General features: G+C 39.3%; 1 protein-coding gene and 1 long non-coding RNA gene across 5 annotated transcripts; one reads left to right on the top strand and one right to left on the bottom strand.

Annotated features, from left to right (window-relative positions):
• The first annotated feature begins 36,227 nt into the window (after positions 1–36,227).
• Positions 36,228–101,260, top strand: TNFRSF19 (TNF receptor superfamily member 19). 4 transcript variants are annotated; one of them, XM_083839797.1, is made up of 10 exons: positions 36,228–36,823; positions 48,912–48,995; positions 50,349–50,459; positions 60,302–60,480; positions 63,745–63,830; positions 91,253–91,417; positions 92,041–92,166; positions 92,936–93,038; positions 95,200–95,600; positions 98,900–101,260. In XM_083839797.1, exons 2-9 carry the CDS (start codon positions 48,933–48,935, stop codon positions 95,591–95,593), a joined length of 1,227 nt encoding a protein of 408 aa, XP_083695923.1. In that variant the 5' UTR covers positions 36,228–36,823; positions 48,912–48,932; the 3' UTR covers positions 95,594–95,600; positions 98,900–101,260. The 4 variants fall into 4 exon arrangements, with proteins under 4 accessions (XP_083695923.1, XP_083695925.1, XP_083695924.1 ...); XM_083839799.1 differs by lacking the exon at positions 36,228–36,823 and adding an exon at positions 41,594–41,724; XM_083839798.1 differs by lacking the exon at positions 36,228–36,823 and adding an exon at positions 41,696–41,946.
• Positions 99,434–113,787, bottom strand: LOC310901005. The gene is made up of 4 exons (XR_014585521.1): positions 112,697–113,787; positions 112,456–112,522; positions 103,492–106,617; positions 99,434–103,188 (listed from the first exon to the last, which is right to left on the bottom strand). It is a non-coding gene; the product is annotated as an uncharacterized lncRNA (long non-coding RNA).
• Between the last annotated feature and the right edge of the window lie 672 nt (positions 113,788–114,459).

The raw sequence follows: 114,459 nt of genomic DNA, 5'->3' as shown, positions 1-114,459 counted from the left end.
TGAAGGGAAACACGGAGCGGGAGCGGACTCTGATCGATCACCGTGTGCAGTTGGGTTTGGGGTTCCTTTAGACGACAAAGAGTTTAAAGCCACATTATTTGTAACTCCATGCCTGCCAGCCTTGCGATTGCAGTTGTACATCCCCATGTTTCAAAGGCCAAAGCTATATACAAATTTGTTCTTTTGATAGAAAATTAAACCTCACACAACCAGAAATAGGAAAAAATGCCCCTGCCCAAATATTCCAAATCATTCAGAAAAGCATTCTGTCTCTGGTGAGACCTCAGATAAACCCAATTACTCTCACTTCCCTCCAAAGCTTCTTTCAAAATTAACATGGAGGTGCAAATTTCTTGGTGCCAGTGGGGGCCCTGAGCAAACGGATGAGCACTTTTCAGGCAGTGCTTGCCATATGACTTTACTGGAGCATATTCTGAGATGCTTTTTGGTAGACATCCAGATGACTTCAGGCCTGGGTGTGCTCCAGCTGAATTGCTAACATGGCTAATGATTCGTGGTAGCGAAAGTGACATATCTGTGTGATGTTCATCGGCATGAAAGGGTGATGCAGGTGGCATCCCTCTTAGTTTCGGTCAGTGCTGCATCCCCATGGCTGTCACAGATCTTTCTTTTTTGTTTGTTTAATTTTTTGAAGACTTTGAGAGCTGCTCGCTGCACATTAATCACCATCGCGGAAGGGAATGGCGAGGAACAGGTTGGCCCAGTCGTACAGTTAGAAAGAACCAGGGGCTAAGTTTGGCGAGACTGTACTGCAGCCTGAATCCAGCAAAGCCTCTACTTAATTTTCAGTTCAAAAGCAATTCACTGACAGCACTATGGCTGTTCTCATGTTTGAAATGAAACACCTGTAAAAATGCCACACGGGATCAGACCTCTCCCTTCAATACCCTCCATCTGTTCACATCACACCGTTCTTGTTAGTGTCTGAAAATCTGGCTCCTCAGCTACCTTTACCCAAAGTGATGCCACATAATACAAGAAGCAGGTGGTTTTGGGACCAGTCCTACCATGAGCTCCACCTGGGCAGATGTCAATAGGACATCTCCTATTCTCCTGCTGAAGTCTCCTATACTCCTGGTGAAGTCTCCTAAAGCCTCTTTGCACCATCTGATGGACTGTGGCTCCTGCTGCGTTCTTCCTCCATCCAGCTGAGTACCCAACTGCAGCAACACAACTTCAGCCTGGTCATACAGGACCATTGCTGTGCCAGGGGAACAGCATTAGCTTGCATAAAACTTACGTTGTGCCTTGTGTTAACAAAGTACCCTGCTATCTTACAGCCTTCAGAAGTCTGTGACTTCTGATTAAGACACCATAAGAAATATATACCAGTAGACTTAAATGTTTGTTTTCCTCAAATTCCTAAAAATCCTGCTTAATTCCTAAATAGGAATTGCTCTGTATGTGGGCAGCACCGTTACCAAGTGGAACTGCTGAATTAACCTGAACACAGAGGCACCTCAACATGATGCCTCGGTGACATACCTTGGTGATGCTCTGCAATGCACACAGCAGAGTGCGTGTATTTGCATGCAGCTACTCATAAACGCTAAAGCTTTAGCACCAGATGACCTCGGGGGGAAATGAAGTAACCTTGTAAACGGCTGATTAGAAGGCAAAAACCTTATCCTGTCATTAAAGAGTGACTGAAGAGGGAAATAAATTTCCAGATCAAAGACATGTACGAAAAGCATTTGAATTGCTTTCTGATGCTGAGCGTAGCAGGCATTTGGACAGCGGCCATCAGGGCAGACCCGCTGCGTGGTGAGCCAGGAGCCGTGCCCGCCGTGGGGCTGTCCCTGTCCCCGGGACACCGTGGTGCAGGCTGCAGGGACCTGTGTTGCAGCACGGGCATGCGGTAAGCTGCAGCACATGAGAATTGTCGGCTTGGTGCCTCACGCCCTTAGCCATGACACCAGCTCTTTGTTTTGACATCAAAGAGGCAGGAAATATTTTTTTTTTCTGTGCGTCTGCTCATACACACATTAAATTCCACTTTAAATGCTTCACTTCTTAGAAAACAGGGACTGCCCCGTCAATCAAACTATTGCAAAAATTAGATTTAAAAAAACATTTGAAAGCAGATGCCTTAAGTCTGCCTGCTAAAGCTGTACTAAATCACATTATTTAAAGTTTTGAAAATTGTTGGTATTGAGTGGGTCCTACTGACATGAATGGAAAGTACAGCATAGGGCTTATATACAACCACAAATTGGAGTTTAGGAGCTCAGGCTTTTCTCAAAATCTTAGCCATCACGTAGAAGGTCTTGAACAAACCCATATGTTTACATCAGCTTCAATTACATCAGCTTCAAAGACAGAAAAGCATATGAAAATTTTATTCATAGGACACACATTTCTACAAGTGAGTAAGCTATATATGATCACACATATTTGGATAGATAGGCTTTTTGAACTTTTTTCTTTTTTTTTTTTTTTGTATTTCAGTGTCTTAGCTTATGATGGTTGGTACCAGGATTAGTATAGAAATGGGAAAAATATATTGTTTAAAATTTTATATATTGATAAAAATTCATGCACAGAAATGCATTAAACAATGGAAAAAAAATACAGAGGGCATGGTGGGAGTTTGGGTAGCAGAATGTGTGTGGTACTCAAACACACCACTGCTGTTGCTTTTGGATATTGATGCGATCCACTTTATTTCCTTTCTTTTTTTCTTTCTCTTCCATAAGGTATAAACCATGGTTCTGCTCCAAACAGCCAGATCTTGCTATGGGATAAAGAAAGTGCTTTGTGTCCTCCCTCTTCTCCCTGACGCTGCACACCTTTGACTTCTCATTCACAGCCTCTCCTGCCGCCCCATTGCCTGAAGGGTAGGACTTCTTCCTCCAAAACAGACATATCCAGAAATGTCCCATTGTCTGCAAAAAGCAAAAAGCCTCTGAATGTGGTCTTTCATTTCATTGATATTAATCCAAATCTCATCAATGTAGTGCAAATTACAGCAGAATTTGGCCTTTACTGGCTTCGAAGCAATAAGGGAAAACATGTGTGTAATCACTAACATCTGTGAATTTACACGTTTCGAGGTGCGTTTTTAAATGAAAGTAATGTGCTCACTGAAGATGTGATTAGTTGTGTAGGCATGAATCCTAGAGCTGCATTGAAGTTTGTGGTGCAAATAACAGTAAGGCTTTGGCTTCAGATGCTCATAGGACTTTTTGTAGAATAGTCTATATCAGGCAATATTTTTAGCATAAAAACTTTTAGGAAAAGCTACAGGCCATTATACCAAAAGTGGTACAGATCATAAATAAATAAATAAAGATTGTATTTGTGGCAAGAGGTAATAAAGACCATATTTGGGTAATATAGACCATATTACATCTGTTCAGAGGCTTATGGCCTTAAATGGTGACTGCTACTGCAGCACTGTCGAGGTGTAAGGGAAGGCACTGCTTGCAGGATGTATTCTGCTGGAAGCGTCCGTGCATTTTCTCCTTCAGTAAATTCAAAGTTTTAAAACATCTAGCAGCTCATCAGTAACCCACCCATGACGTGGTATACAACTCTCTCTTGCTTTTTAGAATAAATATCTCACATTCCAAAATGTCTAATAAATCTCCTTTGTGTCTCTGCGCATTGAAAAGGGAGGCTGCACAGAAGTGCTGTTCCCAGGAACCAGCAATGGCCCTGGACAATAGTGGAACTATTCCAGTGATTTCCCCATCACTCTATTTAAAATCTGTCCCTGTGCACTGAGAACCATCTGAACATTTTAATCCTGTTAAATGTTTGGGCACATAGAGGACAGATGCGCACCTAAGCATGGGATTTGCTGTTGCAAAGGTTGGATTTTTAAATTATTTATATTTTCTTGTGGTTTTGCCTTAAACTCACTTAACTGTTAAAGCGCTCCATTGTCTGCACCCAGTTCCCTGATCGGCCAGAGCAGGCATCTGGTGGGGATTGCTGTAGCTCCTGCCTGGCTCACATCCCACATGTCCTTTTCATGCAGACCAGGGACCTCGGGAGGGATGGCTGGCATGCACATGGCTTCCATCCAAAATGTGATCAAGACATGGCCTCTGTGCACATCCCGACTCAGAAACTCAGATGTTTCCCTGTTATGGTGTCTAGACATAGGCTTAGTGCATCCGAGACAATCAATTACATTTTCCTGCGCTTAGGTTTCTCATCATCACAGTGGAGGCATTAGTCCTACCATTATGCTGTCCACGTTGCTGTCAGATTGGAGCAAGAACTGGCTCTTGACTTCCTTGTTGGGAGTCAAGACATGAAGATCTCTAGCCAGTATTATAATCAAGACATGCACAGTAATTTGTTGCAAAGTGCTAGGGCATCTATGTGGACAATATCATACAATCAGAAATCAAAAGAGCAGTTAAAATAGAAGTTTAATCTCTCAGGAATATGTAACACATACTTCTCTGCTGCACACCTGACTGGGGAGATGACTACAGTGCCACACACCACATAAATCCAAAATGTTTATAAAAAATGTGTGTTGCACCACCTGTTCTCATCCAGGTTCTTCTTCTTTTTTTTTTTTTTCCCTTCCCTTTTTTTTTAAACTAAAACAACCGAACGTGAAATGCAGGCTTTCAAGCCAAGGAAACATTCCAGCCAGAGTCCAATTTCAAAGAGTTCTTATTAAAATTGCATGAAGAGAAATCCAACAGGAATAGCATAGGGTATTCAAAAGCATAAAAACTGGCAGTTTCAAATTCCATACTGGAAGATGACCTATTTTTAGGTACAAATGAAAAATTCTGCTTCACTTTAAACCTGTTCTATTTCTGGACCTCCAGCCAGCTGCCTTTCCAATAAAAATGAATAATAATAATAATAACTACAACATGTGAACATTGGCCTTCTCAAAAGGGCTTGCAACTTTTCAAAACATTGCTAAGAGTCGCTTTCTGTTGCTGCAGCTATCACATCCACAGCAACGCTCACCTTAATTGAGGGGAAGTTAAACTTTTGGCAGAAAACATTGAGTTATGAATTATTTTAGATAAATACATGCAATGCGAGCTATGAGGGAAAGAATGTGTATCTAGACACCTGTTTTTCATTTATAATATTGGATTAAGTTCATCTCATCCTCAAGGCAGGAAAAGGATCATCTGAATCCATCTGTAAGAAGTTGGATAAATGATAACTTATGCAAGAATGCAGAAATTCTCTTTCAACTAGAAGTAAGCAAAATGGGTCACTGGTAATTGAATTATTGATTAACATGGCCTGCCACCCATTCCACAGTGTGAACTGATGTTTATTCGTTTAGACAACACATCTCAGCGCCCTTCTTGATACAGCAACCCTGACTGTTTGAACTGCTATTAGCCTCCCAGTTTAATATATGAGTATTGTTTCTGAAGCTCAGTACTTACTGGGCCAGAAAGGAAAGGACAAAACATGGTGATTTTTAATGCTGTAAATAGGAGGACTCTGTAGCCATCTAAATTATAGTCTTTTCTCCCTGTACATTCTCTCATATGGTGGCTCCTCTAAGCATATTCTCAGTATGCCATTTGTTTTCTCAGCAAGCAAGTGAGAACTGAACAGGGTCAGCTGACACCCCCCGGGTCACTCACTGCACAGGGCATTAGCTTCTTTCATGAAGATAAATGAAGATTTGGAATATATACAAAACACAACATTAGAGTCTAAAACTTTGGGAAACACCTTACTTTCCATCTTAACAGAGCCTATTTAGCTCTGCAGAAGGGCTTTATTGCAACATGAGGCACATAGAAGAAAAGATGCAGAGGGAAGGTGGTACCACCCACATACATGCACACACGTATGTGCAAAAGGCACGTGAAAGTTTTTCTTCTTTCACTGAATGAACAACTCATAATTACTTCCTTCAGCTAACAGACAGCTTCTGTATTATGTTGATGTACTTAATATATGTCTGAATAATACACCTTCGATCAGTAAGTCTGGTAAAAATAAGTAAATACATATGTAATTGAAATGCTTATGAAACTTGTATAGGTTTTGCCCTAAAGTACAATAATTTCAATTCTTAAAACTACAGTGAGGAAACAGAATACCATTATTGCTACAACACTGTGTAACAAGCTTTTCAAAAAAGGATTACAACTTTCAAGCAAAAAATCATAGTCAGACTTGATGTTGGACACGATTGTCTCTAAAAATAAAAATTAAGATAATAATTATGGCAAATCCAGCTTTATGTTATTAAATGTGTATTTGTCTTCGGTATTTGCCTTTGTGCAGAAAACATCAATTCGGTCAAGCACATAAATATCCTCAAATAAACAAAAAGGTATAGGATTCCATATGGCAGATAAAAAACTTTATGTACCAGTAAGTTGTCTCTGATTCACTGTGTTTGCAGGTCCACTAATCCCTTTTTTTTTTTTTTTTTTCCATTTCCTTACCGGTTTCTGTATTGTTAATTGCCAGCACAGCCACTCATTTTCATTACAGAAATCTAACCTATGAAACAGGAGGAATATAATAGCTAATCAAATACTATACAAATAGAAGCGCTTGTATCACGGCCTTAAGGGCATTGGCTGATTTTAGAATGGAGGTTTATCTTGCATATCATATTGTATGTATTGTAAAATTTCAATATAGATAAAGAGAGAGAAAATTATGTAAGTGATACCAAAGCAACTTCAGCAGTACTTCCAGTGTCATATTTTTTGTAAATAGAGGGTCACTACTCTTTTTATTATCTATACACCCTAATCTTAGCTAGATAGCGTACTGATTTACCCAGTTCTAGTTATTTCTTCCAACTCTTTTTTTTGGGGGGGGGTGGGGAGAGAGAGGGAGGAGGGAAGGAATATATCCAAATGAGAAGACAAATACAACTTCTGACAAGTACAACTCAGTGAGACTGTTCAGAGAAACCTTTAGACGGGTTCGTTATTTCCTCCAAAGCAACATTTGCAGCTGCTGGGAGCTGACTGAAGGCCTTCCAAATTTTTCCTTTTTGTTGTGGATCTTCACATATCATTGTTTTTGTAGATATCTGCTCAACGTGTCTTGACAGCTACTTGATTTCACATTATCTGATAAGAAAATGTAGAATAATTTACTGTTATTAATAATAAACTCTCTTAAGTGTTACTTTGCAAACACAGGAGCAAAGTGTACTCACATGCAACGAGCAGCATGCAAGTATGTCTTGACAAGTTCACCATCTAATGCTGGGAGCCTCAGAAGCGAACAGCATGAGCACTTCATATGCCCCAAACTGGAGAATACCAGCAAGGAAAGAAACCAGGCAACAGCTGGGGGAAAGGAGAGTGAAGATTAAGCTAATCGGAAGGAGTAAGGGCTGCTGTAACAAACAGGTTTTCAGAATAGTTATAAGAGAAAAAGGAATTTTATTGTTTCATTTGTGTTTTTTTGTTTTGTTTTGTTTTGTTGTTTATTTTTAAGTTTTGCTGTAATTCCCAGGATAAACTGGATTCCCTGTGCCTTCACTCCAGCTGCCAGGCTGCTAGAGGCTCTCTCTGCCCCTTGCCCCCCTGCCTCTTGCCCCTTGCCAACCCACAGGGCTGGCAGCATCCCCTGCAGAGCACAGTGGTCTAGGAATAGAGATATAATAGATGTATAAGAGGAAAAGGGGTGAAAAGAAAAACAGCCATGAAAAATTTGAAAGAAAACTAAGTCCACCACCCCTCTTATGCCTGTAGAGACACTTGTGGACATGTCTACGTGCTTTGGTACAGGTGGTTGCACATCTGCCATACCCATCTCCCAGGCCTGGCAAACCATGAAGCTTTATTAACAGAACACTGAGTTTAAGGAAATAATTTTTTCCAGGTTGTAGTATTATGCATTTCTTATTTCACCGGCATGCTTGCATGGATATCAGTCCTGAGCTAGCTCTTGTCTTGCAAGTTCCGGGATGCAAGGGCCCACACTTACCCAGACAGACACAGCATAAAGGTCTGTGTTTTTCCATTTTCCATATATATGCAGATAACATTCCTTCTGTCTCTCAGAACTACTTTTTCCGATGAATTTAACATAGCTTGCTTGAAGATAAAGCCTTAGCCTTTTTCTTTTTCATTAAAACAAATTCTCTGCTGATGAATATGGATATAAACCTGCAAACCATTATTTCTTCCTCCAGTCTTTATAGATGAAATTCAGTTCTGGCACAGATGGCTGTATATATATCATCCTGTGCTAGATGAAAAGATTGCAGGAAAAGGGTCTGCGGGATTTTGTGTTCAGCAAAGCAGACAGACTGGCTGGGAAGGTCCCAGCACCAGCCCAGCTCAGCTCGCCCCCCAGTTATCAGGGGCTTTGAGGAAAGGTTTCAGCCTCTGCATGGATTAAGTGGACTAAATGGAAGTTAAAGGGGTGTCTGCTGCAATGCCCCTTCAGCCACAAGGTTCCTGCAGTTCAGCATGAAGGGGGTTTATCAAATCCCTCTTAGACAATCCCACACACTAGTGTCAAGCAATTTTTCATTATTAATACACTGCAGTGTTGGGGCCCAAGCTAAGACTGATAGAGAGAATGAAATAAGCTGTGACTGCGGAGCACTTTTCCAAATGAAGCCATAAGTGCCTAATTCTTTGCCTTAAGATTACATCTAAACATTTTTTTACAGATCTTAAGCCCTTTGAACTTTAAAACTTCACAATAGCATAATTGATTTTAATCTTTTCTAAGCACTTATCTGGTGTATGAAACTAGATACTGCGTATTGTGAGTCAGCCCTAAGGCTTTAAAAATTGTAAAGACAATTCCTTTAGAAAAATAAAATATAAAATCGATTATGATATCTTTAAAGACACTGTGAGACTTCTCAGTTTATAGTTTTATTGCTGTGTTTAATAAGCTGCCCCTCAGCTCAAGGTGAAAGAGCCCACAGTTGTGTGAAGAACATATGTCCAATGTAACACTAAGTGATATTAATAATTAACTTAAATGAAAAATTGTATCAGCAAGGCCATTAGCTCAGCTACCCTGGATGTAGCTGCTTCCATCATGACTGTGTAATTTCAATTCCCATCAATGTCAAACAGCTCAGAACAGCGCAGTGCTCGGAGCACCTCTGTGGAGCAATGCCACACCTAATGCTTAGGTGCTGCAGCACACACCGAAATTCATAGCCCCAGATCAGATGTCCACAGTGCTTGGTGAAGCCTTAAGCACCTACAGAAGTGATCTTTACATAGCAGCCCACAAACTGCATGACCAATTAGACAAACCAACAGGAAACGGGGAGAATGGGGCATGTCCCAGTTTCATCCCTGGGGCCCTCAGAGCGCAGCATCTCACTGCAGGATCTGCTCAGGACTGGCTAAGATGCAGCTTGCTCCATCTCTGACCTAGCCAGCAAAGCCTTAAATCTCTCCTTGATGTGCCCTCTCAAAAACACTGAGAAGCTTAAAAAAAAAAAAAATCCCCCAAAGAAGTCTTCTACACGATGCTTGTGTTTATGCTTTATGTAAGTACTGGTAGTATGTCCATTTTTTAATTTTTTTTTTTTATCACAGAATTGCTGATGCTTTCCTTAGGAGATGGGAGACCCAGCTTACAAACCTCTGACAGTTCGAGGGCATCCGAACACACTCGTCTCACTGGAAAAGCCTGGTGAATGAGGTATTCCCATGAAGACTACAAAAATGTATACAGATGTTCTTTCTTAAGACTATAGTCATTTGAATTTCATGAGAACGCTGGGTTAGATTATCCCATATTTTGAGCAAATGATTAAAATCTGGAATTGGCATCCTGGGCTGGATTCTCACTCCCCATCGGTGAAGCACAATAGAAGATTTTGGGAAATTATTTACAGTGCTCAGATTCCCTGCCTAAATTTAGTCTGCTTAGAGGGACCTGGAGAAGAGCTCACCTTTGCAAAGAACAATGATCACTCAGGAGATCCCCTACTATTTGCGAAAAAAAGCAGATCTCAAATTTTTTTCTGACTCACAACCCAAGACCATATTTGCCTCTATCTAACACCTGGTTCAGGTCGGCATTCTGGGGAGACTCTGTGGCTCTCTATTTCCACGGCTGTTTTCAACACCTCTTCACCAGGACTTCCCTCAGCCCAGACGTTTCCAATCTCTTTCTTCATTGGGTGAAAAAGAGCTGAGAGTCCAGTCCCCCTCCTCCTCTCTTTTTCATAGGAACATGTACATGCTAGGTTTTAAGAGCCATAAGACAGATAAACAAGAACATGATGATCACCTACAATGAGCTGGGTTTTCAAACGTTACAAATTCTGGTTAATAACATTTAGTTGAACTTAACCCATTTTCCTCTTTGCTAGTAACAAAGAGTATCCCAAAAGTTGGCATGGCTGGCTATGACAAAGGCATAAGTGGGGTGGCTGGAAAGCAAGAGGCTTAGCCCTTCCCTGCTCTTTATTTGATGGAGGGACGTTGAGCAGCTTTCACCAAATGCTGCTGCTCTGTTCATCCAGAGACCTGGGGGTGGGAAGGCAGCCTGAGCACTCAGGTGAATCCCTCCAGGGCTCACCTGGCCATGCTGGCACAAGTAAGCTGCAATTTCTATCTCACGGGTCAGCAGAGGTGAAGTGGGAAAAGGATGTAAGAGATATCCTGCTTTTAGAGCAGGAAGAACCATAAATTAATTACAAACTGAATGTAATGTCTGTAATAAGCTAGCTCAGATATCTTCACATGACTTCCATGTTGCAGAACTTCAAATTATGCCTTAAAATTACTGATTGAAAACGGAGAAAATGCAAGCCTCATAAGAATCAGCAGGAGCCAAACCTAAAAAATACGCTGAAACATCTTTTTGTTTGTTTGTTTTCTCCACATTTTTCTTTTTCCCTTATTACTCATTTTATTGTTGCACCACCAGGTGCCAGCAAAGAGTGGGATGAAAGGATGCAAAACTCAAGCTGCATCTTTTGCATTTGAAGACTCAGGTACCACTCTAACACAAGACATTGTGTTTCTGAGGTCAAAGCATCTCACAGGCTCCAGGACACAAAAAATAAACAGCACCAAGCACAAACGCTGCGATGACTAATTTTAGCCCGCAGCTCTTATCTCGCTGTTTTGAACTAGAACAGAAGCTGCAGCAAAACTTCCTGAGAGCTGAATACAATCTCCATCTTAGATACATGGCTATTTCTCCGTGCTACGTGACACCCTCAGATCTGTCATGCCCTGCTATCACTCACAACCATTTATAACCTGTTAATGAGGTGGTGACAGGGAGATGAATATTTGCCCAGAAAGGTAGTTTTAATACATGTTTTAATACAGATGACTATCTTGATCATTTTAAAGACACTATTCATCTCACTGTGCAAAATCGCCTCCTTTGACATCTGGAAAGAAGACCATTTGCCAGAAGGTGGTGCAAAATTCATGCATGGATAATGTTAAACAAAGTTAGGCTGACATCTGACAACATTAAGAAATATGCCACAGATTTCTTCATAATTTCATAACTATGCTTATTATAATAGAGGGAATTGTAGGACAAACTCAATGAGTGTTAGAGACAACCCATGCCAGGGAAGAATAAGCTGATGTGGTCTTACCCCAGATTTCTCCTAGGGTGTGCACATTGCCTGGTTTCTGAAGGGGAATCCAATTACAATTTTTATAGCCCTGACAGATTTCTTTTTGCAGAAAGTGGGTCACCAGCAGCACACTGTTGCATAAAAGCATTCAGTTTTCTCCTCTTCTTTACAAAGCCTGTTCTCCAGGCTTCACAGACCATTTCCACACGCTCTCGTCTCCCTGCTTGGTGCACAAGGAGCTTTCTGCAGGAGGAAGGAGAAACCAGCTCTGGTCACAGGCCCGACACATTCAGGTGACACCTCCATGCTCCAGAGGAGTCCCACACCTGGACCATGGTGGGACTGAAGCTTGAAGTTTGGACTTCTCACATTCATTTACAGCTTTGGTTTCTATTTTCACATATAACAACATTGTTCTCTTCTGAGATCAGGCTCTCCTCCTATTTAATCTTCCTTTTGGGAAACTGATCCAAATCCTGCTATTCAGTAATCAGTTTAAATAATGTCTTTCGCTGAAGAAGGTAGATTTGGTACATCTTAGTGAACTTCCTCAGATGCAAGTGCTATCAGCATGTAAAGAAACTCCTAACAAAAGGAAAGAGAATTAATACAGGGTCTGTGAAGTGTAATGAGAAAAATATAAATTTTAATGAAAATATAAGGACGGCAGTTCAGGTACGAAAAAAAAAAAATAATCCTCCTTAAGAACTTAGCAATGCATCTATGAAAGACTCAGTCTTGAAGCCCTGAAATTAGGAGAAGAAACTTGGCATCTGTGTCAACATTTGTAGTATCAAAGTTCCCACTGAAATGAGGTTTCCCTCTGTCAGCTTTTTGGTTTTCCTTTTGTCTCTCAGCCCTCCCTTCCCCTGCACCCCATACCCTGCACAGGCTCATTTTTCCCCGTCGATTGCCAGAATGCAGAAAAGGTATTTAAGGTGTTGTGTTTTTTTTTCCCAGCCCCACCTGATGGAAAATCACCAAACTCTTTCTCTATGAGTGAGATGCAAATAAAAATGTCATCTGGTTTCACACGTTTCAAAGTGTCTGACTTTTTATGTTTATAATTTTTAAGAATTACTTAATTTTAAAACCTCAGACTTTAAAAGATATCTTCATTATGCCCTGAAAATTAGCACAAAGGCAAAGGATAAAGAAAACAGGTTTTTAAATGAACATTTATTACACTATTTTCTGACAAGTCTTTACACAACAGCTGCAATGGTGAAATAGTTAATAAGCTGCATGATACTCAACCCTTCAGATGTCAACTTTAATCTACATTTTTAAAACCTTTTAAAACCTTTTGTGTGTGTGCATTTGCCCTACCTGCCCTGTGCTTCTGGGACCAGCATGTTATCCTCCCCTCAGCTGGCCACCAGAGCATGGTGCTTTCCTTTTGCACGTTTTGCTGCTAGTCACACTGCTGTCCCAAAAGAAGTCACAACCACCGAGCCATTGGCACTCCTGTGTCCAAAAATGCAGTCTTTGGCAGAAAAAAAAAAAAAATGTTACAATATTACCTATAGGCACAGTTTTGCACTTAAAAAGCCTGGATCTGGTGGCTTGTGTCCACAATGTTCCCTGAAGTACAATCATGAAATGACAACCGTGTGTGTGTTTGTGTGTGTAAAAGTAGACTACAGTGCTCATTTGGTGCAGAGGGGACATGGGAGTAGGAAAAGCATATCAGCCACTTTTTCATTGCCCTTATCCTAGGTTTCTTGGCAAAATTAACACTTGGTATCAGATGTGAGCAGGTCTAAGGCTGTCGCAGTACTTCAGTGGGACAGCTGCCACTCCTGCTGTCCCGTACCCTCTGCAGCCCTGCCCCATGGGCACACACTCCTTCATGCTATGCATATCCACAGGTAGCCCCTTCCTGAGCACCGTGTGCTACCTGCTAATGCACAAAGAGTAAAGACCAAAGGAATTAACTGCAATTTAAAATTATATCATTTGTGTTCCCACCTGATGTCTTTATGAGAAAATAAGCTGCAGGTGTCTGGAGGCAGAGCACAGCTGGGATGTGAAGAGGGAAATGGCAGAGGCCACCAGCAACAGCCCTGCCCAGCTGCCACCACCCCTGGAGTAAGTGACGTGGCCTCAGACTGCTCCTAGAGCTCTTGTCCCTGCTGCACCATGGGAGTCTTCTGGACCAAAAAAAAAAAAAAACTTATCTTCCCATCCTGGGTAAAAAGCAGGCTGGTCGCCTCCTGGGGCTACATTTCCTGCTGCAGCAGGGTGCGATCTGCTAGTCTACCTGTCACACGCAGACACAATTTGCTCTTCTTTGCAAAGCAGAAGCACCATTGATGCAGAGCCTGGATTGAAATCCAACTATAAAGACTTGCTAAGTGGTGTTATAATTAAAGCTTTCCTTTAAATTCAATTAAAGATTCAATGATTATCTTAAAAAGATAATTTCCAAGCTCCATAGCTGCATTGCTATGACCTCCTTTCACAGAAGCTTGGGCTGGAGGAGGATCCCTTTGCAAACTCCAAATATTGGATCTTTTCATCAGCATTTTACCTGGGGGTACCTCAGGTTCATGACTGAACATGATTTCCCCAAGTGACCCACGCTGGAGGAAGTGTTGTCCGTATTGTGACAGTGTGCCAGCGTGTTGTCCCTTTGCAGAGAGAGAACAGCAGTGGTTGAGAAGCTCTTTTACATCTCAGTGTAATTAACTAACTATATAGAAAACTTGGAGCTTTCCACTACGTTGGGGTCTTGTTTTGGGCATAATTTTGCAATTTCTTTGGTTACAGATCCTAACAACAAATTAGACCATCCTTATCTCATTGCTGTGCCAGCTCTATAAACCCTTTTTGTTGGTAACTGTGAAGTTAATGGCAATCACTGGGAAGTAACCTGCCAAATTAGAATGAGGTCATTGAAATTTACACCTAATAAATGTGTAAGGATACAAAGAAATTTATTGAAATATATTCCAATGAAAACATCTCATTAGAAATAAAAGGATGGCACACAAGATAATTCAAAAGTTTCATAACTTTGCAATCTAACTAAATATATGTGCACTAAAAAGTCTTATATATGCTGATCAGCTAAGGAACCATTCAGGAATTTCATCTGCTTTCTAAAACATTTTACTGTTACTTTTATGCCTCTAAAAATACCATTTGGAGCAGTTCATACACATCAGTGACTTGTGCTGAGCAGATGATCACCACTTCTTAAATAGATATCATTTAGTCCCCATGTCATGGCAAGAAAGGAATTGCATGTTTTAATATCAGTGCAGCCAATATTCACTTTACTCAGACTGAAGGGACATGATTTTGGAGATTACTATGATGATTTTTTCCCATTGCCACATATCATAAATAATCTCTGACTATGTCGACTATGTTATGTTTAGGTGTGTGATATGTACAGTTCTCCTCTTAATTCCAAATATTCACTATAACTGTGTCAAAACCAATGTACTTTTTTTTTTTTCTCCCCAGAAGCTAGGTGTTTTATTGCTTTTTATTTTCATGCTATTAAATTATTTATTTTACATCCCTGGTTCCTTTTACATCTTTAACTGTTTGTCTTTCAAGGTCCCTAGCCACTTGCTTCAGACCCTTCTCCCTCTCTGAGCCTACCTTCTGTTGAAAATAGTTTATGATGTATTATTTGTTTCTGATGATAGCTAATTCTTCTCATTCTATACAGGCAAAGGTGTTTGTGGAGTGTGGGTTTTGTTGTTTCTTTTTGGATTGGCTTTTTTTTTTTTTTTAAGTTAGATTAATATTTAACCAGGTCAGAAACTACTGAGATCATCTGACCTCACTCTGAATAATAATGGCCAAAGGAATGCCTTGAATTAACTCCCCTTTCAACTGGAGGAGACCTCCAGAAATACATATGAACTTGATTTAAATGATTCCAGTGATGGTAAATATACCACAAGCCACGATAAATTGTCCCAGAGTTTAATTAACATCTCTATTAAAAATGTGTGCTTTATTTGTAGTTTACATTTATCTGCTTCATCTTGCACCAACTGCATGTTATTAAAGCTTAGTTTGTTTTAGAGTTCAAAAAGCCTGTTCATGGAGTGTTTCTGGTTTTGATATAGGTTCTCGCCCTGGGGCATGTTTCTGAGGACTCTTGTCATTCCTACAGCCCTCCTCTGGGTGCTCTTTACCTTCTTGAGACATAGACACAAGATACTCAAGTCACGTCCAGAGCTTCTCCTTTCCAGGCTATTTGCCTGTAATTATGGCTTGGATACCCCTTTCAGCACAGAAAACTTTCAGTGTGCCCAAACATCCCCTTAAAACAGGTTTCCCAAATTATTCAGAAAATCTTGCATTCACAATCTGTCTTTATCATAATTTATCTCTTCCCCATGCATCTCCATATCAGAACACATTTTCACAGAGAGCACTGAGAATCATTTTCACATTATCTTTCACAAAGACTGACTTGATGTTAAATATTCAAATATGCCTAAAACACCATAGGAAAAATACTATTGTTTCAGTATTTAAAAATATTTTTTTATTTTAAATGTTCTTCATTCCCCAAAAGAAGTTCAAATGAGCTTTACATATTTCTAAGTCTATTACAGGTGTATAATCTCCTTTTATCTTAATCCATTAAGATAATTGTAGGTGTAAAAAAAAATCACATTTATCTACAAAATCTTGGAGCTTCTGAAAACTTTGACATTTGATATATGTCAAAACTGTCTTGTGCATCAAAAAAGTGCATCAAAGGTTTTTGAACTGAAAAATATCACTGGTTCATAACAACACATACCCTGTAAAATATTGAGATTATATTTTTTAATATCTGTACAACAAAGCAATTTTAAATTTATGTACAAGAACATGTCTATCTCCAGCTGTAGCTTGCTGCTATTACCATGTATTTTGAACAGTTGATAAGAATAAGTTAAGACAAACTAATCAGATTCTAAAACAAAGTCTACTGAAATCAGCTAAAGGACTACCTCTGACTTCAGTGTCTTTGGATCAGTGCCTTAAAACTAGGACTGGGTTGCTTCATTCACACATTCTTAGAGAATTTTAAAAAATTATCTACCTAAAAAACAATATAGGTCAAGGAGAACAGAATGAATGGAGAGATAATATTAAAAATTCTAAATCAACTGTGTTATAAAAATTAACATTTTTTTTTTTTTAAAAAAAGCAAATAGAGTGAACCTAAGAGTTTATGGAAGACATCATCATGTGTGAGAGAGGAGATGGATACTCCTCTGGATACTTATAGAAGACAGATTTGCCATCCAACAGATCAGAATTGATACCACCACTAAATCACGATTGTTCATCCCAATACAATAAGTGCTTTTAATAACTTCTCACATATGTGCACATTTAAAGTCAATTTTCTTCATTGAAGGGGAAGAGAAATTATTAATATTTCTGGAGAATACGTGGTATCAATATAGCTTTCTGAGACTTTCTGTTGAATTGACCAGTGTTTCTCTTCATACCTAATCAATGCTGCATGAGTATGTCACCTTTATTAAAGTTATTCACATGTAAGTCCTTGTAGGGTATAAAGTTCTTATGCAAAGCCATATCAATCTGGGTTTGAAAGCATGTATGGTTTTATCCAGCAAGAAAATTTTCTTCCTGAAGCCTTGAGGAGTGCAACTCAATGTGCTGCTTCTGTCGCAGCCCTTTAGCTCTGCACAAAGCTGGGTGTCATTTTTGCAAGAGGACCCCAAATTTTACAATGCAGGGGTGTAAGTTGCCAGAAATGTACATCTTCACAGAGCCCTAAGACTCAAGTTGCTGTTTTAATCTGAAAATAAAATATACATTCAATAATGCTGTGTCTGTGCTACCTGATAGTTAAATGGTTTTATTTCATCTTTTGGTCTAAATTTCAGCTTTACTACGCTGTGGACTTGCCTTGTTAAGTTTGAACAAGCCTGGTACCAGGCAGATCACATCTCCCACATTATTTCTGGCTCTCTCTGTGACCTCAGGAAGACAGCTATATTTCCATACAACCATACAAATAAAACCACTTATTTTTCTCAAACATCAGGGCCAGAAATGTTTTAAAACTAGGGCTGGATGTTTCTCTGGAGATTTACCAAATTGTTCTGGTGTAATTATTTCAATAAATTCCAGTAGCTTCACAAGTGTGGACACACCCTCTGAAGGGAGAAAACAATTCTGCAGCACGGGGTGAATTCCACAACAAATTCTATCTGTAAATTACCACCCCAGCAAGGATATAGCAATTCCTCTCCATTTACACATCTGGTCTTGTTTTTAGGGTCTCTGTTTTGTCCTCTCCTGTTGCTTTTATGATAATAATTCTGATTTCTTCCTTTGTAAAGCTATCTGAGAATTCTCACCTAAAAAGGTTTACCAATTCAAACCATTTTTATCATAATTGCTGTCATATTTTATTGGGAAGTTTTATGTGCTGTGCACACGCCAGTAAGAAAAAAGTTGCTCTCTTACATATTTTTATATCAGTAGGAATGTGTGCTCTTGTTCTGAGAAAATTATTTTACTTTTCAACACTTCTATTACTTTGGAAATAGTTTAGCTGTCTTGTGTTAACTGGTTGCATCTCACACCCAGTGTGCAACCTACCATAACTTTAATTTCTGTTCTCATTCTTGATGTTTTTCTGAGCCCTTTCAGCATATTAACTGCCCCCCCCAAAAAAAAAACAGATGCTGCTTTTTCTTTCTGAAATTGTCATCAACGTTTATACAACAGAATGATGTGACATATACATGAAGTGAAATAAATGACAGCAATATTCCACCACATGGTATTTATATCTGCAAGTGTGCACACGTCTGTATGTGCATGTGTGCATTTGCCATTGTATACACTGGCAATTTTGACATTTTACGGTCACAAAGTCACAAAGGCTAGCTTCAAGGAAGTTGTGCAGGCACAGAATGTCTCGAGTATATTTTCTTTTGAACAGACTTGGTATTTCAGTCAGCCCCTGGACCAAATGAAAGTCGTTTACACAGGGGATCCCTTACAGCAGTGAAACAATTGAAACGTGGTGCTATTAGGATATGATCAAAAGGGAAAAAGGCTGGTAGTGCATTTCAAGAAGACAGCTTTTAATTCTTTTATGTAAAAGTACATTAAGGACTTGCCATGGGGTGGCTATGCTTTTGATGTGAGCATTTAAAACCTCCCCAGGATTCAAGGCCACATAGCACATACTACATACCCTGAGATCTGTAGCGCAGGGGAAGCTCCAGGGGTAGTTCAGAGGATGAAGGCGATAACAGTGCAGTGGGAATTCATTTATCCTGCTGCATGTGATGCATTTGATGGTTGGACTTGATGATCTTGAAGGTCATTCCCAACCTAAATGATCCTATTATTCTATGTTTTGGGGACAAGCACAGAGCTTGGTGCTAGGTGTCCTGCTGATGCTCCTGCTGGCTCGCCACCTCCTGCAGACAGAGACCCTGTTATCCAGGACAGCACTGCTGACAGCCAGGCGCATGAGAACTGCCTCTGAACTGCTTGCAGGTTGCAGCTGAAGGGCTACAACTTCCTCACCTCAGGCCCTGAAATGCATGCAAACGTCTAAACAAATCTGTGTTCAAAGGGCAGGTGTCATTTTTGATCCTGATCCTTTTGGCATTCATGCGACTCCAGAGAGATAAGTAGCCATAAAGTGCAAACTGTATGATGCACTTGATATATCTTATCTCGTTTCACCACTTAAAGTCATAAAATTAAAAAGCAATCAGACAAAAAAATAGCTCTTAATCCCTACTTGGTAGGGTGGGAAAGGGCAAAAGAAACGAAACCACTATGAATATCAAACTAGCCAAGATCTCATTAAATGAATATGATCTCCTACAATGCCAAAAACATTGGCCCACCTCAATGCCTTCAGGGAACTCCTCGCATGCAGCTCTCTTCACTCCACACCCAAACCATTTGCTGCCTCCTCTGGAAAAGAGACATTTAAGGGCATTTGAGGGTTCTCAGGCACCCATCAGAAGATGCTGCAGGTCCCAAAGGCAGGGCCGGAGATTGACATAGTAGGACTAAGGCTTTCTCCACAGGCCAAGCAGCATCCCCTAAAATGAAAGTAGCAAAGCTGCAGGTTGTTGTCCTTTGCCCAGAGCCTGGATGTCCTTATGTCTCAGCAGGCAGCGGTACGACTGCACTGTGGGCTGCAGTGCAAAGCAAAGACTCACTTGCAAATAACTCACATCTCGCTTGCAAATGGCTTCTTTGGCAGCATGGTGCTCAGTCCAGACTAATGTGTCCTGCTCCCTGACTTGATCACTGGGTTCAGACTGTTTCTACTGCCTGAGCTTGCTGGCCTGTATCCATGCTTACAGCTAGTCCTCAATATAAACACAAATGTTGGGGACTGAAGTGATTCCCAATGGACCAGAGAGGATATAGGGCATCTGCCCAGGTTGAGGGGGGCTCTCCGAGCTAGTATAAGATCAAACACAGTATTCATCTTCACAGATTTTTTTTTCAGGAGGTTTTCACACATATTTCCTAGCCAAGAATATCTCACATAGGTTTTACCACAGGAAGGAGAAACCCAAGGCATTTTGATAACCCAGAAAAACCTGCCCAAGACTTCTGATCTTAGGGCAGCTGTGTGTGCATGTAGCATCTTAATAGGTAGGTGTATGCGTGGAACAGCTACATCAGATTATACACACTTCCACCTCCTACTAATTATATATGCATGCAAAAGAGGGAGGCTACATGTAAAATAGGAAACTACAATTGTCTGCATCAAGATAGACTTAAGTTACAGGAAATGATTTTGGCACGAGACTTAGAACGGTAAATTAAAATATGAAGATAAAACATGGAATCGTGACACGTCTCCAGTTTAGATAAGGCTGCATAGCATCAGATACTGTAGGAAACTATCTCCACCATGACAAGTGGCAACAAACTCCTGCCAGATAAATGACAGCTAGAAGACAGCAGCACCTAGGGAACATAAATCACACAAATCAGTTATAATATTCAGGAATTCTAACTAGCAATAGCTCAAGTTACTCTATAGGTGGGCAGAAATAGATAGTCTTTGAAGTCCATCAGGAAGTACAAGACTTAAAATATGGGAACAGGACTAATTGAAGAGTCCTCTGATTCTGTTCACAGTATCTTACATCTTGCCCTCCTACTGAAAGGAGCAGGTACTTACTGGGAAACAAGTGAAAACGTGCTTCAGCACACTGCGCAGATCATACTTTGATGTGAAAATTTACATTATGAAATCTACAATTTAAAGCATGAAAATGAAAAATTTATTTCCAGTAAAATGAACAGTTTTATTTACTTCAACTAGTGTATATGGAAACAATGAAAAAAATGAAAATTTCCCTATAACTTCTACCTTTTTAACTTTAAGATTTTTTTATTCATTAAGTTTAAATTACTTACAACACATACCTTATTTTTAACAGTTGTTATTTTTTCATTGTTAATATATTGTCCTCCTAAGTAATAAAGATAAGTACTTTCCTTTTTTTTTTTGTTTTCAGTCTATAATGACCTTCACTGGCTCTTATTTATGGAAGAGAAGCATTTCATAGCATTTCATACAAGTAAGAATTTCTACTTTTAATACTTTTTGTGGAAAAAAAAAAGAAAAAAAAAACAGGAGATCGAAATTAACTGAGAATTTTCAACATATTGTAGCTTATGTTTGAACAAGTGCATTTTTTACAAAAGAAGTCCAAAACCCCCCACAATCTCTGCATTTAATAGAAGTTTCTGCAACTACCACATTAGACAGAATTCGCTGTTTTATCTATGAATTGCAAAACTGTTAGGATGTCCAGCAGAAGTCAACTAGTAGCTTTCAGGAATTTTTGTGTGGACTCTCACGGCTGTTTTTTTCCACAGTCAGCAGTTTCAAGGTTCCATGCTCTCCTTCGAAGCATCTAACACCAGCTGATGTCAGCAGGAGTCAGTGGGCTGTGCCACCTTGGCAGAACCTTGTACATGTGCTCCTGCAAGGGTAAGGGCACACAGAGATTGACTCGATGAGAAAGCAAGTGTCAGGCTGTAAAGAATTTGGAACAAGAGGTTAGAATCATTGAACATCCCAAGTTGGGAGGGACCCACAAGGATCATCGAGCCCACCTCCTGGCTCCACGCAGGACCACTCAAAAACCAAACCACGCGTCTGAGAGCACTGCCCAAACACTTCTTGAACCCCACCAGGCTTGGAGCCATGACCACTGCCCTGGAGAGCCTACTCTGTTTTTCCAGCTATCACCTGTTTCCACCCAGCAAATAGTTAGAGGTCAGGGGGAGGAACCTCTTGAAGAAAATTCAGCAGTCCTATCCCTCTGAGTACGGTGGGAGAGTTCACACTACAGTCTGCTGGGACATGTGGAAAAACCAAGTCCTCCAGCAAAATCAAACAAGCCCAGATTTTGTAGTACTGGTATTTATTTATTAAAATAGATGGATTTTTAAAAATATCAGAATCAGTAAAAAGGACAAGAAGTCAGTAAGGTAACAGTAAGTAACTCTAAGAAGTACCTTTGGAAATTACGCATCCTTTAGCCACTGTGTCTCCATCTTCTATGCTATCTGTAAAACTAAAAATATCATCATCATATGGGGAGACTCCTTTGTTCCCTTTCTCCCTACTGTACAGAAAATCATTCCCAAATATTGAAATCAATATATTTCATAACATTATTAACATATGATGTGTGTTTATCGCCATATCTATTAGCTAGTTTTGAGAGTTGCCCACTTCTTCCAGGTACAGAGTTTATTAAGCAGATTTGGGTGTTTTGCTGGTACAGAAAACAGGCAGTCTTGTTTCCCTGACACAACACCATACAAGCAATGCGAAGTTTAATTGCAAATCCTGCAGCAGTTAGCCCTTAGCCCAGAAGGTTTTCACCACATCTTTGTCTGCAGTGTTGTATTGCAGTGTTTGTTATTCTGTCCTGGCTTTCTGCTACTTATTTAAAGTTGTTTTGGTCTCTCTATTGTATCCATCATCAAAACATGTGCTCACTGAGTCATCCCCACTGCTTTTTGTACTATTTCTATACCATTCTTTCAGATGGCTGACCCAAAGCATTTATTTTTCCCTTATGGTTACCTTAAAGGAAGGATCCTGTTAAACTCATGGTCTCAGAGACATGAGAAGTTGCTGTGTCTCTGCTATGCTGTGGTAGCTGCCCATGCCTTTTGTAAATGCAAACTTCAAGAAAACAAAATTCCACTGCAGCAAGGGGCAATTATAGCCTATATAGACAGAGTCTATATAATTTCTCCAATTTGGGAAGCAGCATCAATAAGGGTGGGCAGCACTGACTTCATCAAAACACAGAAAACCAAGTACTTATGAATCTTCAGGTAGCTTGTTGTAAAGCCAGTGGTGCAAAAGTCTCATGGGTACTAAGCTTGTTGTTAGCTAGATGGAAGTTATCTCAAGATGCCCACACATACTGCAATCACACCTCCCCAGTGGCAACATATGCATGACATCACTTGTTATATGACTAAAGCCACTTTTATTTTGGGAAGGAACAGTCCAGGGGCTGTGCACTTTTGCTGTAGTGAGGATGGCAGAGCTATGGTGTACCTCACAGGAATCCCCAAAAGCACTCTAGCTGATGCTGCTAGGGGGCAAGCCCACATCAAAGGAGAGGCTCTTATCTCTTCAGTTAAGGCATTGAGTTCCTTTGCCTTCTTCAATCCCTCAAGAGTCAATGTTCAATTCTACTTTTCTTGCTCTTTGTAATCAGGGAACATAAAGAATGTAGGTAATTATAACCCCTTTTCTCCTACCCAAAAGCATTTGTACAGGACCAGCTACATCTCTGTCAAAAAATGTTTATAAAGCAAGATAGAGAATATTACAAATATGGGTTTAAATGTGATCTCAGCTTTAAACTTTATTGCCTTCTAAAATAGCTAACATCTGCAGATAAAGCAATGCTGTTACAGATTTTTTACAGATTTGCAATGTCTCTTAAAGCAATATTTTCACAAAATAAATAATCAAGTCTTTCAAACTCAACAAAAGAATTTGCTAGTCTTCAGTATATCCCACAAGTTAAGCAAGTGAAATACTTAACCCACAGAACCAGAAAAGACTGATTTTCTTTCATTCCTTACAGCTGTGCAAAAAAACCATCTTGTCTCCCATTCTTGTCTCCTACATATGTCAGTATACTTCACATGTAAAAACAACGTCATCGTGATAGATTAACTCCTGCCTGAGATTATTACTAATGTGTACACATAAGAAGCAGGAAGGAGATGAAATAGCAGCAAACTTCAAAATGCCAGTTAAGTTTTATCTTCCTCCGGCTAAGTAGAGAAGGAAAGGCATCCCTATGCATAGTGTTTTATAGGCTGGAATTTAAAACCTCCTGAGGGATAGCTACATGGCTGAGCACTGAGGGTTTGAAACAACAGGAATGTTTGAGGTCAATTTTTAGAATATATGGTATGGGGATATATTGACTTTTCACTATAGTAATAATTAGCTGTGATTGTGCAGTTGTGTGGTTGCCCTCATTCTTTTTGTTCCTTCCCCTCATGTGAAAGTGTAATTAGCAAGCATACAGGGAAGTTTTGTTAATTTCAGACATAAGACAATCTTTTTAAGAAATATTCAAGCTTGACAAAATTCCAGTTTATTAACAATCCTGATGCATGCATTTGTCTGTATTAGATACTGATTTCACTCATGAGGATGCAAAGAAATCACTCAGCAGTGATCTTTTCCACTTCAGAGCACTGACAAAACACTTCTTGTGTGTATTACTGTGGTGACTTAACAAAATCAGGAGCTCCAACAGACTGCTCCACCTCTTTTAAAGAAGTTAATCCATCAAAGAGTCCTTCAAAGGAGACCTACAATGAAGCCTCAGCCACTTTCCTGCCAAGTCCAGCATCTTCACATAACCCATTTTTACACACAGTTTAACTAATAAGGTGGATCTGGCCTGAATGCCCTGATGCCCCTTTTCTGCTGCCTCCACTGGGAGGATACATTAGGCATTGGAATGGGCTGCCCAGGGAAGTGGTTGAGTCACCATCCCTGGAGGTCTTTAAAAGACGTTTAGACGTAGAGCTTAGTGATATGGTTTAGTGGAGGACTTGTTAGTGTTAGGTCAGAGGTTGGAGTCGGTGATCTTGGAGGTCTCTTCCAACCTAGATGAATCTGTGATTCTGTGACACAAGCAGTTAGAGAGGGGTGGTGGCTTCCTCAAGGTGGGCCTCGAAATCTGCATGTGCTCATCTCTATGCTTTCCAGTGTTCCCTCTCTTCTCCTGCATGCAGTGTATCTAAAACTGCTACTGGCTCCCTATAGTCAAATTACATACAGAATTCGCTGGGGGATGGTGGTTGTCTTTGTCTTCCATGCCAGGAGAGAGGAAAAAAGAAATTCTGCTGTTTTTGCCGCCCTCCTTTCTACATCTCCTTGGTTATGGAATATTTAAATTTCTTCCCACAAGGTATCAAACAACATTATCATTATCTTTAATTACAAACTAACATGATGCATTTCTATAATCAAAGGAAAGTAAATTAAATTCAGAGTTTAATTCTGATCTTCCACTGAAAGCAGTGGTTACGTTGAATCACTTATTGGAAGTACAAAATACTAATCACAAAAGATGAAGATGAAATAGACATAATGAATGGCAAATGTGAATCATATCCACAATACATATCTATCTGCATAGTTTCAGCCAGAAGAGAAAGAGCCTAACTGAAAAGAGTATTTGGGGTAATCATATCACACTATAAAAGGACAGCTTTGAACAGAATTGCATTTCAGTGAAACAGGGCTGAAAATTGCTGTTTGCAGATCCTTAATTAAAAGGTAGCTATCAAAGCCTTTTAAACCAGAGAGATTACTGGTTCCCAAAATGTTAAGCTTATCCTCTCCTTCTTCTATACAGTCTTATTCCAAGATGCATTTCTATTTCCAAAGCCCGTATGCTAAGGAAGAGGCATGTCAAAGCCGAGAATATAAAAATAGCAAGACGTATACAGTGCTACATGACTTTCAAAGAATTAAAGTCCCAGTAGATAGCATAATTTGTTACACTGATTTAGCCCAATACAAAGTGGTGTCCCCAAGCACTCTAACACACTGCTCCCTGTGTGTCAGGCAGACGGAACCAAAAAGCACATAATGTTCCATATATCACCCTTCTACAGGGTGAAAGGCGGCATTTTCTCGTTGAGTCAGTGGGGACCGTTGTTCCACCAGACATCCCATGAGGAAGACAACCAGTGCCTACTGACTCAACTACGCAGGGGCAGCACCAGCCCAGCAGGGCAGGACCTCAGGGAGCCTGCACAGGTTGCAGCTTGGGATGGAGGGAGGAAGATTTTCCGGCTGAGCACAACATGCAGGCAAGGCATCTCCTGGCAAAGGAGTCAGCGTCCCCAAAACAACCTCTGGTGTGGTATTGGCCAGGCAGCAGTGAGCTTTGACTGGGGCTTAGGAAATAAGACAGGAAAGAAGTTTCTTTGAGATGACATAAAAATGCATCAAATTACTAGTACCTGGTCCATCTATCCTATCTCCCCTACCACATCTTCACGGAAGGCATCTCCCACTCCCCCATGCAGTAGTGGTGTCTTAGGGTTCCTGAAGCCACTCCTGTCATCAGGAACTAGCCTGAGCCACTTCTGGTTGCAGCTCTTTCCCAACAGCATGAATAGCATGAATTGTTCTGGACACATCACCACTCGGACAGGTTTGCAAGACAAAGCCATTTTGTTTTCAATCAGCCAAAGCTCTAACACCATCAAGTAGCTACTGTATGTGTAATTAGATCTTCTGCCAGGTACAGAACGCTGCTTTGTGTGCTGAAAACAGGTAGGGCTCTCTGACTGAACAATGAACAGTTGTCCTTCACATTTATCTGGAGGTAGCAAGATCCCCTCCTTGTCCCTCAGATATACGAGTCTCAGAGATGTCAGATGCCCTATCACTGCATCCTTACTGGCGTTCATTCTCTTTTTTCTGTGGCTGATGAAGAGGTTTAAAATGAAAGAACATCCATTTTTTCTTTTAGAAGCACTTTTATAGATCTGCCAAGTAGGGACAGGAAGGGAAACAGAGGGCACGTGCACTATCGATTGTTCCAGCTGCTGCATTGTCCCAGCCAGGTGCTTGTTCATCAGCAGTGCTCATGGACAAAGAGCAGTATTGGACAGATCACAGGAATAATTGCCTCACAAATGCCCAGCAACACAGACTTTCCTCCTCAACCAGAATATCTGCAGGCAGTGCCTGGCAGCGCTGTCCTGCGTAGCCGAACTGAAGGTCGTCTACAAGCGATCTGACAACTCTGCATCAGCAAACCTGCTTCCGATCGCTGCCTAACACAGCAGATAACAGCTATTAAACTCAGCACCTGGTGGCAATATAATGCCACGTACAGGCACAACCTGCATGTGTCCCATCAGCAGCGGCTGCACCTCACAGAGGGAAGGCAGAACATAGCCTTACGTGCTTTATTTAACTTAAGCTGTTGGCATGTTACACTTCCTGGCACGTAGAAGGGAAAGTCACACAAGGCTCTTCCAGAAGGCTCTGAGAAGCAATTTGAATAGTGGCACAGTTTCGTTTGGCACTTAGGACCTAAAGATACGGCTGTAGGAAGCCCAGTGCCTAACCAGGGCTGCAAAAGTCCCTGAAGTTGCAGTTAACCTGAATGTGACCACGGCATAGCTGTGCTGAGCAGGAGCTTGTAGCTGGTTTTACTGAGTTAGTTATATTATATTGGGCTCAGACATATAAAAACTGATGAAATAACAGGCTTTCTTCACTTTAAGTAAATAAATGTGGCAAAGGTCATTTGGAAATAAGAGCAAACCATTTTCAGAGATCCCTTCATACACCATGGGTTTTTCTTGTAGGAGTGTTGGGAGATACTTTTTGAATTTCTCAGTGATACTGGTACCAAGTAAATATAATGAAATCATAAGTGTTTCAGTATTATTAAATCTTAGGCACAAATAGTCAGTGCAGCTCCAGAGCAGTCACTTGGACTCAGAGAGGAACCAGGACCTCTCCTTCAAAACAAGATATCCCATGGTGGGTGCTGCAAAGCTGACTGATTCTCAGAGGACTGAGATCTCTTTTACATTCATCTCCTTTGGCTTTCCTGTGCCACAGCAACCTCCTTCATCTCCCCTTCTAGGACACAAGTTCCCTGCTAAATACAAACTCCAGCCTGCTCTGGGAAGAAGCCAGCATTTCAAAGGACAGAGAAAAGGCTTCTAGCCTCTGTCCCTTCTGCTGGAGAGGGGGGGCTGTGCAAGCAACATCTCTGCTGGGCTGCAGGAGAAAGGCGAAGACAGTGTGGGGCCAGATGCTGCAGGGTCGAGAGGAGCCAAGCACAAGATCTGTAGACCGCTGCATGCTGTCACACTGTCACAGCAGTGGCACCTAGAATCCCTGGAAACTCTTGCTACTGAGATGTTATGGTGATCTCCATATATAACCCGCTATTAACCTCTGGATCCCTTCCCACTGTGCAGCTACTACTGGTCTCTCGTAGATTGCATCTGCACACAGCTCCTGCTTAAAACATCTCCAGCCCACCCATTAACTGATTTTCCCTTTGCAGCAGGCTTCCAGCCTGCTATTTTTGACCTTGTGACACTTCCCACCCAGGCGCCTGATTCCTCTGAATCCGCTCCCTTTACTATAAGTTGATAACTCCATTTTTTTCACCCCTACATATAAATGTTGCCTCCAGACGATTTTCTTTCAGGTCCCCGTTGCTGCATGAACATGCACAACAGTCCAAAGGACATAAGGCTTGGTTGAGACATTTACTGTTACCCTGTGGAACAAGTCAGGGATCCAACGTCCCACAGATGATGGAGCCTTTCAACTGCTAGGTATTAATACTAGGTGCCAAATGCAACAGCAATCTCATAACAGTATTTTCTAGGGTGCAAAAACAAAGTTTATTCAAAACCTAAAATAAGATCGCACACATTGGTATGGAGCAAGTGCTCCCTGTTTATTTTATGACAAGAACTCGTGGGTATCAAATGAAACAAAAAGCTACCAGGTCCAGAACAAACAAAAGGAAGAATTGCTTCATACAACATGGTGTTAAGTTGCAGAAAAATAAGGGCATTATGTTTCTGATGATTTTGGCCTTTCCATAAAGTTCAGTTCCTTTTTTGATAAAAGTATGTGCTTAACACTAAGGTATATTGAATAGGGCAAAAACTGGAATATATCAGATAAATAATGGATCCACATTTCAAAAGCTCAACATTGTGAAAGACAGCAAGTAAATCACATGAAAATAAATAAAGAAATGAAGCATTTTGCCATGCAAAGTCATGTTGTACAGAATAAATAGGCTTTTAAGAACAGATTTTTTTTTGTGGAATTTCAGTAAGGAATTCATGTGCTCATAGTCAGCAGTCTCGACTACGAATCTTTTTGTTGCCTTTTCTAAGATAAACTGTCATCATAGTATTTTCCCAATTAAAAATAAAAATAAAAATCTGTTTTGCCCTCATACATTGCTCCTTTTCCAACCAACTTTTAAAGCTGTCCTCTCATCACTTGTATAATTTGAAGATACCATTAGAACCCATGATTGCTGTTCCTTAGTCATCTCCATATAGTCTTTATGATGTCTAGTTTTTAGGTTGTTTTAAACTCTTTTTTCATAGCTCTTTGCTTTTTGGAAGAACATAAAGAGCTCTAAGGTGAGGAAAAGTGCAAATATATATCTGGGGAAAATATATGAAAGCTTTACAAATCATGAGCTAGGAAATGTGCGTCAAACTAGATACAGAACTCTAGACTAAAAACAGATGAATGTCAAAAGAAGAACATCTGCTTTAAAAAAGCTGGAGCAAGTATTGGCTGAGCCTGATCCTTTTTATAACTTATACTCTTTTGTTTATCTTTTTCCTTATTATTTTGGCATTTTCATGGCTCTGGATAATATGGAAGATTTCTTACAGACGGTAGGATGCAGCTGCTATCACACCATACAAGGAAAATATAGTTTATCATCTATAAGCAGGAACAAAAAAGGAAAAATAATTAAATGTCAACTCTTTCATATGTGAAAAAAATTATGTATTGCAATCGGGGATGAAGAGAATTGCTTGGGGATTAGATCTAGTTACTATTTCTTCTAAGACATTGTTTCTGTTGAGATGTCTCCTTAATGATAGTGCTATTTATCAAAGCTGCCTATTTAAAAGTGGTGACAATCTGTACATCTTCTTTTCTTTAACTTCTTTGAATAAATCTAATTTTCTCTAGGAGGCAAAACTCATCCAAAAATTATACTAATGCTCCTCTACAAGACAGCTACTGTATCATCATCTAAGGAAAGACTCTTTTTGTTATGCCTGAATCTCCAAAAATAACACATGGGCTGGGTCCCAAGTCAGAAATATGCATCCACTTAAATCCTGTTGACTGTCTTGTGCTTAAATGCACAGACATAGAAGCTCTTTTTAATAGCAATAGAATTAAAGAAATCTCAACTCTCCAGCCTTTCTGTGCTTTTCAAGCCAATTATCAACTTTTCAGTCATTAAGTTCAGGCTCTTAGGATCTTAACTGCAGATGTAAGAATATACAAAGCTCACAGTCAGTCAATAAGGAACACAAATTGCTCAACACAGAAAGTTAGATTTGTGCTTGCAGTATGTGTACTTGGGAGTATAGAATTTGATATAGGCAGTAAGGGAACTGAGCTCCCAGGTACCAAAGCAATGATAAATCAAGAAAATTGTATCTTTAGCAGGTCTGTGCTGATATAACTGCCATGTAACTACATAATATTAGCTGAGGTATTAGCTACAGGTATCTTGACATACATTTCTGAAAGTTTATGTATTAACTAAATAGGACACTGAATCAAAACTATGGCTAAATATAATGGCTAAATATAAATTAAATATAAATATATGGATAAAATAATATTTTAGAACATATTTTACAATGAAGCACTCATAAAAGAGTAAGTAAACTTGTTCTGAATTTGTTCTCGACTACATGCAATTGAAAAAAAAAAAGAAAGAAAGAAGGCTAATTCTAGTTAAGATTGACAGGGGGAAAAGAAAGAGGAAGGGAGAAGTGATATAAGATCTTTGAGATAGATTGAGGGTGTTTTACTTAAGTGGGGAAAATTCTAAACTACAAAGTGAAAATAAAGGGCAACTTTACAGAAAACTGAACAAACGTTGAAGATAGAATTGTGGTCATGTGACTGCAGTTTCCCTATGATCAGACACAACTATTTATAAACATCACTTTGTCTAAAATAAGAACATTCTTTATAGTTGAAACTAACTCCATGATCTTTTAGAAATTATTTTGGTAGAGTTGCCTTAAGGGAATACTTCTAAACATGTGTTTTGATAACAACTAGGCAGCTGGCCAGCTATGATCTCTCCTCCTGATCAGTTAATTGCACATATCAGATTTGTTTCTCCATTCCCTTCCATCCCACCTAGCCTGCTTTCTTTGCCTTTTCTGTAGAAAAGTCAGATATTTATTTTTTTTTTACTCTAAGCTTTCTGCAACATCTAGCAAAACATGGCATACAGAAAAGGTTAGATAATCAAATGTTCTATACCTGTTTTATTGTAGGGTTTGGTTTTCTTTTGTTTTGAAGTAGACAGAAAATACAGTGCCTTCTGAAAGAGAAATTACGAAATCACAGATCTATCGAATCTGCCATTTTAGCTACATGAACAACATTGCTGATCAAGCTCCCACAGCCTTGGGGGAAGTCAGCTCTTTGACACAACTCTACTGGCACCTCTGAAAAGAATGTTACGTGATTAAAGTTTGCAGGCTGATGAAGAGCTTCAGCCACCGTAGCAGGCAGAAAATCACAGGGGACCATTTCAGTACAAGTGAAAAACTCTATGTAACAGAGGGAAGGAATTTTCAATTTTCACTTAATGAAACCCTAAGGAACAATTACAAAGACACAACTCTCATGCTGTTGATTCACTCCTCAGATGTATGTAAGGACAGCTAAGGGCTGTGAAACTTCTGTGCACAGTGAAGTGAGAGGTGCACAGTGAAGTAAGAGGTGCACAGGTGCCCTAAGGATGTCTATTATTCTACAAGAACACTTTAAATGCGGAGACTTTTGAAGTTTATTTTGGTTTGGAAGTCATACAGAAATATTTTGCATTATCTGAAGTACAGTATTACATAATTTTTAAAGAAATAAGAAAATATATGAAGGGGACTGGGAGGGCATACAGCATAAACTGCCATTGCTCTTTTGATTTAATTTTAACTTACACAACTGAGGATCTAATCCAGTGAGAAAGAGTAACTTGCCTCAAGTCATACCCATGTGACAGAACCAGAAATAAAACCACAACTTCTGACTCCCAGTCACAGGTGAATTAACTAAAACTTCCTACAGTGTACATCTACATTATCCTTGAGGACAACCTCAAAGCCAAATTCCCAACCTTCTGCATTATCTTGTTGCGGGAATGCCCTTGAGGCTTCCCTTACCGTGAGTCACCCCATAAGGCAAAAACCCAAAATCTCCATTTTGCTTAGATCTTAGGCTACCCATAGGGCAACAAGTCAAAGCTGGGTCCTGTGAAGAACCATGCAGAAAAAAAAAAAAAAAAAGTAATGAAAATTCAGGACCAAAGAAATGCAAGCCCAAGCTCCTCGTAAGTCATGTCATCAATGACCTGTCATTGCAGCATACAGAAATAGCATACAGGGCTTTTTCCCTGAAAGTCAAAAACTTCTGGGGCTACATCTAAAGCTGGCATTAACTAGAACATGTTGCTCTGCAACGACTGCAGAGTGTTGCAGGTTTATGGTAAGTCTGATGACACACTCTGTAAAAAGTGAGACACTATCAAGAAATGCCAAAAGGTCTTGATTTTTCTGCTTAAATGTGCTGTAGATGAAGTTCTTATGAACCTTACTACTGTCAAGGAGACTGTGAGCACTGTAGCAGTGTGGGAGTAGGTATCACCAATACCTGGACTAGCAACACCAACGTGATGGGGTAGGAACAGGGTGTTAGCTTTCATAAGGATGGCAATTTAGATCATGCAGGAGGATGAGTTTGCGCATTCTAAAGCATCTCTCCTGACTATGGGACTGACCAGTCTCATGGAACAATAATCCCCAAATGCTTTAGGAGGGTGATGATCAGCACTTCTGACTACAGCGGGGGCCCAGAAGACAGCTGCTATTTCAGAGCTAGTGCTGACCTGGCACAAAAGGCTCTAAAAATACTATTCCATTTCTATAAATAGGGAACCCATAGGTGATCATCAAGATACAACTGTCCTTTCAGAGGTACATGATTAAAGCTTGCAACCGCTTTCATGCTGCTGACCTGACATTTGTAATAGCACATCCAGTGCCTGTGCCACACTTAGGCTGTGGTTAGCACAAATGATGGTTGCACGGTCAGTGAGTTACCTACAGCGATGGCACTGCATGCCCTTTGAGGATTCCTGTCATCTTTTCTGAACCTCTGTTGGAGCTCCTGTGGGCTGGAGTAGAGGAAAGGAGACACAAAAAGCACAGTGAAGTGATGCACATAGCAAGTATATAAAGCAACATGATAATCTATTTGATGCATGTTACACCAGTATGTTAGGCACGGCATGAATACTGGAAGAGCCTTTATAAGCATGGGACAGGCGGTCGCACAGCCACTGGCAGTTCTCTGACAGGTTTGATTGCTTCTCCCACAAAGAATTTTTCTTCAGATTTAGTTATATTTAAGAAACATCTCCCAAAAGGTCATTTCTGTCTTCTGACTATCCTTTATGGCTTTGATCCAGTAAAGCACTTTGGACATGAATAGCTGCTTTAGGCTTGGCTTGTTTTTCCTAAAAACTCCTAAAATGGGATCTAACCTGCCTAACTCACAAGCTTTGTCTAATTCTTGCCTGACCTTTAGGAGAAAAATGAAGCAACCTCCTTAAGAGCTTGAGGTCTAATAGAGAAAAAAGAAAAATGTTAGAAAAAATAATAAAAGCCCACTAAATATTTCTCAAGAAAGAGTCTTTTGAAAAGTTTAAGCAACGAATTAGGCAGACAGCATCTCCCTCTGCAGGACTCCAGAGACACCTCTCTCTCTCTGGTTTCACAGAGAAAACACAGGCACTTTTTCTAGAACAGCTTTTTAGATACCTAAAAGTTTAACCGCAAGTTGAATACCCAGTTTCAGTAAGTTCAGGTCAGACTCTGGCCCAGTAATTTCAGTGATTAAAATCAAGCATTTACTGAGTCGTCTAATGGATTTTTATCAGACCACTTGTGCCTGAATGTTTTGGTAGATTTGTAACCTCAGGAGGAAGCAGGAGCTGATGATCAGATGGTCCAAGTGAGTGTTGTCTTATACAGGTTCTGCTTCTGGCTCGGGTGCTCATCTGCTGCATGCCTTATACGAATCACAATACACATGTTATCCTCATTATACATAAGGTGAAAAGATGATTATCAACCTTTGGGTAAATATTGAATTATATAGACTACTGTTATTTCTACTGCACACTTCTGATCAAATTTTGGAGAAGTCATAGCATGGGAAATAGCAGCTTGATCAGGCTGCCAGGCTCCACAGTGAAAAATAGCGTCATGAATGCAAAAAGCAATGCTTAAGCTTTAGAAGGTTATATTGGTAATAATTAACCTCACTTCTCTTTTTGATATGTACAAAAGAAAGATCAAAGACCTCTACTCGAGACCTTCAGAACTTGCTTTTACTGAAAACCCAGAGAACGAAAAGGTACTTTCTGTGAAGTTTCATTTTTCTTAATGAAAAGCACCTTTGAAATGAACAGAAAAGGGTTATTTCAGTTCTGTACAGCTCACCTGCAAATTTTACTTCAACATAAGCACTTCCAGTTTTATCATGAAAGCAACAAATGGACTGTTATCAAGAAATCTTTCTATGAGTAGGGGGAAGTTGTATGTCAGATGAGTGCAAATTAATGGCAAAATAGAAGTAAGCAGCTTGAATAATTCTCTTTTATTTGAAATAGTTGGAAGTGGGAATTAGAGAAAGACAGAAATTTATGGTTTGTTTACATATTTTCCCAGCCGTGTATTCCTGAAAGTCGATTCATTACCTGCATGGCACTCCTTTGTACCTGCAACATCTCACCTCCATCTCAATTACCTGCGCATCCCCCAGAGGCCTACCTGGATAGCTGATCCAAAACAACACTTAAACCATGTCCAACTAGCAACAAGGCCACATCATATAGCACCGCACAGAAGGATCTCAGAGCTTTTTGAAAGTGATTGCTCTCACTGGGGCTTGCAGTGCATCTGCCCACAGTACATCACGCAGCCAGCAGAAGGCTCCCTCATCTACCAAGTGCAGCAGCACAGCAGCAGAGCAGCAGCAAAGCAGCAGCACCACAGCAGCCTGAAAGTGGAGGGAGGGCTGAGGGCAGCAGGATGCAGCCCCAAACTGTGCAGAGTGGGGCAGGCCTCTTTCTTCAGCCTGCAAACAGGGCGCAGGGTGAGGAATCTCCACCAGACACTTACTTCATCGCTTCCGCACTCGGCTATCCAGCGCCCATTATCTGCTGATGGTTTGCTTTTGCTTTTATCGCTCAAGGCAACCATGTTTCCTCTTTTCACTTTTGCCTTTTAAATGAATTCTCGGTTACTCAGTGTGCAAATATTTGCAGGGATCTACCAATGGCTACCAGTCGACGGCCTCATATCACTTTCATCTCCACATGTGGTATACCCAAAGTGTGGGGTATATATTTATGGGAACTGCAGTGATATCTTCAGGATGGCTGATTATCCTAAAAGCCGTCCTGCTTGATATTTGTATGCTTTATTAACAGCTGAAGCACAGAGGGTTGAATTAATCTCTGTGCCAAATGCTAGCTTTGCCTCCAATCAGAGAAAATGAAATTCAGTTGTACATTTCTTCAGCTCTTGCTTGAAAATTCTTGCTTGCTTGAAAATTCTCCTGCTTTCTGCGGCTGCACGGGCTCCTCCAACAGTTCTTGAGACCACGAACTGCAGCAGCACAGTGAATGTCTGCCAGTAGCCTTTTATTCCCCCAAAAGCCTCTTTCTGCTGACAGCGTAATGGTGACCACTTCGAATCTATCCCAGCTAAAAAAAAAAATGCCCTCACACTAAAGAGCTTCTGAGAGTTACTTACAGCAGCTTTATGGCTCATTTACGTAAAGGAATCATGAGCCACAGATGAATCAGGCCCAAATAAAATGATTTGCAAAGGCCACACATTAAGCAGCAGGGAGGACACAAACCAGGGAGTAAGAGTAAGCTCTATTGTGCTCGCTTTTGCCAATGAAAAAAAAAAAAAAAAAAAAAACAGTTGCAGTCACAAAATGCACCACTTCCTCCTCTCCAAACCTCAATAAAGAGACAAGCAAAAGTACTTTTCTGTCATCTCTAACAGCTGCCTAGCAAACTGACCTGCATGTCTGACTTCCAGAACTTTATGGAAAATTGTAACTTCCTGTAGCAGGCAAAATTATAAAGCATCTTTTTAAGAAAACCTTATAGCTACACTATTCTCCCTTCTTGGGAGGAAACTTTAATATAATGAAAACTTTGAAGTGAGCCTTGGGTTTGTTACAATGGACTAACCTGATTAGAAATCATGCAAACTCTTGTTGCTCTTTAGCTGTATTCCCCCACAGGCTGTATTATAGCTCTCTAACCAGTCCCACAGCATTGAATGATGTCATGGGATCTGCAGCTCAGTGAGATGAAAGGGATAAAGCGGAACCCGCTGGCACTGGGGAAAGCTTCCAACACACAATCCACAACACAGCTTGGGAACTCAAAAAGCTACAGATCCAGCCACTCAACTCTAAGCATGTCAGAATCGTGTGCATTCTCCCAGCACAAGAAAGAAAAGGGGGGAAAAAAAAAGCCAGTGATCGATTTTTAACAAAAGAACGAGACTACTGAAAGGCAGAATTTAAGAGTACAACTACCTGCTGGAGAAAAAAAGAGCTCTTTTTCCTCTCCAAAGCACTGCCTTTGATGTATGGCAACTGATCACTGATCAGATTACAGGCATTTGGTCTCAGTGCTCGTCTGCCTTTGATCTGCATGGTTAATTTTATTTTCCCGGATTTGGAGTTTCGTCTGGGCTTGTGCTGACATACTTTTTTTTTCTTTCTTTCTTTCTTTCTTTTTTTTTCTTTTTTTTTTTTTTTTAAGGAGGTAAAAGCATTTAACACAGAAGCTCTGGCAGTGTGAAATTAAGTTGCAGAAAGTCTGGGCATTGGAAAACTTCATCATATAACAGGTACTGGATTTCGTGGGGCTTTTTTTGCAGTTTTGCTTTGCTTTAAGAAATAAGAGTTCACAAACAGTGCTACTGCATGTCATTGTGTGTATATAGTTAGAAAGACTATATATAATTTATGCAGCATTTTTATTTGCAACTCACGCAGAATTATATGAAAATAGAGTACCTAGAATATATAGACAATTAAAAACTGAAACTAAATCGAATTTGTTTCAATATTTGGGGGGGATGTATAATATTTCGGTGTGCACTGCTCCTTCCAACTGTCTGTAGTTCTGTAAAGTGATATTCAAATAGAAGCATTACAGAACTTAGAGGAATGTTTATTTTCTGAGAAAAGACCAGCCATATTTCCTATATTTTGTATATTTATTTGCTTTCAGTGTGTTTATTAAAGCCTGCCTTCTTCAAGCAACACTTTTAATCCCACTAGTTGCATACTTGAGATGAAAAGGCGTCCTCTTGCACAAGTTATTAGAACTACATTTATAAATATCACATCCTTATATACAGAAGAGATTTTTTTTTTTTATTTTAACTAGATGTTAGTTCAACTATCAAATATGAAAAGAAATCTTGATAATAACATTAACATTTTAACTTGATGATAGAAGTTTCCTGTAAGGAATTTTAATAAGGATATTAAAGAAATCTCTAGCTTATCTAGAACAAACACCTGGTTTTGCTGAATTCCATGGAAGCTTTGCTACTATTTCAGTGAAGCAATTTCTCTTCACAATATTTTATATTCTGTTCCTCAAATTCATATATTTGAATATGTAATGTTTAAGAAAATCAAAGACATCTACTCCAGAAATTCACTCTAAAGAATCATTAGAAGAGTTAGGATTATTCATTATACTTTAGCACTTTTAAAGGGTCAGACTTTTATATGAATTTGGGCCAAATCTGTGAGTGTTCTGTGCCTGTAGCTGAAGCCAGGCTCTTAAAATAAGACTCAATCCTCTTCTGGAGAAAATTTAGATTTTCAGAAGAACTTAGAACACATAACTGGGGCGAGACCTGCAAAGAAGTTCAATATTCCAGACACTGAGCTCTTTGAAAATCGAGTCTTAATGATGGACAATGAGTTCTTCTGAAATACTGACTTTAAATAACTATGCTTAAATCTAAATTTAGGTATATGCACATTTTAAGCACATCTACTTACTAATAAATTGCAGCTAAAAGACAGCAAAACTGATAGCTGCTAAGCATTGCCAGGACTCTGTTCCTTAGGACATCTACCAATCCAGGACCCTCAAGATGTTCATATTTCATGATACAATATAGTAACATGGAAAACCAAATTTTAGCAGTCTGCTTGCATCTGAATAAGATCATCAGCACTTCCAGATGAATATAGTCAGCTTTCATTAGTCAGTCTGCAAACTTTGTTTCATTCTAATTAAAAGTATGTTTGTATATATAAATTTAAAATTTACTGAATATCAAGAGATAACATGCCAGACACAGATTAACTAGGCCAGACTTGGTATCATTTACTTTTCTATACCACCAATTAATTCATATTCTGACTTAACAAGTCAATTATATTATAAGGAAAGTAATTAGCTCTGCATGAATAATGTGTGTATAGCTGTCAAGGAAGAATATTGTCGAAGGCATAGCCAAAGCAAAATTTAGAATTTTTCTTTAAATAACAATGATGTATTAAAGGATGTTTCTGTAGCTCTGAAAAGATGGGTTTATTTGCTAACTGTATTAACTAAATCTATACTTCACTGATGAGCCAATCTTCCCTTGATTGTTGCTGGTTTTCTGACATGTACATTTATTTTCTGAGGAAAATTGTTTTTAAACCATACCTGTATCTGCTGTAAAGTAGAAAGAGAAGCAAAGAAAAAAATAGTGTGAGGATTCTTTTAGTTCTCTTCAGAAGTCAAAATAGCTAAGCCAAATACATTTAAAATGTCACTGTAAGGATCTGACCCTACAATCACAGAAATGAGTAAAGATGCTCACAGAAGTAACACTGCTAATCAGATAGGTTACACTGTCATGGAGGACTTAAATATATAAATATTTGCAATACTCAGGTCTTAAAACTGCAGTTAGGAAATAAAGATTTCTTCATTATGTAAAAAGTCCCTAGGATTTTAGGTAATCTTCCCATTTATTTAAACACAGATGGGCGTTAACCGGTTTAAACTGAAAAATATCTTTGTCTATATGTGAGGCAAATAAAAGCACAGTTGGACATACGGGGGGAGGCAGAGGATTTTCAGCATTTTTGTTGTTTCAAAAAGCAGTTCTCTGACAGTTTAATTTTTCATTGATCTGACTTTTAACGATTAAGTAATAATAATTCTTGGCGCTTATGACTTTGGGTTTACAAAGTGCTGTATAAACACTAATTAATCCTCGGGCTTAAGTTTTCAGAAAGAAAAAGTTCAAAGCAAATCAGACTAGGAAACTCACAAGTATATCATTTATTTATTAAAATAGCTTGAGCAATTTCTGATTATAAATAGAGCCATTTCCAAACAGCGTGTCTTAGATAACATCATAAACATATTTTAAGATTTGTAATAGTTAAGACTATCAAAAGACATTGTACAGATATACTGACATCAGTTTCCAACAGCTGTCATAACAAGAGTAGATCTATCTCACAGTTGACTGGGGGAACTGTGTTAGCATTTGAGATATGGAGATAACAACTTCCTATTGCTGTACAATTTCTGCTTCCACATCAGATATGTCACGCAACTCAGTCTTATCAAAGGGGTCAGCTGAAACTACTTTCCAAATAGTTCTTGTCTGCTTTCCCGGCTGTAGAGACAATCTCTGTTCTTGCATCTACACTAGTTGCTGTAACAGTTCTCTGTCTTCCATTTCCTTTGAAGAAATATCATGACTCAAAACAAAAGAAAGCCTGCAATTTTCAACATCTCTCAATGATTAATGTAATTAACTCGATCATTTTACATGTACATGCTCCAACAGGGACTGAAACACATTTCAATGTTATAGACTCTCATGTTGCTCTTAATTCACAGGAACAGTAAACCCCTGTGTGATGAGACAGTCTTAATGTTTCTTCATATGGTAGTCCTCAGTGCTTAGTCAATGCTTTAAGAACTCCGGGATGTTTTAATACACTTGTCTAAATATATTACTTTAAAACGAGTATCTGAAACACAAAGTGACTCCACTAAGACCTCATGCAATACATTTTACAGGTGTCTACACAAAACATGACATTCAAAACAGTTGTCTGTAAATAGCAAGGGGATGTAGAACGCTCAGTGTTGTGCAGCAGCTGCCATGCACAACAGATGCGCCGCCGTTGTGCTGTAGCGTGCCATTCCTCGCAGGAATTCCAGCCCCTTACAGAGCTCCTTCTGGCAACAGTCCTGAAACAAAACTCTTCTTTGCAGGGCCTTTTATAACATAATTAAATGAAAACCCCCGTAAATTTTCTGAGTTAAGCTTTTTTTTTTTTTTAATTGAAAGCAACTCATTTTGTTGCAACCATTTATCTTTTCACAGACAAGTTGCTGTATGTCAATAAGCACTATTTGTTTTATAATTGTCCACATGGTTGGCAAACTCCAAAATCTTATCTCTGTGAGAAGCTCCCCAAAACTACTTATTTGAAAGTGCTTTACTGCCAAGCATATGCGTCCATTCATTCTCTTCATAACCCAACTCAATGCCCAATGTATCCATACAATTGTTTAGGCTGCAGTGATATCATTAACCTTTTAATTCAAAGTAAAACTAGTAACCTGAAATCCTCACAAGTTTTTTTTGTTTGTTTGGTTGGTTTTTGTTTGTTTGTTTGTTTTTTCACCAAGGACTCCAAGATTGGTTTCACCAGTGCTGGAGTATCACTTACCCAAAACAAAGCTCCTAGTTCAGAGAAGGCTCAGGGGAGACCTTATTGCTTGCTACAGTTCCCTGAAACGAAGTTGTAGGGAGTGGGGGGTTGGCCTCTTCTCCCAGATAACTAGTGATAGGACTGGAGGGTATGGCCTCAAGTTGTGCCAGCGGAGGTTCAGGTTGGAAATGAGGAGACATTTCTTCTCAGAAAGAGCAGTCAGGCACTGGGACGGGTTGCCCAGGGAGGAGCTGGAGTCACCGTCCCTGGGGGTGTTTAAGAAAAGGTTGGACGTGGTGCTTAGGGACATGGTTTAGTGGGTGATAGTGGTGGTAGGGGGATGGTTGGACCAGATGATCTTGGAGGTCTTTTCCAACCTTAATGATTCTGTGATACAGTAAGTCGCAGTAAGCTACACCTTTTCTAGTGACTGTGAACGGTTTCTTCTCTACGGAGGGCTGGATTTCTGAACTGGCATTTGGTATTGGCAGTATACTTCTATCTTGGTAATTTGCTATCTGCAAAATGGGAAAATATTTCAGATTTTGAGATAGCAAGAAAAAAAAATAAATTAGCTAAGTAATTTGTGAAGGAGAGAACTTTGTAGTGCATCACCATCGTGGTCTTTGCGTGGGACAGGCAGGAAGGACTTTGCAAGGTCTCCTCCTCCACCTGCCCAGAGGTCAGCAAAGGGCTCCACCCAGCCCACCTAACACGGACAGCCCTTATCTAAGAAGTTTTTGTGTAGAGTTTTTTTTTTTTGGGTGGGTTTTGTCCTTCCCTTGGTGCCTCCCCCCTAACGCTCCCGCCCGCCCTCACGAGGCGCTAACGGCCGCAACCGCCGCCCCGGCCGCCCCGCTCGGCGGCACGTGGGGCCGCCCATTGGCTGCCCGCGGTCACCTGAGCCAGCCGGCGGGGGGCGGGAGGGAGGGCGGTGGCGATGGCGGCGGCGCGGCGTTGCCAGGGGCGACGGGAGGACGTGAGGGGAGGAGGGCGGGGGCTGCTGGGAGCGGCTCTCCGCAGCCCCGCCGCCGCGGCCGGGACGTGGCAGGTGGGTGTCCGGGGACCAGCTTCTGCTGTGAGGGGTCCCCTCCGTCTCCTTCGTCCCCTTCTTCGTCCCTGTAGCCCTTGGGGGGCTGCTCCGCTCCCGGGGTGCGGCGGGCAGGGAGCCCCGAGGAGCGGGCGGCCGCCCCCACGAGGCGTCCTCTCCTCGACGGCTGAGGGGCTGGTGTTTGCTGCGAGCTGGGGCAGCCGGAGCAGGAGCTTTGGGCCGGTAAGGGGACAAAAAACAGCGATCGTGGTTGTGCCTTTGCTTGTTTAACTTCCCTGCGTGGTATCTGTCTCCGTTCGTCTGACCTTGGGATGAAAAGCTTTGCCTGGTGTTCTTGAAAAATCGTGATACTCGATACCTGCTTTCCCTTTCTGTGCTTGCAGCTGCTTTAGATGACTGCTTTTATCAAATTAACAGAGGGATCTGGTAGCGTTTAATACGAGCAGAAGTGGCAAATTGATTCAGGCTGTAGGTGGGTTTGTTAGCCGCTTCACGAGCTCTTTCAAGCGCACCATCACATCTAAGTCAAGTTAGGTGTGCTGGCTGGATGCTTCTCGCTGTATATGCAAATATATATATATATATATCTTACAAATAAAAGTAAACTGGTTTTGTTTGGGTTATTAACCATATTTCAGAGAGTTGCAGTGATTTTACCTGATTACTCCAGCAACAAGATGTTTCAGTTGTCAGTATAGGAGGCAATGCATTGCTTTTTCCTCAGTTTCCACAACCCACATTGCAATCCTAATAAAAGAGTGCTGAGAATGAATGTAACTCATGTCCGTGGTCTTGTAAAACGTTTTATGCTACGCAAAACTGCTAAAGGGTGGCTGGATGGGACATACCGGCATTGTGCTGGCTACTGTATTAACCACGTCAATGCTTTATAACTTATGATTCTTACAAATGACTTTGAAAAAGAACTATCGGTATACTTCGGTGTAAATGAAACATGAATGTAATATTGGTATTCCTGATTTATTGTATTACTTACGCATTTCAAATGTGTACAAATGAAGCTCTATGCTGAGGCTTCATGTAGCAAACTGTTGTCTCCTACCAGTTGAGATGCATGAGATGTATTAAACAGAAGGAGCAACACTTTTTACCGCAGTTTTAATCTCAAAGCACAGAATTGTTCATTATTTGTCTGAGTAATCACGTCAGCTTCAATGGGATTAGGGCTTCTTGTGTGAATCACAGGCTCTGACCCTGTAAAAAGCTTTGAGTATAGGTAAGAATAGGAAAAATGTCACCACATTACACCTTCGTCACCATATTTTACTCTAATTTCTAATTAATAATAGTCCAGATATGTTGAAGAACATGGATGATGAGCTGTCTTCTGTAATTTTATCATCATAGATTGGGAGCATCATTTGCAAGTTGTAGCAGCAGGGATGAATTGTGCAGATCATCAAGTTTTGTGGACTATGCCCTTTCTGATGCACTAGGATATAATGCATTCTGTAAATACTGTGTGTGATAGCAAAGACACTGCAGAGACGGTTTTTGTGAGGCAGGGAGAAATTAAGTCATTATCATTATTATTCCTGTAAAGTCAAGTACTTACGAATCAAAGCATATGGTGCTCAAAGCACAAGGAGCACAAATATTTCCTGGATATGTGAAAACCTCCTTTCTCTCTTTCCCCGTACCCAAACATAGATGTAAATGTTTCCTATAGTTAGTGAGGTTCCAGCTTTCTTCTGCTATCCTATCTGGAAAAAAAAAAATAAAAAAAATCCGTAGCTGCCTGATTTTGTACAATTTCATGTCTGGCAGTTTCTGAAAAACGTGTATGTATTCAACACAGTGTTTAATGTGATGAATGTTTCCTAGCTGATAGTAATTTTTCTCCGCATGGTTCTTCTCATAGCAGTTGGAGCAAATGTGGTCCGACAAGACCTCATTTACTTCACAAAGGGGAAGAGTACAAGGGCTGCGGGCAGGGTGTAAGGGGAAGGTGCTCTAGACATAAGAGACAGAATAACAATGTGTAGCTTTGTAGTGGAAGCTCTTGTCCCTAACTTGTTCCCTTTGTCTCTGTCGTTACAGCACCGTAAGTACTTTCCCTTCTCCTGTTTCTTGCCCGTGGGGCACTGACTCTGCTAAAGCCATCTGCCTCTCCTCGTCATTTTATTGCATGCGGCTGACAGCTGCAGGTGGGAAGCGGGGTGGCTGGAAGGGAGCAGAGGTCCCATTCGTTGGATACCAGAGACCTCCGCTGGCAACCTAAGATGATTATATTTTCAGTCCTCTTTCTTATCCAGAACTTGTCAGAGTATTCTTTGTCAGTGCTATGGAGAGCATGAAAAGTGGTGGTCAGGTATGAATGCGAAACTGGATACAGGACTTAGAAGATCTAGGAAAGCGAAGCAAATTTAAGCTGGGACCCTTCACCCATTAGGAAGTTTCCCTTACAAGGTACATGATGTTGACTGCAAAGTGCTGTTGTTTATACATATACGTAACCTGCAGGTAGGCCGTAATTTAATCTTGCTGCCTTGAGGTGATGCGTCTCTTGTGGTGAAATTTCTCTGTTTTGGAGAGGAGGAAGAAACATTTTTTGGCAAGTTGACTTTGAGACAGAGTGGTGACTATTATGCTTGGACAAGCAAATAGTTGCAGGAGTACCTTTTGGAGGACAGTAGATTGTAGGATCTAGGCAGGCTGGAAGTTCTTACTTCCACTATGCATTTTTCACTGTTACTAGCTTTTTGTTTAATGTTGACCGCTTTACGCATATGCATAGTAGGACCCACACAGCCTTTAAACTGTGTAACCACATTTCTTAATGGGGGTTCTATGTATTGATTTCAGCATGTTATCACTGTTGATTTCGTTTCCCCTGGGTATTTTGGGCTAGCATACTTCTGTTAACCTAAGAAGACACGTGTAAAATGATTTATTGACAGCATGTACTCAACGCAGGTACAGAGTTCTTTTATAGAATAAAGTTACGATAACCAAACTTAATGTTGTAAATATCAATATTTGAGAAAGAACAAATAATCTTTAAATGCATTGAACTTCTATTTGTGCATATTTTAGAGGCAAAATATTCTTCTTGTTACTTCTTAGTTGAATACATATAAGATGAATAGCTCGTGTCCAACTTATATCAGCGTAATGCCACTTGATACCCAGAGAGAACTAATTTTCCCAATGGCAACCTGCTATTAAGGGCTGCAGTGTCTGCTTTTTAATCAGGGCTTTTAATCAAACTGGAGGCAGAAACAGGAAACAAGCAGCTGGCACAGTTATGTCTCCTTCGGGACTTGCTTTCAATACAATGATTTATTCAAGTGCCTTAACCATTTGTATTATTGCATGTTGTCATGAAAAGCATCTTTTTTGTGTTCTTAACAGAGGGTTTTTATTGTCTACCAGTTAATTTCTTTCTCATATGTTGTAGCCAGTATATTGTCCTTGATTTTCCTTTGTAGGAACAGGGACAATAAGTGCTACAATTCCATGATACAATGCCACAGGCATTCATATGTGTCTACTGAAATGATTTAAACATGCTTTGGAGCTACTAAACCTGCACTGAAGTGCACTGAAATTTAAGACCGGGAGATTTGCAAGCTTATATTGGAAGATCTGACTATTATAAAAGATAAATTTTCCCAAAGTTATCTCATATCACAGGCTTAAAGCTGTGAGATCGCACCATATGTATGATCAGTCAACAAATTTAAAGCATACTAAAATGCGTAGATGAGTTGGAGAAGTCCATGATAGTTTGCTGCTGTTTCTAAAGCAGTTGATTTTGGAAATTTACTCTGGGTTTTGGAACTCCTGATGTTTGAAGGTGTTGGATTTGGCAAGTGTGTTATAAAGGCAGTAGATTTTTCTTCTCAATAGAAAATATTTTACAGTTGCAATAAAATTTCCACACCTAAGTCAACAAAATGTGTTTTAGTACACCGTGCTTCTCCATATGCTTTCTGTGTCCTAAAAATCTTTGAGGTACATGCTATAATAAGATCATTTTGTAACAGATACGACAACTTCAAAAGCTGAGTTACAGAAATATAATTTTCTGTCATTTAAAATGTTGCTGGTCATTCTGTACTGCCTTCTGTCAAGAAGTGACATTTGTTTTCTAATCCCATTGTGGCAACAGAATATTGCGAACAAAAAATAGATCATTAGCTTTTTTCAGTGTTGATTTTAATAAACTGCCTATATGCTAACAAACTTTACAATATTACATTTTCAGGTTATTCCATATTGGAAAAACATATGGGTTGACTGAAGCTTCATTACATAAAGTTAATATATTTTAATTGCAGTAATATGGCAAGTACTGAATCTTCTGGCCAGTAAGTCAGGTTGCTCTTAATTTTCTTTTTTTTCCATACTTGAAGTGACTTGCTCAGAAAAATACAGACTATTTATATTATACCACAGCTCCGTTTTTAGATAATTAGGCTTAGTACAGCTCAGCAATATTGTTTGTATTGATGATGCTGTATGAAACTTGACATAAACACATACAATTATATTAAATTTCTTTTTTGATGTCTTACCTATTTTCACAAGCAAAAGTAAATATTCAAATTTAAAATAAAACCAGAGTCTTTATAGGATTAAAAGTGTCTGTTTTAAAATTTTGGTGGTAATTATATGGATGGACATAAAACATAACAGTTCTAATGCAATTATTTAACAATAATATTAAGGAATATAATGAATATAAATTCATACAACGTAAAATAATCACTTGATATTCAGTTCTAAGCAACTCAGTTATGTTTAAAACTTTATTTCAACTGCACTCTTACATGAAACTTTACCTTCTATAGCAGTTAAGCATATAAAGTGTTCATTTCTTTTCCTACTGAATACCATTATGTGATACCAAGAAGTCAATAAGAATTTCTTTGGTTTCAGTATCATTCTTTGCAGTAATTAAGGTCTTCCTGATAGTTTTTTTTTTCAAGGTCACTGAGGTGCAAAGTCTCACAATTTGTCTTTGGTCTGATCTGGTTTTGCTTAGCAGATGCTCAGTTACTAATCAGCCAGAAGATATATGGTGTGATGTGTGTTTTTATCCGTCTTGTTCTTTCCAAATGCAGATAAGAAACTTTTCTTGAAACCTCTGTTTCTTTAACAAAACTCTTACTGTCTCTGTCCACTGTTCAGTCTGTAATATTACTAGAAATTGTTTTATACTTTTGTTCCTATATACCTAGTTTTCCTAGTTGCATTACTGATGTCAGCTTCTCGTGCAATCTTTGTGCACCTAATAACTTCTAAAGTTTGTGGGCACTCTTCTCCCATTTTTCATTTTTTCTATGGTACATCTTAGGTTAAATTGTTGTATTTAAGTCATCTAGGATTCTTTCTGAGACTTCCCAGTTCACATTTCTCTGCTTGTTTTTTCCCTCAGTCTTGAAAAAGCAGCCTCTATAGGATGCTGTATCTGTGTGTTTTTGTGTTACTTGGTGGTATGTCTTCTTTTTACCCATGTTGACGTGCATATAATCTGATAATTGTTATTGGCCCATAGACCGTTACCATTACTAAGTGAGAAATAACCATAAAAATGTAATCTTGGCTTTCCTGTAGAGTGCTGCCTGACACACCTCTCTGCCTCTTCTGTCCTTCCTGGGAAGATTTTTTTTTTCTAACTTCAAAATAAAAATTTGACTCTTAAAATATATTAATAGTGCCACTGAAGTATGCTTTCTTGTTATCAGAATTCATCCTAATGAATGAAGGGTGTTCATGCAGGGAAATGTGAAGTCGTGTTGACTTAAGTGTATTATACTTGCTACAGTTCCATATCATAAAACACTTTGAAGCTGGCCTTCCAGTACCTACAGGGAAGCTGGGGAGGGACTCTTTGTCAGGGGGTACAGTGATAGGACAAGGGGGAATGGCTTTAAACTAAAAAAGGGTAAATTTGGACTATATTAGGAAGAAATTCTTGACTGTGGGTGGTGAGGCTTGAATATGTGGGCACAGGCTGCCCAGAGAAGCTGTGGATGCCCCATCCCTGGAGGTGTTCAAGGCCAGGCTGGATGGGGCTTTGGGCAACCTGGTCTGGTGGGAGGTGTCCCTGCCCATGGCAGGGGGGTGGAACTGGGTGGGCTTTAAGGTGCCTTCCAACCCAAACCATTGTGTGGTTCTTCTGTCCTTCTTTGCTTGTGTTTTAGGTTCCATCCTTTCATCTGTCAGTCTCTTCTATTCTGAAACAATAATAATGACTAATCTTATCTTTTAAAGCAGTCTAATTAAACGTCGTTCCTGAACTAGGACAAAAATGTTTTAAGCATTATTTTTCACATCATCTATGTGAAACGAATGACGTTATATTACAGTCATATAATGTAGGCAAATTTGTACCAAATTCAAATAGCATTTTACATGGGCTGGATTTACTTATTCTTTTCTTCTTGTTGTAATATAGCAACAGATATGTGACAGTTTCAAATTGTTCCCTTTTTTTTATCATTGTTTGTTACCACTTCTTAAAAAGTAATTAAGTGAGGCTTTATGGACTTTTCTGTGCTCTTTTTCTGATATGGTGACAAAAATTATCCGATCTAGTGTATGATCTGATTCTGCTGTTTGAAATGTCTTCTATAACAGTCTCTGCCTACCTGATCATAAAAGATACTTAAAACGTTTTAAGAAGTTTACATCCGTTAGGCAAGCAATAGAAACAAACCCTGTGTATGCCACCAGTTTGTTGCAGAGCCCATTCTGCTCCACGTTACAGGATGTGATCAGCTATGTGAAGGAACACACACATGATCAGCTATGTCCTGAGAAGTGACATATTTGAAGAAAATGATTTTGTCTTTTGATCCTGTTCTTAGTCAGCATCTAACAAGCACGGAAGATATGTTAGGGGTCAACATCAGATGTTGGATCTACAAAGGTTGAAGTTCTCTCATCTAGACTGATAGCAGTCTTTTAATTTGGAGAGCTAAGGCTATGTATATTGCCTTGTCTTCTAAAAAAGACATTTTTATTATATAAACAATATAATTTTATTAATTACATGCTAGTTAAGTTAGTTACTTAACTTCCAGGAATCTATCAGAGATATTTTGATGATGTGAACATATCTATATATTTTGACAAACTAGATGTGTGCTGTGTACATATGACTATTTAAATTTAAACAACATTGTAATATAATTACATTTTTTTCTTTTTTATAGATAAAGGTTTAATTGTAAGAAATGGGAGCTAAAGCATTACAAGAAGATAAACTGAAGATGCTTATCATCTTACTAGCATATTTGGTAAGTAATTTTTTTTCCAAGATGAATGTTGAAAAAAGTGACTAGAGCAGGTACAAGAATGGTTTCTTTTCTTTTACACATAACTGCTAAGTCTGAAAGTTTTAAATCCATATACACAATTACATATGTATTTTTTCAATTTAAAAGTGAACTTGGTCAGCTGCTTTTTGTCATTTCTCGCTGCTCCTCACACGCAATTTTTTAAAAAAAAAGACTGTGAGCCTCTTCATGGAAGAAGGACTGGACTAGGATATAAAATATATGTGAATATAGAGCTGTGGAGGTGATATTTCACTTCAGTGGACATTTGCAGCGTGAATCTCTTAGTACAATATGCTATATATATGTATAGTTTAGGTGTTTGAAGTGTCCAGTTTATCCATATAACATAGCATAGTGCACAATTACATTGCCTTGCAAGTATACCTCAACTCTGACCTGCAGAGACAAGCTCTAGATCTAAGGCTAATTAACCCTTTGTTGCTATCAGAAAGGCTTTGGTCTTTCTAAGAAGACAAATACACAAAGTATGAATTCAGAAGCGATTGTGGAGAGCACTCTCTGTGATGCAAGCCTGTGGACATTTAATTTAAAATTCTGTTGAGAACTGTCAGAGTTCTCTAATGTTCGTAGGTAGGATACCACTGGTTATACTGAGACTTTGCATGGCTTGTATTATTGTTCATAGCATTCCTCATATCCTTAGTATCTGATTTTTTCAGATAAGGTACTTAAATGCCTTTGAAGGCAAAAATTGAATTTTCTCTCATTTGGCCCATTAAAATATAATGATACTGAAATTTAGGATAAATAATATTCATAAAGATTTGGAGTGGTAATTGAGTGACCAAAAGGTTTGAGTGACCTTTGAAAATCTCTAAATACTTATATTTAAATGAAAAGATTTTAAATTATCTATTCAATTGTGATAGCATCATTTAAAAAAGAAAAAACACAAATGAGACACATCAATATAACGTGATACAGTAGTTTACTGTTATGAGAATTGTAGCTTCAGTAAATGGTCATATGCGTTTTTCATAGTGTTGAGTAAAGCAAGGAACTTAAACTCATTTTCAAACAATTAAGTGTTTTGACTTTCCACAAGTACCAAATATCAAGTAGGTCTTCTAAAACTCATAAAATTGTTGGAAATTACAAAGGACCTTTAAAAATCAGGATATTTATCCACATTTGGAGTTAAATCATTAACTTTCATTGCCATGTTTAAAGTTTTTGATGTTGCAGAGAATTATTTTTGAGACACATAATTTATTTTTCAGACTTGGTATAAATTATATGTTAATAGGAGATTAATTATGTCTTGGTGAGTTTACTTTTTTTTTTCTTTAGCTAAGTAAAGTAACTTGTGAGACTGGAGACTGCAGAGAGCAAGAGTTTAGGGACCACACTGGAAACTGTATCCTCTGCAAACAATGTGGACCTGGAATGGAACTTTCAAAGGTAAGCAGATCATGTTTTCTTGACTTGACTTTGTTTCCAATAAATGCATTTACATGTGTGTATGTTTTCGATGTTTTAACTTTTGAACCTTCATTGTTTTTTCAAGTACAATGTTTTCTGATTCTTTTTATATGAAGTCTTCAGTTAAGAAATGATGCCATTAATACAGTAGGCAGTACCTGGATCTAGGCTCTCAAGTTAAAATTATTTTTCTAAAGGTGATTAGCATTTTTTCCCCCTTTGTAGCACTACAGGGAACTAGGAGTGGCTAACGTCACTGTGTAGACAAGAGTAAGAAACGTGAATTTCAAACTGGTGTTTGGTGCAGACCTCGGAATTGTAGAGGCTTGTCTTTCGCAATACCTGCTTTCAGAAATGTTTATGAATTTTAGGTGAAATTGTCACTATGGATGATGTTTAAATGCCTTCTATATAGCAACTTGTCTTAACAGAATCATATGTAATAAAAATAAGCACATAAGCAAGTAAATGCCAAATAGAATTCAAGTGAGATCTGAGACCTGCTTTAAACAGGTGACCTGTGTTTTCAGTCGGCCTGTGGTTGCAGCAGTTTGGTGTGTTAGGAAGCTAATTTCAAGTGAGGCTTGGTTCCTTCATCTTTCACCTTTTGAATGCCACAAGTCTAGTCTGTATTGTATGTGTAAAGTTATTAAGAAGGGTGAGGCCAGAAAAATACGAGGCAGTATGTAAAAAACACTTAAGAAGTCTTTGTTAACATCGTGGAGAAGGAAAGCTTGTTACGGTGAGTTTTAACTAGTTTCTTCTTTTAAAACAACCACCTCTCTTCCAAAAGAAAATCCCTGTGGAAATTTTGGAATTAGCAATTTTCCTAGGAGTGCAGAAGTGGAGCAATGGAGGTGAATGGTGACTGAAGTTATGGGCTGGGATTCAGTAGGTCTAGAAAGTGAGTTTGGAAAAACTTCCAGCAAATTTCCAAGTCTGAATGCAAGTAATGAGGGAGATAAGGTGCTTTCAACGTGGAAAAAGTGGCTTCTGTGTATGAGCAAGGATAGGAAACAATGAAGACATAGTTGAAACAAGAAATGAGAGAGGGAACAAGAGAGGGGTGAGAAGGAGGACAGAATTAATTTTAGCCTGGGGAAAAGGAGGCTGAGGGGAGACTTAATTGCTCTCTACAATTACCTTAAAGGAGGCTAGAGTGAGGTGGAGATTGGTCTTTTCTCCCAGGTGCCAAGTGACAAGATAAAAGAAAATGGCCTTAAGTTGCACCAGGGGAGGTTTAGATCAGTTATTAGGAAAAACTTCTTCACTGAAAGGGTTCTGAAGTGTTGGAGCAGGCTGCCCAGGGAAGTGATTGAGTCACCGTCCCTGGAGGTCTTCAAGAAACGTGTAGATTTGAACTCAATAGCATGGTTTAGTGGTGGACTTTAGTACTAGGTTAAAGGTTGGACCAGATGATCTTAGAGGTTTTCTCCAACCTGAATGATTCTATGAATTATGAGTCACGAGGGGGCTGGATGTTTTGGGTGACCAGGTGTATCATTCTAGAGTTGTGAAAAAGAGGACACAAGCTGATATTATGAAGGGTAAGCAGACTTCTCAACCATAGGCATGAGACTATTGCTTAAGTGTCCAGCTACTATACATACATCTTGCCGATTGTTAGAGCGTGAAACTGGGGGCCAGACATAATTGTGCTGTCTAATCTACACCTGATAGTACAAGTCATAAAACAGTACCTCTGCCTTTCCATGCAGAAGGGCAACCTCTGTTTTGTGCTCACACTGACAGTTTAAAAAGAATGATAAAGGTAGTATTTACGTTTTATGTAGAGGCAGTGAAATTTAATTTTCAGGGTTGCCTTTCTATGCAAGTCTGTTATGTAGATCTAAAGGGGGTTTGGAATGTTATTTTTGATATTTTTTTAATATGAAACATCACTGTTGTGTACATAAAAAAAGATTTCAGCTTACTTTCTTTACATTTATATTCGGCTTTACATTATATTTGGCTCTGGAAAAAGCAGAAGTAATGTATTGTGGTTTGTGGATGGTTTGAAGAGATTTACTTGAAGAAATTATGGTGCTTATTAATCAGCAGAGGGTGGCTGTCTTATTGAACAGTGACATGTTTTCCCCATCTCTCCACCCTTTGCTTGTGTTCAATGAAATATTTAGTTTCATACTTGCTTTCTGTGTTAGGCAGTATTGGTTAAGGTGCAGTCATACAAACAGTACTGTTCAAGTAGTGGTTTGAAGATGACTAGTGGTATGGCTGTGCTTTTGTTTGGATGCTTGCTGGTTTGGGGTGGGTGTTTTGGATTGGTCTTGAATTTGAGGAATGAAAGGTTGGGGACGGTGTTAATTTAGAGGCACATTTGTAAAGATGGCATTTTATAGCTGCAGTCCTGTGAGCATTGATGCAGCGTACTTACCTAAATGCCACGTTGAAAACAAGCATAGAAAGTAATACCTTCAGTAGTTACTTGTACTTTACTTTAAATTCAATTTAAAAGGTTAAACTATTAATAGGAAGGTTATAGTTTACGGTAGTACACTATTCAAATTCTGTTTTTATTGTAACTGTTTTTGTTTACAGTCTGATAGTTCTGATCCTAAGGACTAGTTTCTCTGAAAACATGAATGCTTAATTGGATTTCAATGTGTAAGCAATTACTTCTTCTGGACATGAACAGGCTTCCACATACTATTATTTTTTGCCACCAGGTTGCAATAATAACTAAAATAACTAAACAGGATTTGCTCAAACCTAAATGTGAATGGAAGCACAATTTCCTTTAGAAATAGATGTACGGTTTTTAGTGAATCTTAGCAAGGGATGTGATGCTGTCGTTGTTACTGAAACGTAGCCTTGCTGAACTACAGCTTGAAGGAACAAAGTATTCAAAGTCAAAGGTCAGAATGCAAAGGGAAAAGGGGTTTAATGATACACTTGAAGTAATTTGCAGCACAGGGTAGGGGGAGTGTTTGCTTGGGTTTTGGTATATGAGAAAGTGATGGTATAATTATGCTATACTTTAATAACTACCAAGAAACTGTTATTACAAATGTCTGCTATTTTCCTTTCAAATATTGACTGCTTGTGTTTAAAAGTCTTACAGATAAAAGTAGATACACTGTTTGTGTGAGCATAATACACATCTAAGTATATAGTAAAGCGTAGTGTTATCAGTGTGTTTTTATCTGAGTTTTGTTTTCCCAAAGTGTTTTAAGCAATTGACTGACAGATTCCAGATGGATGCTATGCCTTAACCAATACATTACTGCTGAATTGATCAGCAACCAGTTTATTGCTTAGGTACACACATGCACATACTTCCTTGCTTTTGCATTTGTAAAACTGAGAATGTGATGTTAGAGAAATCAGTATTAATGTGCTGATATATCACCTAATTGTGATGTCTGTTTTATTTTTAAATTTCATGGATTTTCTGTTAAGGATTTATAAAACTTGGTAAAGTCAGCAGGCATTAGTTGCCCCTTCACTTAAGTGGAAGTACAGTGACAACTAAGACCAGACTTGTAAATCTTATGTAATGCCAGCTGCACAGGGGACTTGAGGTATGGTTAAAGCCTAATCAAGTCAGGTCCTGGATGACTGTCCAGTCTGTTCCCATGTCGCCAGGTATGCTCAGGTCTAACACAGACTTCCAACAACACTATGGGTAAGTGTGCAGGGCAAAATGCCTCTTGTGCAGATGTGTGTATATGTACATACATATATGCATGTATATTTGTGTGTATGTATGTACATACACTTATTACAACTATTAAATTAAGCTATTTTTGTTGTTATAGTATATAAGCATTTCATAATACCTTTCTACATTAGCAAAATCCTGTTGTCTTTTTTAATTTTATACATAGGGCACTCTTACAGAAATTAGCTTGCCCATTGTACTGCAGGAAGGTTTTATTGAACAGTGCTTAATTTTAGCTGCGAACTAGTGCTCAGTCTGTTGGATTGACATTCCTGTCTGCATAGATAAACAACTTCAGACACACTTTTATATTGTGTTAGTTAAAGGTTTACAAACTTAAAAGTTGAAGTTGAAAGTTAAAAGTTAAAAAAAAATAAATCAAATGAATCTTTTAAAAGTAGTTCTTCCTTAAAATAAGAAAAAATAGCACACCTTCAACTTTTCCTTTCTGACTGCCTATTGACCATTAGAACTGTTCGAACAGGAGCACGTCAGGTGCTACCTTAACTTAGAACTAAGATCCGTTGATCACTTCTGTTGATTGTATTTTTATAAAGTACTTGTTAACATATTACAATCATAAGAAAGACACCTTTGTCATTGTACCAGTTATTTACCGTTGTTGTGGAAGGGAATGAAAGCATCGGCTTTTTTTCCCTCATTCTGTTTGCTTCTATTCATTGATTTAAAAAATCCCTGTATCCTTTTCTTTTCTTAAAAATGTGGAACGTTTATGTTTAGAATCACTGAAATATCTTGCTTTTGAGTGTTTTCTAAGGGTGCTTTCTTCTGGAGAGGGAGGCTAAAATTATTGTATTAATTCAGAAAGAAGCGTTTGCTTCATGTGGCTCTGCATTATTTCATTTTTCATTCATTTAGTAGAAAGTAAAGCTTCATGTGGTTACACAAGTGGTTGAAGCCACTTAAGAACAAAAGATATTCAAACTGCCAGAGCCTTTTTTATCCTATCTTACCAGTAACATGTCTCTGTAGAAATCAAACCTTATACATGACTCAAATTTATGTAAGTCACATCTAGCACAGAAACATAAACTGGAGTAGTTTTGGTTGCTGTAAGGCACAACCAGTTCGTGAAAACATTCCCATACAGAAGTGAGAGGTTTGAGTCCTTCCAGTCTTTTCACTAGAATTTGTTTGTACAAATGTTCTCAATCTCTTTGTAGCTCTTATGATTTTTTAATATTCTTTTTTCATATGAAAAAGCAACCTATGTCTCAGCTTCACCAAGCTTATATTGCAACTCAGAACTTCAGGTGGAATTCCCGATTGTTTTGGCAGCAGATGACACCCGAGGCTGTGGTTCAGAAGCACTGACCTGGCAGTTGTGGCAGCAGTAAGTCCATTCTCCAGCGTGTTGCCTGGCCATACAGTTGTGCCAACGCAGCAGCTTTTTAAGGTGTACTAGAAAACAGATCATTGAACTGATCACTTTTAATTGGTCTCATGATCAGATTATCATACGGCTCAGCCTCATAATGAGTTCTGTCAGTACAGATCAGGACAGTGTACAACGAGGAAGAAAAGGCAGAGATGAAAGGAAGAGAATGCCTTAAGCCAGCATTGTCACCACATGCATGATGATAAGTACTGTCACCAGGAGATCGTTGCCTGTGGGGACGGAGGCACCTCGAGGTGATTCTTTGCATCATAGGTTGCCTCCTTACGCCAGCTATATGATGAAGGAAAAGGAGACCATCTTCGTAGCTTAGAAAAGGAATTGTGAATTAAGCAGAAAGGTACTGTTTGAAGCTACTCGTGAATGTCACAGTCCTCACAAAGAAAATGTGGCAGTGTGCTATATCTGATGTTGTCCCGGTGATATTACTGAGAGCAGCTGCTGCTCTGTTTAGCAGTGACTGTAACTTGAAAGCAAGAGGGCTGCTTGTGAAGAAGCCCGCCTTATCTCTGCACAGCGGAGGCTAACACGTGTTTCAGGGTCAATCTGCTGGAAGCTGGAGCAGCTGCATGCAGTAGGCATGTCAAATCTTACTGAGCATGAAACTTTTCTGACACTTTGCCACAGGAGCCAGATCTTGCATTTGCAGTGTGCTGTTGCAGCCTGTCCTGCTCTGTGACTTCTGTTGACAGACACAGCTGATTATTGGAGTCTAGATGAGGCAGATCAGCAGCCTTAAGGTACTTTTGGAAGCCAAAAGTGTGCGCTACTTAACAAGGCCATGAAAAGTGTCTTAACTGGAATGTTTTTTTGTGAGAATATCCAAGTGTTCATGTAATCATGATGGCCTAAGTGGAGCTCCTCAGTACTGTGCAGTCTAAGGACTTTTGTAGGTTGAGAATAATCAGTGGAACTAGAAACAAACTGTAAAAAGTACTGACAGATTGCAATCTTAATGATGCCTGAAAGAATTTTTAAATGAAATTAGAGGTTATTTTAGTTGAAAGAATGTTTCAAATCTAATTTACTGTTAATTTACTTTCTATGCTGCATTCAACTTTTAAGGAAAAACTATACCACTTAGTTCCATTACCCTTTATAGTCTGCTGTACTTCTGGTCCTTCTGAGTCAGTGTCTGGGTAGTGTATACTGAAAAAAAATGTTTAAAGCTGCCAATGTAGTATTTTAAGAAGTGCTTGTATTGTATGCATTTAATCTTTTTCAGCCTGAAACTAAGTTTTGAGTTGAGTTATTTAGTTTACTACAGATGCCTAGGTGGCCTTGAGCAATCATCTCACTTGTTACCTTAGTAAAACCTACTTCTGAACAAAGTTGTTCTGGGGATACCCATATTAAAGGTAATGAGATATCAAGGTACTATGATAGTGAAAGCTGTATAATTATCTATACAATAGAAGTGCATTTGAATTTTGAGACTTTTTTATTAGTTATATTGCAGTTTTCTAGATTAATTTTTCATTTGAAAGAGAAATTTTTCATTAATATTACTGGTAGCAATGATGGTAGCATTGCAAAGGGGAAATAGAAAAGGAAGAATGGGCTAAGTGTTCTTCAGAGCATGCTTCACAAAAAGAGATAAAAATATAGTTTTCCTGCTCTTTAGTTCTGGCGTGAAAACTTATTTATTTATTTATTTGTAATCTGGCTAATGGAGATTACAAGTTTATTTCTCTTCTGCAGTCCTGAGGTGAGGTGCCACAGGAGAGGAGCACTTTTTTTTCAGAACCTGGGTGTGACGGTAGGAGGGATGAGGGGAGAACTGAACAGCTCCCAACTCATCCACCGTATAACTTGACAGCTTTGTAAATAGAGCACTAAGAAGACTGATGCACATCAGTTTTGCACATGTACTGATAAAAGAAGAACAGTCAATTGTTTGTATCTTTGCTGGACTACTAAATTATAAAGCCCCAAAATTCAAAGGGTTTGAATCCATCATCTAAATAATATCCTTCAGTTTGGGGAATGCGGTTAATTATGGGTACAGATCCATTTGAAGTTCTGCTGGATTTACAAGCTTAAATACGTATTTGCACCTGCCAGACAGTTAACTACCTCAAATATTATGTGAAGATAAAACTCACATACATAAGGTTACAGTTCTTATGGATTACATCTACAGAATTCCCAGCAAAGACCTGGGTGTCATCTTTGACAAGACTGGAGATGGTAAATTCCTCGGGCAGAAGACTTCTTTGTATTACATCCCCCATTTTACTGCTTTAATAGTAAACCACTCTGCATTACAAAAGCCCACTAAGATGTGGCCATGTATCCAACTGTAGCAAAGCAGATCTGTTAGAGCTAGAAACAGCTTACTCAAGCTTGAGTAGTTTGGGCGAATGAGTTAAAAGCATTTAACTTTATTTCCTGGTGTTTGCTTGGTTTTAATCAGAAACTTCAAAGGTAGTCTGGAAAGGAAAACTTATAATTAAGTTAATTTAAGCCTTATATTTGAAAATTTCTAGGACTTGGGAGGGACTGTTTCCAAGTGATTTATCAAAAGATCCAAATACACAAAGTTTGAGCTATATTATATAGCATATAACATTACTATTTGGATGAAAGTTTATAGAGCAGACACTTAAAAAAAAATGGTAAGGAATAATGAGATTCAATGAAAAAGTTTATTTATACTTAGAATTAAAAAAAAAAAAAAGGCATAACAGAAGTTAGTCTGGTTCCAGTCCTCAGTGGTAATCGTGTACCTTCGTGTAAGGCCTTGCAATTACATGGATGAAATTGTGTAAAACTGAACAGCGTAAGACATTTTTAGACAAAATAAAATAGAACTGCTAGAACCACACCGTTGTTTTGATGTTGATTCCTAGCAGAAACCAGGAAGATTGGAATAATACGGTAGGAGAATGCTGAGTGGCTGATTACAAGTGTCAAGTAAAACTAATCTGAAGTGTTTGTGTCCCCATTTGCATACCAGCTTTATTAGGGGCAGTATCTTCCAGGAGGAGCATACTGCACAGCACATAAAACAGTTTAATACGCTTTTCTTGTTCACCGACTGCAGTGACTTGTCTGCTTCTTAACTTGAGTAATAGTCAATAGCAAGAAATTACATTTCAGCTTAAAAAAACACTGAAAGTTAAAATTTATTTCTAAATTTTCCTCCAATATATGGTATTCAGTTTGTGGGTCTAGAGACGGAGGAAGAGGAGTATTTTTAATGTCTATTTGCAGTTGCTTCCTTAGGATTACTCACTATCTTTGTACTTGAGTATTTATTCTTCAGAGGATAGTAAATATATTTATTAATGTAAAAAAAATAGAAAATTCTTAGTATGTCCAGTAAATGCATCTCAAGAAGTTGCTTATTTCTGATACTTTATCATATCATATCTGAGGCACTAAAAGCATATTGTCTGAATCCATCACAGATCGTTTCATAGATGGTTTCTCAAGGCAAAGCCTTGGAGAATCCAGTAAGCATTTGTCAAGTACAAACAAAACCTTTTACAGCAGCAGGTTTGCTTAGGTGGGTGACTTTGGGGGAAAAAATGTATATATTTGCATGCGTGGAACGTGGAGGTGTTGTGAAGGAAACTGGTGGAAACCTTTGAAGTTGCCCCAGCTGAAAAACTCATGTAGGTTTTCCCTTGGGAAGATGCCCTGTACTTCCACTAAGACTGCATGTGGTAGAAAGAGGTTGTCATGTTGTCTTTCCCACCTATTCCCTTCCCAACAAGTCCTTCCCAGCAACTTGATATATTCCTGCTGACATTATGTGGTGTGTCAGTAATGCCTCCAGTCTAAGTACTGCAAAAAATTAATAGGATATTCAAATGAGAAAAGTAAGTAACAGCTCCTAGTAACTTGATATCTCTTTCTAAAAAAAGAAAAGTGACAAAAATTTGATTGATTGATAGTTCTTGATAATCAGTTTGCAGAATCCAATCCCCAAACACTTGGGCACTGTTGGATACAGTGGTTCTCTTTGCAGCCTGTCAGTTGTATTAGGTGTTATTTTGCAAATGAATGGAAAGAATTTCTTTAAATAATTAAATCTGGGATAAATAACCAACCACAACAATATTACTTGTATAGTAAAATATCATGTGTCCCTCCGATCCCCAAAGCTATTACACGTTTCCAACAGGTTAAGAACTGTTAGAGCCGAAGTGGGTTGATTTTCTGAAATTCTTAGTGGCTCAGCAATATCTCATGCCCAGTGGATGGTCATTAACCATCTCTGTTTTATTTGGTAACAGAAATTCTAAGCCTTTGAAGATCAGTACGCTCTATTTGGCAATTAACTTTATTCACCTTAGCTATGAACCTTAATATCAAAGTGCTTCTTTGCTGTATTTGTAACTGAGTAAGTGCCTTTATACTTCACTTGTCCCAGTTTCTGCGCTTTCACATGACTGACCTAATTAAAAAACAGACAGCTCAATAATTCTACCATAAGCTAGTAATAATGAAACTGTGGGAGTCCTCGAAGCCCTTTATCATTCAAATACACAGTGGTTTCTTGAATAAAGTGGATGACTAAGTATTACTTATAGAAGTAAGGGAGATTATTAGCAGTGGAAGACACATTTGAACTTGCTGAAAGGGTGGCTTTTGTCTCTAGAAAGACCTACTCTCAGTAATAATTACGCTAGGTCTTCATTTTATCCCAGCATTCTCTTCTTGTTCACGCTTTCAGTGACTGAATAGCTTGCTGTTGCTTGTTAATCCCTACAGGAATGCGGCTTTGGATATGGGGAGGATGCACAGTGCATGACATGCAGGCCAAACAGATTCAAGGAAGACTGGGGCTTTCAGAAGTGCAAGCCTTGTCTGGATTGTGCGCTAGTTAACCGCTTTCAGAAGGCCAACTGTTCTGCCACCAGCAATGCACTATGCGGAGACTGTTTACCCGGGTAAGGCCATTTCTGGAGACAAGACTTGAACAAATTCAAAACTAACTTGCACTAATGTTTGCTTGATGGTGTTTTCCAGGTGAATGTCCTTTATGTCTGTTAGAAGGTCTCGTGTTCTAATCTTGGCTTTGCCAATAATTTACTGTATCATCTGAGCAACCAATTGCAGAATTACTATCTTAATTATCCCATCTATCCAAGTAGTCAGATAATTACCTACCTATTAGAGAATGTCTATACAACGCCTGAGTAAAATTCTTCCAAATATTGAGTGTTACTTGCAAGTTATTTTATTGTTTCAAAATGTTTAGTTCGTTATAACATACACAGTTACCTTCTTGAAGACCGATCCCATTACTTGCTTGCTTTTTTCTGTCTCCTTGCATCAGTGCATAATAATTCTCATACACATATATTTTTAGGTTAAAAGTCATGAGTGGTTCATGCTCCTGAATTTCTGTCACCATTTTGGTAAATTCATAGAGCATGATCCTGGCTGAAAATAATTAACGGATCTGAAGGAAATGTTTTGGAACAAATTATAACAGTGTGGAGACTCACTGAAACTACTGTGTTATAAATCAAGACCTGTGCTTAGTTTGTTTGATCCAGATTTCTGTTTCTAATCTTCTCCATTTGTAGTATTAAGTAGTAAGATCTCTAAAATACTATTCTTTGCATTGTGTCAAGTTCCACTGTTATAAATACCTGCCATGAATTTGTTATAAGACATTTCTGATGCCTTCTTTGAACTATGGGTTGGTAGTATAATTGATAAGTGTATGTTGTGAGAACTGATTTGCCATTGTAAAAGCCTTTATAATTCCAACATATTTATTTCAGAAATGCTTAAGAGTTCATGCATTTATGTCCTATTGATATATAACAGCTATTTCTTTTTATAATTATTTTAATACCGTCTATCAATTACCTGAATGCTGTTGAAGCTCCTACAGTTACTTCTCTCCTCTCGAACCAGAAGTGAGGTCTTTTCATTTAAAAACAATTAGTAAAGCTTTGGTAATTTGCATTAGTTTAAGTCTGTTTAAGAAGATGCTGTCCCAGGAATTAGATATTAGTGACAATGGTGTCTGATACTGCCTAAAGCCACATGATTAATTATGTTCTCATTGCATGTTAATGTATATGTATTTTAGGGCTTACTTGATAGCTAAACAGGATAAAATTTTCTTGTGGTGTAAATATAAGCTATATTTTTGCAACACGGGCAAGGAAGGAAAAAGGAAGCCAGAATAAAACATGAACTTGGGATAAATCTAAATAGTGGGATCTGGGTGTGCTTCTCAGTATTCTGGTCTGTGTATATGTTGAGCTGACAACTGTTGACACAACCTGCTTTTTCTGGCAGAAAAGTTGGAAACGTGGGTAGGGGAGTCACGGGTCATCTAGTCTGGACCTTATGGGGAACAGGACTGTAGAACATGGCACCACTCATACCTGGCCACCAGTTAAAATGCTGCCTAAGAGAATGGAATGTGCACCTAGCCAAACAAAATAACTTAGCTAATGTTTTATCTCTCAACAATCGTAGTTATGTCTGTTTTGCATTGTTTTCCAACGTGCTATTTCCTGTTTTTCAGCTTCAAAATGATGCAGTGACTGTGTCAGCTACAAACAATTATTAACATGTTTCATTCAGAGTAGATGATCACAATGGCCCCTTCAGTCTTACAGCCTGTGAAGCTGTTTCTGTTCATGTAGTTAGAATGAATTTCTTGAGCAATTGGAAAATTGCTTGCTTTAGCTGGTACAATCTTCATATTTTAGCAGTCATATGCTGCCATATACTGGCATATGCTTCTACATACTGGTAATTGCAGTATGAATAATTTAACATGAGTAAAGTTAGTACCTTTTACTTAATGTGCCACTACAGAAAACACGTAATTCACATACTCTACTTGAACAGACCACAGCTGATCCTATCTTAGTACTAATGACTGGCTGAGCAAATGCCAGACCTACTTGATTAGGAAGGTATTTTAGATTAGTTCTTTGATGTCATACTCTAACACAAACTTGAAATATAACACTCTAAAGAATGTCAGAAAATTCTTTTTCATTTGATGCTACTCTTAATACTTGGTTTATGTGTACAGCCTTCTGCCTGTCGCTGAAGTCAGTAAGCTTCAAACAAAAACTCAACGTTCTTGAAGGGTCTTCGGAATAAAATCTGTCCTTGGATATGAGGGATCTGCCCTTAGGGATTTTAACATCATTTTTGCATTAATTTGTTTAGGAATGAGTAGCTGGTGGGTTTCATTGCTTTAGAGTTTTATTCTACTGTTGATGTGTGGCCTTCCATTGCTATTATTTTTCTGAACCATCCGACTGATACTTCTGCTTCCAAAAGCAATTTTTTCATGCCTTGAAAGACTTTAATGTGAACTTTGTTTTCATATTCTCACTTGCTATCTAGAATTTATAATGTGGAGTATTGGATAATGTAGATTGAGACTCATGTGGTGACTTCATTAATTTGGGTGCATGCTGTGATCTTGCATGCACAGTGTGATTTTGGTTGGTGGTAAAGGTCGTCTTGGTGGAGAAGGAGGAGCCAGAGAGGGATAGTTGGTTTGTTAAAATTCCAAAAAGGCATTTTACTGTTTTGCTCATCCACTGAATAGATAAAAATCATTTTTTTCTGAAGATTTTGTTACACAGCATGGTAAAACTTTTCTTTTTTTTGGATACCCTCCTGTATGAGTACACTAATTAACCAGTTTGAGTGATTTATTTTTTTTCTTCTCTGAAGTGGAGGATATTAGGGATTTTGACTAGAAAGCACTGGCTAATTCATTGTATTCTGTTGGTGGTGATAACTGCCTTGCCATATCTTCTTTGCCTAGGGAGAGTTTTGTAGATTAATCAATTATTTTTTTTATATTTTTAACATGTAAATAGGCTTGTATAACATAAGTTCATTGTACCTCCTTGTATGTTGTGTTCTGCATAGAAAATTGGATATCGATTTCTTTGTGTGTTGAAATCCCTGCAATTGTTTTTCTTATGAATGCAGACCAACAGATTTAGAATTTTTCCTCAATTTACTTTAGATTTATTTCTGTACTTAATTATTAATATCTACTTCAAGTATTACTTGTATTTTCTGTTATTGCAGCAGGACACAGACTGTCAGAAGTTTGCGATTATAGAGGATTTTGACATAGTGTTCAAGCATATGATATTTGTTTTGAGGAAAAATACAGTTTTGTCTTTATGAATTATTCCTTTATCTTCTAGTTTTTATAGGAAGACCAAACTTGGAGGCTTTCAAGATATGGAGTGTGTTCCTTGTGGTGATCCCCCTCCTCCCTATGAACCTCACTGTAAGTGTTCCTCACCTCCTGTTGGAGTGGAATTAACTTCTTTGCTTTAGAATGTTTTCTCTTTTAACGTCAGAGCTTGGCAAAAAATGAGTCAGTGAATGATTCTTTTAATGGCTCTTTTTCTTGTTAGTAAATCATTTTGAGAATACATTTAAGCAAGCGTAGCACTGTTATTAGAAGGTTCCCTTATATGACCTGTCACCTGATGATAAATCTGTCATACCACTTGATTGAGTCCAGTCCTGATACCATCATGTTACTTTTAAATTCTGTTTTGTGCTAATGCAAAAAGAAAGGCAGGTTTCCTAGGCCCTCTGCCTACCATCAGGTAGGTCTTAGTGAATATAAGTTCTTTTCTGACACACAGAAAGGGCAAGTTGTTGATACCTTTAAAAATAACTTCTGTTGCAAAGTTCCAGCAAGAGAGAATGAAATAGATAAATTTTATACTGTTACATTCATTAAGAAGTAAATACATAATCAGTTCCCTCTTAATTTGTGTCCAACGAGGATATGTAACCTCTTTATTCTGTAAGAGCAGTTTTCAGATACTTTTTCCAGGACTGTTGGTGGCCTATCTCACTATCTTTTAATTCGATAAAAGGAGTGAATTATTGCATATACCGATGTATATTTTATCATAGGAAAAATAAAATTGATTCAGTATAGTCTTGTGGAAAACCTCGGATTTACTTGTCTCTTTCTATAACTGTGAAGTTATGTTTTGGAGCTTTTCCCCTCTTCCAAGGGAAAACAATTGTTTATAGAAAGAATGAGTTGTCAAGCTTCTGAAATGCTCACACCATACATGCTTACACGCTAACCAATCATTAAAATCTTTAAAAACCGAAATCCCACTATAAAATACAATATGTCACTGTGGTTTTCAGATGACTTTCATTCAGAATTTGTATATTCATTCCTCAAGACTCTAGTATAAGCTGTCTCAGTTTAGGAAAGTGTATCTGCCTTCCTCAGAGCAGCCTCAGAAGTTATTCTTAGAGTGGTTGGTAAATGTACTAAAACCTGTTCATGAGAGTTTTACTTAACATCCCCCACCAAACGGGGGAAATATCTCGGTTTCAAGACTAAACGGAAAGCATGCTTCTACAAGGAAGTTCAAATAACAGTGTGTGAAAGTAAGGTTTTTTTTTCCCACCTAACACTGAAGGTGTTGTTTATTTTAGTAATTAATATCTTTTGATAGTTAAAATATTTAAGATTACATTAACTGAAGTTAAATAAAGACAAACCATTAGGTGTATGGGGCAAGCTCTCAATTATCAGCAAGCTAAGTTCTGATTTTCTACCTTTCTTATCCTTCTTTCTTTTCACTGTGAAACAGAAATACGAGTTAGCTGCACTAATATTTGTCATTACACATTAAAAGGAAAAACTTAAATGTCCTGTTTCAATGAATTAATTGTCCTGTGAGGTGTATGGCAAATTTTTATTTGCTTAAGAACATTACCAAAAGAGCACAAAGGCTTGCAGCCCCCTGCCTGGACTAAAGGTTTGTGTTAAATCCGAGGCATGGATGAAGTCCTTTCAGCACTAGGAGCAGTTGATTATTACCCAGCTAGCTATAAATCTGAGTACTTGCTTTTATCTTCTTTCTTTCTGCAGACGTTTTAAAACAGATCTGGTTTAAATATTTACTCATGAAAAAATGAGTTTGTGAGTTGCTAAAGGCAAAGTTGAAAGGGTTCTATAATGAGCAAGTAAAGAGTATTAGAGGCCAGGAGAATTGCTATCACCTTTGTGTAAACTTTAAAGGGGAGGCAATGACTTATGTGTATTTTGGGATGTCAGAAATTTAAATACACGATAGTTATATTTTAATTTGCTTAGCTCAGGTAAATAAACTGTAAATACCAATCCTATACATAGGGGTAACTTCTAAACATTAGATTAGAAATGAAAGCATGTTTTTAAATTACTATTTATGTTTCCTTTCTAAACCGAAGACGTTTTGCTCAGCTGTAGACATTAAGTTTCAGTTGAATGACAGAAAAGGAGTAATTGGAACTGGGAACTGGAGTGAAAACCCAGTCAATCACAGGTGTAATTTCTGAAATCTAGACAGTATAGTTTGTCCAAAACTGGTGTCTGCGCAGTAGAGAAACAGTGATGTAGATGTGGTTTGATTCCTTTTTTTTCTCAGCAGCAATTCAGGCTTGCAGACTTCTCCCTCCCATCTGCTCAGACCAGTGTTGTGCTGTCCCAGTGATTACTCTGAAACTGTTTGTGAAACTGCTCCGTAAACTAGATAGTTGTGTTATTTTGTTTGTTTGTTTTTTAATATTATTAAATATTCACAATCTCCTTAAGGTTAGTTTTAAATCTAACGAGTTTGTGTAAACCCAAAACATATGTGCTGGCAAACTGAAGGAGGGATGTATGAAAGGCTTCAGTAAGGAGCAGGTTTTCCAAAGATATCATTGCTTTCTTTGAGCAAGCATTGTTTTCAGCTAATCTGTATTAGTAAATAGGCAAAAAGTGTAATGAACCATACCCTCTGTATCTCTCCCTCCTCCCCTTTTTTTGGTCATAAGAGGATGGCAGATAATTGCATTGTTTTAATTTTAATCAGCTTAACTTGGCTCTGTCAACTATTCCTACAAGTGTTTCCTGTTGTTTTGTTCAATTCAGAACAAACCACTAGATCACGTTGCCCAGGGCCTTGTCCAGTCTGGCCTTGAACACCTCCAGGGATGGAGCATCCACAGCTTCTCTGGGCAACCTGTGTCAGGGCCTCACCACCTTCTGAGCGAAGAATTTCCTCCTAATCATCCTCTAGTCATTTTAGTTTAAAACCATTCCCCATTGTCCTATCACTATCTGCCTGAGGAAAAAGTTCTCTCCATCTTTTTATAAGCCCCCTTTAAGTACTGAAAAGACACACTGAGGTCTCCTGGGATCCTTCTCTTCTCCAGGCTGAACATCCCCAGTTCTCTCAGCTTTTCTCCCTAGGAGAGGTGCTCCAGCCCTCTGACCTCATGGCCCTCCTCTAGACCCACTGTAACAGCTCCATATCGTTATCGTGCTGGGGGCCCCAGCCCTGGACGCAGCACTCCAGGTGGGGCCTCACAAGGGCAGAGCAGAGGGGCACAATCCCCTCCCTCCACCCGCTGCCCACCCCTCTGTTGGTGCAGCCCAGGACGCAGTTGGCCTTCTGGGCTGCAGGCACGCACTGCTGGCTCATGTTGAGCTTTCTGTCCACCAGAACTCCCAAGTCCTTCTCCGCAAGGCTGCTCTCACCCAGTCTGTGCTTATGTCTGGGATTGCCCCAGCCCAGGTGCAGCACCTTGCACCTGGACTTGTTGAACCTCATTAGGTTCACGTGGTCCCACTTCTCCAGCCTGTCCAGGTCCCTCTTGATGGCATCCCTTCCTTTTGGTGTATCAACTGCACCACTCAGCTTGATGTCATCTGCAAACTCGATGAGGGTGCACTCAATCCACTGTCTGTCATTAATAAAGATACTAAAGAACACTGATCCCAAGACAGACCCCTGAGGGACACCACTCGTTACCAGCCTCCACCTGGACATAGAGCCATTGACCACCACTCTCTGGGTATGACCTCCAAGGCAATTCCTTACCCACTGAATGGTCCACCCATCAAGTCCATCTCTCTCCAATTTTGAGATCAGGATGTCATGTGAGACCGTGTCAAATGCCTTGCAGAAGTCCAGGTAGATGACATTGGTCGGTCTTTCCTTGTTGACGGATGCAATCACTCCGTCACAGAAGGCCTCCAGATTGGTCAGGCACGATTTGCCCTTGGTGAAGCCATGCTGGCTGTGTCCGATCACCTCCTTGTCCTGCATATGCCCTTGACATTGCTTCCAGGAGAATCTGTTCCATGACCCTTTGAGGCACAGAGGTGAGGCTCACCAATCTGCAGTTCTCTGGGTCCTCCTTTCTACCCTTTTTAAAATTGGGAGTGCTGTTTCCCTTTTTCCAGTCACCAGGGACTTGACAGCCTGACTACCAGGGCTTTTCAACTATGATGGAGAGAGGCTTGGCACCTCCATCAGCCAGTTCCCTCAGGACCCTGGGATACATGGCTTTGGGCCCCATAGACTTGTACCTGTTCAGTTCCATCAGGTGGTCTCAAACCTGCTCTTTGCTTACAGTGGGAGGGACTTTGCTCCCCCAGCCACCACCTAGAGGTTCAGGAACTTGAGAGACATGGGAAGCCTGTCTGGCAGTGAAGACTGAGGCAAAGAACCTGTTCGGTACCTCAGCCTTCTCCACATCTGTCATTACCAGTTTTCCCTTCTTGTCTGTCAGTGGAGGTGAACTCTCCTTGGCCTTTCTTTTCTGAGCAATGTACTTGTAGAATACATTTTTGTTGTTTGCATCCCATGCCAAGTTCAGTTCAGTCTGTCCCTGGGCTTTCCTGACCCCATCCCTGCACACCCGGACAGCATCCCTGTGCTCTTCCTAGGCCACATGTCCCTGCTTCCACTGCCTGTGTGTTTCCTTCTTGTGCCTCTAATATTACCACCCCCCCCCCCCCCCCCCCCCCAAAAAAAAATAAATTGTCCAACCTAAGTCAGTTTTTAGTCAGTTCTTCAGGATTTCTTCTGCTGTTCTTCATGGCATAAAACAAGAAGTGCTGGGAAGCTTGGGTTAGCGGGGGCGGGATACCATTCCACGTGGAGCTTGGGAAACTCGCCTCTACATGTTCCAGGAAATAAATGCATTCTTTGCTTCAATGGAGCAGAAATGTTTTGTTGAATAAATCACAGCAGTGGAAATATCTGCAGTCTGATGGTAACATCATGTGCGTTTGAAATAATCCTGCACTCAGATATAGATGTGCTACTATGTGAGCCATGTTTTGTGATATTGATTTTAGTAATAGTAGATTAAAATATAAAGAATATCTCCAATAGCAATTTCAAACTTGAAAACAAAGTTTTATTAAGATGAAGAATAAAAGTAAAGATCATGGTTTGTTGAGACAATGCATGTAGCAGATGGCAGTGAAAATATTACGTTATGTTAGGCACTTGTATTTCATCTACTTTAAACTTTGAGCACTTCCACTAAGGTTGCAAAGCTCCCTTCGCAGTTTTATCCTACAGATTTTTTTTTAGTTTGTTTCTGTATGATTTCAGAATAATCTCTTCTGAAAATTAATCATAGGTTTCCAAACTGCAGCTGAATCCCACTTTTTTAATATGCAGGGTACATTGTTTCAGTAATGAAAAGTACTATTTAAGGGATAAAATCTGATAGTATTTCCTTCTTCCTGGTGTTAACAACAGGTAATATAATAAAAGTAAGATTTGGTATAAATTTTCTTATTTGAATTTACAAGATTAGGATCTGTGATTTTGTAAACTTTCACATGAATGTAATGGATATTTGGGATGTACTAGGACTAATTCAGAGCAAAGTAGCTCACCACAGAAGACAAAAAGCTAGAAATTACATTCTGCAGGAGAATATTGTAGGGTGGCAAAATACATGATAAAAAAAAAGTAATGGGGGTGGCTGGAAGCTTACTGACTATTCTATAAAATGCTTTTGCTAGTGGTAAAAAAAAAAAAAAATCCAGGAAATCGAGACAGTGGGAATTTTTCTTGTTATTTCTTTAACATAAATATAGCATTTTATCTTGAGTAATTTTTGGATGACATTCAATTCCACACTAGCTCTTCTATTTACGTAGTGGAATTTTCATTTTGTCATATCATTCTTTTTTCTGTTTACAGAATATTGTGATTTGAAAGGTGTGAGACTCCAGATAACGTTTTGCCAACTATTAAGTTTTTCTTTAACTCTTATTTGGTTGCTTTATACAGGGAACTTTATTTTACTAATGCAAAGCAGCTTTTGGAGGTGGGCATTATCATGTGCATGGTAGGTAATCAGCAGCTGAAGGTATATAACAAGTGAAACCAGTCTTAATTATTTGGTTCTATTCCAACATGTATGTCCATCTTATTTCAGTGGGTTTGGGGTGACCTATAGTGTCTCTTCATAATCCTCTTGTCCATGTTGGACACTGTGATAGATAGAAAGCAACTGGAATGTTGTATAAGCCTTTCACAAAGTTATAAGGGCTGACAGCTAATTTAAGTAAAGCTAATAGCATCACTAGCTTATAAACATCAGTACTCTTATTACAGAGACATTAGCTTTCCATTATCTCATAACTGAATTGAATAGTTTTGTAAAAGTAAGTCCGTCTGATATTTTCCATATGTGACCTGACGGTATGGTGACTTATCTTCAGGAAGTCTGAAACAAATTTGACTAGGTGTTTCAGAAAGATGAGAATTGCTATTCATGTCTTACAAAGTTTTATTACAGTGTTATTTCTTTCACTCATCATTGATCAAAGGGAGTTAACCTAGAGAGCCTAAATGCTTTCATTTTCTTGGCACTAATTTTTGCAACGGTTCTGACCCACTGGGGAAGATTCAGCTCATTTTCCTATCTGGAGTTTGCTTTGCACACTGGGCGTTCCTCCTGAAACAAAAAGCTGTAAACTAAGAGGAGGCAGATTTTGCCTTCTAGTAACAGAGGCATTACCACCAAAATCAGTTACAGTAGTTCTGAAACATTACTTAATGGGGAGGAAAATGTAGGTTCATATCATGATTTTATCACTTTCCAAAACTTTCTCCTTGCCTAGATCAGATAATAGCGCTTTTTTTTGCATATACATTCCCAGCCTATTTTCACTAACTTATGTAGTTTGTACCTTTCATTTCTGTGCCTGTATCTATAGAAGTACTTCATTATGTAGATACTTATCACCAAGTAGGTATTACAGGTAATAGACAGATACCTGGACAGAAATAGAAGTTTCCCTCACTTCTATCCACCATCTACCCCCTTCGGGGGGGGGGGGGGGGGGGGGGGGGGGGATAAAAAAAAGTGAGGAGAATTTTCATGGGGGAAAAAAGAATTTCCCATAGAACAAAATTTAGTTTAAAAATATTGAAATGATATTGCATTTTTTAAATACTCAAGAAAGCATTCCATGTTGCTTTGCAAAGTGATACCAGCCTGGACTTCTGGATTCCTGCGATAAGCTGGGAGATTTAGGAAACCCTGTCAAGGAGCTACAATTCCCAAATGCAACAGAATTTCTGGGTATCTGGGCAGAGAGTTTACCAAGAAATCAGAACTTGAAAGCCCACATTTCCAGACAATCTAAGCTGTTTGACTTTTGTCCACTTTCTTGCGCTACCCTTGAACACTTTGTTCCATGCAGTTTGGTTTTTACAAAGGAAAGCCTGTTTTATCAGAAGGACTTCCAATCAGCTGTAATACAGCTCAGTGCTGCAAAACTGTAGGTGTGAAAGCTGTTCTAATGAATTATTTTCCATACTAGTTAGGAACTTCAGTAGAACAGATGTACTTCATATATCATTGCTGCTGTTATGAAAGCTCCGTATGGTAGAAGGACTGTGACCTGAACAACTTCAGCAATTCTAATAAGTGTTTGAAATTTCTTGATTTTCATTGAAGCTCTTGCTATCTGGCTTGATAGTAGTCAAAGTCACTTATTTCATTTATTTTATTTTAGTGCTTGCTACCTCAAGTCTTAGATTTCTTTGCACATTTGAAATTTTATTTCTCCAAGTGAATTTCAAATAACCCAATTCAAATTACAAGCTGAAAGAATTAGGCTAAGAGTAAATGCTTTAGAAATACTCTGCATAGAGACAGTGTTAGCATTGTGGGGTTTTTAAAAGCACTTAAGCTTTCTTAGTCAAATAGGCCTAGGATCCTAACTCCAAAATTGTGTCACTGACTGCCCTGCTCAACATCTATGTATCTGTGCAAACACTTAAAATCCCTATGGACCTACAACCATTCACGGACTATGGTCTGCAGAAGTATTCCACTGTTTCTGGGTGCAGGTGGCCTGGACATATTGCAACTTTCACAGAATCACAGAATCGTCTAGGTTGGAAGAGACCTCCAAGATCATCTAGTCCAACCTCAGCCCTAACACTAACAAGTCCTACACTAAACCATATCACTAAGGGCTACATCTAAACGTCTTTTAAAGACCTCCAGGGATGGTGACTCAACCACCTCCCTGGGCAGTCCATTCCAGTGCCTAACAACCCTTTCAGTAAAGAAGTTCTTCCTAATATCCAACCTAAACCTCCCCTGGCGCAACTTCAGCCCATTCCCCCTCGTCCTGTCACCAGGCACGTGGGAGAATAGACCAACCCCCACCTCGCTACAGCCTCCTTTAAGGTACTATAGAGAGCGATGAGGTCTCCCCTGAGCCTCCTCTTCTCTTTAGATTAGACAAAAACATTGTTCACCTGTTTTACCCCTGACTGCCGTGGAAAGGAAATACGTATTCATGGGCTGGGCAGGATGCTCTTAATAGGTGCCTAATCGGAAGAGACAGGTCTCAGTCTGTATCATAGTCCATCAAAGAGATAATGGAATCAGAGTTTAAGGAGGTACCCACAGAGGTCTCTGTACTCCTCAGTAGTCATCCCAAAACTTTTGCAGCATTGCACATTCAGTACCCTGGTGGCACTGAAGCTATCAGGATCTACAAACAGAAAAGTCTCTCACCCATCTCAGGACCATCTGATCTACTGTGTATTCTGATGCCAAACTTGGCAAATCAGGTTGTAATATTTCATATGCTGGGAATCCTTTTCTCTGTAACTTCTTTGAGTTCAGAATGTAACACGCAAGGCTCAAAAAATCCAGGATTCTTTCCTTATTGTGCTGACTATGTGTGTAATCACTTCTTACATCGTAAGTAGGTTCCCAGCATTGTGTATGCATCATAGACAGTGCAATGCTTAGCACTGCAGGATCTCTCTCTTCTGTGATCCTAGTTACAAGCTTTTATCAAATGAATGGTCCAAATATAGCTCAGTTGTTCTGAGAACATATGACCTATCTTTGCTGCTTGGATATACCAATGAAAGTTTACCAGTAAGACTGTTCTTTTCTTGAATGGAAATTTGTTCAAATAAAGTTAAGAGATTGAATTGGATTTTTAAAGTAAAGCTTAAGCTGCAAGTTAGTGAATGATTAATTTCCATTTAAATGATTTTCTGACTAATCAGCCCAGCTTTCTTCCCTGCTTCCTGCTTGTGTGAAGTACAGGTGACTGGGTCAGACTTTCTATTTCAATTATTCTGCTCTTTAATCTCAAATAATGGGCAGTCACCTGTTCTGCTTCTCACTACCTTTGTCCTACCGGATGCATTAAGACCGATCATAGTAGGTCTGCTGGTAATGTCCATCAGAAGTTTTTTTTAAAAAAAAAAAAAAAAGCTGAGTAACGCTGTGTAAAGGCTGTACAAAGTTTAGCAAAAATGAATGCATATCAAAAAAAGAATGGAAAAACAAAAACATATAAGGAGTTTATCCCCATCTGTTTTCTCTTTTTTTCCTTAAAAGAAAAAAATGTGGTCAACAGGAAGGAAAGTATAATGCAATTCACAGTTTTCCAGAAACTTGTTTATGAGTGATAGGATGAAAGTTTAAGTGGAGCATTAAGAATACATTCTAAAGTAAGAGTTACTGAACTGAAAAATTAGGAATACATTCTAAAATAAGAGTTATTGAACTGAAAAAGCTCAATGCATTAGGAGTAATCCTGTACATTAGCGAACAAATCAGTATAAAAAATCACGAAAAGACAATTCTCGTATTAGCTGGTATGGTTTTATATCTTTTCATTCAGAAAATGATCTTTTTCCTCTTTCTTTTATTGTAATTGTACCTGTAGTTCTCTAATGAAAATACTTTCTGAGGATTTTTAAAAACACAAAATGCCTTTGAGATAAAAACAAATGTTCCTGTGGCATATGCAAGATCAAGGTATGGTTTGCTAACATAGACTTTGCAATAGCAAGGCAAAGCCAAATAAAATTTGGATTTAATGCATACAGCTTGATAATATTTATTTCTGAAGGCGCTACAAAAGGATGTGCTTTGACTCCCCCTTTTGTTTCATTTTTGAAGGAAATTGTTAAACTCTTGTATTTATTACATATAATAACTTTGATTTTTCTTTTAGGAAAACGTTATTTGTTAGATTGTTTTCACACACAATCCATCTAACATCCTTAATTGTGGCATTGTGAAAATTTATTTTGGTCAAAATGTAGATGGAAGCTTTCACAGTGAAGAGAGGGTTTTGTATGTGAAATCTGTCTGATCATAAAGAGATCTACTTAATGGAAGAAGGAAGCCCAAACTGATACACAGATGGTGAATACCATCCATCTTTAAGTAAATAAGCAACATGACAAGCTCACTTTGTCCTTGCAAAAGTAAAAGTTATGCTTTTTATGTATGGTAATAACACTCATTTTACCTAGTGGCAGTCATGCATATACACTTTGTGCAAAATGCTGTTGATGCTAATAAGTGATTAAAAAAGAGGTAGAATACTCTATCTTAATATGCCAGTTAAGATATTTGTATTTTTTCAGGATTCAGAGTTTACTGTCTATCTGATGGCACAGACCTGTGAAGATCACTACTATAGGTAGCTGAAGAACGCTGTAGGTCTTCCAACAAAACAACAAAAAACACTTACTAGGTCTTTCCTGTTTTTTTACTTTGTGTAAGATTGTGATGCACCACAGATGGGCCGCTGGAAGTTTTCCTCTTCCAGAATTGGAATGACTTATGTCCCACCCATTTGTTCTGATTGACCCTTACAGATGTCCCTGAGACTGTAAGAGGCTATAGATAGGAAAGGAATTGGTTTCTTGCTGACAGCCAAACTTAATCTGTCATTCTACATCTGTATCAGTTAAGTTCTGAATTTACTTGGATTTGGCTGAATTGGGTTTGTTGGCTGAACACCTGTCAGAGTGTTTGCTGGTTATCATCAAGTATATGGATCATTTCTTTCATGCACACATCATACTGTGAAAGAATTTTCCTTCCTGGCAGTTTAGCATTCTTCTGGGGAAACATTTTCCTACTCCTTCTGGAGTATTTTACAAGAAGTGTTATTAATTCACACTTGTATTTTATCATCTTAATTCGTGATCGTCATTGATATTAAGCTAAAAATGAAGATTGTCAGAGTTTCAAAGCTTTATCTTCCCTTAATTCTGCCATTCAATTTCAACCGGTGAGCTACCTTCATCCCAAGTGAATATATTGTACTGAAATAAATTCTTTCTGCTAATTAATCCAATACAGTTCAGAATTATAATTGGACTGAATCTGAACTCTTTCTGCAAGAACTGGGTACAGTTCTATGCAATTAAGGTCATGTTTCTGAGAACAGAGAATTTGTCTTTAATTGGTTTTAGTACTTAAATATTTGAAACATACTGAAGGTGTTGCCAGTGGCCTGTAAGAGCAACAGTTGTTTTTTCTGTCTGCTAAAAATGATTTCAGAGTAGGAGTAGTAGGTTAAAGTATTATTGCACACCTCATATTTTAAAGATCTAACTTAAGGAACATAAGATTAGAATTATGTCGTCTTCGGTTTGGTTTCCTAAGTGAACACAGTATACACAGCAATTTTGTCATGTATTATTCCTTTTAAAAACTCTTGGCCCTGATGACTAATATCTGTCCAACCCGACAGAGTAACAGAGACCTCGGATGAGGAATTTTCTCTTTTTACAAAAACAAGTGATCTAATAGTGCACAGGGAGCTACGTTAGTGCCTATACTGAGGAGGTTGTAGCATAAGCTCCTACCACATTCTTCAACAGCAGAAAATCTACTGAAAGGAAACCAATGTTTAAAAAAAATGGCAGTTTCTGGACCTCTTGAAAATACTTATTTGTTACGGTTGTGGAGGGAAAAAGGAAAATTTGAAGACTACAAGTTTGAAACCTTAATTTTTATATTAGAGTAGATTTTTATCATCGAAGTTACTGTTAGTAGAAAGCAGTTAGCAATTTAATCATTAAATGATTTTTGGAGTGAATAGAGGTAATATAAATGACTTACATTGTACAAATGTAAATCATACAATAAACTAAGAGAGGAATGTTGTTTTGCAACATTATTTGTTCATAATCTGTGAAAATGTAATATATACAATATGAGCATAATCCAGTAAAGTTTTAAGCAGATTGTTTAAAGTTGAGTTTATATTGGACCAAGCTGAATTGCACTGAAAGGCATTGGCTTTGTAGTTTCAGCATGAGAATTTCACTAATTATGCGTAATCCCGTTTTATCTGCTAAAGTATGTATTAATATACTTAAGAGCACAGAATTCCAATGTAAATCTCTTTGAGCATACATACCTCATTGCTTTCTGTAGGATGATGAAAAATACATAGCTTGAGATTAAAATGGAAATGTCAGCTTGTGATTTTAAAATAAATTGAATCACATTCTGTTTAGTTAATTAATTCACATCACAAGCTCATTCATCTGTTAATAGCAGTTTACATAAGTGGTGCTCATCTGGCATTCAGAAGGTTATATTGAATCAATACATGGTAACGTATAGGGCAGAATCCCAGAATTTTTATCTTTGTTCTAACTCACAGCTGGCAACCCTGCCTGCTAATCCCAGTGGAAGCTTCAGTTTGAAATACAAAACTGCTTTTGAACTTGTGTATCCTTCCCCACAGATGTCTGGGGCCTTGATGATGTGTTTCTTTCATGATTCCTTTTAAATCAGGGACTGAAGTGTTGCACGAAGAGTGAAGTTAGGGTTTCATTGCCTGATAATGCAATGAACCCTTGAAATATGCATTTTATATTTTATATAACAGAAGCAAATTGAGAGTGACCAAAATACTTGGTTTTGCACGTTTTTCTATACTAAAAAAACATTGTAGAGAGCTGTTTTCTTTATTAGGTTAAAAAAAATCCTTAGGCTGTAGATGATGAGCTTTGTAGTTGCAATATTCACTTCTAGTTTGTTCACATAAAATAAGAACAAGCAGTTTGCAAGCATATTTAGTTTTGTTCCTAGACACTGTTAAGTACAGTTACAAAACAAAATTCTCAACTGCAGAGTATGAGAATTTCAATATGTTTTTTCAAACCAGTTTACCATACTTTTGTTTCTAGTAGTAACTTGTGCAACCTTTCATCTTATGAGTCAATCCTATAATTAGTATCCTTCTTTGCCAGAGGCATACGGAATGTTTGTTTTAGGTACAGAATGTCTGCAAGAAATTTAACTTAATCATTACTTTTTAATGTAAGAGCTGGTTAGCTCAATTACACTAGATTAAAGTGAACTTGAAATTCCTGAGTTACAGCGAAGGGGCTAATCGTTGACCTGTACTGAATAAGTACTATTTCATTTTTTTCTTGTGTACTTACTAATGTGGCTAGCCCTTTAGTTCTATTTTATAATGGCTAAAAGTAATTCTCTGTGCATTGTATAGAGGGGGTTTGCAAGGTTCTTATTTAACATGGACACTTAGGTTGATCAAAATTATTGCGGTGTTACATGCATTGTGGTAGAGCTGAATTTTTTTTTCAGTTAATTTTTACTTCATTGTGTTTGAAGATAATCTGAAAAAATAAGTAGCAGTTACAGCTTTCTGGTAACTTTTTTGTTGGACTTTGTCATTTTTCTAATTACAGAAACGTGTTTACTTTAAATATATTAATTGAATATCATGCTTTTAAGCTATATTCAGACTGAAAATATTAGTTTCATTTTATCTTATGTAATGACCCTAGCTAATTCTGGAAATGGTTGCATTAACACCACTTCAACAGCACTGAGCTTTGGCACCTTCCATATAAACAGTGCTGGTTGTTGTGGCTTTTGGGTACACAGCTTTGAAATTGTGACTGATGTGAACATAAAATACTGTTAAACAAATGCATGTTTGTTGTTTCTTTTATTCTGGTTTATGCTGGTAGATACTATTGGCTATGTTGCTTGGCTCCAAAATATGTAGGCTGTGTTTCTCCTACACTTTTTATTTTTCATAAAGTGAAAAACAAGGAACCCATCTAGGCTGAAACTTTCAATATTGCCAACCATCCATTAAGAAAATAATTGAAAAGCATAACAACACTGATGTACCGCTCCAGAGGAAATGAGTGGCCTGGAGGACTGGAATGTATTGGAAATAGTGCAATATGAAGTAGCCTTAAAACAAGAGTCATGAACTAAGAGCCTTAACAGTGATGATTCATTATAAACTAACACCTCATGAGCTGAAAATGAATAGAAGAAGGCCCTAGTGTGTGCCTACTGATCACTTGCTGATTCCAGTTGTTCTCTGCTTTGCTCCCCTTTAATTTTTCTGGTGATAGGCCTCACACGTTCTTACTGTTTCTGGTTCACTTATGCTAAAGCAGTGCCCTGCCAACCACCTCTTTTACAAAGATCGTAGAGCAGTCCTATGTGTTATTCTGGGCAGTGATGTGTGCCTTTTTCTGAGGTGTAGGCAGTGACTATTTCTTAAAAAGAGACTGTCTCTTTTCCTAAGTAAAATGTTGCATCCACCAGTTTTAATAAAGTTTCATTTAAGTTCAGTAGTATAAATGTACATGCATGCTACTGAATGTACATATATTTACAGTTACCATATCTGTATGTAGAAATTCAGGACAGATTCATGCACCCTAATTTAGGCATATAAAAGCTCATGCTTAACACTGAACTTGTCAGCCCCGTCTCCCGCTGATAATCAGTGGAGAGAGTTAAGTACCTCAAGAGTTCAGGCTAGCCAGTTAAGGTAAGCTGCCATAACTAACACTAAGTAGTCCTTCAAGCCCGTGGTTCCATGAAGTCACTTCAGGCGAATCCCTTCTCTGGAGATTTCTATTTCTAGCTGTGTTTTATAAAGGAAGACTAAGGTGAGTAGCTCTGACTTTGTCTATAGATGTTTAGACTTCTGAAGTTAGAGGTTTGGTGGTTTTTGTTGTTTTTTTCAGTGAGTTGCCAATATCAAGCTAGATGAAAACTGCAAATTCCACATTGAGTGACTGTATCCATCTTATTAATATCTGATCTTCCGCTTACCTTTTTTTTTAAAGGAGGAAAATGAGGTTTTTAGATTATATTTTTTTCATTATTGATACATAAAATTACTAAAAACCATAATAAAAATACTTTTGTGACTCTTTGAAATATTTCTTACAAACCAAAGCCTCCATTCTAACAAAAGTAACCTTGACAAAGTTCGTATATGCTAGAATTAAAGGCCTGCAACCCTAATTTGGTTCCTTCGCATATAGTCACTGATACTGGTTTTATTTACATTACTGGATATGTTATTTCCCACTGTGCCTTTGTTCGTTTAAAGCACAGGCTAGACAAAACCCTTAATTCTATGTATGGCCTTATTTACCATACGTTATTTTATATTCCATACAGAATTTGAGTTACTAATTACTGCTGGGCCCTTCCCTGTTTTTTCCACTGTAAAGCAGTCATTAGAAACTTTCCGGTTGCTGTTGAATTTATCTTCACAATAGAACAGTGTGTAAAATAATACAGTGTCTGTTATACAGTTAGTGAAGTGAAGGAGAGAGATTAAACTCAAAATAGTGAAATGTGTCCAAAACCCCGCACCCTTATTTGACAAACCCAGAGCAGGATGCCTCCTTCTTGAATGTGGTTATCTCTAATGGCTGCCTCTGTAAGCTGGGGGCCTTAGGCTCACGCTACATTCAGTGGTGAGAAAAGATCAAGGGAAGTGGGTGTGGTGGTTTTACTCAGCTGGGCAGCTGAACTCCTCCACAGCTGCTCTCTTACTCCCTCTCCTCAGAGGAAAGAGGGGAGAAAATACGATGGAAAAGGGCTCATGGGTTGAGATAAGGACAGGGAGACTGCTCAGCAATTATCATCATGGGTAAAACAGACTCAGCACAGGGAGATTAATATGATTTATTGCCTATCACTGGCAGACTAAAACAGGGAGAAACTAAAAGCAAACTAAAACCACCTTCCCCCCATCCACCCTCTGCTAACTCTTCCTCCCAAGAGGTGCAGGGGAACAGGGAATGGGGGCTGTGGTCAGTCCCTGACGCTTCATCTCCACCGCTCCCTCACGGTCCCTCCCTGCCCCTGCTCCCCGTGGGGTCCCTCCCACGGGATGCCGTCCTTCCCGAACTGAGCCTGGGGGGCTGCCCACAGGCCGCAGCTCTTCCAGAACTGCTCCCACACGGCTCCGTACCACGGGGTCCATCCCCCAGGAGCAAACTGCTCCAGCACGGGTCCCCCACGGGCGGCAGCTCCCCCCAGACCCCCTGCTCCTGCGTGGGCTCCTCTCCACGGGCTGCAGCTCCGGCCCGGGGCCTGCTCCTGCGGGGGCTCTCCATGGGCCGCAGCCTCCTCCAGGCCACATCCACCTGCACCACCGGGGGCTCCTCCACGGGCTGCAGCGTGGAGATCTGCTCCGTGTGGGACCCGTGGGCTGCAGGGGGACAGCCTGCTCCACCAGGGGCCTCTCCACGGGCCGCAGGGGAACTTGTGCTGCGTGCCTGGAGCACCTCCAGGGGCTGCTTCTCTCTCATTTCTCACTCCTTTCTCCCAGCTGCTGTTGTGCAGTGGTTTTGTTTTGTTTTGTTTTGGGTGGGGGTCCCTTACTGTAATCTGTTCTTCCAGGGACACGACCATCTCTTCTTACTGGCTCACCTCTGGCCACAAGCAGGTCCCTTCTGGAGCTGGCTCTGATCTGACAAGACAGCTTCTAGATTATTCTCACAGGCCATCTCTGTAGCCCTGCTGCTACCAAACCCTTGCCACGTAGACCCAATACATTGTTCAAAACAAATTGGATTAACTGAACATTAAAAGAGTCTTCCCTGCTGCCTCTCACTGTGCGGGGAATGTTCAGGTGACCCACTCACATACGGATGTTTGCTTTGATCACATGAATCTCACCAACAGAGCTTGATTTTTCAAACACAACCTTTCAGAGTGTCTTCTGTGTTCTATGACTAATTTCTATTGACTTCTATAAAAGAAGGGAGATGTTACATCTCAGATTAGGTAAAATAGCAAAGTAAGGAGCTTGTATGCAGCAGCCTTTTGTTCTGTATGACTTTACTTTATCCCCAAAGCTTTAAGTGGTAAATTAAAACTGCTTTATATAAGCTATTATTCCTGACTTCAAAGCCACAGCTTTTTCATCTGTACTGTAGTCTTCACGTGCATGCTTTCTGTTGCACAATAGTTAAGTTTCTTTGCAGTAAATAATGAAATTTACTTTGATATTTGCAGTATTAAAATAAGCTGGTGATGAATGTCCAGCTTCTACAGATATTAAGGGTGTGTGTTATAAAATTTTGAAAATTTATATTTAACCCCATGTATTTCAGATTGCATACCAAAAAAAGTGTTTTTATAAAATCTGGAGCTTACAAAATTGAACATAGTTAGAAAATATCAGTAGAGTTGATTATACAACCGGTAACTTCCACCGTAATTCCGAATCATAATTCAGCCCAGTTGTAAGTATTATGAAACAGTCTTAATTATATCAACGCACTGTTTTCCACAGTAAAAACATATTTTTCCCCCAATACATGAAAATGTCTAGTGGTTGTATTTCTTAAAAAAACAGGAAATCAGAAGTAGTTGCCTTGCCTGGAGAGCTTAACCTAAACTAGGGATGTTCAGACATAATTATAAACAGGAGAAACTTAAGTGGTGTGCAGACTTGAGTATGGTTTACTTAATTTTTTTACATTCCACAAATACATTTCACGTGAATGTTGGCTGCTTTAAGAGGGGTGCTTACTGCTTCTGTTGAAGTTTTATGAGTGGGCAAATTCAACTGGAGAGGTTAAGTAAGCTTTTACACAGAACAGTTAATAACTTAGTGGCTAAAACATTTCTATGGAGGTGGCAGAGGATGCAGCTGAACTTCAATCTTGTGCTTCTTAGTAAAAGCTTAAGAGCCCTTTGCTGAAGGGAGAAATCCAATCATTACATTTTCTTTCAAAAGTTGTATCTGAAGGGAGTTATAAGTCTTGTTCATGACGTTTTCCGCATCCCCTTAATTTAATTTTAAAGTAAGGTCGTAGATTTTTTGTTTTCAGCAATTTTAAGAGATAACAGAAACCCTTCTCTGCCACTCTACGTAATTTATAGAAGAAAAAAGTTTATAATCCTCCATGTTTCCTTATAAATAGGCTGAGCATGGTAACATTAAACATAATGTTACTCAGTGTGATGGCTATTGCAGAGTCTATTCTATGTTTAACTTTTTCTTCAGACTATATGGGAAGTGTGTGGCCTAATCCAGGACTGCAGTTTCTTGGATGGAGACATTGAATTTAAAAATTACAAATGTTAAGGCTTAACTTTTGTATGCTTAAGACCTGTTGCAAAGGATCGAGTCCTTTGTCACTCTTCAAACTGGATGCTAGGACACACATTTCCATATCTCTTTCAGTGCTCAATTTTATTAATCGTGTCTTAGAAGTAGGCTCTTTCTACATGGGATTTCTAATAGCTAGAATAATTTCTTTAGCATTTATGTTGGTTTTGTTCCTTGTTTTCATTTGCAGTAACAAAAAATGTTAGTACATTACAGAAATTTTGAAGACTGGGCTCTAACTATCAGGTTTATGATTTCATTTTCGTACCTGGTTATTTCAGATTTTAATTTTAACCCAGGAAGCAACAAGGGAAGGGTACCAGAATTTTACTGAATTTTCACATCACTGCTGGAACTCCAAGCATTCTGGACTAGATGATTTAGCCAATCCAGTAACCTTATTACTAAACAAAATCAGCAAATGGTCCTGCGAATAATTTGATATTCATCTATAGCAGGGCCTATAATGCATTGCTTACATTTATATACATTTTTTGAATATGCATTTGTATTGACTTAAGCTATAAAAATCTTGTGGCTGAAGATGACCACAGTATATCCTGTGATTCTGATGCCACACCAGCTATCCAGTCAGCAGACAGAAATAAGGTAGCTGAATACTTCTGTCTTCAATATTTAAAAACATTTTTAAAGAAAGAAAAAAAAAAGCATAGCTCTTGAAAATGTCTGCATAGCCCATTATTAATACAGACTTCGACTAGCATTGTTAAAGTTAGAATACAAGCCTGCAGTTGTCATGCAAGTTTTTCCCATGGCTGAACCATCACAAGGAAATAATTGTGTTAGAAAAGAAATGTTAGAAATCCGATTGAAGAGGGAGACAAAAACTCTTTTATGACTCATTTACAATTCAATTCTTGCTTTACTGGGATTTATATAAATATACATAGTATTCATTTCAGTGATTGGGGGTGTACATGCCAAGTGTATACCCACTTGTATGTTGAAATACATACACTTTCAGCAATGCGTGCCTGGAAGAGCACGTGTGTTCCCTGCCCAGGCGCTAGCAAGATGGGTCATAGCTACTCAGCCAGCCTTTGATCCTGCCTGTCTGGTCATGACTACAGGAGGGAGCTTTCCACTCTGTCATGTTTCAATCCATGCTGAAAACCAGTCCATGCATCACTCTACAAGGTCAGCAACTATGAGATATAGTTTGAACCTTTTAATACAAATCTGTATCCTGTATATGTGCGGTTCACAATGTTGTTACGCTTCTGATTATTGAAAGTAGGTTAATCTCTGTTAGCTAAAGAAACAACCTTCAGCCATGCTTACGCTCCATACATACACGTGTGCCATTGTCATTTAACTAGTGAATATATGATTAGATTCTAGTGGGGATATGGTCTTCGTCTCCTCTTCCAGAAAACACGTAATGGCAGTAGTTACCCACTTGAAAATACTGTATCTCTAGGTAATGCAAACTCTTGGTCTGCTTTTGTGGATGACTTTTATAAGCATTTTGGAACTGAGAGCCACAGAGTGTGTAGACAAGCCTTTTCTCTCATCTTTTTATATGAGTGACAGGGGAATGGTGTGTTTCCAGAAGTCCATCCTCTTCTGTCACTCTGGGACATGTTGTACATCCACAGCGTTACCATCATCTGCTCATGTTTTCTTAGGATTAAGTGTTTTAGCAGATTACCACAGCAGAATTTTGTGAAAGAACACGAATAGTCTGAAAACTAAGAATAAAGAAACATTCTTTGTTGTAGATCTTTCTAAACCAAATGTATTTGTACCAAGGAAAATAACAAGATTTCCATTCCAGCAGCAGTCACAACCCATGTTCTATGCCCACTGTAGCTCTTGCACTGGAAGTCAGTGTTTTATTGTACATTTTTTCCAATTCTGTTTGTTTTTAGAGTTACCAGAAATTTAATGGAAAGTTTAAGGACAATGCCAAGATAAATTTAAGAGTGCCCACTTAGTCATGACAATAGGAGTTACTCTATTCCCCAAAACTCACTATTTCGTGTTTTTGACAGCGCTGCCCTTTATCCAAACTGTGTTGCAGAATTGCCTCTGGAGTCTGTATTTGAGTTGCTAAAGCATGCTGCATGGCTTGGCTGTTGAGTGGCTAGCTTAGTCACAGAGAATCTATTCTTGAAGTCTGTGCAAAGCCCTGACTGGTGGTTTAAAATAAATTGTTGCAGCCGTTTATTTGGCCAATTGGAAGATATTTTTTCCCTGCACATTTCACTATTTAATTTTTTTTACTGTGTCCATGCAGAAGTCAAACAGACTCCAGAATAATTTGTTGGAGCCAAAAGAAACCAGCCCTTCAATTATCTCAACTAAAACTTATTAAACAGTTACTCAATAAGCTTCCTTCCTATGCAAGCAAAATCAATGTTCTAACACCAGCAGTCAAGAATATCTTGTATTTCCCAAAAGATTTGTGGATCCATCCTTTGCATCATTCACTTCTGATTCTCTTTTTCATGTCTTCTATAACTTTTCTCAGTCATGGTAACATCGGCTAGTTGAACTGTAAGCTTTAATGCTGTAACTGTCCTGAACAGACTCAACTGACTAAGAAATTGCACCAGGTTATTTTTGTTCTTCAACTTGGTAGTTCTGAAGATGAAATGGGACTGTACGTGCAGGGTATGAAACAGATATTTTTGTCTCTATTGAAAAGACAAAGCAAGTTTCATAGCTGGGATCAATGTGGGATTGATGCAAGAACAAACTATTGCAGCCCTGAGATTTTTAAGAAAATTTCCTATGCATCAAGATTTGTGTCTGAAAAAATTTTCAGGGAAAAAATTTGCACATTCCACAGGAAGAGAAAGTTTCAATCCAGCATTTTGCATGCCAATCGTATAATCAATGGTACACACCATTTGAAGTGTGCTGCAGGGTGCTTCCCTATATAGTAAACATAGTTTCTCAAAATTTGATGCACATTATACACTATCAGCTCAGCAGTAGTTGTCGTTACTAAGGTGTTGGTAGAGGGCTTATCCACTATTTCTTCATTTGCCTCAAATGTCAAAATTTGTGATAACTTGGAATTCGAACAGATTTCTGAAGTTCAGTATTTACCCATTCTAGATAACTTAGAGATTTTAAGCATTTATCCAAAAACAGCAAAACCCCTTTACTTTCCAGCATCACATCAGGAGAGAGAAGTTTGTCAGAATGGCAGTTATTAACCACTTTCCAAAACATGGAAAAGAATTTGGGTAAGAGTATAAGTTAGAAATGAAGTAGGAAAACAGGTTTTCTGCTGTGCTTGGCAGTCTTATATGTTCTGACACAAACATTATGTGATACTGATTCAACATGAGAACACTTGTAAAAAGTGAGAAAGAAATTGCATTCTATGCAAAATAGGTATTAGACATTCTCAGCTGTCAGAGGCACAAAGTGAGCTACTAGAAGCAAAAGCCAGAAAAGTAATTGCTGGCACCAACGTATCATATTAACAGCAATATCTTCTTTGCGCCACCAGATCATGGTGACTATTTTTGGTTACAGAGGAAAGATATACCATCTTCTCCCATTAGTAACCAGTGGTGTTATGTAGGAGGAGGCAAGGGGATATGTAGTTCAGTGGTGACACAGATTTTATCTCCACTTCCTCTGATGCTGTTCTTACTCTCTGAATTTTTTTCAATTTATTTGAGGATACCAGTGACTTGAGAATGTATTGTCACTTTATGTTTTTAAATTGCTAGACAGTTCTCAAAGTTGTAAGTTTTAACTGTAAAGCAGTGTTGCTTTTGTGCCTTTGTATAATTTCAATTTAGATGACCATGGTAGGACCAAAAAATAATATCTCTTAATTACTGAAGTAAAACCCTGTTGTAGAGTTTGAGTGTGCCTTACAGACACAGCAGTGTATATTCAGTACTGTATCTCAAATGCACGTACGCAATGTAATTTTCTACCATTTTAAACATAAAAGGCTGTCAACAACTGGAGTTCTGTAAAATAACACAGTGCAAGAGAAATGGGCTTGGAAATTAATAAATCAAATTTCAAAGATTTCAATTTATAAGCACATTTTTCAGGATTTCCAAACAAAGGATAAATACTTGAATAGTCATTTTATCCCCTAAGGCATCTTGGTGCATTTATTAAAAAATAACAAGAACAGCAAAACAAAACAACAACAACAACAACAATTGTAGGGCACTAACTTGGAATCTAAAGGCTTTAATGTCAGCAGTTTGAGTACATTTGAAAGATGTGGTTTGACATGATGAACTTTTGGGTGTAGGCCATGCACGCAAATGGCTTTCCTTTTGCAGATGTTGGGAGATTCTCTCCAGTGTTTACCACGGTCTGCAACAGTAATGTGTAATAAAGTTCCTTACCCTCGTACATGAAAGATCTGCAGAAGGGATGCAATATTCTCTTTTGTGAAGGCTCAGGAATATACTCAGGACAACTTACTTTCCATTGATGTTAATAGTAGTATGGCTCATGCATGTGTTTTATGTATATATACCTATAATACATGTAGTACCCGATTTATCTATCTGTACCTTATGTTCATACATAATGCATTCTTTTGCTTGTAGGGCAGCAGAGCGGGGGACTAGGTAGAGGTATTGTGTTTTTACTTTTAAATGAACACAAATATGTTTTAAACTTTTTTTTTCAAAATGAAGGCGTTTCAAGATAAGTCACATTACCTCATATTTTCCACGGATCGAGAGCATGCATACAGTTAGCCTCCGCATTTCAGCTGACAAGCAGTAGCTTATTAAATTATTGTAACTTGAGGGTATAGCTGAGCCCTTAATTCTTGTAAAATTAAGATGGATAATGCAAACTTGAACCAAACAGAAAGCATGAAGGTAGTGGGCAAATACTTTCTATAATAGGTAAATCGTCTTTTGCCCTTCCTTGGGCAGAAATTCCATATTCCCATATTCCAAGAAGCAAACCATATTTTAGTTTAGTTTTGTAAATTATTTTCAGGCCTGACTGTAAAACATGGCACTTTGTCATGTCATTTCTATGTGGAGTTTTGATTAGCTATGTTTTATTGAGAACCCTCTTTGGGTTAACATTGACTTGATGTGGTAATAGTAGTTTCTAAAGAAAAAAACAAACATAAAATTCCACATTTTATCTTCCTTAACTTCAGTAGTTATTTGTTATATCCATGGAAGGAATGTAAAGTGCTGCATGTTCTATTTTCAAATGGTTAATCTACCATAGAAAACTCCCTTTTAGGCATGCTGATTCCAGTAGTGACTGTAGCTAATCATGGTTCGAAGGAAAAAAATCTGAGAAAATAAACATGAACTAAATGATAAAGGAAGTCTTTTTATGTTTTGTCCAATCTCTGGTTGCTTGGTATCATTGACTAAAAAACCAACTATTCTGTGTATTGGCAGACCTTACAGCAATACAGCTGGGATTCATATGTTCAGTATCAGGAGAGCTATTGCTATTTAACCATCTTGGATTAACAAAAACTTCAGTTGCTTTTAAGAGCCACACCTTTGCATATATTGACATTACAATGTACTGCTCCTTAACTAGGGGAATAATGTGTATTTTAGTTTACTCCTCAAAATGATGGAGGAGGCAGCGTGGTATTTGGGGTAATTCATATTTAGCACTAGCACATTTCCGGAATATGTTGGAACTAAAACTTAGAAAATGAAATCTGTTCCCTTAATAAAATAAGTTTTTTGTTATTCTATTTTTGTGATGTATAATATGCGCATGGTTTCAAGAACTGTAAAACAGCATGTACCTCCTCCCTTCTTTGTTAATGTATCATGTCCAATTCAGTGTTTAATTACATATTTAAAGTTAGTCATTTAATCATGTAATAGATGCAAGTACAAGTTTAAAATACACCTCCTTGCTTTACTGAAATGGGACCATTAAGTCTGTAAGCCTGAAAAGAGAGTTTATGAAAATGCATACATATCTGAGTAACACCGAAAGCAGAGTTCAGCAATGCCCAACGGGCCACTTTTACAATAGCAATCCACTTCTGAAATGTTGGTCTCTGCAGGGAAGATCACTATCATTATAATTAGAGCTAAAGTACAATGGACTGCTCACAGCAGCTATTCTAAAAAGTTCTTTGAAGGTGAAGATGAGTGGTAGACATTCTCAAGAGCAGAAAATTGCTTTCTCAAGTTAAAAAAAAAAAAAGGCCAAATAAATCTTTATGTTGCTAGATGGCTAAAAAATACGTATCTTTTTTTTGCCATCCCATTTAAAATAAAATCATTGTATTTCCCGTTTGGATGCTGCTGATGAGAATTAAAGAAATATATGTCATTTGCAACTTCCCAGAGGAAAATCTGATACGTAATTATACTTACAAATAGATAGATGTTGTGAGCAAATGAAGAGATAAAAATATAGCAGCTCCACCTCCAGCGATCTTGTTCATTTTTTACTTTCAAAATTAATAATTCTTTTTTTCTACTAACTATGAAGGTTGATTTATAAGAACTGATTAGTGCTTTTAGGTAGGTACATTGAAACTGGACATGGACATGAAAAATATTTGAAGACATTCTGATAGTTTTTTATTGGCTTGTTTTTAAATACATGTCCTGACCATCTTTAACCTTCTAAATACTCAGTCAGGCAATTGTCCAAAATTGAAAACCAGGTATCAGCGTTTGTCCTTGATTTTCACAACAAAGCCACAAATAGGGCTGTATTTCACTGCTTCTCACAGAATTATATACTGGAACGTTACATACTGTGCAGAAATTGCTGCAATCCCTTAAAATGGTAAACTTAAAGCTACTGGTGCAAGGATCGTAGAAACTGAGTGAAAAGTTTTCTCTGTGGAAGATTGTAATGCTCCTGTCAGGGGCATTCAGGTTGTGACAAAAAGATTACAACACTGGTTGCTCGTTCTTTTAAACAACAATGAAGATCTGGAAAAGAGGTCATAGGACTTAGCTCTGTGAATAGTGGGATTTATAGAAGAGCATAAAGAGAAGGACAGGTAATCATTTTTAAGAAGGAAAAGTACCTGTAACCATGAATTGGAATTTTGCTCTGTTAGCTGAAATACAAATAATACACCATCTGCTGTAATAAGGAAAATTACAAAACTGCAGCACAAGGACAGAGTTTCAAAGTCTATTTCTTCTTCATGTAGAAGATACCAGCCTCTTCACTGATGAGTTTTGAGATCTACTGGTTTTTAATAATTCAGAAGCACAGGCTGGCTGAGGCTGGCAGGGCCCCCTGGAGGCCCCTGTTCCCACCCCTGCCCAAGCAGGGACACCCAGAGCAGGCTGCCCAGGACCACGTCCAGGCGGCTTTTGGAGATCCCCAAGGAGGAGACCCCACAGCCTCTCTGGGGGTCACTGAGCAGAGCCTGGCTCCGTCCTCTCTTGCACCCTCCCTTCAGGGATTTAGGGACACGGATGAGATCCCCCTGAGCCTCCTCTTCTCCAGGCTGAGCAGTCCCAGCTCTCTCAGCCTTTCCTCATAGGAGAGGTGCTCCAGTGCATCAGTCTTTGTAGCCCTTCACTGGGTTCTCCAGTAGACCTGCTCAGTCCAATTTGGCAAACGAAAAGGATGCAAAAAGGATCTGGCGTCAATTTGCTCTCCATACTTCTGATCTAAGGGGTAGAACACAGTGGTAAAAATCAAAGGTAAACAGAAATGTTAGAGCAGATATAAATGCAATAACGCTTCGGTTTCTTTACATTCAAATCAAGAAGTTAACAACTAAATAGTCATACTTGTGAATAATAGCCATGATCTGACTGACACAAAGTGTTTTGTTTTTTTTTTGTAATGCATATGTATTGGGTTTTGTTTTGTTTTAATTTTGGATTTTTTATTTCCTAGGAGTTGATATTTTGTTTGATATAAGTAGTCTGCAGACTTAGAGTTGGATGTAATGATGTTGATTTTCAGAATACCTAGCTTTTTGGCAAGCAATCTGACCATTGTAACAAAGTGATATGGCATTTTAAATGCTTTAATGCCCATGTTTGATGTGTGTTAAGGAAATAGCATAGTTATTTCAGAAAAGTATTCCCGAGTAATACAATTCCATTGATTGCACAAAGTTAGCAAGTAAGCAAGTTCTCTCTTGCTGTTATTATATTGCAGTTAGGATAACAAACTGTTGTAGTTATGTACAATTTGATTAGTGATTTTAACATACTTTGGCAGACATTTATCTCCCAATTTAAACTTATGACTGCATAGACTATTTTTTAGGAAATTATGGTCTTTAGGTTTTAACCAAGAGTTTTCTGGGGGAAATAGGCACATTTGACTTACTTTTATAAGTTAATAAAACGTGGTTTGTGGCTTTTTTAAAATTTGCTGTCAGAGAAATACTCAAATTTTTGTTCCTTTCCTCATGAAACACTGCTGAATTGATGTGGCCTTCAAAGTCGATTGAAACAGATGAACTATCAGGATTAATAAGCTGTTAAAAATTACTTAATTTAAAAAGACCACTTGTATTTAAGATAACTTCAGTAGTTAAGCCTGTGATACTTTTAGTATTTTTTGACTTCCCATGTAAAAGCAAATGTTTGTCGAAGCTAGAAACGCTACCTAAGTCTTTAGTAATACAGATATAAAGTAAATATGTTGAATTTTAACTAAGGGTATTATCTGTATTTTAAAAATTATCACTGAATAAAAAAAGTTAGCACTGGTGAAATCCTTGATTTGATCATAGAAGTGCATGGTGTCATGACATGCAACGAAGCAAAATGGTACCTTTTGACAGCATTCAAACTCCTGTGGGTGCCTCAACTCTCAGACAGTATCCTTTTGAAGGGAAGTTCACGTAATTGTGACTCCCTCTAGTGGGCAGCTTTCTCAACTAGACACTAGGAAATGTGCTCAATACTAAAATCATCTTTGACATTAAAAATTGAGAGGTCTTTATTTTCATGGTGAAGGTCTGATTTCATTCTCAAGGACAGTCAGAATGCCTTTGTATGCACCTCCACTCCTTATCACTCAGTTTGCAATATATTTTTCAAGTACTTTTTTTGAAATGTCATTGTTGATTACCTATGTGAGTGCTTATACATTAGCAGATGGAAGATCCTTTTTCTTCTGCTCTAAGAGCCTCTTCTGTTTTCCATACTTTCATTTGCATAGCCTTATATTCCTGAAATTCTACAGCTTTCTTAAATTATTATTTAATTGCATTTCAGGTACCACCAAAGTAAACCTTGTGAAGATCCCATCGACTGCTTCCAGTCCACGAGACACTGCTCTAGCAGCAGTTATATGCAGTGCACTTGCGACAGTGCTCTTGGCTCTTCTTATTCTTTGTGTTATCTATTGTAAGAGGCAATTCATGGAGAAGAAACCCAGCTGTAAGTTTCCAGTTATTACTATTTCTTTATAATATTCATATATTGGTATTGGTATACAACCCAAGCAAAAATACAAAGATTCAGAGGGAAGTTGTAAGAATTGTTCCTAACTTAGACAATATAAGTTTTAACCTTTCCAATACAGGTTTTTAAAAATTTAGACATAGCAAATGCAAACTTCAGTTAGTGAAATTTAATAACTCATTTGCCCTGGCCTACAGTTATACAGATTAAATGAAGTCTGCTGTTAATATAAAGCTCTTCAAGGTAACATAAACACAATCCCGGTGGCTGAATGTAGAAAAATTTCAGATTGAAATCACTGAGAATCATTAACCACAGAGAAAATAGAACAGTGAATATGATATCCTCTCAAATCATCATCAAAATAAGAGCAGATGTCTTCTTACGAGAGGCTGTAGTTGAACCAGCTGTTGTAGGGGTTTGTTGCAAAATCTGTGGTTTGTGTTATGTCAAACCCCGTCATCATAGTGGATCCTTGGGTGGAAGATGTATGGAAATGCCGTATGTTATGACATTTAAGTGTTCTTTGAAGATAGGAGACGCTGAAAAGGAAAAAGGTATCATTTGCTAATATATATTTTTATTCCTTTTATCCAAAGGGTCTCTGAGATCACAAGACATTCACTACAATGGGTCTGAATTGTCATGTTTTGATAGACCACGGCTAAATGAGTATGACCACAGAACATGTTGCCAGTGCCAGAGAAGCACATCACAGACATGTGGTATGTTAGGTCTATTTAAAAGTCACTTTATGGAACAGGAGTAATACAAGCAGCAGAAACTCATGATGAACATTTATCTAACAATGGAGTTGTGACATTTAGCTTTCACTACAAAGCAAACATTGTCAAACTACCACGTGTCCTAGGCTAATTTCTCAATAAGAACATAGAGTTTCTAAGTAGCTATTTGGTTATGATTTTTTTGTTTTCATTCCAATGACCATTCACTTAAATAAAAGCCTTAAATGTCTATCTCATTTCATTCTGATAAAAATAGCACTGCATCTGACTTGGAGACTTAAATTGGTATGAAGGATTTCACAGACAGTAAGAACATGATACTAGCTCTAAAGGACATTGAAAACCTGAACAATTCAAATCACTGAGATCAGAACAGATGCATTTATGGTATTAATACATATATAATTTAACACAAGAACACAGATTTAAATAGCCTAGTATGTTAATTGTCAGAATGTGGTACTTCCTCTTGCATGTAGCTAATTGAAAAGTAAATTAATTTAAGAGTGGATATTCAGATTATCTTGACTGCCATCTGTATTAATCCTGGAGGAAGGGCTTGCCTTTTATAAATAACTATTTTAAAGTATAAATTAACCTATTTTTTGCAATATGAAATGTCTTTCCTCAATCTATATATTATAGTGTAATTAGTAAAATAATACTCAAGTTTGAAAGAGTACAGAGACTAAGTTTATACACAGCTTTAACACATTTAACATTATTAACTCAAGTTTCATTCCCTCAGGACCAGTTCACTTGATTCCATCACTATGCTGTGATGAGACCTGTAGCATGGAGCACAGCAGTCACAGTTGTGCTTTCCACTCACAGAGTACGCTCAATGAAAGGTAAATTAGTTTTATAAAAGTCTATTAAACAGTAGCTATGTTGTGTGCAACTAAATTAATATTTATACAGGCTGTTTAGAGTGGAATATATATTTATATCTGTTTAGAGTGGAATAAAGGAGTTTGATGAGCTGCAGCCATATCCTCCTGTTCTGTGCAAAAATGGGTTTATGGTAAAAACATCTATCTATCAATAAATGAAGAAAAAAATATATAATGTTTAAGTATTACTTAGTAAGTGCTGACATGTTACATCAGTTTCTCTGAAGAAGTGAGTATTTCTCTCACAAGTAGAGAGAAGTAGTCTTACTCTTAGTCTATGGTACCTTAGAGGCTTTGGGGACTCGTGTTCCTCCTATGGGTTAGCAAGGTGCTGTATAAACCTGTGAATCCGGAGGGATTAAGATACAGTTTAGAATTGTCATGAGGATTTTCTTTTTTTAGAAACTCTAAATGACTGTGAAGCTTAAAATATCTACTGTTTCTGAGTTCTACCAGATTGTAACCATTATTTTCTCCTAAACAGCTGAAAATAAATACAGTAGTACTTATTTCTACAAAATGAGCTAAATATATAAAATTTATGGTGTCATTCAGAGTTTCCTGGTTACAGATATTAACACAAGATGTATTTATTTCTTTTAACTGGAATTGTTTTCCATACAGAGTTTAAATTGGTTTCCAGCTGTTTTGTTCCTTTGGCCAAATGTAACTAAAAACATAGGAGCAGCTTCTTCATAAGTATTGCTTATGCAATAGGTTAGTGACTTAAGTAGATGTAAAACACTTAAATTTTCTATTACAACTTGTTTAAATACCAGCAAGTTTGAGTCATCCTTTTATACCACCAAGGCCAACAAATTGAGAGTTGTGTACTTTCTGAAAGGTCTTTTGGTTAAGGCTTTAAAAATAAATGTCATATCCATGCTATGTGGACATCAAAGATCTGTGGTTCCTTCCAGCAGAAATGGAGTTTGCTCCAATTTCCTTTGCCAAAATAATGTATTTCCTTCAATTGTGGTGCAATGTCCTGACTTCTACCCTCATCTATAAAAATGCTTTGTGTATATATCTAAGCTGTTAAAGCATCATCTTTTGGAAATGAGTAAAGCTACTTAAAATACACTATAGGCAATGTTAATGTGGGATGAGTTTTGGACTCACAAATTGTTATTGTATATCAGGTTTAATATAACCTTTACATTTTTATAAATCCTGTAGATGGATTTGGAAATAAAGTATGTTACTATATAATTTCTTGTTAATATTTATTTTGGTGTACTATATTAGGAAGCATTACTGGGCTTTCAGTAGAGATGGGCATGTATAGTGCTTTGAGATGTCAGTATCAGGGTATTTGAGATCACTGAGTTTCTACTTCCACTTTCTTCCATTTTTTGTAAAATAATTCTTCTAAGAATTTAAAATCCTTGCCCTTCTTTAATATTAGGCCATTTCTACATGAAAGAGAATTGGAGGAAAACTTTTCTTTTCACATTTTGAAGACTAAACAGAACAAACAGAAAAAATCTGAAGTGAATGGATGTTCAATATGAAATCATGCAAATAGAAAAAAATTTAACCAGTCACGTAGTCTGTTCGCTTCCCTCAATCTGGTGCCACTTTCTTCTTTTACTTCCATTAGATATTTGTCAATATATTGTTAATATTTGCTAATATATTTACTAGATAAAAGAAAAAAACCACACTAGTGTTGAATATTCCATACTCTTCCTCAACATCTTTTTTGCTGCAATTTAAGCTTGTTATGTCTTATCTTAACCCTCCTCCACACACACAAATTAGAGAACAAATAAATCCCTTCCTCTTTGCAACATTTTTTTTTGTATGTGAACATTACTGCAGTATTTTTCACCACATTCCTGTTCTTTAGACTAAACATTCCAACTGCGTTTCATATTTTCTATTTTAGGCATCCTTCTTTACCTCTAGTAGCAATCTCCAGAGCTCTTTTCATTTTGAGGGGAAGGACAAACTGGCTTCCCTTTCAAAAGAATTTTTTTGGACAGGGTGCCTCTGGAGTACTGACTTAGTATGACCCTTTTTAATCTTTTTGAAATACATGTAACTGCTATTGACAATAATTACTAATAATATTTTCTGGAATGTTTTTGAAACCATGTGTCTTTTTCATTTGCAGGGCGTCTGATTCTGTTGGAGAAATGATTCCTACCTTCCTTGGTTCTCTTTCACACTCGGCCTGTGGAGACATTTCAGATGCTTGGCCTCTTATGCAAAACTCAGCTTGTTGTGACAGCATTTCTTTCTGTGAATCATATTCAGAACTGACTGGAGTTGCTGCAAAATCCTGCAGTCCGGAGACTGAAAATGCAACTACCATTGAGTCAGATAATAACCAGGAACTAAGCGATGTACTTATTTCAGCTAAGTCTCTTGATGGAAACATTGCAAAGTCCTTTGAAATCTCCGAACACAGAACATATATAGAAGTTTCATCACTTCAGAACGCAGCGGCTGCTGAAACCCAGCCAAAGACGAAGTGTAATGGAACAGCAGATGACTCTGCGGAGTGATAAAGAGGTAAGGAACATAACTACAAAGAAGGAGTGAGAATGAGTCCTTCAGACAGATAGATAAAAATAGAATTGTAAGAAGTTGTAGGGTTGTGTTTCTCCATAGGTTACACCTAGCTGTCACTGAAATAAGCTAAAACTCTTCAAGAGATCCAGCAGTTTCACATTTTAAAATGATTGAGTGAACTTGAAAGGTGTAATTACTCCAGGTGTAATGTTGAAGTAATGTGAACCAGAATAAAGGGGTAAGCCTGTACACCAGTCAGTTTTTATCAACTTTTCATTACATTTCAGGAAAAAAAATATCAGTTAATAGTCTTATGACCAAACTATTATGTGAGGCTGGTGCTTGTTTATGAGGGAGGAACTGAGGACTTGTCTTTGCTTATCTTAAACAAAGCATAAAAGACAGGCAAGTGTTCATCTAAAAATAAAGAAGCACAAAGCCTTCTCTGTGAAGTTCTTATGGAAGTAAGACAAGAGTCTCGAATGCTTTTAAATGTCATTTGTATTCCTATGTCATCGGATAAAACATTCCATGAGTTTGTCCACAAAATATAATTTAACCTATAAAAGCTCAGTTTTCTAACTCTCAGAGAAAACAAAAGTCTCAGGTCAAAATGAGAAGAGGGAATAAACAGTCGTCTCTACCGTGTAACAGTGTAAGCATCACAGAAAGTCAGTCTACTACTGTGTGATTATTATATCATTTATATTATCTATGCTGTGCTTTTGTTGCTTTTTAATATTATTATTATTACTAAAAGTTATTTTCTACTATTGAAAGTAACTTTGAGCAACAAATAGCTAATCTGTGAAAGGATCCCCAGTTATGGCATGTATACTGGTGGTGTTATTCAAGGGTTATGTAGGCTGTGGCTGGAAAGCTGAGGTAGTCTCCTGAGCAAGTACACAGAGACAGGAACAGAAGCATTTGCCACTAATATTAATAATCCACCACATTTAATTAAGAAAATTATGCTATCTGTAATTATGAAAATTTCAGGTCATCTACAGAAATAAAACTGACTTCCTTTGATCCTCTTCCATTCAGTTTGCATGCCACTTTCATGTTGTTCTTAAATAAGAAGTAGAAAGTAATTAGTATTTAACAAAAATGTACAGATTCTGGAAATACGTAAGTGCAAAATTAATTCTTTGCAGATCAATCCTTAATCTTTAGATGACATTTTCAAGAGGAGAAAAGGGAAATAAACAGTGCTAAGTCAAGAATTTTTTTTTGCCATTGACTTCAATGGAACTCGTATATGACCCTGAAAATCTATTGCTATCACTAAAAATATCAACCTGATCTAGGTTGCACATAGGTTTTTCAATATATTATTTACAAATTACAGTTTGGAAATAGATAGTTTTCTCTGTCATGTTGGAATACGAATAGTTATTGTCTACCACAAACACCCCATGTGTCATTAAGCAATTGTCATAGTTTCATTTTGGAATATGCCAAATATTGCATCAGGTGGTAGACGTATTCTCTAAGTATTTATAGGAAAGGACAATGGCATGGCTATAACTGCAAATCTCAGTGCTACTATTTCGCAGTTTTTCAGAGGCTATTAATGGAGGTTGAATGCTCCGGTGAGTTTTAATGGACTAGAATTCCATATTAACATGATAAAAAAATCAAAAGATCATTTATATGTTTTTTCCTGCTAAACTGAGTATTAACATAAGAACTACATGATTAACATTATTTCAAGTTCTTCTAGATGAGGGAACCATAGAATTTCATTAAACTGTTACACAAATTAACTTATATTTCATAGAATCATTAAAGTTGGAAAAGACCACCAAAATCACCTGGTTCAGCCATCCCCCTACCACCAATGTCACCCACTAACCCATGTCCCTGAGCACCACGTCCAACCTTTCCTTGAACACCCCCAGGGACGGTGACTCCACCACCTCCCTGGGCAACCCGTCCCAGTGCCTGACTGCTCTTTCTGAGAAGAAATGTCTCCTCATTTCCAACCTGAACCTCCCCTGGCACAACTTGAGGCCATTCCCTCTAGTCCTATCACTAGTTACCTGTGAGAAGAGGCCAACCCCCAGCTCCCCACACCTTCCTTTCAGGGAGCTGTAGAGAGCAATAAGGTCTCCCCTGAGCCTCCTCTTCTCCTGACTAAACAACCCCAGCTTCCTCAGCCGCTCCTCACAGGACTTGTGCTCCAGGCCCTTCACCAGCTTCGTAGCCCTTCTCTGGACACTCTCCAGGGCCTCGATGTCCTTCTTGTACTGAGGGCCCCAAACTGAACACAGCACTCGAGGTGCGGCCTCACCAGAGCAGAGTACAGGGGGACGATCACCTCCCTGGTCCTGCTGGCTGCACTATTCCTGACACAAGCCAGGATGCTGTTGGCCTCCTTGGCCACCTGGGCACACTGCCGGCTCGTGTTCAGGCAAGCATCGATTAGCACCCCCAAATCCTTTTCCTCTGCACAGCTTTCCAGCCACTCTGCCCCAGGCCTGTAGCACTGCATGGGGTTGTTGTGGCCAAAGTGCAGGACCCGGCACTTAGCCATGTTGAACCTTATCCCATTGGCCTCTGCCCATTGACCCATCCTGTCCAGGTCTCGTTTTCATCTACTTATGATGTGTAAATTGTAAATTTTCTTATTGATTCATATATGTATGTATAAATCTTTATTGGTATTTCAAAATCATGTATTCTTTGACTTTTTTTCTTTTTGTTATCATGTATTAATACTGAGATTTTGGTATAATTCCAAAGAAGTAACATGATTTGGGTAGATTAGGTTTTTCTTTTTTTTTTTTCTTTAATAGACTTTACTGACTCACCTTGTACAGTTTCTCCATATATCTTCCATATTTCTGATTTCTTCATTGCATCATTATATATGTTTGTTCGATGGAGAAATTTCAGCAGCATTTAGTGCACTGGACCAGGACTAGGCTTGCTTGACACATATTCTTAGGCATGCCTCTGACTTACTGTACAACTCCAAGAAAATCATCTCAGTTTCCCTCATTATGTTCCATTTACCCTTCATCTTTCTCGTCTTTTTGAAATACTTTGAGAGAAGGAAGGTCTTTTTAATCCATGTGTATGGATTACAGTCTTGCATAGGGCCATACTTTGTTATTATATTGCAAAATTAATGTGATAAAATCAGAAGATACAGGTTCAGTCCTCAGGTTTAGGTGAATTTTCACAGTCAGCAGTAAGTATAGCAGTATTTTTTTTAGCATTTAGTCAGGTACAGAAGTACATACAGTTTTTTAATGAGTTTATGTAACCACTGTTCTATCAATTTCTTTTAGGAAACCAATGTTTCTCTCAGCACTAAAACAGAGTCTCCTCTGCAGATTGTCATCAAATACGGTCTGGTCTTCAATGACACACAGTTTCAAAATCAGCTGGAAAAAAATGACATAATTTCACACATTGTAAGCAAGCAGTTGCATCTGAACTAGAACAGCTGTAACGTGAAACTCGAAGGAGCATCCTAGAAGAACCCTGAAAGTGGATTCATGACCTTTTGCATCTTTTTTTTTTTTTAAAGAACCTTTTATTCCATAAGATTCTCAGAAAGTCTAATGGAATGAGCTTAAAAGTGTATGTAAATACTGCAAAAAAATATAAATTAGTGTGTTTAGATGGGTATCTTAAATATGGCTACAGAGGTCAGAAGGCCTGGGACAAGACTTTGCCAGTTATTCTGCTTGCAGATTTATGCATGCATTTGGATTTTTTTTTGTCTGATTCTAGTTTTTAACTCAGTTTCCTGCTGTTGAAGGACTTAAACATTTCTATTTATCCAAGGATCATCTATTGATAAACTGAAGCTTTTATTATATGTTACATCATAGTCAATAAGCTAGTTTGGGGAGTTAAAGACTTTGCATGTTACAATATGTATGATTGAAGTCCCTTCCATCCAATTATTTTGTTTGTGGGAGGGAGCATTGTTTTGTTAAATGTAGCAGGAGATTAGCTTTAAATTAGATTAGGTTAATGAAAGTCAGCCGTATAGATAGGGATGTTGTGTTTAATTGGTAGTCCCAGTGTTGGAAGACAGCACTTGTTGTTATAACATGTATCTTTTGGATGTTGAAATATATGTAATCAACTCGCATCAAAATGTCAAACTACAGCAGGTGTGTCATCAAAGTACTCATAAGTGAGACCTATGACTGATTTTTTTTAGTAATGAATTATTTTCTGCGGCCAAGCTTCATTGTGACATAATTGACTCATTTAGTAGGCCTTCTTTTCTTTTTATTCATGTCACTCTCTCCTTCTCATTGTAGCATTTTGTGTAAATTCAATTTGTCCATACAAAATATAAAAATGAATTTGTAACATTTTTAAAGATACTTCTGAACAGAATCCTCAAAGTTATGTGCATGCCTAGTCAATTATCACCAACCTTCTGCCCTCCTTGTTCTTTAAGATGTTTTTAACTGCAGTTTGTTGTACCACTTCCTATAGTACCGTTTGTTCTGCAGCCATTTTTCCCTAAAATAGTGTTCACTTCTGTGAGTAATCCCAGTAACCTCCGATGATTCATAGCATTCAACAGGCTCAAACCTGTCAGTTGTGACCTCTAGCAATTATTCTTTAAAAATACCCAATGTGCCTTGACAAAAGCAAAGCAATCAGCAAAACAAATGTACTTTTGCAATAAATATTACTCATCTTTCTGCACATTGTTCATATGGCACTGGAAATGATGAGACAGTAGTCGTGTTCCATAATGGAAAAAGGCTTTTGCTTTGAAGCACCCAGTAGAAGATTGAACCTGTACAAGAAATAGCTTGGCCCAGCGTAGGCAGCCAAAATCAGTGAGCTTATTCATGCATGCAGAAATGTTGAATAACAGTTCTCAAATTCAAACCAAAGTGAAGAAACTACATAAGGGATTTTTTTTTAAGTAGTAGGTACTACCATTTGATCACTGACATAGTAGAATAATATGCAGTTATACAAGGAGAATAATTATACAACTAAAAGCTGAAAAGCATATATTCAAATAAGAATAGTTTTGAATATTTTCTTTGGATACTTTTGTACATTTAAGAAGTGTTGAAATATTATTTTTCACTACATTTGCATGAAGAGATGTGTGCTTCTTTGTATATACTTTGTAAATAGAAAAAAATCCAACGTGCATTTCATTATATGGCAAGATATTTTTAGAACATGTGGAGATTTAACTTTTCATTAATAACAGTTCTGCAAAAAGCTTTGTTCAAAAATGTTGCCAGCATCTGCCACAGTAAGTATGTTTCCCATTGGAATTTACACTTTGTACAATTGTTTTTGTCCGGCAACTCTAGATGAAAATACTCATTTCTTCAAATGAGTGACAGATAGCTTGAGAGCAAATTGGGAGGAAAAATGAAGACAGTGCTTTTTAAATATATATGTATATTGTGTATATACTTTTTTCCTTAATTTAACCAAATTGGTCTTTTTTATATTGCCTGTGGCAAGCAGTGTTGTACATGCCAATAGAAAACATACACTACCACCGCATTTAGACGGCCCACATATCACATCTAGGGGCTTACAGTGCTGTTTTAGTTACTCCTTTAAAGAATGTAAATTAAAACCTTGTATAAATCGTTTTGTAATACTTTTTTTTTTTTTACTTGTGAATAAACTGTTACATGAATCGATCGTCGTTTGTCGATTTCATATTAATGGTAGCATTCTATACAAAGTTAGTGGTCAATTCTTTTATTATTTTGAGCAGAATTCCATCTTGATTTAATTTTATTGAAACTTCAGTACTATTTGGTACCTCTTTGTCTTGAGATGCTTGCTGTTCAACAGTAGCATCATTCTCCAAGCTGGAGGGCCTTGAAGCAGTAAGTTAACGTCAAGCCTTAGAGTGACACTTCAAAATCTTTTCAAAAGCTTGCTTCTCGAGAAAGGAAAAAAAAATGGTGAGTACTGCCCTTAGCTTCCAATTTAATGTCTTTGAAAGGAAAACCAAGAACTTCACACAGTAGACTGCTTCAGACAAGTGAAGTAAATAATGAGTAGCCGTACTTTTGAAGCAGAGAGGGATGCCCCAACCGTGGCACCTAACTAGTACCAGCAGAGCATCCGCTTGTGTTGCACTGCAGCAGCAAAGGATGGTTTCAGACCTTGCTTGAAGAAATAGGGAATATTGATAGACAAGCCTAATTACCAAGGATTATTTAGGCCATTTTAGAGTGTTTTCCAGAAGGTTCATATTTAAACAATTAGGAAAGGGATGGCATGGTTTGACAAACAAGTCGTGGACTCAGAAGAAAGAGAAATGCATGTGAATTGATAATTGATACAACTGTGTGATTTCTAAGGGCAAAGACATAAGAGGCAGTGACTGGAAGCCGAATCCAGATAATGATGGTAGGTAATATAAAGCCAGGATATTTGTGGTAGAGAATGTGTAGCACTATTGGTTTTATGGGAAAGTGTGAGATAAACTGAAAGCTGCACTGTCCCTGTCTCCTCAGAAGGGACCTGTTGTTTACTCCAGCAAATTTCAGATTAGTTCTTTTCTGTGTATTTCTATTACTTTCTCAAGTTTTTTAGTCTTAGAGTTCCTTACAAAGCCTAACTGAGCTTTCAAAAGAGGCTTTTTACATCTTAACCGTTTCTAAATATTCTTCATGGAGAGAATATCCTTGGAGATCTCACAGGCGTGAGCCAGTCTCTGGTAGGTGAAACTAAGCAGTTCCAAACTGGATGTAAGGCACATACTTTAACAAGTGTAATTAACATACAGAGCAGCTAGTGATGGACGTGATGAATTCTATACCGTGGTTTTTAAGAAGATTCATGTTAGCTCCAGGAAAAGTTAGAGGTTTGATATGGAAAGCTGAGGGTGAATGTCTACAAAAGGCTAAGCCATGCTGAGACCCGTAGCTAAGCCAAGCAAGACAGGCGCTTTGGCTGTATATAAACACAAAGATGTCATACAAATACTGACTGTAACATGTCTGAAAAAACACAGATTTTCACTCATCCTTTTCCTATACAAGGCTGATCGGTGACTTCAACAAATTGGTCTGACCATGTAACATGCAATGGCAGAGATGAGAAAATTTTCTTTGCAGACCATGATAAATTGATGAAATCTGCAAGGAACACTTCAGTGGAAAGGGCTTAAGCTAACGTGCTCTGAATAAAGGTTCCACACAGTTTTGGGATTGCTTGAGCTACTTCCATTATTTATTTACTTGGCTATTTTAGGATGATAAAAGTTTTTAGCATGATAAAAGTTTTCCAGGTAGCAGAATGAAGATCACAGACACAGCTGGCGAGCGTTGAAAAGAATATTAAAAGCAACATCAACAACGGGTAACTGGAAAGTTAAGTCACAGCAAGAGGGTCTGCCAGATCCCAAGCACCCTGTGCCAGTAGACACTTACACAAGCAGTGAAATCAGAGCTTGTACACAGTGGAAAGCACATGTGTACCTGCAAGCCCCGTGAAGCTTGCAGGTCTGCGCGAAGAAGCATGAGGTGTGTTGTGTTAGTGACCCCGTACCCCCCTGTACTGATGAAGACAGCTCCGTGACTCCCAGCACGGCCAGGATCACAGTGGCATCGCCCTGCAAAACATAAAAATGAAATGAAGAAAATCAAGAGAGAAACAGGGATTGAAGCAGGTGTTTATGATATTTTATTTGGAAGCAAACTACAAAACAAACTATGTGTGTGTTCTTAAGACTATCACACACATTTGATTGTATCAGATATAACACAAATGTCTTCAGCAAGGCTACACTATTTTAATCCACCCTACCAAAATAAAAAATAAATAAAAATTTTCCTGCTTGCATCGCTTTCTAGTGCAGCGATGTTTCCTGCCCTTTCTGCTAGGTAGACCAAGCCCTTAATCCAATACCACTCACCCTCGCATGAGTTTAAGATCACATGGCTTTCGCCTTTGTTGTGGGCTCTTTGAGGGCCTTCGGTTTGCATTCCTGTGAAGTCCCTCCAAGCAACAACCTTCATGCGTTTAATTAATCCCCTCGCTGACTGCGGCGGTGGAGGTTTAGCTCGCTACCTGCAGCACATTCCACTTCAGACACTGCTGCTTTGTTTCAGCCATACAAAAACGAAAAGCACTGAAGCGAGCGTGCACTGTTCGTGGAGCCACGGGGCGGGCCGAGGCTGCGTACTGCACAGCCATACAATGCCCACCCTGTGCTGGCAGGGTGCAATTTCATCCCTATTTAGTTTTGGCGTGAGCGCTGGTAAAACCCGCTGGCACCCCACATGGCAAATGAGCCCTTTCGATTACGTCCGATAAGGCAGTGCTTTCAGTAGGGTGAAATAATGGTGGGTGGATGTGGAGCGAGCCTGCTGCCTTCCACAAGAGCAGTGAATGACGGGATTAGTGCAAATGTTTCCTAATAATATCCTGATGGGGGGTTGCTTGTTGGGGCACACTGTGGCTCCTAGCTGGTGACATGGCTTCAATGGCAGGTGAAGTTGAGGAAGATTTAGATTTTCCCATCATCTGATTTTATAAATCCTTCCTTATCACAGTTGAATATTGTTGTTCGGTCTGACAAAGGGGATTTTGGCTTGTTCAAGAGGTTATAAATGAGATTTTTTTTTTTTTTTTCTGAAGCATGGGTGGAAAAGCACTCACAAAAAGAACGCAGCTTTTAGGAAGTTCTTTCTCCAAGCCTCCGTCTTTTTGACGATTTCCATTGCTCCTGCCCAGCTCCCAGTGTCAGGTTGTGGATGGACACTCACCTGCTAGTCAGCACACAAACATTGTCATTATTGTAGGCTCAACATACCAACATCTATTCTGTAACCAATTAAGGGGCAGCACTGAGTTAAAGCCTGGAAAAATTGAAACCACTGTAATTCAAGAAATCATGTTGTTTTGCCCAAGATACATATCAGACAGTTCATTGGAACATAATGATAAATATATATAAATACCATGTGTAATATCCGTGTCCATAAGCATATATTCTACAGTAGAATAAAATACTAACCAATTAAAAAAAAGAAAGAAAAAAAAAAAACACACTTGATAAAGGTATTGCATATGGTCTCAGGTGGGGCATTGTCCCTGCCAGTTTGTAATTTCATTCCTAATCCCTTAAACGTGAGGAAATTTCAGAACACTGAAATTACGGTTCAAATGAGACATTTATATTGTAAAGCATTCATTCTAGATATGGCAGAGATTACAAAATGAACTGAAAACTTACCAAAAAATAGGAAAGGCTTTATTTCAATTTTGTTAAATATCTTTCAGTCCAGAAACCCAAGTGCCCTTGACACCTCAGGGAACAATGTAAGAGTCTTAGTTAAAAAGAAATGACTGCAAACAACATCCCGGAACATCTAGGATGTGCAGCCAATACTCCATGGCTTCCTTCCAGATCTGCAATTTTGTGCTCTTCAATAGGAACATGCCGGAATAGTCACTGAGTAAATGCATATTTCTCCACCAGGGTCACTGGCACCCTAAGGCCCTGGCTGGTCCCCTCCGTAGGAACTGTCTGTGATGGGGCACACAACGCAGGCAAGGCTGATGAGCACCAGTCCACCTCCCCACAATGGTCAGTGAAGGCAGAAACGTGCACGTCTGCATTTACCAAGCAGCCTAATAGCCGTGTCCGCGCACACACGAAGCCTCCCAGCCATCGTTTTCATTATGTCTCCATTGACAATTGGATTTTAAAAGCCAAAGTAAAGGCTGAGTCCACAGCTACCTTTCCTCTAACTTCACATTTACTTAAACTTGCATGAACTCTGCACCTGACCAGTGCAAATATGTATTTGCAGGAGGCTATTGAATTAGCAGAATAACAGCATTTACTGAACCGTTTCAGCCCATACATTGCAAATGCCCTTTCTTGTATACTTATGCTGATTCTTGCTACACATGGTAGCAGAGTTTAACCTGAGGAAATCCACGTATCTGTTGGGCAATTTGGTTCACTCTGTTCCAAGAGGAAAAGAAAGTTGTTGGCCAACATGAGGACATTTCATGTTGGTAGACCCAACAGCAGTGGGTCCTTTGTCATTGATACCTCAATGAAGATTCAGCTTCACTAAACTCATTCCTAAGGATGTTCAACAATAAAAGCTAAGGGGACCCCACATCTGTGCAAGGGGGAGAAGATCTTTCTGACTGAGATGTCAAAATAGACCTATAATGGTCTACCAAATAACACTTGCAGTAGGTTTTGTCAAAATTCCTCACCTTTTTTGAAGTTTTGAGACTACAAATTGAAATAAATAATAACAATCCTTGCTTGAAAAAGTATTTGCGTGATGACAAAATGCTGTGGAATCACATAAGAGCATCTCCTCCGTGAGGATTTGTGCAGCTACCCTCTGTGTTAAACCCTCAATAAAATGAAAACTTCAATATTAATTTAAGTTCACTCTTTAGCTACATTTTAATCTTCGGAGGGTTTTTTTTGTTACTTGAAGAGGACTAGCCCATTCATGTGGATGAGAACACCCCAAGTTATTTTCACACACTGATTTTTAACTAGCAGGACAGACAGACTCAGGCAGACAAAACTTTATGCCTTTCAGATGATAAAACACCTATTGCCTTGATGGGATAAAAAGAAGTAAGCCTGTGGGTTCAGCTCATCCTTGTTATTTCAAACAGCCTATGGGACCTGCAGGGAAGAGCTCAAGAATGCCATAAATTACATATCCTGTGGCTTTCAACAACAAATAGATAGCATTTGAGTTTATTCAAGGCTTTGGCAAGAGCTGTATGAGAGATTCCCGAAAATATCTGTCTGCCAGATGACGCTTCCTAATGCACAGAATGTCATCGAGGAGGTCTTGCTGCAGTTACAACTGATTTCTTTTCCTAGAGAAGAAGCCTTTTCATTTCCTTTCTGTTACAGCCTGCTACATCCGTCCCTCACTGCCAGTCTCCCAGCTGTGCAGAGAGCTGTGCTGTTCAGGAGCGTGGAAGCCTAAATATCCCTCAGGATGCAACATTGCACCTTCTGCAGGTGTATCAGTGTTGTAATTGAAAGCTAGAAGTAAAAAGAAAGAAATAACATCTGTTAGTTGGGAAAAAAAAAAATATATATATATATATATATATATAAGATTTAGGGCTCTGCTTTCTGTTTGCTTACTCACTTTGCCTGTAGTTTAAGGCCTTCAGCTGCTGCAGCTCTGAGGATGCGCCTGCAATTCCTACCTGGTCTTAGGGAGCAGAAGTTACCTTTCCATCTGGCCTTGTTATAACTTATCTGCAAGAGCTGAAGGAGGTGTAAATGCCAGGCAATCTCTGTTCTTTCCCCAGTTACCTCATTTTGGGGGGAGACAAAAAAGGATTATCTCTATTTAAATTTTGCTTGTTACATTACTCACAAGTTGCCTGTAGTGAGACTCCAGTTTTATTTTCTCATGGAAGAGAAAAGTGCCATATCCCCTGGCCCAGGAATCAGGCCAGAAACACCAAAACACCCCCAGCCTACACCAACCCATTCTGCAAAAAAAATCTGTCCTTGTGTCATGGTCTATGGGCAGCTCAAAGAAAAAAGAGAAGCCAGCTGGCGACAGGAGAAAATAACTGTGCAATGATTTACACTGTGGAGACACTCAGCAAAGCTCCCACTTGGGTGTTAAAAGTTTTGCCAAATAACCTCGGGCTGCTCAGGGGGATGTGCAGGAAGGAAAACCCCTCTGATTGCTGCAGTTCCTCTGCCCCTGGTGTACAACTGCTGTTGGAGCTCCTTGCTCTTGATGGAGACTCGATTTTGTGAAGCAGGCACAGGCAGCACTGACCTCTCCTTCCTGATGCACCTGGGTTTGTCTTTGACCCCCCCCGCCTCCTCCTTTATGGCTCTTCCCCATCACTCTGCTTTATTCATTTCCCTGTCACTGCTTCGGTTTTCTGGCAGTGCTTTGCCGTCTTTTCCCCAGGTGCGTTTCCCATTCTCCTGCCTCCCCTAGCTGGTCCCCTCGCCTATCACCACTTGAAAGCAGAATCGTGGGTTTAAATCGTGGGGATTTCATCAGCCTGGGAGATGTAACACGGAGCGCACAGCTACCTCTAAGGCTTTGTTCCCATGTAGAACCAAAGGAAATAAAAGAAGGAAACCAAAGGAGATAAAGGCGCCCAGTGGTGGTGCCAGGTGTTCCCTGCGCAGTGCTCTCGGAAAAGCGATCACTGTGAACGCAAAACCGACCTGCCAGGAGTCCGGCCGGTTGGGTTCCTTCTGTCCACAGCAAAAATGAATCTAACAGTCGAGTTTAACAGCTTAAAGTGGTGATTTTCAAGCACTGGCCTTAATTGGGATTTTTGTTCTCTGTGAGAACTAGAGATGGGGAATTTGTCACAGCAGCTGATAAGAAAGAGCCAACCAAATGGGTACGTAACAGTTGCTAGTATTTTACTTACCCTAAAGTGCTGCAAAAACTTTTATCTATTACAGCAAGGAAGGACATTAGGGAATTATGATGGAAATAAAAACCTGCCTTCCTTTTTTGTCCGGAGCTGTCACTTTCTCTTCCCTGAGATAATTGTACTGCAAAATATTACAGCAAAATGAATGACTGTTGGCATCAGATCTATTTTGTATACTCCTGATGCAACATTCAACTTCACACATGGAGCGGGTGAGCCAAGTGGCGGCATCCACCCGTGGCTGGGACGGGGCCGTGATCCTCACTGTGTGCTTCGATCCTGGGTGGCGAGCACGGCTGTGCTACCGTGGCACCCCGCTGCCTTTTTTTCTCTTTGCAAACTGTTCCGCTACGTTTGCTCAAAGCCTTGCAGCGGGCGAATGGGGCTCATACAGGAAGCACACAGTGTGGTGCGACGTGCTGCTGTGTGATGACATTTGGCAGTAAACAAGCGTTTGCGCTTTGGTGCGTTTGGCTCTGGCTCTTTATTAGGTGATGGAGTGGGAAACTGCAAAGCAGTTTCAGTGGGCGAGCCCTTTTGTTAGCGCTGCTCCTTTGCTTCCAGCAGCTGAAGGATGTACTCCTGGGCGCAATTAATTTGCAGTCTGTGAAAACCCAGATTCAGATAGAGCTGGAAACATTGCCGTCACCAGCTCCAAGCTCTTGCAAAGCCACCCTGCGTTAGCAGGGTCACTTCCTCCATCTCAGGGTCGCTGCCCATGACAAGCCAGCTGGCAGCTCTGAGGGCAGTGAGGTCTCCATCGTGCCCAGGGAAGCAGCCACGGCTGCAAGGGCACCGCCAGAGCTGCAGGAGTTGGCTGGTGGCAAAGCTGCAGCGAGAGCAAGTGTGGGTGTCGGAGCTGGTGTAGCTGTGTAAGCCCAGGAAAACATATAAATTACACAAGCTTAGCCTCACCCATGAATTTGGCCCCACACCTGGAAGCCAATTTGCCACCTGTGTGCTTGAAGTAGTGCTGCAAAAGCAAAGAGTTAGAGATTCCTTGCTCTAGCAAGCAGCCTGTGTTAGGCAGCACGACTGCAATAGGGCAGCCGCAACGCGAGCAGGTCAGGAGCTGGTCCTGGTTTTGCTAGAGCCACCTGCAGGACTTCCCTGGGGACCTGGCATTCTCTTTCCCAATTTTATATATATGTGTATATATATATATATATATATATATTTGTGGGCATTTGGATTGCTAATTGGCTGGACAGCGGACACTTTTCTAACTAACGAAAGTGTTATCAAAGGCTGAGGAAGAGCACATTTTCCAGTTAAAATATGTTGAGCTGTGAAATGAAACTGCTCTACTAGCACCTTAACCTTCCCTTCGCAGAGAGGGGTGGCCGGTGGCCTCACTGACCACAGCACAACCCCGGGATGTTCTAACAGCACAGCAATCCCCTGCGCCCTGTGCGTTTTATCTTCCTTTTTAATGCCACCTGTGGCTTTTCTACAGGTGGACCTGAAATTTCAGCTCTTGGATAATGAAAGTGCAAGGGGAAGGACTGAGCCGAGCACAGCAGCCCTCTCCCACTTGAAATGAAGCACCGCTGATTGCCTGATAACGCTGGCACTAACAGGATCATGGCAGGGCTGGGGTCGGCATGGCCCCCTGGAGGCCCCTGGTGCCACCCCTGCCCAAGCAGGGACACCCAGAGCAGGCTGCCCAGGACCACGTCCAGGCGGCTTTTGGAGATCCCCAAGGAGGAGACCCCACAGCCTCTCTGGGCAGCCTGTGCCAGGGCTCCGTCACCCGCCCAGCACACTGAACACCAGCGCTTTTTGCCTGGACAAACGACGGCTGTACATTAGCCCAAACACTCCCTGGGAGCTGCTGCTCTGTGCTGGGAGGCTAGCAGGAGATCTGTAACAATAACGCAGAGAACTGCACAAAGATCAGCTAAAAAGAGAAGAGTGAAAGCTACGTTGTGTCAGATGGGAGTGTATGGGGACAACGACAGCAGGTTCTCACTGTAAAAATCTGCCTGAAAGCAGTTCTTAAATGTTTGACAGCAAGCCCTTGAACAAGTGGTGCAGCTCTGCAGAAAAATGCCACCTTCTTGGGGGTCCAGGAAAGAGAAACTTGGGCAACGTGCTCCAGGAGTTGCAGCAGGTGGCCTGCAGAGGTTCCTGCCCACCTCAACCATGCTGTGATGCTGTGAAACTTGGATCAGCCACCTCTTTTCTTTGCCTTTGTTGCCACTACAGAAACACTCATACTAGACATGTTTCTGCTGAGCTGCTCCGTGCCTTGTCCAATAGTTTGGACATTTCCCATTACCAGCCCGTTCTGGGATGGTCAATGCCTGGACACGGGGCCACCGCACACGTCTGTACTGCAGCCAGCTGAGCTGCTCATGCAGGGTGCATCTGCAAACTGTGTCTGTGGCTGCTCATTCTTCACATCCTTTTCTATATTTAGGAGATCCTAGTGTACACAACAAGCAACCAAAGCATGGGAAGAGCAAGACAACATCAACACAAGTCTTGAGTTCAGGAATCGCTTGGGACTGCTGACAAGTCACAGAGAGGGGCTGCAGGAGCAGCCACATGATGAGGGGGTGATGGCAGCTGTATCCACAGTGATTCTGTCCCCAGGTGCAAATGGTTATAAACCTTGACTTCTAAAGGTGTACTCAAGTTGGACGCGGGCTCAGTGATCCTTGTGGGTCCCTTCCAGCTTGGGATAGTCAGGTTTACTGCCTTGGGCAGCACTTTTGAAGGCCCGTTTGCAGCAGAAGTGACTCAGCCATTAGCAGCTCTTTATGTTCCCAAGTCACTCGAGATCTCCTAAATTTAACAGGAGGTAGGAAGGGTCTCCTCTTGAGGTGCATGCCAAATTAAGGGATTCCCCCTGAAAAATAAACCTGGAGTGAGGTAAGACCCCCCCCCCGGCTCAGTTATGCCCCTTCTCTGGCAGCCTGTTGGGCGGTGTGGCTCCATCACAGAGCAGACACCTGAACGTGGGGGCATATCCTCCAGCTCAGAGCAGACAGGATTCCTGCTGACTAACCCAACAGCTCCTTGCCCAAAGCCCATCAGGGACAAACCCCACCAGTCCCAGAGACCTCTGGGTGCCACACAGAGGGTGAAACAGGAGACCTGGGGAGCTCTGCCATGGGGAATGGGGAGCTCCTGGCCAGGAAGGAGTACGACAGAAACTCTGAGGGATCCTCAAAGCAAGACCCTGAAGCTCACAGCTGCAGTGCTGGGTCCTGTGGAGCTCTGTGAAGGGCTGCCAAGTATCAGCACGAGGTTTGCAGGTGAATGGGATTTCTGTCCCTGCCTCGGTGAGGGCATCTGACCCTGCTCCAGGTAGACATGGAGCAACCCAGTCACTGCAATGCCACTGAGCTGCCCTTTTTGTAGCTTCTGGTGGGCTTTGGCTACAGTAGGATAGCTGCAGAAGATGTTAGATGCCAACGAAGAACAGATTGCTCATTTTTACAAAGTGGTTATTAAAATCTAATTGTAAGAAAGTCTCCTATTTTAATGAAGTACAAAGACTTACACTAGAGTATCTTTTGCATTGCCCAGATGGAAACAATTCCACTGAGTTCCACCCACCCTCATAGGTTTTGGCTGCAAATGTTTCTACACATTTATGAACGTTATGCAACAATTCAGCCACTGAAATGAAATTCTAGCGCACATCATCCCACACACATTCATGAAAGGGGGACTCTATCTTCCTCCTCCATGCAAAGACATTGACACAAATCAAGTATTTGTCATATAACAGCACTGTCTTCACTAACACTTCACTAACAGCAATATCTTCACAATCAAATATCAATACCTATCAATACCAAATATCAATACCAGATCCTTGCTGTTAAAATCCAAAATGTTTCTACAATGGGCAAACAGGACTCCCTGAAGCCCCATGATGACACCCCAGATGCCAGCCTCCTGTGCGCTGGGGCACTTTTGACCTGAATGTTGACTGGAGTTTCTGAAAGTCAGATTGCAAACAAAAACTCCTTTGATATTCTGCAGATTGTTTGTTTAACATTTTTAATAGCACTCACGGCATCAGAGCAGTACTAACGAAGAGAGAGGTTACAGACTCGCCTCTCCTTGTGTCGATATTTGCACAAATAGCACTGCATAGCAGGGTGCAGTGTTTATGGCAGAGGTAGGCAAAAAGCAAATATAAGGTGGGGGAATGAGCTGCCCTGGAAGCTGGGTTTCACCTCACCCAGCCTCAGCCTTGTTGGTGGAGTTGGGGAGCGGGACCATGCGCCGCTGAACCTGCAGCTCCTGTCGGGTGCTGCCATCCGTCACCCGGCCACCAGCCTGCAAAAATCCACACTCCTCCCCTAGCCGTATGTTGAAAGGGATGACAGAAATGTGCTGGCCAAGCAGAAACTATGTGCACAGCCAATGGTGGCACTGGTGGCTTCCAGTTGGGATTCCTCTTCAGGGCCAGTCAGCCTACATGGGCTGAGCTTACCTGGGGGATTTCCTGCAAGCTGGGTATTCCTGGGAAGGGAGGACTCAGAAACTTTTCTGAGTGGATTCTAAAAAGAAAACAAATAAAATATATTCAGAGGTAACCTAAAAGATTAGCAAAATACAGGTTTCGGGTCAGTGGAAGTAGCAACAGCTTAAAAGGGAGGCTCCAGCGCCGCCTCGTGATTTGGCACGGGGAGGCCTTTTCTGTGACACACAGGCAGAAAGGTAAAGCTTCTCACCTGCCTCATCACTCGCCCCGGCATTCAGAGGGAGATGAAACAAAATCCTGGGATGTCGGCCAAACTGCCAGCTCTGCCTTCGCACGCCTCCTGCTCTCACATGCGCGCTGCCACCGCTGCCCGTGGTGGCAGAAAGATGGCCGGCCCAGCTGGTCCCGCCTCCAACGAAGCCTCCTGAGAAGTCACAGCAGGGCCACGCCAACTGCGGTCCCTCAACACCTCACCAGAGCACAAGGGTCACAGGATCACAGAACTGTAGGGGTTGGAAGGGACCTCAAGAGATTGTCGGGTCCAACCCCCTGCCAAAGCAGGCTCCCTAAGAGCTGAGGAAATGTGGACGTGTGGTGTGTCGGCAGGCCAAGAGCACTGATGGACCATCCTCCATGAAGGGCTGGGGCACCAGAGGGTCCTCACTTGCCTCTGGGCCCTCTGGCAGAGGAGGCACTTGGAGCACAACCTTCCCCGGCCCTGACTTTGTGAGGATGTCTCCGTCTCCATATCACTTGTTTCCAGAGACCCATCAGCTCCCTTGTGACTTTCAGCTCTTTGACAGAATGGATTCAAAAATTAGTGGATGAAACGCAGACAGTGCAGGTTCGAGCACAGCTGCATGTCCCATTTCTGCAGCAAAGCAGCCTAAAAACCAAGGTGAACAATGAAAAAGTAAGAGGAAAGCTCAAAGGTCCTGTTTATTTAAACGAGTCCTGCACATTTCTGGGCTGGTTACACAGAAACGACCTGTTATCTAGGATGTGGTGACTGGAATTTGAAATGCTTTCAGTCGGCATAAAGGGTCCTGATAAAGAGAGAAAGAACTACGATAAGAGCTGAGCTTTTACAGCCTCACAGCATCACAGGGTGGCCAAGGCTGGCAGGGACCCCTGGAGGCCCCTGGTGCCACCCCTGCTCACGCAGGGACACCCAGAGCAGGCTGCCCAGGACCACGTCCACAGCAGGGCCACCACTTCAGTTGTGGTAGGCAGAAAGAAACTGAAATGTATCTCTTTTTTTTTTTCCCTTTTCTTTTTTTTTTTCTTTTTTTTCTTTTTTTTTTCTTTTTCCCAAATGAAGCAGATAAAGCCGGAGGTGCAAGACAGGATGAGAAACATATATGGAGCAGAGCAAGAAGAAAAAAAAATTGGAATAAACCAAGCAAGACACAGGTTTCAGAGCTGCTGGACAGGTGCTTCTGACAGACGCGGGGAGGGACTTGGGAAATGTAACAGCTTGCTGATGAAATAAGGAATGTTCAGGAGGTTCAATGTCAAATTAGCCATTTCCCTGAAGACAGCCAGCCAACACTTTTTTTCTCACATATATCTGAGACAGTCAGAAACCAAAGGAAAAAAACAAAAAGCAGATTTTTTTGGAAAACAGAGATTACAAACCAAACAAACTACTTAAACCACCTTGTCTTGGGAATTTGGCTTAAAAAGCTGATTGAATTAAAGATAACTAATTTGATTAAGTAGAACAAGTTATCTAAATCCCTCTTTAGGGAGAACCCTGCCAGCAAGCCAGCACTTTGTTTAGCAGACGGCCTGCAGTGTTAAAGGGTTTCAGCAAGAGCCGTGCCTGCCGACACGCGGCACCTCGCGCAGCACGAAGGACGGGCTCAGGGGGCTGGCAGCAGGCCAAGATGAGACAAAATAGGGGAAAATAAGAAGAGAAATTTCCAGGATGGCAAGGGAACAGGTCTGATAGAGCATCACCCCAGTCAAAAACATCTTTTTCATATTTTTTTTTTCCCCTGTCCCTGATGG

Source organism: Anser anser, assembly GCF_964211835.1.
Source record: "Anser anser genome assembly, chromosome: 1".
NCBI classification, from domain to species: Eukaryota; Metazoa; Chordata; class Aves; order Anseriformes; family Anatidae; genus Anser; species Anser anser.
Note: the sequence above shows the minus strand (reverse complement) of the source record. Positions and strands in the feature narration are given on the sequence as shown.

What these genes read in the sequence shown, in the direction of transcription:
- TNFRSF19 (XM_083839797.1), top strand. Translation starts at nt 48,933, where the DNA reads ATGGGAGCTAAAGCATTACAAGAAGATAAACTGAAGATGCTTATCATC. An exon ending in CTGGAATGGAACTTTCAAAG is followed by an intron (nt 50,460 to 60,301) that starts GTAAGCAGATCA and finishes TAATCCCTACAG; the next exon opens with GAATGCGGCTTTGGATATGG. An exon ending in CAGAGTACGCTCAATGAAAG is followed by an intron (nt 93,039 to 95,199) that starts GTAAATTAGTTT and finishes TTTCATTTGCAG; the next exon opens with GGCGTCTGATTCTGTTGGAG.